The sequence below is a fragment of the Strix aluco genome, chromosome 2 (assembly GCF_031877795.1).
Source record: "Strix aluco isolate bStrAlu1 chromosome 2, bStrAlu1.hap1, whole genome shotgun sequence".
Lineage (NCBI taxonomy): Eukaryota > Metazoa > Chordata > Aves > Strigiformes > Strigidae > Strix > Strix aluco.
Window position 1 is genome coordinate 129,095,561 of NC_133932.1, and position 144,179 is coordinate 129,239,739.

Here is a 144,179-nt window from a genome sequence, read left to right on the forward strand (position 1 = left end):
TTCCACCAATTGCTGCTGTTACCTTCTCATCTGCATGTCATTGACTTTGGCCAGTTGCCCTGGTTGCATGCAAGCAACCAAAACATATCCATGATATGAAAAAAACTTTCATGACCTGACACTATCGATAAAAGCAAGCCTGCAAAGTATTTAAATATGCAGTGTTTGTCAACTGTTTTAATACTTCACAATATTTTAGTGAGTATCTTTCTGTGAATGTCAGCTGCAATTCTTGCTAAATCTAATTCAGATTTGCAGTGAGCCAAATGAAAGATATGTGATTTAGCTAAAATGATGAAAACCTTCCTGAGCAATAACCTTGAAACTAAGATACAATCCATTATAGACAGGATGTTTTTATTGTCAAAAATTTTTATAAGTGTATAATTGGTGTATTTTCCAAGTACATTTTCCCATTTTCTCTAAATAATATGTAACACTAGATTTGTACTGCCTAATTTAGGTGTCTAAATTGACAACAATATTTCATGTTTAAGTTCAGGAGGATTATTGTGACTTAGAACTAATTTCGAGACTGACTGACCCTCACTCCTATGATGGAGGGAATGGATGGAAATAATTGCAATGAGGGTATTAGGCAGACTGCCGATTTAAAGTCCCTAGATCATCTGTCAAAACTGTTGCTCCCAGGTCATCATGCATCAGTAAAATCAACTTTTTTTCTTCTTTTTTTAAGCTGGGACTTTATTAAATTAAGTTTTCCTTTTCATCTAACTTTGTCAAATATACCTCATCACTATGAGTTAATAGTCTTACCTGACATTTTGAAAATTAAGGTTATAGTTTATGTGTTCATCCTGAGAAGTTTATATATGTGTACTGGTTTTGGCTGAGATAGAGTTAATTTTCTTCAGAGCTTGTATAGTGACACATTTTGGATTTGTGATGAAAACAGTGTTAATAACACAGGGACATTGTAGTTATTACTGAACACTTTCTGCTCCTCACACCATCCTGCCAGGGGGTGCACAAGAAGTTGGGAGGGAACACAGCCAGGACAGCTGACATCCCAACTAACCACAGGGATATTCCATATCATGTGATATCATGTTCAGTAATAAAAAATGTGGGGAAGAAGGAGGAAGGGGGGATGTTTAGGGTTATGACATTTGTCTTCCCAAGTAACCATTACATATGAGGAAGGTCTGTTTTCCTGGAAATCTCTAAACATCTGCCTGAAGATGGTAAGTAGTGGATGAATTCTTTATCTTGCTTTGCTTGCATGTGAAGCTTCAATCCATGAGTTTTCATACTTTTACCTTCCAATTCTCTCCCCCATCCCACTGGGTGGTGAGGTGAGTCAGCAGCTGTGTCATACTTCACCACGTACTGGGGTTAAACCATGACAATATGGTATTTGTAGAAGTCACATGAGGGTCAAGGTTTATTTATATGAGTTTCTTCACAGGCTTTTGGTGTGAAACAGTACTATCCTGTTTTAATACAAGCTGCAGCTTCTGCTAACTGTGGTGAAAATGACACAATGGCCACTAGCCACAAAAGCCAATAAACTGAACATCTTCTGAAGCTTCAGGTTTCTTATGGATAAGTAAATTTTTCTTCCTTTGAATTAGTTCTCCTATGTTCTCTGCCCTAGTCAAGCTCAAGTGCTTCTCTATAAGAACTTTCAAATGCTCTTAGAGAACAGCAAGGCACTACATCTTGGACACCTCTTTTAAGAACACAACTCTCACTTCCCAACCATGAAAACTGAGGGCAATTACACTCCTAAATCAGGAGACAACATTCAGTGGGGGAAGCTGAGGAAGTTATTTTAGACTAAGTTTCTTCCTCTTCTGTCTGTACTGTACTTCATACCTTTGGATGTTCAAGTATAAATGGTCGTAACAGCTGTTTTTGTAGGGCTGAAAATTAAACAAGCTCACACGCAAGAACTGTGAGTTAGTATAAGTAAAACAGAATGGGGATATAATTTACAGAGCTATATTGCATTTTCTAATGGAATTGAAATTATCCTAGAAACAGTAGGGCTGTGCCAACAGTCACTTTATTACTTGTGTAAGTTTAAAATTCTCTTATATGATGTAAGCCAATAAATTCAGTGTGTCAGTCCTCATATTTCAGAGGTGAAGTCATTGTGTCAGTCTGCACTAGGTGTTATAGAGGAAAATCACTCTTTAACTGAGGGAAAAATTCCAAACATTTCTGTCAGTCTCAAGATAAATGTACAGTAAGGCCACATCGATCCCTTGGGTACCACATAACATTTCCTTTCAGCTTGTTTCCCTTGTATTTAATCTATTTGGCTAAAGTGTGTTTTCCAAACAGCATCGATCTCCACCTGAAGACTTCAAGTGATAAAGAGTACAAGACTCCCTGGACAGTTTGCTTTGGTGCTTAATTGCTGTTGTCGTTAAAAATTTGAACATAAATATGTCTGCCTTCATCTGGCATTGCAACTGGTTTCATTTAACATTTCTTTCCTAGACAGAAAAGTCCTTTTACACAAGGCATTTTCCCCCATTCATTTACTTATAGCAGTCTCTCTTCCATCTTTTTTTTGATACATGAAACAGTCTGGGCTCTTTTAGTGTCTCACCACAAGACATCTTCTATGCCTTTGCATCATTTTAAGGCCTCTGTAAATATCTTTTCCCCTGACCAGCCAGAAGGGTCATGAATCCTCACTCTTGGTTGCCTACCTTCCCCATTTGCTTTAGCTGGATGGCATGGGCAAACAGTGGCTCTGCGAATACTCCTAGCCCCTTGCAGTCTCACATTTGGAATGAAACCTGGCCTAAAACATGCATTTCTCTTATTTCTCCCTTGTTTTTTCTTCAAGCCAGGCTTGAGATTTGAACTCCAAAGGATGTTATTTTTCTTAACACACAGAGGCAAAGGCAGTGGTTACCAAGCAACAAGAGCCATAGGAACTTTTTTTTTTCTGAAAATTTCTTCCTCCCACTCAGATTTTTTCCAATTTGGAAGCTTATAGGTACAGAATATTTGCCTGGAGAAGCAGACACCTAATGCCCTTTGAATCAAAGAAACGATCAAAGGCTTAAAGGCTGTATCATTAGAGAGTTCAGAACCATCTGGAATTTAATGCTGTCACATTTGGTTTGGTGACAGAATATTCTGAATTTTTAATGCTGTTTTTCCCATCTCAACATTAGCCAGAAAATGAGACTGAGTTATTGAGAACTTACTGGTAACATCCAGTACAGAATTTTGAAGATTCTGACTCATTTATTCCTAGAAAGAAATCACAGTGTTAAAGTAGTTGTGTCAATACAGGACCTTCATGTATACCTAAAAATAGAGAAGTGTGTTAATGCCATTTTATAGATGGACAACTAAAGGATGATAACATGCTTGAACTCTGTCATTTTCAGTGTCCCTAATTTTTGCCAGATCACGGGGATTTTACTGCTCGAGCTTTACGTCACTGGTTATACATAAACTGTGTGAACAAAAACATTTCTCTACTTCTGGACCCAGACTCATGACCAACTACATCTTGACTCCAAGTCAGACAGAGACCCAGGAATCTGCTGTCACCTCCTCCACACCGTGACTTCTGCAGAAAGGGAACCCAATAGAGAGATCACAGAGGATCCACAGAGTGATCTGGTCAAGTCTGGAGGCTGGATCCAGGGGGATCAATGTGCCCAATCAGACTGTGGTTAGGGACAGGTGCAGGCTCAATTCAGGCAGAAAAACAAGTTCCTTTTTGAATCTCTCTCCTGGACTTACCCATTTCAGTGACATTTCTGTGAGATTCTGTAGGTGATTTTAGATACCTAGACTAACGCTCGCGCTGGTAAATTAAACAGTGCAAAGGAATTTTTCCAGGGCCTAGAATTCATTTATTTATATTATTAAACACTTATGTTTGTTCCCATGCCACCTAGCATTTTCCCAGAGAGACTCAGACCCAGTCTTGCCATGAACATAGACCAGGAACTATCTCCAGTAGTTGGTTTGGATGCCTGTTTTAGCATGGTGTATGGAGAGCATAAGAGTTTAACAAGATAGATACAGAGCATTTCAATGAACTGCCAGTTGGGCTCAGATCCAGGAAATATTCCCAAGAAAATTTAATTCATTAGTTTACTGAACTTTATGATTTAGCTGTATCATTCTGCACAGCTCGTACAAATTAAATCTCCTTTAGTATATGTCTGTTCTCTTTAGATAGTCAATGGGGAGAGATAGGTCACTTTGATTAATTTTAAGCACCTAAACTTGGTGGAAGGAGATGACTCTTCACCTTTTGCTTTCCGTTTAGATATCTGGAGCTCTCCATTGATCCTCCTCACAGCATGCATGTTTGTTCATTCCTAAGTTCCCTTCTGGAGTGAATGTTCTCAGCTTATCCTAATGTGCAGTCCAGAAAAGTTTGCTCAAGTGATTTCTCATTGAAGAAATTTATTCCAGGCAAAATGAATGAGGTTACAGCAGATTTGATTCCTACAATTCCCTGAAGTCCTCATTTCCAAGAGTCCCAGCAGTCTTTTCTCCCTCCATCTCCACATTCTGTGACAGTGTGTGACCTCAGCCCATGAAACACTATAATTCAAACAAACAAACAAACAAGCAAACAAACAAGAAAACAAAAGGCTTTTAACACTTAAAGACTCCAAAGAGATGCTAGACAGTCCCTACATAGTGTAGTCAAGGCCAATCTGCTCTACAGAGCGAAGTCTTGAAAAATGTAGACATAAGCCATTCAGTGCCATTATATTGTCAGCAAGGAATCATTTTCCTTTGAGAAACTGCTTCATTAGATAACTGAAGTGTCAGTGAAAGTGGGAAGATCAGTTTTTCTTCTTGGGATCCTCAGTGCTAAATGGTTTGTTGAATACCATCCTAAACATGTCACAGAGACATGGCAGAATAGAGACTTGAACTCAGGTGTTCTGAGTGCCAATGTAATGAATTAGCGACTGGTTGCCATCCCTTGCTAACCAGCTAACCATGCAGGCCTGGATGGGCAGACAATTCTGAATGCACTGCTCCTTGATAATCCCATTCAAACTCTAACTGTGACTCTGTAAAGATCAGCCTAGGAGACATCCAGACTAAAGCAGTCAAACATACCTTCAGAATAACGCAAACAATTGCACTTCACTCTATAACCTGTTCTCACTCCAGGGACAATCAGTTTGCATGAGACATGATTTCATTAGTTCCTGGGAAACAAGCTCTCTCCTGAAGGTCATATTCCCTCAAGTTGCTTTGTAGACACAGCTGGAAGTACAGTTAGATTTTTGCCTTCAGGGTTGGCTACCCTGAATATTGGTTTGAGAGAAAGTAACAGTCCTTATTTAAACAGCAAGAAGGAAGAGTACATTGTCACAATGTGAAAATGATTTTGCAGAGACAAAGTTTTTAGGAGAAGGTTCATCTTTTTTTGAACCCTGGGTGAGTTAGCTGGAAAAAGTGGATGGTCTCCATCCAGTGTGATAAGAAGCAACAAAATCCAAGATAGACAGAATATAATTGCTGTTAGTCCAGCCTCATTGTGTTAATTAGCTACACATAAGAGGATGGTTAGTAGCTCTGGGGTATTGTCAAGGGAAGAGAATAGAAACAGGAGAAAAAAAACATAATTAGTGACTGTAAAACAGAAAGGGGGCAGAAAAAAGACTGCAATGAACTCCATAACTGGTGTTTCTTCTGAGACCATAATGCTTATAATCCTTTTCTAGGCTTGTCTTTAGAAGTTATTTTTTAGGTTTCTGTTGCATTAGGAAGTGAAGTGGTTATTTTGTGGAAAATGCTCTTCCGTTGATAACTGCATGTTTCTATCCTTTACCAGTTCTCTGCGTGAGTTCTTTCAGATGTGTAGTGGTTGTTAAGTGTCACCCACACAATTTCCAGTGGGACATTTTGTGCGCTGCATGACGTATATCAAATTCTGGGGTAAAAGTGTATGAACCATGTGTTTTGCTGGTTGTATTGTAGGAGTACTAATTGCGATGGCTGTGAAGATGCCTTGGCAAGTATAACATTTGTTTTGGTGTGTGCTGGATTATGGTAGGATTGCTGCTGCTTGCGAGTCTGGCAGATTGGAATATTACATGAAAGTTGGTGCTAAGACATGTAGGAAAAAAATGTTTCAATCTTCTTTCTAAACAGACTGCAGTTTCTTTATTTTTGGGGGGTGTAGTTTCTGGTAGGAACAAACAGAGATGAAGAAGAATATTTAGTGATGAGAGCACAATTTTTACCCCCTCTTTCACAAATCAAAGGGTCATTTAAGTTTTCACTGAACGGATGTTCTTCTCATTCCTACACCCATAAAAGCAAGATGCAGTCACACAGTCATGGATCATATACAAATGTGTGTGGGCAAGCCTGTGCGTATGCTTCCCAGTGGATGCGTCTGAACCGGGAGTCTGGAATTCCCAAATGCTAAGTCTACTCCTCTGAGAAAAAGACTGAGATAGTAGTGTCTTTCATTTCTAATTTTCTTTAAAGAGTAAAAGTACCATATTGTCACTGAAGTTCAAATCCAGTCCTCCACAGACAGACAGAAAAAAGGGGCAAGAGATACCAAAGCTAATTCAATAGAACAGTAGGAATAAAAAATAGTGTTTAACTTTCATTGTCAGTGATGGAAAGCATAATAAAATAACACAAGCCTGATAACAATAAAGAGCTATTGTGAAGCCATGTACTTGCAAAAGCAACCTCACACTTTAAAAGCCTGTTTTTCAGAGAATAAAAGTGTATTTTCAGAAAGGGGGTTCATGGTTTGTTGTGTTTTACATTGACAATCTGGGTACAGTTTGCTGTTTTCATTTAAATATTCCTGAAAACAACTCAGTTTATTCATTTATAGTTAAAAAGACAGTGTAGAGTATTTATTATTGTTACGCTTCTTAAAGCATCTAATAAAACTGCAGTTATCCTGGGGAACTAAATCAAACAAGTGTAATAATTATCTGGTTGTATGGATCAAGGATCTGTTTGCTGTTTTGTGCATTGATGATGGAGGACTTCTAGAAAGGAATACAATGAAAGGAGACAGCATCATTAGCTAAAGCAAACAAACATCCACTATGCCTTCTCTGAGTATCTTAATACAACATTGCCTATCATAAAGCTGTTCCAGTCTCAATGAAAGTCTTGTATTAAACCTGATTTTCTCTATCAACAGGGAACACAGTCACAAATTGTTGCTCTCTGGAAGTAGTAAGAGTAACTTCTGGGTTGCACAGATAAAATACACATATTTAAATCTTTTAGGAAAATATACAAGGAAAGAAAATTAAAAACCAGTTTACAGCTGCATCTTATTTATATCAACACATATCCCTATATATGTATGCTCCCCACTCAGTTTGTTCTTAACAACACTGCACAGCTGGGGATCTGATAACTGGACACGACCTCTGTCCTCATCTTAGTCTTCCTAGATGATGATGTGTTTTGAGGACTCATACAACTTTGTGTATTCTAACAGGTCTTGCAGTTCCATTCAGATTTAGATCCTTCAGATCCTCCTTCTCAGAAAGGATTCCTTCATGAATAAATAAGTATTTGTCAAAGTAGTTTTAATCCTTCTGCCCTCAAGTTAACGGCTGTTCATATTTTGATAATTCATTATCCTTTCAACATGATCTTTTGCTATCATCTATGCTGGTATTCTGGTCAAATATGGCTGCTTATAAATGGAGATATCTTTGTTTTGTCAAATTAGACTCACTTTATAGACAGTGGCGAGAAATTGGTATTTCAGAGTATGAGTCATTTCACAAAAATTTATGTGGAAAAAACTTGTTATACAAATAACACCCAAAAGTACCTTTATTTTCCTTTGACTATACATTGACCTATGGTTGCAAATTGAAATGAAGACATCTAGCTCAGATGTAGAAATTTTGGAGCTGAACTAAGGCCATAGGGTAAGATTCTGTTGAAAAACTACATTTAGATGTATATATGTAGGAGTACATATGCTGAGATAGGTGTCTAGGCTCCTACCACAGGAACTGAAAACCTACAGCTCAACTCAGTTCTTTGCCTGCACACAAACATTACTGTTCAAAATGCTGCAACCTATCTGGCATATCCTGCTCCAGAAGGTCACAGGTGTGCAGCCAGTCCTATGTGTTCATATGTGTGCAGATATTTCACATACTTTAGAGTATCTCAAATAACAGTAGTTGCTTTTATTTAGGCAACTGAATTTATCTCTGGATTAGATTTTTTCTTTGACTCTAAGGGAACCCTAACCACATAGCATGCATACACACACCTACATTTAGGTTCCCTAATCTGGAGCCCAGTCCCAATCCTACTGATGGACACTAGGAAGGGCTAAAACCTCCCTCTCTCAGGTCCTGATGATGAATAGATTCTGTGAAGAATTGTGTCAATTTTTAAATATATTGTAATCAGGTCATTAAGTTCTTTTTTCATTTGGCACACTAACTCTCAGATCTCAGCATGAAGCCCTTTGTCATATTCAGAAATATATATATATCATAAAAATGCATCATTAACTGAACACGTTTTATATAATCATGTACAACGCACAAGGGAATAATGTACAAGGTTTAGTAGTAGTTCTTGATTGCAATTTAACACAATGACAATCAACTTCTCCAGGATGATAATGACTTTAGGGTTCCTGAGCACATTTTCAATTCCAAGTAACACTGTGCCTGCAAGTCATCTACCATATTTGAGGATTTAGCTCCAGATTTATCTGTCCTAACTTTAGGTTCACAACTGGGAGGCATAAGCAAGGAACTCAGCCAGTCTAAGCTTCTTCAGATCATAGTTACACACAGGGGCTATTGCTGTCTCTTGACTACAGGACCTTTTTGTGCTATAGACTGTGTTTAGTTGCTCAGCTAAGTCTTGTCTTTAAACTTTGAGTTCTCTGGAGTATCTGTATTTCTGGACTGCCTAATAACACAGGAGTGAGGGTATACAGCTGGGGCTGTTCAGCATTACTGCAGTAAAATAGTTAAGAAAAATAAACTGGCAATTCTTACACAGACAAAACTCCTGTTAAAATTAACTAGGAGCTTGGCTTGGGGGGCCAAGAGAGCAGATTAATTCTGACTCTTTTCGTGTCCCACCATTAAAAATACCTACAGCACTGGAAATGTATATTCTGATTTTCAGAACATGGAAAAAAAAATCTTGTTATAAAATCATGAAATGGATGATCCTCCCATCCAATATTTACTAAGGTATTGAAACACGAATGTTTCCTAGGAGATAAAATATTGACTATTTACATCTGAGATGTGTGCCCTCATGTAATTTCCCTGGATATTGCTAAGATCAGTTAGTTCCCTAGGGTAGGACATGAAGGTACAGCTGCACTTGTCTTACTAGTTTTTTGCTCTCTGCCTTTCAGTACTCTATAAACTAGACAATTGACTTAAATGTCCTGTGAAAAAACTGCAGATAGTCTTATACTGTATTTAATCTGATAGTCATATCTATTAAAATTATTGTAATCAGTGTTCATTTCTGATTGCTGACTAAAAAAATAAAGTTTTATGTTTAAAATCTAATAGGCAGTTAGAAAACCTCAGCTGTATTCTTAGCTCTGATACCTACTTGGTGACTTAATTAAGTCCATTGTTGCTTGATTTTCAGAAGTGCTGAGAGCTGTTGTTTCTATTGACTTCATCTTTAAAAAGCAGCTGCTTAATACCATGGAAACTTAAGTTACCAATCTCTCCCCATCTCTGTTTCCCTTTTGAAACTAGAGATTTTTAGTATTTACCTAACCTTCAAGGATATTTGAAAGCTAAATCCATTAGTGATTGAGAGGCAATCAGATAATTTAATTTATTCAATGGACAAATCTATAAATAAAATAAAGACAGAATGTCAGATTTCTGACATACAACAATTCCTTCCAATATCAGCTTTTTGGAAAACTACTTCTCTCCTACTATTTCAAGAAAAACTGGTGAGCACACAAATCCCAATGAAGCTCTGAGTGATCATAAAAAATACTAAATCTTCATCTGTGAATGTTGGATGTCTAAGAAATGGACTTAGAGCTGCCAAAGTGGAGAACACTAATGTTGACACTGTTTCTGACAACCATCTTTCTTGGAAAAATTGATTCAGTTTCCAGTTATTATTGCATATTTACTAAACCTTAGAAAATATATTTTCCCCCTTTTTTAAAACATAGAATACACCTTCATCTACCTTCAAAATTTTAACTAAATTGTCTTTTTCCCATCTTCTTTCTTTATTTTATGTGAAAAAATATAGTTCTACTACTGTTCTTTTTGTACAAATGCACATAGATTTCTCTTTACAACGAACAGTATCTTTGGTATTTTCTATTGTACAAAGTACCATGATGAAGCAACCGGACACAATGGCAACTCAGGGGAGGTGGTGGTTGTTATTTAGCGTGACAGCCTGGTTTGGTTGACTTCTAGGAATTTCCATTAAGAACTCATGGGAATCTCTATCAGGGAGATGATGCAGACAATGAGTGAAATGAACCTGAGAGACCATGTAGCATTTATTCCCGAAATTCCTTGAGCAAAAAGGCATACCTAATGCCTTTTGAGTGGTATGAATGGGTAGGTGCAGCTGACTGAGAACAGATAGTTTTCTTAATTTGAAAATGACTTTATCTGACTGCAAATCTGGGGCTGGTAAAGCAGTAACATCAAGAGAAAGAAAAACAGAACACTTGAGAATTACAGCTTTAGGCATCTTCCTTTAACCTTTTCTGCATGAGTGGATGACTCCAATGTTATCACACTAACAAGCAGGAAAAGAAAGCTTTCTAACATGTTGCATAACTTCTTTTGGAAAGGGTGTTGGTGTACTAGACAGCTGAAGGAGAGGGGAAGTGGTCTGAAAGATATCTAGTTTTGGTAGGAAAAGGATAAAAGAATGCAAGTAAGTACTTGATTTTTTTCCATTAACTTCTTAATAGTTACAGTATTTCTCTAAGTGTATGTGCAGCAGGGAGATAGTCAAGTTTTACTCCATTAAAATTTATGGTCTACAGATGAACAATGCAAATACGCTAATACATTTTTACGGATACGTCAAAACAAGAGAGAATGTGATGGTAACTGTATCACAGCCCTAAGCCATCTCCTTCAGACAAAACCATTATACAGTCTGTCCTAGACTCTCAACAGAGGAATCGATATGCATCAGTAACCAGGAGCAATACAGCTCTGCATTAAGAATGCTAGAACTGAAAAATGTGTTTTACTTGGGGAGAACAGCCCAATAGCACTGAGATCCCAAGCTTCTAGCTAACAAAACTGCTATTAACTTGGGTGGTTCAGGATGTGGTCACAAAGTAGTCAAAGAGCCAGAAGGTGAGTTCCTGCAAGGTGTTGACTCTCTCCTGTGACAAGCTGTAGAAATCAGTGGAAAGATGTAAGTGCTGAGCAAGTCACCAGATCAGGCTTTTTTTTTAATGACGTGAACAGGTAGATTATTTGAAAAAATTCTCACTTAGTCTCTCTCACACTTATGTAGTGCTCAGCTACAGTGTGAGAGTCTGTAGTTCAAAGGAAGGAAGCAGCCTGCCTTCACTGGTTATTGAGAGCATTGGGAATTGTGAAGAAAATACTATTCAGCTCCCTTCAATGAATAAACATTAGACACCCATCCATCCGTCCACCCATCCATCCAACCACCATCTGCAGCTAACCTCACAAATGGTCATGCTGAAGGCTGAACAGCCGCCCAGCCTATGCTGTTCCATCCACTTGCTTACAAAACAGTATCCTGGACAAAATGCTTTCTTCCAGCAAAATTAGTCCAGCCCTTACTCAGCCCATATGGCTACCTCAAGTCAGGCAATCAGTTACCCATTATAATTGGCTAATATTTTAAACTATAAATATTTTATAGAATGTATTCCCCATTTTTCTGAAGGTCAGCTAATAGCAAGTTAGGGCAGATGTAAGCCATTAGAAAAACAGTACAAACTCTGTGACATTTGCTAGGGCTTCATATATTTATTATTATTAAATATCTGACAGACAAAGCATCCATTAAATAACAAATGATGTATTTCACATCCTGCCTGTCTTTGCGACAATGGGAGATGTTATTAAGAAAAACTATGCCTGGAAATAGAAGCAGCTTGGAGAGGGGAAAATTGCATTCTCAATATAACATGATTACAATGAAATAATATAAAGGAAGTTAAAGAAATAAGGACAAAATAAATGGTACCTTCCCAAAGTTCAGTTACGCACATTTAGTGTGATATACATAAAGATAACCTAGGTTTAACTGATTGCCATGCCTGCCACTTGTCTCCAAATTACCTAGTGCATCACTGAGTGAGAAAGTGATCCACTCAAATGAATGGATCCACAGATCTAAAAGATGAAAACTGGATAGACTGGGGCCAAAATTTAAAAAAAAAAAAAAAAAAAAAAAAAAAGCATTTTAGGTATTATTTATTTGATGAAGATCTGTCTTCAAGGAGCTCTGTTCCTGGTAAGACCAAGTATGGGGGGAAAAAAGAATATCAGGCCCAGGGCAAGATTAATAGTGTTCCCCATCAACAAGAAGTCTATACAGCTAAATACAGCAGAGTAAAATCAGCAGAACTGCCATATGCTTCAACGAGCACAGGAAGGGTGTGCTCTGTATACCTCAAACATGAGGTATATGGTAGACTACCACAAAATCTTTCTCCATAGTTATTGTACCTCTAATACAAAGTTACATGTGGGTACTTTCATCACAAAAATTATCCTTGTGACTCTATAAGGTTCACAAAAACAGCCACACCTCAGCAGTATGAGGAACAGTATGACTAAATTAGTCTGCTTCATAGCCAAACAGTTCTTCAATGCAAACATCTGTCTCCTTTCTTTTTAAGAACAGACACTTTTTTATGATTAATTTCCCACCAAGACATCATTCTTGCAAAAACTCAGCAATAAAGGTTTAGGAGAGCTTTTCATCTTTCCAGTAAAGAAACTCAGTGCACTATCTGAAGCATTTGTCATATGAAGAGGTCTGCATCATAAAACATATCCCTGTTATAAAATTGGTTGTCATTTTCACCTGTTTTATACAGACAAGGTATCCATCCATAAGCAAGCTTGAATTTTGACCAAAGGAAATTGAAATTATGCTTTAATTTGAAAATTCAGAGTTGTCTAGTTATATTTTCATATAACATCCACTTGGAATATAGTGTGACTGTGTAGCCCTGTAATGTTTTATAGTTATTGCAAATAACAGCACAACTGCCTTGTACTGGATCTGCAGGGCCTCAAGACTGAGGCTTGCCAGGTTTGTTCTCTCCAAACCTCTTGACCTGTCTTCAATATGTATGACTTGATTCAGCTGTAACAGCAATTTCTCTAATTGATTAGGTGTCTAATTTGTTTCACGTTTGCTGTCTTCATGTGGTACAACTGCAGTTTTATATAGATAGCAGTAACAAGCAGTGATTCTGTGTGGAATGAGATATTTATGAATTTAACACAATGATGTAGTATACAGAAATACAGACCTGGCACAATAGCAGAGGCCTTGAGATGTGAAAAGCACAGGATGGAGCATAGCAGAGTGCAGGCATGGGATGATAAGAGATGGAGCACAGCCTGACGCTGCAGACCCCACACTGCAAACAACTCAGAAATGGTCAGTTAAAAAACTGCCCTGGACCTGGAAAAACTAGGCTTTACTGGTAATGAAGAGAATAAAGAAATAGTATCTAACATAGCTAAAAAGTATATATCTTAGATACGGAAAGTAGTATCTTAGATAAGTTGCAGTGTGCTTTCTGTCTTATGCATAGAAAGTAAGTTGAACTGGATCCTGTGAAAGTGGTACTCTTAAAAATACTAACATAGCTCATATTTGAAATTATTCAGCCAATGTTAATAATTCTTAAGAATTCAAATACTCCTGAGGACAGGAAAGATCTGCAAGCTACAAAGACAGTGAGGCACTGGGTACTCAGGATCAGCAGAGCTTCACTTGCTCAATACCACTGTGTCAACACTATAGATTTTTCTATAAAGATTTTTTAAAGCCATTTCCTGAAATGTCTTTCTAATTTCCTCACTAAATTTCTTCTTCGTCACTATACATCTTTGCTCCATGATACATCATAGTTGTGTCCTTCACAAAACATCTACCTTTTTGTTCTAACTTGTGCCCATTTCTTACTCCTGCTGTCCATTTGACCCGTGCTTCAAACCCTCACCTTTCTCCAGCTCCAGCTATTTATTGTCCCTTTGATTCTTTAGCTGTGTTTCTAGCTGGAAGAGCTTCTTCAGTCATAGAATAACTCAGCATTTATAGATCTATATGACAAAATGATCAACAGTAGCCCATATCAGCTGTACCCTCTGGTCTCACGAGTAGGTGATCTTTCTGTTTAGTGTCTCTGTGGTTGGAGAAGACACTTTTACCTGATTTTACTACAGACATCTTTACCTGGTCCCTTACTCACAGATGTTCAGTCACACACAGCAGGCAGATAAGGGGTCACACCATGACTCCATTGCAACTCTTCATAGCCCTTTTCCACAACCATCAGCATCTGAGAGTTTCCTAGTTAGTAGACGAAGAGCAGATGAATAATGGGAAAGTTTAAGAAAATTAGAACTATGAAAGTACTTTTTCCAGAGATTGAAAGTGCAGATTTAATTTTCTGGGAGACTCTATTAGGATTTATCATAAACCTGGAACTGAGAGAATTCAAACAAGAAACTTCCATAATGAAGCTATTTGGAAAAAAAACTTTAAAGACACATTCGATTGAATTTAAATGGTTAGCATTCTCTTCAAATGTCTCTGGCAAATACTATTAGAAATGTTACCGGCATTTCAAACTGCAAGTAAAAATTCACAAAAAATGTCAAATGCAAAAACCCCTCAGTATAGAATAAGCTCTCATCTGTATATAATTTTACAAAAATTGTGGTCAGCCTTAAGAGTCAGAGGGGAAAAGGTGGTAATACCAATGACATCTATAGTGCTTGCAAAGCTTGGGATCACTAGAACAAAATATCATAGAATATTTTTACCAGGGGAGGCTTACAACAATGATATAAGCTAGCCAGCTAACTCTATTCTCAGTTTACACCCACTCAGCACCATAACACTCCTCAGAAGAAGACAGATGTAGGGGTGTGAAATATCATATGGCATGCACAGCAATGATCAGCAGCATATCTGTCAAACACTCAGTATCAGGGCACAGGGCTGCAGGGACCCTCTGCAAACTGATGGTAAGGCAGAAGTGAGAACTGGCATCTGGATAAAAGGCCCAAGTGAAACCCACTAAGTCGCTGGTGAAAACCGATAAAAATTTCTCCTTTTAAAGAATAACAACATCGCCTTTAATTTACCTAAAACTGCAAAATCCATTGCTATCTCCCTCCCTGCTTCTTTCTTCTTCTAGAGTGCATTTGTATCTTGAACTATTAGCTTGTCATACGTGTGATTAGGTTTTGAAATTTGGAATTTAGCTCAGTTATGCTGCCATCTGTCAGGATCTGGTGCCATCTGTCAAAATAATTCACTTGGATTCAAATTACTTCCAAACTAGTGGCAACGTGAAGGTCTCGCAGAAGTCATGGCATTCAATCATGTTGCATATGTATAAATTCAGATGTGTCATAGTTGTTTACTTCATGGTATAATTGTATTATCTGTACCTGTTTCCTAATCTACCACTCTAAACCATAAAACTATCACAGACTTAACAATCTAAATTCAAAAACTTAACAGATTTTTTAAAATTTTACCTCAGGAGCTCTTTTTGATCTTTAATTAATATTGTTTTCAGACATTTCAATTCTGTGCATTATTCATTCCCATTATGTCTTTGAAAAAGTGAACTCCCACCTCCTACAAAGTCAGGATTAATCAGACCTTTTGCTCACCAGTTTAAAATTTGATCATCCACTCCAATTCAGTATTTTAAGTCCCTTCGAGAGTCAATCAATTCCAAAGAGTTGATCTTAAATCAGTAGGATAAATTGTCATGTAGAGATGCCTGTCTCTCTCACTAACTACTAAATCATGCTCCTTCTCCAAACACATGAAATAAAAATGGCTTTAGAGTATTTTTTCTTCCATTTTCATGATTATCCAAATTAACCTACTTAGGGAAACACTGTGCAATACCATAAGGCTTTTTAATATAACAGAGCACAAAAAGACCCAATAGCTAGAATACCAGCAAAATTCAAACTAAAAGATACAGACTTTTAAATCATGTTGAAAAAAGCAAGGGATGTGAGACTTCAAAACAAGATGGTGATTTTTGTAACCAGTAGACCAAAAAAACCAAAAAGTATTGAGCTAAAATCTGTACAAAGCCCTAAAGAAGTATTGTCTTTTGCAAGCTGAAGAAATAGAATAGTTGTAAAATGAAAGTAGAAATTGAGGTGAAATAAGTTACAAGAGAGAAGTAGAAAAAGAATTATATCCAGAACATCCTCATTCTCAGTTTTACACCTTATTCTACAGCTCAGTCATCTTCAGTGCTGATAGTGCTGGGCTGCCTTATTATTTTTTGGTATCCTGTGCCCTAATCTTCTTGTTGTTTGCCGTTATATTTGCTAATATTTGTTCTCGCCATCATTTCTTCTTGAACGGCTCTTTCCTGTAATAACTATTTTTTTGTGTAAATGATCTTGCCAACCTTGTCTCCTGTTTCACTGGAGGAATCATTTAAAGTCATTATTCTTCTAACCTAATATTCAAAGACGATTATGACTTCATTATCTCTGTCTTCTTAGGTTATACATCCATATCATGTTTAACATGTAAGATTATCATGTAATGAATCACCTCCCATTTAGTATTTATTTGAAAATTAAGTCATAAATCAAATACCCAGAACTCTATCATTATAAAATCACTGCAAGTATGACAAGTTAGGTGAAATGAAGTAAATCTATTTGTGAAATGGAAAGATGCAGGTCATGGGGATAATTGCCTTGTACCAGTTAGCAAAGATATAAAAAGCAACTGTAGGGTTGTTGAAATGGAAATACTTGCATGAAGAAATAAGGAGATTTTATATTTCTTATTGTGAAGGAACTCAGAAGGGACAGGATTACTGAAGACAATCTTAAAGGAAAGCAGAGGGAAATCTAGCAGCTAGAAATGTTCCAGTTATGTTTATAAAGGGTTGAAGAGAAAAAACAGAAAGAAACAAATCTCCTGCAAAGCTAAACTCTAAGTATGAGAAGCCAAGGGGCCATCCTGAGGAGTTAAACCACCTGCAGCCACAGGAAAGCACCAGGCTTCCATAGCAGTGATAGTCCTATCTGACAATGTCAGACCAATCTGACAATGCTGGTCTTGGCACACAGTGGAGCATGTCCTACAATGCATCTGCTCCTCACTGTACAGAAAGTCACACAGCCTGAGAAAGAGGTACCTAGCATCCCCACCCAGGCCATGGGCAAGGGTGTTGTTCCCCTTTAGCTCTGTGGGTCATTCTTTAGAGGAAACAGCTTTCTTGGTCTGCTTGGAGTGCTGATATCCTACTTCCTCTGAATCACCTCTGTATCACTGGATACCAACTATTAAAGAGATGCTCATGCCTCCCTCAAGGTTGGCCCATATAGCAGGCAGTCTACATATGGCACTCGCTGGTCAACTTTGTCCTGCACTGGACCACATCAGGTTGGTGTAGTTCTGCAAGCACAGTCCTTACTGAGGCACACAAATAGAAATTCTGCTCCTGCAGAGCTAAAGGAGGAAAACAAGCCAACATTTCACAATACTGCAGCAGTTTCTACAAAACTGCATTGGAACAAAGCTTCATGTCTCCAGCATTTTTAGTGACCTTGGGATAAAAGCAAGTGTTCTTTTTCTCTTGTTAAGGCCAAAATAAATTAGCCGTAGTAGCAAGCCAAGCTGTGCTGAATTTGGCTTTGTTCATGGTTATTGCTCTAGCACAGACCATTGAGCAAGAAGGTAGAAAACTGACCCTCATGTTAAAAAGATGTGTTATCAATAGCCTAGAGTCTAACAGATAGCAGCTTTTTTTAATCACACTCAGAGGTTTCATTCCTACACAACTGACCACTAAACTATTTAGCTGAATTTTCCCAGGTCTCTCAACCAGTGCTGTTAACAGTTTCTCAGAGCTGAACAAAGTCCTTGTTGATACCAATGCCTTGAGAAGGGATGACATTGTACGGGCATTTGAGCCATGGCTCTTCACAGAGGTATAGAACTGATCAGAGGAATTTTACTCAAAATGTTTAATTTCTTTTCGTTGGTTATAAAGAGAATTCAGGGCAAGCTCATATGTACCTGATTAAAGTTAGGTGAAATGGATACTACTGTAGGTTTGTAAACTAAACCTGTCATCAAATTATAAGCAAAAGTGGAGCAGCGTGGGAAGGGAAAGCTATCTACTAAAGACACATTTGTTTTTTGTTCGGTTACACACACTGAGTAGTGAGTGGACTCATTTAGTGCTGAAGTTCCAGTGGAGCTCAGAGAGATCACTATTTTTATTTTTTAAGTTGTCATACTTCGTTTTCTCAAGTCAAAGATGTGTCATCTTTGAGAATGATGGAATGCTCTCAGTTAAGAACAGCTAGGAAAAGTATTTGTTTTTAAGAGGAAATTTGAAATATTTGAACTCATGTGCTATAAATAACAGTAACTAGCAAAATAGTTAACATGATAATTCAAAGTAATGATGCAATTATTAATGACCTAGTAACAACTTACTGTTACAGGAGTTGGAGACTAGTTAAGAGTGGGTTTGGTCCATGTAATTTGCTGCCTCTTGCTTCATGAGTGCTTCAGAGTGTGAAAGGAAGGCTTTCAAGTGTCTGTGGGAAATGACAAGTTGCTTTTGCATGCAGGGGAATTCTTAAGGCAAAGGAAGGGAACCTTTAATTACTTCACTTAAAAATGGGCAATTTATACTTCTGGGAGGCCACATAACAATACTCAGCTCAGCACTGGTCATTATTACTGTGGAAGATGACTAGGTTGTGTTACTCCATGCCTCCTGGATGGTGGTGCAGCCTGGTGAGCTGACCTGTCTGCTAAAAAAACATAATTTTTTCCTTGACTTTGCTGTTAATTTACTGTGTGATCTCTAGGTCAGTCACCTCTGTACCTCGCTTTTTCCTTTAACCTGCCACTTCCTGAGCTGCCCTGATTCTCTTAACATATATTCTTACTGTGACAGCACAGTGGGATGCTGATCTTCTGGGCACTACGGTGTCACAAACAGTAATAACAGTCCCAGTGCCTCCTGTGGCATACAAAAGCACACTGCCTATACATCACTTCTGAGTATGGACTATGATGTCGATGGAAGCATTGAGACTATTGAACGAGTTAAACACTGTGAGCATTCAAAGGTTTATCTTAGACCAGAGAAATTATTGTGGATTACACTTTTCTGTTTATATTCGTCAAAACAAGTACTTTAAGGCTGTCTTTAATTATATTGAAGATAATTGTCATGCTGATTACAAGCTCTTTACAGTGACTCTTTTGCAGTCACTGATATAATTTTTTAAAATCTATTAGCATTTTCTTGTGAACGTCTGAAGTGCTGACTACGACATACCCACTCAACTCTGTAGGGGGGAGCAGCAGGATTGCAGCCTAATGGACTGCAGAGCCAGGAAAGAGAAAAAAAAAAAAAAAAAAGGGGGGAGGGGAAATGGCACAAATAAACAGAGGAAATCAAAAAGATGAAAATTTACATCCACAATGTAAGTAGAATGATTTCACCATCACCATCTCAGGATGGTTTCATGATCCTTTATCACACCCTGGCAGTTGTCCACACTGCCTTTCCCTCTTGTAACCTATGCTGTAAAATTCATGCTTTCTTTCTCACTTAGTTGTTTTCATGAATGAAGGTTCCCACAATTATGTGGGTGCAAGAGGCATGCCCCACTTGGAAACCAAATTATCTTGTGCCACAGGCTGACTTCACATGGAGTATTCATACTTTCAGTGTGCAATTCACTGCTTTGCAAATGGAGCACTTACAAGAATGCTCTTGATGTGCACTTAATAGTAGGAGCACTTTAATCAGATGCCTTGCACCATCTAAAGCAGATACCTCAAGCCTGGATTAACTGGAAAGGATAGGATGAAATACTCTGGGCCCCTTAGCACTTCATGTGGAAGGGACACACATATGGCTGTTAAACTCTTTGCTGCAAGTTACGGCCATATGTTTAACCATCTAATGATTCTCTTTAACAAACCAGTGTCTGCTTTGCAGCAGGGTTTTAAAGCAAGCTAGGAAAACATGGCCAAATTTCTCAAAACTGACTGATTCATTCCTCTCTTGAACCCACACATGACACTTGAGGTCCACGTTTACCATGTTCAGATCTGATGAAGATCCAGTGGTGAGGCACTTTCATTCCTGAACCTTCGGATGATCTATTGCTCCCACCTTCCTGGCAGATGGTGTTAAAGATGATCTAATGCTATAAATACTTCACAATATTAATGCTAACTCTGTTGTATGTCTTTTCATCTCCCTTTTTGCACTACACCATGTCCTCATGCTAAAGCTTCTCGTGACAGCTCAGTTTTTGAGGAGAGAAACACAGCAGTGACATACCTTTGTCTGGTTATCACTGTGAACATATTTGTTAAAGGAAACTTGTTAGGAATTTTATCCTAATTTAGTTTAGTTTACATTATAATGAGTTTCAGCATTTGAACTTCAATGTTTCATTTCAAATCAAACCCTTCCTAATTCTCTGTCTGCAGCAAAAGACATATCCTTTGGAGACAGCCACCCTGTCCAGAAAAACAAACGTAAGGTACGCAGTGCTGCCACAGTAAGAGACAGCATCAGGAGCATCAGGACAGAGACAACACAGTAATTACAATGTGCTGATTAATATGAACAGAAAACAGTGGATGGGATTAATATTAAGCAGACCAAGACATGAACTAAATCTTTTCTCCCTGCCTTTCTAATTGCTTCCTACTGTATTATCTGGTTCCAAATACCGAATTAAGACCTATATTTAAACTTTTCCCTAATGTACCCTACTTTATCTACTTCTTCTTTCCTACTCTTTTGCTAGTATTTCATTTTGCTGTCAGAATTGCATATAGAAAGATGCTGCAATAATCAGAGAAATTCAGTGTGCAAGTGAACTAATGAAATTTTGCTGCTGCATGTGCTATGTTGGGCTTTTTTACCATCTAAAGCGCTCGGCAAGAACAGGACCCATTCAAATGTTTTTCTGACCCTCAGTCATACACAGAGAAATACCCAAACAGAATAGATCTAGCTGTAAAACAAAATGGACACAGGGTTGATACCAGGTGTGTGAATCTCTCAGCAATTTGTCCACTAGTGGAATCTCTGTTATGAATTAATTCCTATGCTGCAGCGTTGTTTGCTTCAGTTCAGTAGAGTAACCCTGGTTTCTGCAGCATTTGAATGGATTTTAAAAGCTTTGAAAATGGCATTTTTATGATGTCAAATGGTAATGACCTTTCTTTGGCTAGTTCCCTTAATTAAAGGGAAGATGCAGAGATGTCAGCTGAAAATGAGGGGACTATGGCTGCGGTAGGGATTGCAGTGACTTCCCCAGGCATGAGGGATGTGTGCTCAGTACAGGGAGGTGGGGGACTGCTGAGTCCAAATGAAAATTCTTGTTCCACAGTTACTGTGTTGGAATGCAGATATTTCTATATGTAAGTTTTAAGTCCTGTTGTGCTTTTCCCTAGATGTTAACAGTGTCTCTGACTTTCCTTTGTCATACACTTAAGGTAACAGTCTGAGGACAGCTGTGAAAGATGCCATCTGAGAAAATATGGGGGCACTACAAGGTGTGATGTGTCCAGAGTTGGTTCAGGAATGAATGGATGGATAGACACATGGCAAAGAGGTCACAAACAGGCCAAAAGTGGACCATGAGTGGTGTTGGAGAGAAATGTAGGAGAGGGAAAGAGGTGGTGTCCAAGCTCCAGAGCAAGTGTTTGAACTTGGGTTACTCACTCATCACAGTTTGGAAACCTTGGGTGCTGCTACTGCAGAGCTCTCTTTTGACTGGCACTCCCCATGTTCCTCATGAGCTTGTTATCAGGGTAGAGCACAGCCCTAATTACACTCTCCTGAATACGTATTTTTACACTGTGCTGTACTGTGCCAGGGAGACGTACCCTTAAATAGCCCCTTTCACTTCTATAGATGTTTGACAGCTACTAATGCACTAAACCCAGCACAGCAAAGAGGAGGTTATTATTAGCCCTGTTGTGTAGCGAGGGGGAGATGAAATGCAAGAATCAAATTACTTTTCTCAAGCTGCAGAGAGCAAATGTGTCAGGGTTATTCCTGCATCCAGAAGCTCTGGCTATGGATTAGGAGGAATTTGGACACGGAGACACAGGTGGAAGCTCTCCTGCATCTCTGTCCTTGTACTGAAGGCATTTGCTACTTTGTACCAGAGGGTTGGTAAGAAAGAACAACCTTTCAGCTTTCAGTTACCTCTGGCTGCTGCTTGGGAGATATCAAGATGATGGACACTCTTTTCTATGTTGTTCCCTGGTCCTTTCCCACCCATGCAATGACCATTGTCTTTTCAGAATTCCTCTAGATAGATATAATCAGGCAACAAGATGTTATTCAAGAGAATTATTTTGAAAAATAGACTAAAAAGGTAGAGGAAGAGCTGATAAACTTTCAACAGATGAATTTTCTTACCCTTCTGGCAGGAGGCTTTTGAGTGAATGTTATGGTGATGACTGGACCTTTGTGGAGAATGGGCATTTATGTGCTTCACACATTTCTAAATAAGACCTTTAAAATCCCAGTGATGACCTAGTGCTTACCTTCAAAAGAAAGCAATTAACAAAGAAGACTTTTCAGCTGTAGAGCAACTATTGTAACACTAATGGACTGAACCTCGAATTTTACTTTTATTTTTTTTTCAGAGTATATCTGCAATTGTGGCTGGAGTTATGGGCACTTCTTGTGAGGAACAGCTGCCCCTGTAGCTACCCTAAGGGTTAAGGTTAAAGAAAAGCAGGATAGGGTATCATTCTGACACCTTTTATCATTTGTGTGCTCTTTAGAAATCATACTATGTGTAGATATCAAAGTTACTTAAGAAAAGAGTTGAATCTGGGATTTCCATTTCACAGGTGGTAAGCACAGGTATCTGTTCTCTGAAATGAAGGTGAATCACTCTTGTACCTGAAGGGTGAAACTTCCTCAGCAGGACTGGTAGGATCCAAGTGTAATGCTTCTCCTCAAACAGCTATCATTTAAAAGGAAATACAACATTTATGTTATAATGTGTATAAAGACATGAGCTAAAAGAGTCAATCTTGTCTATGTAAAGTTGTGAGGTTTTGCTTAAAGTTGTAGGATTTATATCCATCTTAATGCAGTTACTGGGAAGGTGAATTGAACCGTAGGCTGGTTTTTAGCCCCATATAGAAGGCAGTGCCTCCAGCATCTACACTAATATCAGAGGGAAAATACATTTTAGTTAGAATGCAAAGGAAGAAATTAGTTTCTTTAGTACACTGAGAAGGCAACAGGAAAAGTGCAACAGAATAGAAATATTTAGTAAATGAAATACAAAAGACATTTTGTGCTTTAATATCAGCTATTTACCGCTTTGGCTCAGTGATCATTTTATGCAAAAGGCAGTAATTTAATGTACTAATGCACCACAATGTCACAATGGGATTCCTATTTCTAGAGTCTATTGTTATGATGAATGACATCTATTTTAGCAAAGAAATGGTATCCTTGAATGAAGCTTGTTGTAGGTATTTTTATCTTGACTTTACTGACAGATTGAGACATAATGAGATTTAAAAAGAAATCTATATACAATGCTTAGAGCCTTACTCCCAAAACAAGGAAAAATGCTGCCTGTGAAGATGATTGAATGTGGTGTCTGAGGCAAGTTGATATAGATGCTTCAGCACTTGCACACCATAAGGACCACCATCTGCATTCAACTGTAAATATAAATAAGTAGGAGTTTCTTCTAATCAGATAATTTTTTTACCTTTACAGCCATCAGAATAAGGAACTGTCTAAGCCTGCTGGATAGTCGCAAGCTCTTTCTTCTGTAGTCTGGTCTTTGTTTGAAGGTTTGCAGTTCTGTAGGAACCAAGAGTTGCTCCTACCCTAGGCAGCCCATGGATGTCTTCAAGTGTCTTCCTGTAAAGGTAGCAGGAGGTGGGGTGACAGAGTGAAAGGGCAGTCAAGATGAAGGCTGCCAAGGCTTATTTTATGTGCAAAGATCTCCTTCTACTGTTAAAAGGAGAGGAAAGCTGCCAGAAGTTTGATTTCAGCTTCTTTCAGCTTGATGCAACAGCTACTGAAGCAAGGAGCCAAAGGCACAGTTTGATTGGAAAGGTAGCCATTCAGGGCATCAGAGATGTAACACTGACAAACAATGAGATGTCGGAGACAGGGCCAACTGCAAATAATATTGACTGGTGGGAAACAGGGGAACTTTTTCATCTGTGTTGGAAGGCAGATTAACTTCTGCATTGATCAGGGGTCAGATCTGAGTAATGCCTTGTGTAGGTAGTTGGGAAGCAAGAACTTCTGCACCTGTACATACTGTCTGCCTAAAATATGACAGGTGCAAACATTGACAAAAGACACTTCTACTGAGTTAAAAAGCAAAGTTCACTGGAGGGAGAAAAGAAAAATACAACAGAAAGAGGAACAAGATGTGTAAGCATAACTCCTAGCTAGCTGCCCCCTCTGCCTTCAGCAGTAACGCTGTAGACAGGGTTTGTGGATACTCAGGGAGAATCTTCACTCCATCCTGACAAGACAGCAAGTGCCCAGATAAAGCTGCCCCAGGGCTGCCCCATGTCCAAGCCAGATGCAGTCCAGTGCTCATTACTCCCATCAGACTTGTCATAGCAAGTTCTGCCACCATCCCTTTGTGGTCTCTGATTTTATTTAGGATTTGTTAGCTTAGACATTTAAACATTGTTAAGTTAATACAATTTCCTCTGTCTTTCAGCATGCAAGTTTTTTCCTTTTTTCTTTTTCCTTTTTCTTCTCCTTCACCCTTTCCTTTTCCTCTTCCTTTTTCTCCAGAAAAACTTCCAAAGATGCTAAAACTTATAATACAAATTAAGCTTCCTTCAGGCCTGCCCATTGGTCCCTTTCATTCCACTCCTTTTCCACTACAAGACGTTAAAAATTATTTACATCCCTCTGGAGTTGTCTGGGGGCAGGAACACACTTCTCTTTTAGGCCTCAGATACAGTAGACATCTCCATTTTGTCCATCTCTAGCCCATAGAGAATTCAGGCTCATCCATTATCAAGATCTGACCTTTTAAGGTGATGTCTACATTAGCAATTCCCTCAGAGTAATGAGAGCATACCTGTAAAGCAAAATAGCTGATGATGAGAATCTGATACCTGCAGTCTACAAGCTTAGGGGAGTTTTATTTCTGTAGTAAATTCCTAGAAATATTCCCAGAAGACACCCATTCGTGACTGGAATGCATTAAGAGTGCATCCATTGTGTGTAACTTATTGGCTTTCTTTCATCTGAAAAAACTATCACTCACTGAGAGACCACTGAGAGAGAAAACCAATATGAGTGTCCACTTCTCTGCTGCTTTCATCAGAGAGCTGCCCTGCATCAGTATGGTGAAATCACCTCCCTACCATTTCTTGTTTGCAAAGCCTTTGCTGATGGCATGACTAAGGAACAAAAGCTCCTCTTTAGCAGATGGTTTTTTTTTTTTTAAAAATATCAACTTCCATCTCTTTTTTCTTTCAGTTGGTGACTCATATAGAAACCCCACGCGACTTGTATGTAGGAAGGTAAATGAAATCTTCCCATAGGGATATTTTTCTCATTGCACAGACAGTTGGTGACAGAGCGACCCAGCCTTTATGAAACTTTTTCCAGCTCCTTCTTCACCAGATCATGGTGGTAATGAACACCCTTCCCATGAGCAGCGATCCCATATTTTCATTGACTCAGGCAACAACTCTGAGTAAGGATGTGCTGGGAGCCATTCCATGCTTTCCTCTTCTTTTTAATATATTTTTGTTTTTCACGTGTCACTGTCCTTCCTATTGTCAAACTTAATATTTTGCTGCGCACAAAAAGGTAAGACAATTAGGGGTGAAGAATTAGTCTAAGATAAAGTAAGTTATCAGTCCAGTTAAAAAAGATACCTTCACATAAATCAATTAAAATAAAAGGAGGATTAATAATGCAGCTAAAATTATTAATGGGTGGGCCATTCCATCCTAGGGCTGCCCCTCTCACCCAGGGTTTTGGTACATCTCTGGTAAACCCTGGACTTCTGGGAGTTCAGACCTGTTTTCTTTAGACAAGAGGAGATTTGTCCCGGTGTCCCAAGTTCCCATCACAAGCAGGCTGATGTTGAGGGTGCTGGTTTCTTCTTCTGATCCTTCTCTGTTTTGGGGTTCACATGAGGTTTCTTTTACACTGTTATTATTCCACAATATAATATTATTCTTACTCATGGTCATTTTTCTTACTCATTGTCATTGGCTGGAGTTTTCTGTATATGATAAGGCCAAGTTTTACCATATATACCATGGTAAACCATGATGGTAAAATTCAGTTAAACAAGATGGAACAAATTTCCAATGAGACTGAGGGTTAAGGGTAGTGCATAAGGCATCTGGTTAAGCTGTAGCCAACTGAACGTTTTTAATGTTAAACTTTAGATGCCTAACTGCTTGCTAAAGCAACATGAAAAACAGGTTAAGGCAAGTGTTTAGACAAGGATAAACCCTTGCAGTCTGTGGTCAGTTACTAGTAATGACAAACCCACATGTCATGGGCTACTGTACTTCATTACAGTGTCAGTGTCTTCAATGTGTTGAGGCAGAAATTAAACTTTATGCAAGTCAGTCCAAATACTAATACCCACTAGTAGAAGAACTTCCAGACTAGCAAGACCAGGAAGTAAAAACTAACAACTGGAAGCTGTTTTATCTGTCTTTGATTTACAGCTTTCAGAAGGTTTATAATAGCTCTATAATAACCTCTGGTGCTTTGCTTTTGCTTTCATACACATATGCACACACAGAATCCTTCATCTTCTGATGTCTGAGACTACTGGGATTTGTTAGCAAGAGTATTCATCTTGTTAAGGATGCATTAATAGCATCCACTGTAAGTATTAATCTGTTGCTGTCAAGTGACAATTGCAGAAGATGGTGATTGCATCAACCTTCACCAAGTTCAGCAGATGGAAAAGTCCTTGCACTCTTGCTTTAGGTACTTGCAGCTGCAAAGAGTATTTCTGTGTTTTCAGTCAGGCTGAAAACCTGTAACACATTTCAGATTACAAAGAGCCATAAAACTTTTCTTTTTCTTGCTTCTTAACTGTTGATAGAAGTCATTTTTAGAAATTGATTACATCCAACACAGGTCAGGTGGATTAGAGCATTTCTAGATCCCAAATGATAGAGGAAAAACTCTGGGAGAGGGTAAAAGAAGGCCTCTTGCAAAAGTAATATTTTTTTCTGGTACCACAAGCAGCATCAGGCCCAATGGGGGAACATATTTGACCTTTCAACAGGCATTTTATGTTCAATTCATCATGGAAAGTAATGTCTGCATCCAAACTAGCCATCTACTCTTCAGTCCACAGTGAGAAAGGCACTCTCAGACCAAGATTCATCTCATCCTGAAGAAAACACCTGGAGTAGTGTATTGGAACTGGCTGGGTGGAGCCAACTTTCTCCAGAGCAGCCCTCATAGAGCTATGCTTTGTATTTGTAGCTAGAACAGTGTTGATAACACACCAATGTTTTGGCTACTGCTGAGCAGTTCTCCCACAGAATCAAGGTTGCCTGTCTGACAGCCCCCCCAACTCCCAAAGGCCAGTAGGCTGGGGGTGGGCAAGGGGTTGGAAGGAGACAGCCAGGACAGCTGTCCCAAACTGGCCAAAGGGATATTTCATACCATATGATGTCTGCTCAACAATAAAAATGAGGACAAAGAAGGAGGTAGGGGTGTCATTCATTATTAAAACATTTGTTTTCCGAAGAAACCTCTACACATACCAAGGCCCTACTTCCCAGGAAGTGGCTGGATATCACCTGCTGACAGGAAGTAGAGAATAAATTGGTTTTACTTTTCTTTGCTTCCACACATGGTTTTGCTTTTCTTTATTGAACTGCCTTTATCTCAATCCATGAATTTTTCATCTCATTTTCTCCTCCGTCCTACTGAGGAGAGGGAGTGAGAGAGTGGCTTGGTGGGGTACCTGCTGGCCCACCAAGGTCAACTCACCAAAAACAGTTAGATGAATCATGCCCTAGAAGTGTCTGTTTCTTCTAGGAAAGGAGGAGACCAGGATGAGCAGTTCAGATATGGGCATCTACACTAAGGTAAGATGAATCCTACCGTCTACATCCATTCCAACTTCCTGATTAAGAACTGTCTTCATCTCTATTACCGACTCCTCTTAAACCATGATGTGAACAACACTTCTGCAGGCATTATAGCAGCCCCACTTATGTCAGCAGGATGGTTGACCTGCTCATAACCAGATGAGCTTAACAGCAATGTTGGATCTGGTTAGTGGAACCACTGTTGTGGACAACTAGCACTATATGCCTTAGTTCCCCTGTGTGGAATAAGTGTTGATTCATACTTACCAGCCAGTGAAGTCAGCTGATGAAAAATGTTACTCTGATTCTTCCCAGAAATAATTACTGACATTTGTTCAAGGTAGATGATCTCTTTTCTTCCAGAAATGTTATGGTAAAGCTTTATTCTCAGACATTTTTTTTCTAAAAGCCAAGTAGCCTTTTCAGTTAGCACTTAGGAGGGAAAACAATTTATTTTTTTAATAATTTCAATCTGACTGTTATTCCAATTTCTACTTGACATTATATCTCAACAGAAGAAGCCAGTCTGTCACAATGGTCTTACAAAGAAATAGGCAATAACCAATTTCTGACCCTCAAATACAAGCTTTCTTTTAGCTGAACTCCAGAAAAATGAAATACCAAGAAGTAGAGGCTTATATGTCAGCAAACAGGAGTCCTATTTATTAACAATTTCCAGGGGCTCTTTGAGCAAAAGAACAGTGCATGGACTGGTCTCTGGGAAATGTTTCTGGTAATGCTCAAGCCTGAAGGAGAGCATTTTGCAATTTCTCTTATGCAGCCAACTGTGAACTTTGTATTTCTAGGTTAGTTTTTTCATCAATTCCTTAATTAAAAATAATCAAAAGACTGCTAAGCATTTTGTTGTCTCATATTAGAAATCCACATGCATAGAATAGCAATTTCATTCCTTCAGTAAACAATAGTTGCCTTGCAATTTCAGACTTGGAATCTTGAGTAATTGTAGGATTCTACATCCGTAAAAAGCAACATCCTTATAGGAGCTAAGTGCTTTAGACACAACAAGACAAATTCTGGTATGAAGATGCTCATCTTGCTGAATTTTTAGAAAATGAAAATGATCTGAAACTACATACAAAGTATGTCACCCTGCAGAATTAGCTAAGGCTTTAAGTTGGATCTCACTTCTGATCCTCCTTTCATCCACATGCTAAGCTATCTCACTGGAGTCTGGTGACGCCCTAAATCAGGTTTAATGTTAGCAGGCATATAGGAAGGATATAGGATAAAGGTCCCACTGTTTATTTCAGCTGGCATGTGCCTGATTTGCAGTGGAGATAAAGACAAAGTTTTCCCAGTGGCATCTGATACTCGCTCCACCTTCCCAGAAGAACAGACAAGAAAATATTCATACATGTGTCCAGGTTTCAGCACCTAAGAGATCCTTTGGGTATGCCCTGAACTTAGCAACATGAAGATATGCTAAATCATACATAGGTAGTGGCTAGGTTTAACAGAGTGTCCCACTCTAGAGATGTTAACTCTGTTGCCAAGACACAATTTAGAAAAACACCATATAGGTATTTCCTATATTTGGGGATGTATCACTGGATTGTACCCAGGTATAAACTCAGGAATTTGAAGAGGCAATAATAGCAAAGCCCTCCCACATGAATGCAGCATGACCACACACAGCCCTTTACTATGTTACATACATAAGGTTTGGTGCTGGAAAAACAGGGGTGTAGGCAAACCTCCCTGCCTACTGCACCTCTCTAAGGACCATGTCTTGATAAATCAGTGGAGAATTGTCCTATTCATCCTTGTTTGATGACAAAGCCCATGAACATATTTAACCAAGAACCTTCTGAACCTGCAAGCTCTTCTTGTTTGCACATTCCAGCTTCTGCTGGATCCTGAGCAGAGCACATTTTGATGAACTGGCTTTTCTTGCAGCAGGTCTACTATTAGAGCTGGCTCAGGTGGCCAGTGATATCCTCGTTAGCATTTTAAGACCCATTTTGTATTTTGAAGTCTAATTTCATATCAGAGCAAATACTCACCACAACAAAAATTTCTAAATTAATTAATTTAAAACTTTTATTGTTAATGGGGAAATGGAACAAATATAGGTTTCATGAGATTTCAGGCTGTGGAAAACAGTCATCTCTCTTGTGGAAAAGAGAGAGCAAATTTTCCAAACTGATTCCTACCTCTCTTACAAACTGTATCTCCTGCTGCCTGCCCAGGGGAGGAGAGGTTGGTAAGTTTATCCTGCACTTCACAGCTCAGCTGGCTGAAGAACTCAATTCCATCCTAGATAACTCTTAAGTGCATGATGTCCCACCCAACCTGGCCTTTTATCTTATCAACTTTCCTCAAGAACTGTTTCCAGAATGAACATTCCGACTCACAGACATCTGACTTGCCTCAAACTGTCCTCAAATTGCTAATGGTTGAAATATGCCCAGCTTGTGAGACAATATATGTCTCTAGCATCCCACCACTGTGGCAAAATGACAAAGGCAGCAGTAGATAGGTGGATTTATGCTTGCTATGTCTGTAACCTCTGTCAGTCCCAATACTAACAGGCTTATGCTTGTACCATCTTGCAGTAGATAATTAGCATGATCTCATCCAAGCATGCAGAATGTGTTTATCCACTTAAACAGTTTGCTTCCTTCAAGAAATATTTAACCCACAAAAACTGCAGACACTGAGTATTTCCAAAACTAGACTTTTTCTTGCATTCATGAATCATCAGTGGTCTACTTTTATGGTATTACATATTTTATTCAAGAGCAACACATTATGTGAGTTTACACTCCATTTTTGTGTCATATTTGATATTCACAATTAAGTGTGATACAAATTAAATAATTTAAATCTAATTATGTTAATATTTGCAATTCAGAGAAGCATATGCTAAGGAATTTATCAGATAAAGACAGATGAATTTGTCTTCTCAAACATATAACAGAATTATTTTTTTATGTAAAATCACAGAATCACAGAATTATTCAGGTTGGAAAAGACCCTTGGGATCATCGAGTCCAACCATCAGCCCTACTCTACAGAGTTCTCCCCTACACCATATCCCCCAGCATCTCATCCAAACGAGCCTTAAACACATCCAGGGATGGTGACTCCACCCCCTCCCTGGGCAGCCTATTCCACTGTCTGACCACTCTTTCTATGAAAAATTTTTTCCTAATGTCCAGTCTGAACCTCCCCTGTTGGAGTTTAAAGCCATTCCCCCTTGTTCTGTCACTAATCACCTGTGAGAAGAGACCCGCACCAACCTCTCTACAATGTCCTTTCAGGTAGTTGTGGAGAATGATGAGGTTTCCCCTCAGCCTTCTCTTCCTCAAACTGAACAGTCCCAGCTCCTTCAATCTCTCCTCATAGGATTTGTTCTCCAGGCCCTTCCCCAGCTCCTCTGCACTCGCTCCAGCACCTCCATATCCCTCTCGTATTGAGGTGCCCAAAACTGGACACGATACTCCAGGTGTGGCCTCACCAGTGCAGAGTACAGGGGGACTATCACCTCCTTAATTCTTCTGCTGGTCACACTATTTCTAATACAGGCCAGGATGTCATTGGCTTTCTTGGCCACCTGGCCACACTGACAGCTCATGTTCAGCTGATTGTGATCTTCCAGAGCCTACGATTGAAGACATCTGTTACTCAGGCAAATGAGCACATATTTAAGTCAAGCCACTAACATCAACTGATTTAGGTATATCCCCTAATAGTTATGGGATGTAAAACAGTGCTTACCTGCTCCATGACTGAGGTCCTGTATTTCCATAAGTGCTTAGAATGAGCTGTACCCAGGGAAATGAGTGCTAATCACAGATACTACCAAGAATATTCAGTCTGTGAACAAAGCTGCCTGAACAACCTACAGTTGTAGACTCAAAGTAGAAAAAGTTTCATTTTAAGTTGTGTAAATGATGACAGTTTTTTAATGTGAGCTGTAGAACTAAAACATGTGGCCAAAAATCCAAATCTAAATGTTAAGAACTCTCTAATACTTTCTGGCATGGAAATGACCTATCTGCTATTTCTTGGACTATTTCTTAGAACAGTATCATGGGTTTGACCACAGGAATACATTCTCTGACTTTAAAAAAATGCTGCACAAACAATTTTGGTTACTTCTGAAGGAAGGAGGAGGCAAAGCAAATTTTCTAAGAAATCTTAAACAATTGAGAAAGAGTCAGTGAAAGCTGCTCAGAGGGACTGTGGAGTTTCCATACCTGGAGTTACTCAAAATCCAGCAAGATATGGCCCTGAGCAACCTGCTCTAGAGGACTCTGCTTTACGCAGAGGTGGTGGACTGACAGTCTCCAGAGGTCTTTTCCAACTTCAACTATTCTATGATTCTATTTTCCTATTATATTCAAGCCTATTGTTTATCCTGAACTGAACTGATTTTTCAAATGATGGAACAAAGAGCTGAAGAACTGTTTCTTGATACTCAGACTTAAGCACATCTGAAGGAAGCTCACAAACTCATCTATGAGTAATTATGAAGTGTCAGTTACAGATGATTTCAAAATATAGACTACAAAACATTTAAAGCTTTCTAGTAGATTTTTTTCAGCATATCTGGGGCTTTTTTTTTATTCTTTACTTAAATTTCAAGAGGAGAAACTTTAATTTTTAATATTTTCAAACATGTGAATGCTTTTCTTTGCCTCTGATTTTTATCTGCACTTTATTGTCCTTTGGTAGGATTTGTTTATTTTGAGGTTTCAGTTATTAAATCCAAAAGGATATAAAATTGCCTTAGGATGAAATCTTCATATCCATTTTTTACATGACAGAGATTAAAAAGCGTAGAGGAAGAAAACTCCAACATCACAAGAAATAGTTTGTGCACTTTCTTTTAAGTTTTGATACTATTTAAGATAGGTCTTTTTTATAACCAAGAGTTAGATAACTTGCTGTTATTGATCCTATTTATCCTGCTTACTTGTAGTGGATTGCATACAAATGCAGCATAGTTTGAGAACTGTAGAAACAGGGGTTTATTACCACTCTTACAGGGTTTATCATCAACAATGTGTCATATTGCTTCTTTTTCCTGCGGTGATAGTTGAAAATTATGTAAACAGGTTATGGGAAATTAAACTTCAAGATGGTTAGAGAGATGCTTTCTTATCCAAGTATTCTTGTGAATATCCTAACTGATCTTCTGGGAGATTTCTACAACATTCCTTCAAGGAAACACAATCACTGGCACAGATAGTCTTTGGAAAACAAACGAGCATAAATTCACTGATTCAAGATTGGAAATTTAATGTCGATTACAAGTATGCATGCTGGAGGGGGCTGAAGAAATGAGAATAGTACGGAAATGCAAGAAACAACATATTTTCAATAACAGCACATGAGAGAAACCGGTGACAGAACTGAGAAATATGTCATGATGAAAAATAAATTCTTTAAAAACCAGCAGATTTATGGCTTCTAAAATAATTTTGAAATATGGATAAGATTCAGGAAGATTCAGACAAAAAAGGGGGAGAAATAGTACTTTAATGAGTCAATCTCTTTCTTACCAATATTGTTTGAAATGTAACATTATCTTTACATTTTAAAAGCAATATTTACATTCTAATGTGGACATTTGTTTCCAAATTTTTTTTAAAAAAAAAAAAAAGGATTAAATGAACTGAAAATTAATTGAAACACATAATTTTTTATTTGAAATACTTATTTCATTCAATGTTTTGTTTTCTGTTAAAAAACAATTTACAAGACAAGTATTTTGCCTTATTTTTTTGATTCATCAGACAAACTAAACATGCCATTATTTACAAATATCTATTGAGCATACTTTGATCCCCTAATCATTTCCCACAGAACTGTTGAAGTTTCTTTCTTTTTTTGAATTGAGACTCAAAATAATATAATCAACTGGCATCAACAGTATAGCATAAAACAAAAATTTCATTCAATTCTCTTGGTTATATTTTGCAGCTTGTGCTACAACCACTGTCATACTAAATGAGAACAACAGCCCTTTCAGGTTCAAAAATAAATGTTTATTATTTTCTCAGTGCATTATAAAAGTAAAGCAAATTTTCAAGCATTCCCCAAGATAACACCAGCAAAAATACCAGCAAAAATCAAAAATCAGTGAAATGATTGAAGAGTGATCAGAGGACACCTTTAGCTTCATAATCACATAGACAAGAATCTTGTAAATAAATCAATTATTATTGATAAATTATTATTTATTAATTAATGATTTTTATTATTATTATTTAATCAATTAATGATGACTCAGACATGCTCTCAGCCACCTGCAAAACCAGTTTTCAAGACTGATTAGATGGAAAAAACTAAGTTCCTTGAAGAGCAAGTTGTTGAGTCAAGTGCTTTCCAAAAGTGAATGGACTCTCTGAATGTTTTTATATCACAGGAGACAAAATTTATGTGTTTGATGGTACAGGCACACAGTATATCTACATATAATAAGATTTATCAAAGTCTTCCTATGCTGCAACAGTAAGGCATTGTATATGAAAATCCATCTTAAACTGTATATTAATTTGTTGTGAACTACATGGACATTCTACAGCATTTTAGTTCCTAACAGGGACCTCATATTGTTACTGAGGCTCTCAAATGAACAAGCAACCACTAAAAATTAAAAATGTATTGTCAATATAATTAACTAGCCCTCCAGAAATTACAGGTTCGAATATCTGTGAAAGAACAGAACAACTTCCTAGGGTTTAATGACAACCCAAAACGCAGAACAAAGAACAACTTCTTAGGGTTTAACGACAACCAAAAATGCATCAAAACCACCACTTCCTAGGGTTTAACGACAACCCAAAAAACTCTCTCACTCACCTGACAAGTGAGGGCTCTCAACCTCGAGGACCTCTCAGGGCAGCGTCCCGACCCAAGGCACCTCGAGGAGTTTCCTTGGGCAGCGTCCTGACCCCAGGGGAGAGTCCTCGACCACAGCTGCTGCTCCAGGGGACAAGCTCAAAATGTCTGCCCCAGGAGACACCATTTATACTCAGGCCAAATCACCTGTAGTCAATAGCGGCTCCCATTGGCCAAAGACCCCAACTACCGTGAAGCCCTGAGAACAAAGGCAGTCAGGAGCTGCTCCACTTCAGCAGACAAGAAGCTGTTTTCATTGGGTGGGTGCACCTGTCACACATATATTAGGTAAAGAATAAGTTTCTTTTCCTGAGGTCTAACTAGATGACATGGAAAAGCATGAAATCTCTAGGAAAACTGTAAAAAAGCCATAGTTTGGCCGCTTTATTTCTCCAAACAAAATACTGAAAAGAAAACTAATCTCCAGGTCAACAATATTTCTAGCTGTAGTAGTTCTAAACTCATTATTCGTTCCACTTACAGAATAGACTTTCCTAAAATGTCTTTTTTTCTTGGTTACAATGACACAGTCTGCTGCTTTATTAAAAGTAAGCAGACCTAGGAAAAAAAAAATATTTTTAAATATGTTGAAACCCACAGATTTTAAAACAGGGCTGAATTTGACTTACTGCTCTGCAAAGAAAAACACCTACCGACTAGATTCCACCTGGAGAGCTGTTCGTCTATGCCTCTTCAATACCAAGATAAAATGTGTTTTTAGTTGAGATAGGCTAGCATAACAAATATTATTACATAAAGTAATACAGAAGGAAAATTAGTTTGTAATGTTCATAGGTATTAAGATAATGAAGGAATGTCCATGCTATGCTCTGAGGATTTAACACAGGAAAACATATTACAGTGACAATGAAAATAGCCTTACAATGGAATTACCTTCTAATGGAAGAAGAAACACCCTTCTTTGTCCTGGAGTGAAACAATATCACCCCTGGAGATCAGGAAATAGGCTTTAAGTATATGAAAAATACATATGACTCATCAAGAAGTAATACATCAAGTGAATCTAGCCTGGAATGGAATACCTTATAGACAACAGAACAGCAGTAATAAGGCTTTTCATGCTATCTTCTACAACATTGTCAAAAGCAAGCTAAGGCAAGACGACGTAAGTGAAATTCTTGTCAGACAGAAAGCTCATTGTGAACCAAAGTCAGAGAGTAATTACTAGGAAGTTACACCAGTAGTTAAACTTGACAGATTTATCAAGTGCAGTTCCTCCAGGAGTCTGTCCACCACCCAGTATTAACCATATTTCTGTCCTATCATCCTTTCCATTAATATGTATAGAGACTGGATTTTCGGCTGATAAAAATGGAAGGAATCGAGATTGAAATTCTTTGTGACCCTGATAAACTGGAAAAGTGGCCTGACAAGTTAGAAAACATTCAGGAAAATATTGCACTTTAATAGGAATGATTAGCTTTACAAGCACCAAATGGGAAAAAACTGCTTAGGAAACAGTTCTTCAAGACTGCAGGAATCTGAAAGAACAACAAGTCACACAAAAGTCAACAATAATAGTCTGCAGGGCACATGAAGTAATCTTTCTGCTCCCTGTAGCTTATTTAACTTCTCAGCAGGAGTTGTGTGTGCAGTTTTAGAGATCACAATGAACCCCTCAAAGTCCAGAAGAAAGCGACAGACATAATGACTAGATGACTGTAAAACATGGCTCAAGAAGAAGAGGTGAAGAGACTGAGATTTTTGATCCAAAGAAGAAAAATCAGAAGAATCCCACAGCATTAGCTTTAAAATATATAAATTGTATCTGCAAAGAGGAAGGAAACAAATTTTTCAAGTCCACTGAGACTGGGAAAATTGTCAAGATCTAGAACATGTAGAAAGGAAAATTTTGTTCAGACAATAAAAAAAGTTTTCTAAGAGGTAAGACAGTAAAACAGTGGGAAAAGATGGCTTAAGAAACCTGTGCAATTGAAGGTTTCTGAAAGATGAGTTAGACAAACTTCAGTCAAAATGGTCTACATAATAATTATTTGGGCTGAAGGTAAATAAAAGAGACTTTCGTGGTGCTTTCCTGCTATATTTTCTATGATTCTATGAAACCAAACTCCTTTTCCCCTTATCTGTCATTTGCCTCCACCAAGGGCAAACACTTTACTCATGGAAAACAGTGCACTGTAGGTTCTACCACAGTATTTATAGTGTGGGCTAAAGCTGTGCTATAGTCTGAGAAAATCGAGACAGCAAAGCTGGTTTTCATATAGTTCCCTTAATTTGTACAAAGGAAATATCATTATTTTCATAAGCAAGATATAAAAAAGATGAAACTTGCCCAAAGTCAATCACAGAGACAGTGACAGAAAGAGGAAGGGACATCATGTCTCTCAGGTTCTTATCTCATCCTCTATGTAATGTAATAAATAGACTGGTTCCTTCACCTACTCATTCATTTGATTCATGCTGTATATCTTTGAATTCTATAATTGGACATTTTTTAAATATCATCTCACCTTTGTATGCTATCATAAGTATACAAAGAAGACCTTGAGCAACCTAATGTTACATGGAATTTGGCCTTGCTTCTAGTGGGGGAAGGTGTACCAGAACACCAAGAGTGCTTATCTGGCAACTTAAATTATTCAGTACCTCTGTGGTTCTCTAATGAGACAAGACAATTCCTACAGACTCATATATAATAATATCTTGAATGTACCTATGGACCTGGCTGAAGCTAGTTTAGAGTGAAGTGGAGGTACTGTGACTTATGACAGCGGTCACATACATATCACTATAAGTAGAGTGGGAGAAGATGTGTCAGAAAAAGAAGGATGAACTCCAGCACAAACACACCCTTCTGGAGCCAGGACTGGCCAGATCATCCTGACTGCAGAGAGAAAAGACCACACAATGCCTATATGTAAAGGGGAACCATCTAGACCAAAGGTGTTTGTTTGTAGAAAAACTAGTGTTAGTTATCAAACCCTCGTTCTGTCTCACTTTCTCTCACCCTTTGGTACTGTAACTCTACCAGTAACATCTCATCACCACACCAAACACAGCGTCCTGGCTGTAATCCAGAGAGTTGCTGGACCTGCCCAGATAAGGTTGCATACAGACTGCTGCTGAGCCAGGACCTGAACCCCTGTCTCCAGTGACAAACTGTTATCGCTGAGCCAAATTTGCCTAAACATATTCTTTCCCCTTGACTCCTTCTCTCCCTGCCCTCTTTCATTACCTCATTTTTTTTTTTCTGCATGTGCATGTAGTAGACATTTTCTCTTGGCATAATGACAATTGAGCTAGAACAAAAAAAAAAAAAAATGATTGAAGCAAAAATAACAACAGCAAAAACTACAAGAATAAATTTGTCATCTCTTACTTCCTCTTAAAAACTGCCCCTAAATACTCTTTGTGTTTTTGAAGTGTTCCTTATAGTCTGTTTGACTTGAAAATGTGTCGTGCAGAACGTCTGAATAATCTCATTAAGAAAGATGCTTACTTGGCACTGGGTATGTTTCAAACAAATAAAACTTCTATGAATTACAAAGGAAATAAAAATATAATTTTTCTTGGTTTAACTTTTCAGTATTAACAAACAACCATTATTTACAACAAGTAAAAGCTACATAGTACATCGGTACACACCTTCTATTGCCTATGCAAGCATACAAAATCTCTTCTCTCAGACCATGACTGCTTAAAATCCACCCTGCCAATTTTTGTGCTGTGGTCAATTAAACATTTCTCTGCCATGGGAGGCATACCATTACTCACAGATGCTCAGCCGACTGCAAAACAAAGCAGACTGTCATAGACTTGTGGGTGTTTGACAACCTGCTCTGCACAGCTGCGCGCCCAGAATGCAGGACTGAGAACAGTCCAGTTCAGCTCCTGTGATGTATAATTAGTTTTATACTGTTATCATAAAGATGTCATCCTCTCTGTAATTAAATCTGTGCATCATTAAATAGTCACTGCTTTACTATTTACAAAAGCAGTGAATTTAATTTCTCATGATACTACTTCCTGAAATATTTTGATGATTTGACATATTTTAATTAGCTCTGAAATAGCATTCTTGTATCAACTCTGCCAGAAAGTTCTTACATTTAAAACAGCAACTGCCTGGGATTGCAAAGCATCAGTATTTATCTGACCTGTATATTCTCAGCATGTCAAAGATATCCATTTTAATTTTTTGCAGGCTGTCAGAAATCAACTGTACTAAATCACTCAGGAAAAGAATACTTAGCTTTTTCTTCATCTGCAGATATTTGGTCCCACCAGGTTTCCCTAAAGTTTCAAAGGCCTGTTTCTTCCATTTGTAAATTATATATGGAAGGTCACTGATGCCTTTAGACTGAGTCCATTCACCTATGATAAAGGCAGCTTCAAAAGCACCTGACTGCAACATCGGGTTTCTGTTGTCACCACAAATCAATGCCTGAAAATGGTCAAGAAAAGTCAGGGCTGTAACCAGCAAGGAAATTAAAGATGTGAGTATGTACAGGGCATTGAGCTGGGCTTGTAAACACAGATGAGCACGTCATCCACACGTAAGTACAGCTTAGGTAACATGTAAGCATAACTGAAATGTTTGGGTCAGACATGGTTACAGCAACCATCCCCTGATGTTTCCATCTCTTCCTCTTAAAAAAGGTTTTTGTGGCTTATTACTGCCTGCAGATTATCTTGGTCAGAGACACTGATTTTGATTTGGAGTGACAGCATACCCAAGGAGCTGAAAGCAGTATCCCACTAGCACTCCCTCTCCATTTATCCCTATCCATGCCCCTGCATGCAAATATTTTGCTCTCCTTGACTTTACAGTCTACCGGTTTGTAGGAATGCTTTGAGCTTTCCTACAGTGGGAAATCGCTGTGGGCTTCCCAGCCTGGGTGCTGCTACATGCTATGTGGGATGTTCTGGAGTGATATTAGAAACTGCTCTCGGGCAGCTGAGTGCCTCCTCCTACACATGGGGACAAACAGAGCTGTAAGTACTGCTTTTACCACTGTCCCTGAGCATTGCAGTCACTAAAAAACTAAATCAGGATGCTGAAATGTGAATTACTGTAATTGGAAAAGAGTGACTTTCATTCAGGCATGGGACTTTTTCTCAAATACTGAGCCTCTTCTATTCATAAAGGGCCCCATTTCTGTTACTAATAATAGGAAGAGACATTAAAACAGGATGTCTAAAATAAAATTCATAAGGTAGTAATTACACATCCGTGAAATGGTGTTTCTCTATCGTGTAGCAGTACACAAGGTTAAGGGAACTCAGTGTTAACCAGTCTGATGCAGCAACAGGATTCAGGACACAACAAGCAGATTCCGCCCAAAAGTGCACTTGTAGTGCTGCATCCTACAGCCAAGAGATGCCCATAGCACCCATTCACAAGGGCTCCAAGCACTAAGGGCCACTGAGAAACTGCCTGCTACTGACAGGGTAACCCAGTTCATGTCTGTCTTGGACTTGTCACTTCAAGAGCTAAAGCCCTGTGACAAGGATGCCATGTCTCCATCAAGATCACGAGTACTACGTTCACAAGTAACTAGCACAGAACCAAAGGAACAGGAAGAAATTTCCAAAAAGTACTTCAACCTTCCCTCTCCCTCTGCCCTCACCAGTAAAACAAACAGCAAAAAAATCCAAAACACTCAAATCTTTTTTTTGTGTTACCTTCAGTTGGCCCAGTTTGTGACAGAAGAAAAATTGTGAACCCTGAGGAACAAATTTCAGAGCATTCAGACATGGAGTTTTTGTATTGTTTTCAATGCAAGGAGGAGCAGCAGCTGTGGTGCAGTCCTAACCACTCATCAAGATATATTAGACAGCATCATCCCCTACTCCTCCTCCATCAACTGTTCTAAATGTTTCTAAATAATACACATGGACTGCTCTGACTCTAAAGTAGACAAATAGGGCATGATCTCGGGCTTGGCAGACTGGCTTGCTGACATTGCAATGAGTTTGCCTGACTCTTGGGCCCTAGTTGCAAACAGTGAAAAACAGTAGTTTAATTTAGTAGAACATGTGTTTGCAGTTTCTTTTTTTTTATTACCATGGAATCCTGACTAAATAAAATTAAGCCAAGGTTTTCCATCCTTTCAGGCCCTGGAAATTACACTTAGTCACTTATTTAAGTGCTCTGGTGCACTCACAAATTTCACTCTAGTCAAGCTGCAGATGCTCAAAACATATGGACCACTGGATACTTTCATTTGGATCCTTCCACCCTTCACTGCAGCCATTTCTGCACATGCCTAACAGGATTTGAGTTAAGTCAGAAGAGCTGAATTAAGCACCTAGGTAAATACAAGCCAGCCTGTGTTAGCACTTAGGAGACCAGTTTTGGTCAGAGTAGTTGGAGTTTAGATTTCACAGTCTTAACAAAGGATGTTAAAATGTACCAATCCGATCTAAACTGATAGTGTCCCTTCCCACTTTTCTTCTTCCCACTGCAGTGTGATCCAGCCCTCACGCACCTTCTTCCACAAAAAGTTTCAAGTTTCTTTTGCCCAAGATCCCTTCTACTGTTGTAAAAAATATTGTTCATAGCATACCAACTTTTGTAAATAAGGCCATAAGGAAAAAAACCCACATTTCCTAAATGTCAGTCATAGAGATCTAGATTACAGTTAGTGTAATTTGAACCTGTTCATCCCTATCAAACAGGAATAAATGCCAGACAGCATTGCTAGCTGCTCCTGCCAGCCAGACATTGCCAGAACATCAAGGATGTAAAAGCCAACAGCAACAAAATGTACATCAGTGCATTTCATAAATTTAAGGAACAAGCAAAGTGCTGCTAGAAAAATGAATATAATCAATGTTGCCAGCTTCTCAAAATTTCATTGTGCATCTCAGGAATAACATGATTTACAAAATTTCCCCAATTCTTGATTTCCCAAGAATCTTAACTTTCATTGTCTCCTAATCATCTTTTTTTTTTTTTTTTTTAGAAAATATTTCTCTTTAGAATTAAAAACTGTATATAATTCACTCATACATTGTTAATTTTTCAAAACATTTCACTTAGTCCTGATATTTTGGAGGTCTTATGCACATTTCTCTGAACACAAAGAACTGGCAATACTATAGACAGCCTTCAAATCTGAAAAGCAAATAAAAAATAAATCAAAACTGCAACTATGGAAACTGCTGGTTGATTTTGGAGCTGTTGTGGGAAGCTATCCATTGAGGGCAATTCACACTGATTTCTTTCACACTGAGGTAGATTTAGGTGTAACTCCAGAGAAGTCAGCAGAGTTCTTGGAGATTTATTTCATTACAGGTGGAGACAGGAGCTGATTCACTCTCCAGTCGACTGAGGAAGAAAGACCACCAAATTTAAGAACACTGAGAAACAGGAAAACAAAGTCAATGCCTCAGTAGTCTGACCTACCAAAGCAAGAACCACACAGTCAGACCAAGGTTTACTTGCTGTTATGAGAAATCCTTGGGGCTGAAGACTGCAGTGACACATTTCATCCAGTCCTGCTAATTAAACTTGGAGCTCATATCCCGGTTTCTGACAGAAGTCATATCTGGCATCCACACATGTTTTTTGAGTTTACCATCAAGAAGAAAGATGGTCCAAAGCCTGAAGCATTACCCTGCATTTCAGGAGACACAGATTCAGGCCCTCAAAGCACACAAGGTTCAGACAGGTCAGCACCAGGCGATTCCAAGAGGGGGCTTACTGTCAAAATTAAGAAAAAAATGTGTTTAGAGTTCAGCTGGCAACACTGACCTTCCTAATTCACTCTGACAGGCCCTTCTGCAGTTTTTCAAACAGGTTTAAAAGAATACTTCTGCAAATGAGCATATGCAAGGATTAAGAGCGTTAACCATTCTTCCAGGGAACAGTTTTCAAATAATTTCATAGGATGGGATCTCATATATCTCACATACATGTTTTGAAGAGATCTTGTCATGCTATGTGCTAGTTTTAATTAAAAAAAAAAAAAACCCAACATGTTTATTTTTGGACATGGTTCACCTGAACATGGTTTAATATTTATTTTTGGATGAGGTCAGTTCTTTTTTCATGAGTGCTCTTTTCTCTCCAATCTCTCATCAGAGGGAGTTTGTGTGTTTCTTGCAGTTCCAGTTGGGGAAATCTTCATTTATTTGAATGATAATTAAAATAAAAATGATGGGTTTTGTCAGTCTTCAAGATCCAGATCCCCAACTACAATAAGTGACATTACCATCCATGCATTTGCACTGTTAAAAAGGCACTGAATGAACCAGTCCACACTGACTAAACAAGGTGAACACAGGGAGATGTACTCGCTGGTAAGATAGAGTTAAGAGTAAAGGGTGGGGAAAAAAACCTAAGAGTACAACTTGTGGGGTAAGGAAAGAGGATATATACTCTGTAAGACAAACTGTCTCAATAGTGGTCTCTAAAAGACCATCGAGTCAGTTTAAGAGTCATATCTCTCTTTTCCTTAACTAAGTAATAGTTCCTCTAAGTGTCTTTTCTCTTTTCAAGGTGTTCAAGAGCCCTTTTGAAACCTACCTTGGAAGGCAGCCAGCAAGTCTCTGCCACTGTGCAGAGGATCTGCAGTGGAATACCAATCAATTTCACTGTGTAATACTCTGAGGTTTGATCTATACACCCAGTGCAGAAGAGAAGAGAGACTGAATTTGGAGTAACTTGCTTTGAAAAAGTAAACATCATGGCACAGAAGACTGTGACTAGTTAATATGAATTACCTTTACCATCCAAATGGCACAACACAGACATCCTACCAGAACTCTGGGAGTCTGGATATCTTCTGTTCTCCTGATAGTTATAGTGTAGATCAAATCAGCAGAAATTTTTTCCCTTCCACAACCAGAGGGCTGCAATATATATCAGACTGTAGAGAAGACCCTTTAAAACATATAAAACACTGAACTGTAGCTCAGGGACAGAGTAGAAAGTCATTCAGCTACTTTTCCTGCTTCAGTGTATCATGGAAACTTGCTTGCATTAACAGTCAACTTAGTATCATACCCTTCTAATGCCACTAATATTTATCTAAGAGATAAAAAAAAGCCATACTGACAGCTCTGGGCAGCTCCTCCTTTTGCAAGATCAAGACTTTCTGAAAGACTTCTGACAATTCAGACAGAGCCAGCTATCATCTAGCCTTTGACAATCACAAAGCAAGAGAAAACACAACCAAGAAGTCTTTTTTCCACTATATGTTCAATCTGCATAAGAACTACAAAATGTCTTGCAGCCAGGGTTTGGCTGTGAATAAAAATCCAGATGAAGAAGGGAACATAGGGAAGAAGCAGGCCACTCTTGGGTCAACAGGCCCAGTTTAAGCTCATAGATAGTTTTGTACCTCATTTTGGATATCTAAGTATAAAATTTCCCCAGTTCAGAAAGGCATTGCCATAGTTGGGAAGCAGCTTGGGCAGCTGGAATGAGGTGCACATAGAAGAGTCCTGTTGTCTTGAGGAAGTCTTAAACAGGAGTTCGACAGCTCATTTATCACCATTAGTCATTGCCAGGGACTTTACGGTCTCTTGGATTAACTTTGTTGAATGTTCTGCTAGTATTTGCTCCAAAATCACTAACATAAAATTTTGAGTCAGAATATTGATCGAGCCACACTCTTACTTGCAATTATTGATGAGTCAACAATATGTGTTCAGCCCAGAGTGTGTTCAGATATTGACTGTGTTTCATGATTTTTCATGTATTCATTAAAGAATTGATAGTTAACTGTCTAAATGAAAAATACCATCATCCATTTTGCCCATAATAAATGTAAGATGTTCTCATTTGTCAAGATATGGAGAGGAAAAAGGCAGATGTCTCCCCCCATTCTATCCGACACAGGCCAAGAAATGGAGAACTAAGTTTTAATAATTGAGTCTCTTTGGACAGACACTCAGTGAAGAAAGCCAGATGTTAGTCACAGGGCTAATCAAATGACTATCAATAAACAGTATGATTAACCTAGGACTACTTGAAGTAAAGATCTATAAAAAGGTATTAACCTGAAGAGCTCATAAGCTATAAAAATAAATTTTGGAGAGATAATATTGAAGTAGACAGATGTTCCCAAAATGCACCCCATCTGAGAATTTTGTCTGTACATATCTACCATTTATTTTTATTTACCCTGAAAATTAATATACATATCTAAACTTTTAAAGGCACAACAGAAGCAATTCTTAAGCAGTGATCAAAAAAAAAAAGCAGACCTGCTTAAGAAAAATGTGAAGACTGACAAGGGAAGAGGAAGGAGGGTCAGCTTCATAGACAAAAACAAACACATTGGGACTAGCATAGGAAAACAGAGATGTGAACAGGTAATGCTGTCAGGGTAAGTGGAAATCAAAAATGAGAGACCCGGGGATGACAGACTGAAATGTAGATTTGGACAGACAGAAGCATATACCTCTGTGTTGTGTAGTGCTCAATCTGTGGCCACCCCTTGTTAACATCAGACCACGACCAACAAGAAACAGCATCTAGCAGGAAAAGAAGTTTGCAGAAATGCACACAGGCAATTCAGAACTTCAACCCAAAATATCTTGCATTCTGGCAGAAAAAAAGGATAAGAAGCTTTATTAAAATGGAAATTTTCAAAAACAAAACAGCAGTTTCAGCCAGTAACTGGCACATTTTCCTAAAGTACAAAGAGTATTCTATCCTATTCCACATCACTTAAAGACATTTATAAAGTGAGGCTCATATTCATTTAGCTTCAGCAGTTTCCCTCCTGTTCATCATTCCAGGTTTATCAGAGGGTTGGGACATTTTATGGTAAGTGACCGGCTAACCTGGGTTTCCCTTTGGATTTATCAGTAACATAGGATTTCTTGTTCTTTTTGAAGTTGCTTGCAGTACTTCCTAAGTTACACATAGCTTTCCTAGTGGCTCATCTCTGTACACTGCAGACCTGCTTAGAAGAATCCCAGACAATACAGTCCTGGAGAAAAGAGAGGTGAAGAGCTGGTTGATATTGAAGGATCAACTCCTCCAAGCTCAAGGGTGGCCCAACCCAACATGCAAGAAACTAGGCATAAGCAGTAGGAGGTCCTCATGGATGAACAAGGAGCTTCTGACTAAAATTAAACATAGAAAGGAAGCATACAAGCAGGGTCAGATGAACCAGGAGGAATATAGAGACACTGCCCAAACACACTGGTAAAGAGTAGGAAAAGCCAAAGCCTACCTGGAGTTGAATCTATTGAGGGACGTGAAGAACAATAAGAAAAATTTCTACAGCTCTGTCAATAGCAGAAGAAAGACTAGAGAAAATGTGTGCCCACTGATCTAGGGTACTTAGTGACAAAGGGCAAAGTACCTCTGAATGTTTTCTTTGCTTCAGTATTTATTGGTAGGAGTGGCCTTCAGGAATCACAGTCCTTGAGACCAGACAGAAAGTCTAGAACAAGGAAGATTTACCTTCAGTGAAGGGGGATTGGGTTAGGTAACACTTAAACTGGACATACCTAAGTCCATGGGAACTAATGAGAGCTGAGGGAGCTGACTGATGACATTGCAAGGCTGCTCTCACGAAGGTAATCAGGTCAATTGGGAGAACTTCATAAGGACTGAGAGAAAGCAAATGTCACTCCTATCTTCTAGAATAGCAAGAAGGAGGACCCAGAGAAGCAAAAGTGTTCAGCCTCACCTTGATCCTTAAGGTGATGATGGAGAAGCTAATCCTGGAAACAATTTCCAACACAGGAAGGTGACTGGGAGCTGTCATCATGGATTTATGAATGGAAAATCATGCCTGACCAAAGACAGCCTTCCACAAGAAGATGAGTATCTTAGGGAATCATGGGAGAGCAGTGTATGTTCTTCATCTTGATTTTTGCAAGGCTAAGTCTCCCATAACTTACTCAGTCTCAAACAGATGTAGCATAGACTAGATAAATGGAGAGTGAGGAGGACAGAAAACTGTTGCTAACTGCTAGGCTGAAAGGGTTATGCTCAGCAGCATGAAGTCCAGCTGGAGGCCAGACATTAATGGTGTACCCCAGAGACCAATACTGAAGCCAAAACCACTCACCATCTTCATTAATGACCCAGACAATGGGACAGACTACACCCTCAGCAGGTTTGTAGATGATTCAAAAATGGGAGGAGTGATTGATGCACTGGAGGGTTGTGCTGCCATTCAGAGATACCTTGACAGGCTGGAGAAATGGGCCAACAGGTAACAGGCTGTAAAGCGGCTTTGGGGAGAAGGATCTGAGTGTCCCGATGGACAAGATGCTGAACATGAGCCTGTGGCAAAGGCGGCCAATAGCATAGTGAGCTGCTCGAGGTAGAGCACTTCCAGAAGGTCAAGGCAGGTAATCCTTCCCCTCTGTTCAGCACTGGTGAGACGTCTGGAGTGCTGGGTCCAATGCTGTGGTCCCCCATACAAGAGAGGCTTCTGGAGCAGGTCTAGCAAAGGGCTGCAAAAATTGTTCAGGAATTGGAGTACCTGCCACACAAGGAGAGGTCAAGAGAGCTGGGACTGTTCAGCCTGAAAAACAGAAGGCTCTGGGGCATCTTGTCAGTGTCTACAAGTATCTAATAGGATAGAATAATGAAGATGCAATCAGACTCTTCTCAGTGGTGTCCAGTGGCAGAACAAGAGGCAATGGGTACAAATCAAAATAAAGAATATTCAATTTAAACATAAGATTTTTTTTTTTTTTTTAAACTGTAAGGGTGGGTCAAACACTAGAACAGGTTGCCCAGACAGGTTGTGTTTGAATACTTTGGAGATACTCAGTTTCTGACTGTACATGGCCCTGGACAAGCTGCTCTGGTTGACCTTCCTTTAAGCAGAGGAGTTGGACTAGACTATCTGCAGAAGTCCCTTCCTACATCAAGTATTCTGTGACTGCATGATTCCATGTGAAGGTATATTCATGTCACTAGTCTTTCAAGAAACTACAGCAGGACTGCAGGTATCTCTAACAAACTCAAGGCCAGGCAGTTTTCACAAGTATCTGCACAATACAAAACCTTCTGTGCCTTGGGAGAGAAGCAGACTTATATTGCCCCAGGCAGAGGAGAGAACTGAACCCAACTTTTCCACATCCTATGAGGTTTCCTAAGAAATGGGCCAGAAGGTTAATGCCAATGTAGGAAATGGAACATGAAGGACTTTATTCCCAAGCCTACTTTTGGGTGCTTACATTAGGAGCTTGTTTCCTTCTCAGTGGAAAGATCTGGACTCAGGAGGGTGATGGAGAGCAATGAAAAACAGGCTGCTGCTCTGAATTGCCCTCTGAACAAGAGCATATTATTAGGAATAGTTCTGCTCTGGCCCCAGCAGTACATGAGCTACCCTAATGAGGTTTTCCAAGAGCTATTGTTTCTGCCAAGCTTCATGTCCTACATTTGCATATCCTGGCATTTACAATGCCTTGAAAATTAAGAAATAAAAAGCACTGCCCTTTGCAAATCTTAAACAGGACTATAAGCAAATAGCTTTCAGCTTGCAGTCTCACAGCACCTTCATGGGCACAAATAGCCAAAGACAACCAGCACCCTGATCATTTACAACAGAGGTGCAAATCTTACAGACTGCATGGGAGAATCAGCTTGGTGTGTGTGTTGTGCAAAAGGTCTGGAGGGGTTTTGGGTGCTGTTGAGCTGATGGTTGACAGACTGACTCTATAGCAAAGGAGCTGGAGTAAGGAAAAGAGGGAGGAAAGTCTGCAGCATAGGACTATAACAATATTTGTGACTATGTAAAAAAGTTGGTAGACTTTTCTACAACCAGTAGAGAATTCAAGACTTTTTCTCTACTTCAGGTCTTAGGAGGTAGAGGAAGGGCAAAAGGAAATTAATTCTTTGGTTATAAATAAAAACAGAAAGGTAGTATGAAGATTACATTATTCCAAAGTAAAATTAAATTATCTACCCTGCTATTACTGAATAAGGTGTTCTAATACAGAGCCCTGACTCACATTTTAAGAGCAGCATGTACCAAAAATAAGAAATGAGCAGTCAATGATTTTACAAGGTCATTATAAAAAGACCTGGAAATACGATTAAGCTCCAAATGGAAACAAACAACTAATTTAGAAGATTGGTTTTGTTTCTTCTTTTCCTTTTAAATGTGTGCTGTTGAGAAACCTCATCATGCACTGGCAGTATTATAAAGGTAGTAAGTCGGCCAGATGGAGTCAGGTTACAGCCGAGGCTTCTGCTGAATTTCATAGCTGCCTATGTGTTAAGTAATTCCTTCACTTTCCTCAGTCTTAGTAACACTTTACCTAAGCTTGACATGAAGTTTTGAGAACTGCTTTTCCAAAAGAGTGTGGATAAACTGAAGAGAGTGTAGAGGAGCTCAATGAGAATGATCAGTTGGATGGGTCAGTTGAACTCAAATGTATGAGAAGGACCTACAAATCAGATTAATTATAGAATTATAGAATGAATCATAGAATGATTGAGGTTGGAAGAGACCTTAAGGATCATCTAGTTCCAACCCCCTGCCATGGGCAGGGACACCTTCCACTAGACCAGGTTGCTCAAAGCCCCGTCCAACCTGGCCTTGAACACTTCCAGGGAGGGGGCAGACACAGCCTCTCTGGGCAACCTGTGCCAGTGCCTCATCACACTCACTGTAAAGAATTTCTTCCTAATAGCTAATCTAAATCTACCCTCTTTTAGTTTAAGTCTTCTTAAGATGATTTAAGAATTCTTCATGTCCCCTATGGATATAACAAAGCAACTCATTTTTCCCCTCCATGAGTTTTCACCAGTTACAGAAGTTGAACGTAGCATTTAGTTCACAGTCTGGGGAGAAAGCTTCAGAATGTTTTTCTGTAAAACAGGCCTTAATTTCCTTGTAAGATCTTATTCTACATGTTATCTGTATATAAACCCTGAAAGCCAGTCTGATGTTCACACTCCTAAACCTAGCAGTTGATACCAACAGAATCAGGTTGATGCTACCCAATCCAGTGAACTCAGCTAATACATACAGGAAATATTTTTATATTTTAAATTATGTTACAAAAGTTATTCTCATTGTTTTCTCCAGTTCCCTAACACCATATTTTGAACTTTTCCACTTCATCGAGATGCTTCAAGATTTATATCACTACAAAGAGATTTTAACTGTTACTAGACCCACAAGACAAATTGCTCATTAAGCTGGGGAAGCTTTAAGGCAGGGTTATGTTCCATGGGCAAAAATGTAACAGGATGATGAATTATACAGCTCAGGTTTTTGTGTTTGTTTTCCTGATGAATGCACTTTAAATTGCTCAGTAGGAGAAGGTTTTGCTGAAACATATGGGTGACATTAACACAATGGAGTACAAGTGTCACTGGTGGAAATTTTTGGCTTTAACTTTGTACTCTCTGTCTCTCTCTGTATATGTATAATTTTTTAAACAGACCCATGTTTAGGGTTTTCTTTCCTCTTTATGTAGTTGGCAGTTTTCATTCCAGAAGTGTTGTATTAAATAAATAATTTGAAGTTGAACTCAGTATTCACCTGCTCCCTGTCATGGCACAGACTACACGTTAAAATGCTACAGGACTGAAACATGCTCTTTGGTCACTGCACCATGGGCACTCATAAAAGCAAACGGTTCAGAGACTGAACTGACCCTCACAGGGTTTGTGCATCATGGCTTTGTGCATCATTTTGGCTAAATGGTTGACTGGAAAATATGTCTCAGCCTTTAACATTTCCTTGACAAGTTTTTTGAAAAATAAAAAAACTAGAATTCATGTTCTTTCCTCTCAGTGCAAAGTCCTTCACTTTAAAATACAGCCTTCAAAAACAAAATTAGAAGTTAGTTGTTTCAGGTGAGATTTGTGATCAGTTGGGGGATGCTGATTTATTTGATTGGAAGAGTTTGTGCTCACTGTGCACTACACTCAGGTGTTAGCCTGAAAACATAGGTTATCTTTAGGATAAGATTTGGATCTGACACAACATTTTGGACAACTGCAGGTTTGGTAGAATCCTTACCCAGGAAAATTCCCTGTAGTTTATCTAACAAGAGCTAGAATCCATAGAAGCAGTGGCTTCTGCATGTACAAAGCCATATTCCCCACCCCACCTCAGCACCCTGTTTACTTTACCTGGACAAAGGCATGAAAGAATGAAGTGGGATAGTGCATTCTTGGTCCAGGATGGTTAGCAGTGCCTGGGGAGGACACACACAATATCATCTCCAGTTCTGATGCAACTTTCTTAAATATGCATACGCTCACAAGGTGAACCTCAGGACCAGTGTAGCCCCAAACTATTTATTGTGTAACAGGGAGTTTTTTGACATGAGTTGACACTATCATCCAGTAGTAAAGGATGCTTTCACGGATCACCCAGCATCCCCCTAGAGACCTAGGAGCCCTTCTATTGCCTGCTACACTTCACCTGGGGAATATGCTTTTTCTATTCCTTCAAATTGAAAGGGACATTCATTCTCAATTGTCCAGTGGAGGAAGACTTGATAAGATGAAGATCCTTTCAAGAAGTAATAGCCCTCAAGAAAGTCTCTCCCTTCTTGAATGAAGGAAGAAGAGGACCCTATAGTTCAAAGAAATTCCTTAGAGGATTTTACTGCTGCAGGTCAGTAAGTGAGCTGAGACAATATTTCAAAAGACAGTTGAGCTAACAGCATTTGAAGACATCTTTCATATAACTAAGTAGGACTTATCTCAAGATTTGAAGGTTAAATAAACCTTCTTCCCCTCATCATATCTATATAAGAGTGACAATGCTCTCCATACCTGTTTGTGGGAAGAGTTTGCCTTTACACTCGGTCATAACTCCAACTATTTACAGTTATTTCTAACATGCAAGGGAAAAGAAAAAGACAAATAGTGCTACATATTTAGAAAGAAAGTGGATTTTTATAGCTCGCAGATGGCTTGAGGATTATCCAGATCTGTACACAATTGCTTATAGCTTTACAGTCTGAATAGATCTTTCAGTAAGACCAAACCAAGAAGACATTTTCATTTTTCTTTCTCTGTTGTCTCCTGATAGTAGCATTTTCAAAAAGACCTGTTTCTCTTCAGTGGCTCATAGAGCACTGGAGACTCATTCGCATTTCTTCTGATCTTCAGTCGTGGTACAGCATCTTCAGTATTATAAGGGCACCTTCTATTGAGTCTTTCTTGCTTTTTAGATCACAGTTGGAAAAAAGTAATGACAGAGTGAATTTTCCCAAATCAAAAGCTGTTGCCATGTCCTTTGTGCCAGAAAGAGAGTCTGGTTATCACATGCTGTGGTTGCAGTGTCAGCCCCAAACTGTAAGGACTCTTGTAGCAGAATGAAAGGGATGTTCTCAGCCCCTCAAATGTCATGCTGTGGATGAGATGCACTCCCCAAATGATCTGGAGGGCTCTCAGCTCTGCATTGTTCCTGGGAGGATGGAAGACATGTGTGTCTGCTTCACATGGACACAGCTTCTTATACACAAAATTAAAAGCTAGTCTATTCCAGCAAGGACAAGAAAAATATAAAATTGCCAAATACAGACAGACAAGGAAACAAAGGTAAAACAAGAAACACTATGAACTACCTGCCCCTTGTCAAGGTCTTCTTCAGCCAGCTGAATGGAATAAGGTCTCCTGTTCATCAGCAGCCCTTCTCTTTGCAGATCCCTGGAAGGGGCTAGGGAGTCAGTGAACACAGACATGGTTACTCACCTAATTCACAGAGTATTTCTCTGTCCTCTATGTATGCCTTTTTTAACAGGTCCTGGTCTCTTTTAATCAGCTGTATCCCTGGGATATTGGGAGCTATAGTAGGTGCATTGGTAAAACTTTATCAAACCTTGTTTTCTTCTCCCTTCCCAATTAAATCCAATAGTAAACATCTCTCGTATATCCAGGCTGCTAATCTAATCCATTGTCTGGACTGGCCAGCTGATATAATATTTTATAATGCTTGAAAAACAGATCCTATAGATGTCTTAACAATTTTGCAACCAGACCAGTGATGATGCATGAATACTGTAGAAGTCACATTTAAAAGTGTCAAGACCATACCCTACCACTGCTTTGCAGCACTCCAGTATCATCACAGTTGCAGGCAGTAATTTTAAACAAGGTTTTTCCACATAGCAGAGTAATGGTAGCCACAAGTGAGTCCCACAGTAGGAGTTTGAGGGTGCAGAAGCATAGAACCACCCAGTCCGGGAACATGCCAGGGCTGGTACATATTAAGTCTGGACTGACAGCCAGATCAGCAACCTTGACACTGCTCTTAGACAAGAGTTAGCTGCCTGGTTTTGTTTTGCAACCAGCACTTACATGAAGGGCTTGACTGTGAAGTCAAAGGACTGGTTGGTTTTGCTACTTTTTTTTTTTTTTAACACAACACATGTTTTTTCTGAGGACTTAAGCTCATGCAGCACAATCCAGATCTGAATTAAGACTTGTTGATGCTGGTGCCCAGCAAACTAACAAAAACAAGGTCTCCAAACTTTAGCTGAAATTTATTGTAAGCTTCATTATGGAAAACCTGCAACTCTGCTTCTTTTTTTTGTCTTTTGAAGAGAAGTTTTACCTAACTTATTTTCTACCTTAAAAAATACAGCATAGTGGTTTCGATCAATGTTTTGGTAAATGCCTTAAAGTCAGCCCCAAAACTATTTCCAGTCCTCTTTTTCACTCCAGTACTTTACTACAGACCTTTAAACACACTATTGAGGCTTCCTAAAAAGCCAAATGTCATTATTTAACCCCAGTCAAAAACTAAGCCCCATACAGCCACTTGCTCGCTCCCCCACAGTGGGATGGGGAAGAAAATCAGAGGAGTAAAAGTGAGAAAACTCATGGGTTGAGATAGCAACAGCTTAATAGGTAAAACAAAAGCCATGCATGCAAACAAAGCAAAACAAGGAATTCATTCACCATAGCCCATCAGCAGGCAGGTGTTCAACCATCTCCAGGAAAGCAGGGCTCTATCATGTGTAACCATTACTTGTAAAGACAAATTCCATCACTCCAAGCATCCCCCACCTCCTCTTTCTTCTTCCCCCAGCTTTATATGCTGAGCATGACATCATATGGTCTGGGATATCCCCGTGGTCAGTTGGGGTCAGCTGTCCCATCTGTGTCTCCTCCCAACTTCTTGTGCACCCCCAGCTCACTCGCTGGTGGGGTGGGGTGAGGAGCAGAAAAGGCCTTGACTCTGTGTGAGCACTGCTCAGCAGTGACAAAAAGATCCCTGTGTTATTAACACTGTTTTAAGCACAAATCCAAAGTACAGCACCATACTAGCTACTGTGAAGAAAATTAACTCTATCCCAACCAACACCAGTACACTAAATGACACTTTTACCTTAAATTTTGCCACATGTATACTATCTTGATCTTCTCCAGTGCCCAGATAGGAATAGGAACAGGATAAAATGTACACACACTTCCTAGCAGTTAGGTAAACTTAGAGAAGCCAGAAGAACATAAGACATTAACAGAAGCCAAACAATGTTTCTACATCTCTAACACAAATACATCTTTGGACATCACCTCTTAGAATCAACCTTATCCTTTAAATCTGCTTACAAATGCAAAAAGAACAAGATTTCTCATGCCAAGACACACTGAAATTGCACAGTTTCCAACAACTTATAAAGGCAAAACAGTTGATAGTGTGTCTACATTCTAGCCTCTTTACAAGACTAAGTCCTGGTCTGTTAAATGTCATGAGAAAACACTACTGAATATCTGGGGACTTTTTTAGCCTTATCGTCATCACTTCAGGCTGTTTTAAAGTAGCACATGTAAAAGACTGAAAGTAGAGTAGGGAATGGAGGATTAAATCTTACTTCAGCTCATACCTGCTGAGACGTCCCAGGCAGACATATACGGTTTAAGTAAAAAGAAATGAGCGGTTTCAGAAAGTACAACTTCAAGTCAATTGAAGATGGTACACCAGTTATCAGTACAAGGCACTAGTTCATACAGTCTTCCAAGTTTTGTCACTGTCTCCCCTCAGAATGAGAGCAAACAACTTCCCATGGCTCACTGGGCTGCTAGTTTTGGGATGTGCAAGTTCCTTTGTATGTGCCAAGCCTGTACCTGAGGCGTTGTGCAATTAGAAAGTTTATTTTGCTTTGTGTGGGATTTTGGGTTGGCTCTTGTAGCTCACTTTTTTCAGTCACAGAAGTTGGTCTCAGGCTGGTGACAGAACAGGTTTCCTGGACACCTTCTGGTATATATGTCTTGGATACCTATATGAAATATTATCGATTCCTTACAGAGGCCTTAGATACCTGCTTTTATTCAGAGGGGTTCAGGTAGATCTTAATACATTAAAATGAACCTAGGACTTCAAATCACTTTAGAATATCCTATCAGTGTCCCATGGGTGAGTCCATAGTACATTGCATCTTATTGCATGTTACTGACTGAGCCATAGTTTTGACATTGGCTGCTGGAGCAGTCACATCTCTGGCAGTCTCATCTAGCTGGTCCTTCTGTTGCCTGCTGTTACCATTGCCTCTTCCAGGCATAGAACACTAAGACAACCATTTTTTCACTCAAGGAAAAATTCATTTCTTGAAGTAGAAAATACAAAGATGCTCTCCTTGACCGATGGTCTGAAAATCTGTAGAACTTCAGTTTTCACTAAGCAGCTTCCTAGAAACTTTGAATAAGAGTGTTATCAGTCACTTTTTAGACATAGGCACAAATCTTTTTGCCCTGAAATCCCACTAAAATCAGATGAACAGCATTTAGGTTTTTTTCCTCTATACTCAGAGGAAACACTAACATGCAGTAAAGTAAGGCTCCTTGCAGCAGGACTGTGGCATCCATGGGATCAATTGGCCAGAGCTCCAACAATGTGCTGAGAAAACTCATCTACTTCACTGTAAAATTACCCTGTGAAACGCAGGACTGAAAGCTAATGTCAAGCCTCCCTACACATTCCCAGGCATTTGGGAAATCATAGTTGCTAACTAACTCTGTGTCATTGGCGCAACTGGGTTGTTAACACACCATTTGATAGCACTGTATACCAGGGAAACAGGCTACGTTTACTGAGCTACATGACAATTTGCAATATAACTGCATCAGCAAGGCTCCTGCTGCGCCTCTTCAGAGCAATACCTGTGTGTCAGAGATTACCAAAGTTCACACTTCACCATGGGTCACTCATTTATTATTGGTATCATGATGACAGAGAGTAAAATTGTGCCTGTGTGAGTGAACTGAATCAGGTCAGAGCATGTTCTGTGACTATCCACACTTCTCAACTGTTAGCCTGTCCTTGGTGAGTTTTGGCCCATGCCAGCCAACGCTGTCCCAGAGTTGTGCAGGACAGAGTTTAGGGAATAGCACAGGGCAGGGACTGTTCCCAGTGGGGAGCAAAGAGGTGTTTGTCCTGTTCTGGGGAGCAGAACGAGGAGTTAGACATGTAGATCCAAGGTATGTCGCATCATTTGTCTTCAGGGCCTGAGACTGGATCCTGGTCCATTTTATTTAAGAGTGAGACCATGTATACATGGATCAAGCACAAAGCAGGTGTATCATGTTGATTCTGTAACAAAACAGCTACGCAGTCCAACCTCAGTGCTTCTCCTACAGGCTCAACAAGAGGTCATGTCATAAGGTACCTAGAAAAGGAGATTATTTTTTCAAGAATAGAAATACGCCTGACCACCATTTTTCCAAGTTACACACCTCTGTTCATGTCAGCTGAGGCTCTGATCTATGTTATGGATGACATTTAAAAAATAAGAATATTTTGACGCTTATGACTGGCCATGTGTTACTGTCCCTTCAACTTCTTCATTCCATAAGAGTTGTCTACAATGTTTGGTATGCTCCACTCTCTCCCTCTCATTATGCAAAAACTATCCAAGACTGGACTTACTCTGATTATTGACATATCTAAATGGATGAAGAGATAAGTAGGTCATGCTAAATGACCAGAATCTTTCCTCTCATCCTTAAAAATAGTCTAAATGCCAAAAAGCAACTTAGAGGAGGTTTGCCCACAGGAAAGCACTAAAAGTCTGTTGTGAGCAGCCTACATTGCAGGATCTCCCAGAGAACTGCACTACGGTTCAAGGTGGTAGCAAGCCAGATGCTCATAGTCTAGCTCTGTAGCTGGTTTTGCCACCACAGCATCCCAGAACCATGGAAACACAAAATTACCACCTTCGCTTTGCTGTCTCTCAGGAGCAGCATAGATTCTGCCTGAATGTCTGTTTACACACAGATCTCCAGAAACAGAACAGCAACAAAATATTTATAACTCTCTAATATAAAATTAATTAGTTATTTGTCTGTCAATCTATAGTTCCCTATTTTAACAGTCAACACAATTCTCTAGGTGATGACTGTGGACAATGTTAGCTGAAGAGCCCATAAGACTTTTGTGAATTGTCTGGGCTGCAAGCACTTAACTAATATGCTTTACCTTTAACTCAATTATGTCTCCAATGGTAATTGCTGTTTACACGGTATGTTTGCTAACCCAGGATAATATTATTCCTATGTGATTCTTCAAAATTAAGCTAATATGACATGAAGTTTATTAATTTTCATTGAAATGCTAAGGAAAAGCTTAAGGTGTTGGTTATCAGCCTAATAGCAATAATATATATTCCTTTTGTCTCTTAGGATCTGAAGTGGACAAAATGCCAAATGGTAACAGAAGTGCTATCCAGATGAATATCTGAATGGAGTACACCTATAAACACAACTGAAATCTAAAATGATAAAATGTTTTATTCATTGCCATAGGGTTGGATTTCCATCCAAGTGACACTACTGAAAGGAAGACAGAAATCATACTAGATTGACTCTAGCAATGTGATATCCATCTGGATCTGACCTCTGTGGATGAGAAGGAGCTACATCATCTGACTGCTGCTGAGGCCAGAGGTTCTGAGCACTCACTTGAAAACAAATACTATCTACTATACAGAAGTCCAGCTGCAGCCTGACCCTACCGTCAAGACCCTCTACCAGCACAGAACTGAAATAACTTTCGTCCAGAGACAATGTACTCTCTGCAAAGGTATAAATAGCTTGGACCTCCATCTGTCATTAATTGGTGCGAGTCCAATGAAGTTAATGCTAACTTGACTGATACCAGTTGATGACCTGGTCCTGAGTCTCTTAGAAAGTCACTGACATTCAATCAAAAACCAATGAATTATCTGTTTTTCTCAGACATATGTTTTGATATGGACTGCTGCTGTTGTGTTCATTCTGCCTTTAGACTAAAAGTTGTTGGGGCAAAAACACAAGGAGTCTACATCAGTCCAGGCCCATTGAGAGGAAAAAAAACAGCTTATATTGCTAAAGAACAAAATAAAACAAAGAAGAAAACCCAAATCACCACATTTCCCCCATTGGTTTCTCCCCACCCCAACTAAAACTGATAGCACAAGGAGACAGACCCTTGAAAGTACAAGACTCAGGGGTTTCAACTCTGCTTAGCAGGGACAATGTGCTTGCTTGTCTCTGTTTTGCCATAGTAAAGTCTGTGGGAGCTTTGATTTCTTCTGGAGCTAAAGTTTTTATTTTCAAGAAGTCATATATTTGAAAGGAACCTATTAAAATCATTTTATAGTTCAAAAAGATTGCATATTTTGATCTTTGAAACAAGAGATTAGACAACAGGATTTACGTTTGGTCAGATTAATTTCATCAGATATTGCTAGCTTTATTTCCACACAGTAAGCAAGCAATAGTTTAATTTATGAACATTAATATATATACATATGTTTGTCTTTTTACGGTGACCCTAGAGTTTCTGAAAAGATTGCCTACAGTCATTCAAAGCTTGAAGAACAGCCCTGTTTTTGTATAGGTATTGAGTATAAGAATGACAACCAAGTGCCTCAGTAAAAAACATCATTTATAAAGATTTCCCAAATGCAAGTAAATAAAACCTCCAAAGCTGTCTGCACAGGGCTTGTTATATGTAAAGATAAATAATCAAACGTGTTTATTATATATTACACACTTATTATTACTTATTATTACGTACTTATTACTTATATTACTAGCAAACATTTTTCCTAGTTATACGCTTTCTATAATGTGCTTTTTAAAACAGCTTTCTGTATACCTAGCCAACTATTCCTTTTTCTTTTTCAATCATTTATTTTTAAATGTATTTATTTACTTGCAAATAAAGGATCGCAGCTAATGGGGAAATAGTAGACTCTGAAAGATGGGGTTTTGCTAGGACTGTGGGACAAGTAAAACACTACATTCAATAATATGAGTGTAGAGTGATGAGATACCTGCAAAAGTTTCCTCAGGGATCTCTAGGTGCAGACCTGGTGCATGCTGAAGAAAAAGAATGGTTCATTTAATTTTATGATCTCTTTCTAACTTCACTCTGTTTCCATAAGTATGTAGTTAAGTAGAAATGGGAATGATGCCTGACTTAATTTAATGAAGTTAATCACGTATTTGTCTCTAACAGCAGGAATGGAATAAATGTACAGACCAACAGTAAGATCCATGGTGAGCACCTTTCCTGTAAACCCCCAAATTTCTCTACAGATTTGCCTTCTCAAGGTCTTTTCACATAAGTAGATTTTCAGATTGTTTCTTTCATCTTGTGACTTGCCTTAGTCAAAGAGCATTTTTTAGGTACTCAGAGACTTCAGCAACAGCACAAATATTTTCTATTTATTTATTACCATTATAAGCACAGACACCTAACCCAAACTCCCGTATCTTAACTTCTTCCTTAACCACTTTTTCTTATTTTAGTTACTAAAAATGAACTCTAATCCACAATCTGAGAAATAATTAAACCATCCAGGAATCACTTTCTAAGAAGCCCCAGTGTGGAGTTATATCTCCTGTTGTAGTCTCCTTAGAGCTGTACCATGCAGAGTCCTATCAGTGGCTCCATGTGCTTTGTACAGACACACATTACTACACAAATTGGATTTTCTTTCATAAGAAAAAATACAAAAAGTGACAACTAAAGAAAGCCTGTTTTCAGACATTGCTTGGTTTTCTCAAAATCTAATGAGAACTATGAAAATGTCACATTGACTTCTCAATCTTAATTTCTGTGAATGCAAAGCAGAGATCAGATTAAAACCTAGTTCTTCCAATTTGAATTTAAAAACGAGCAAAAAATTCACAATAACTCCTTTGTTAAATTAAATGCTAGTTAAAATGAAGAATGTGCCATTTCAAAAGTGCTGTCATAATTTGTATTTGTCTCCTGTATAAATTCTTTTTAGGTAGTTCATGGCAAGATTTGGTATCCACTTTTTGAAATGTTGTGCAAATTACTCATCTCCCAGGGCTGCTATGCATCTTATATAATAAAAAGTACACATTGAAAACATGAGAAGTTGTATCCTACCAGATGATGCAAGTGAACACAGAAAGCTGCATCATCTCCCTAAATATCATTTATGCACTAGGCTGCCTTTGAAGACTGCAACTGAGGTGAGCTGTATAATCTCCAAGCCTTTCACTTCACAGGCAACTAATAGGCCATCATTTGTAAAAGCTTTGGGGAGGGGAGGCTATCTTTTCCTCCTGTTGCAGCTGTATTTTTTTAAACTGACTTAAATTCTGCAGGGCCTTGTTCTTGTTGATAGGTGCTTGGCACTTTCTGAGTAAGCTGAATGGATCCAGCTGTAAGGGAATGACTTGCCTCTTCACTTTCCTAGTGGGTTTAGGTACGCCTCTAACCACTCTGGAGCCAGAAACTCTGCTTGTGCTTAGGTGAGGACACAAGCTTGCAGAAAACTTTCATACAAGACTAGGAGGTGTACAGTCATTTTAGAGTACTCAGAAGTTTAAACAGCAGTTAAGAAGTGTTTCTGTTTATTTATTATTATCAGATGCCTACCTTGTCTTCAGAAACCAGTCCGGCCCACTGCAGCTCATCCTCAAAGCATCCCTTCACTTTGAAGTCAGATTCTGGGAAAAAGGAAAAAAACAATAAAATCAAACTGCAGAAAGAGGAGGTCATATTTCCCCTTCTTTAGTAGCTCAGCAGCAAGGGAACCTGCCTAGATAAAGAAGGATTGTGTTTAATATCCCATTCTGTCTTCAGGGATTTGAAACTTTCCACCCTCTAGGCAACTGTTTGTACCACTGGGATAAACCTTACCTTGCTGAAACCCTCTAGTAGACAGTTTCACTTTGATGGTACCATAAATACACATTAAAGAGAGAAACTATCTGTGTGATATAAATTACACATTTGCTGCATCAGTAAATAAAATACATTTTTTTCGAGGTGACACCTCTCCACAAGGCTGTAGCCTTGCTCATGCTTCTCTAGTTCATTAAATATCAAACTACCCTATTAAAGTGAAACTGTTTTAGTAGACAGGATAGAAAAATTCCCCGTTTGGTGCATCAGGCTGTAGTCCAGGTTGCTGGAGATACTGGTTCCAATCTACTGAGGCAGAAAAAGATCAAAATCACATATTCTCATGACAAGGCACTGTGAGGAAATGCCACAACCACCTCCTCTTGCAGCTGCAAGCAGGAGCAGTGCCTGACCCAGTCTCCACAGTAAGCCTCTAAATCCTTATGAGAGAAATGGATTCAATACATATTTTCCTCCAGTGCTTGATAGGCTCAGACATCTCCCTCTTCACTAGGCTGACTTTGGTGGATCCCGTTTTGAGGTACCACGCCTCCTCATGCAGCTTCCTCTAGATTGAAAGGCCGATGGAAACAGCACTGTTGTGCTTAACATGTTGCAACTTAATTCCCCTTGAAGACCTAACTGTGAGGATCCCTTCTTCCTGCTGGTGTTACTAATGAAATCTGCAATCTATTCTAAAAACACTGCAGATTTTACTAGACCTAATCACTTGTTTGTTCCTGATATCTAGTGCACCTGGCTCATTCCTTTTCCTATAATCAGGATGCTGCTCTAAATGCTTACAGGTCCATAAAGTTCTTGGAGGATATAGATGATTGCTTAAAACCATCTGGACTTGCCAGGTGGTATAAGATATACTAATCAGCTATGGAGCGCAGCTCCCTTATGAGCATTACTAGTTATCAGCAAACTTTGCATTCATCACATTTTATCAACTAGAGTTTCCATAATTCTACTCCTTCATCCTAATGCTTAGTCTGTCTGCTAATGCTGGAAGGTCTGTAACCATATTCACAAAAATGGCATGAAACCTTGATTTTGAAATCAGTGTTTCAAAATCAAATGCTCACATGTGCGGAAAACACCAGGATTACAATTGCCAGTGAAACTGTAATTTATGTCTTTCATGCACATACTTTTTTTAGTGTCTAACACAAAATTTACAGTTTGGGTTTTTTTTCCAGACCTACATCTTGTTTACTGACCAAGAAGTACAACACTCCTTGAACAGCCATTTAATTGTTTATCTGTTCCTCCCTCTGAAGAGTAAGCACTCCCCTGAGTGCTTTGCTTTCAGATCTGCTTAGATGGCAGAACAGTTCAAACTAAAGCAAACCTTTCTTCTGAGCTGACTTTGAGCAACTTGCAGATAGAAGAGATGGAGACAGTGGAAGATCTCCTTGGAGACAGTGCCAATAAAAACCAGAATGCAATCAGAGCAGGATATTGTATCCCAGTAAGCATGTCCACATGACCACAAAGAAAGATGAGGTAGGTTCCCTCTTCAGCCTCCCTCATAACTGTTTCTGCTTCAACCACTGCTTCAACCAGCAAAAGTCAAGAGCATGTACGCTACTGGCAGACAAATCTGTGACTCCAGAACATGACATTCATTACAGAAACCATGGAGCTACAAAGCTACTTGGACACGAGTGCTGCTACTTTAAGTGCGAAGCAGCAAACTTTGTTGCTAAACTGAGGAATAGCTGAGGTCTCCTTATACCAGCATTTATGAACAAAGTCTGTTACTTAGTTCTCTCCCAGCTACCTAGAATACCTCACCAAATGCAAGGCAATGAACTCATTACCTTCAGAGGGAACATGCTACCAAGCCTAAAATTCCTGCTTTGAGTATTCTATGTGCCTATTCTCTCACATGTGTGATAGATTTATTATATGCTTTGATAGCCTTAAAGAAGACTGAGCTCCCTTAGCCTCTTTTCAAACCTACCTGAAACACCATCAGTCCAAAGGCACAGTGAGAACTGGAAAGTTTCTGAACTTTTCTCCTGCTGAGAAGAGGAAAAGCTCGATGAAGGTCTTCACGAATTTCAAAAGGCAAGACAGGTTGTTTGAAAAGTGTTTGTTTGAGATATTGGTTTTGTTTTAGGTTTGTTGTTTTGTTGGGGGTTTTTTTCTGTAGCAAACTAGAGAGAAACTTTTCCAGAAGGGAAGTTTTGTCAAGAGAAATAATATTAAACCAAATGCTGTGGCTGGAAAAAAACAACATTTTAGGAGTGCAAAGAACTGAAGAAAGTTTTATGTGCCTTAAAACTTGCCATCTGCTCTAATACAAGGTATTTCTTCTCCCTACAATCCTTCTCATGTTTATAAACTTGGAGCACCGTAAGTATAACAGAAATTTAAATTTATTTGATATTACAAATCTGTGTGTAATAGAATAGCCAGTAGGTCTCTGGGCCATAAGCTGGTTTGATTTATATATGCCTTTTCTTGATTCAGAGAACTGGAACTCAGGTCACACACATTCTAGCTCTTTGCTTGGCTGTTTTATAATCTGCAGTGGAGTGATCGCTCTCTCTATGATCTGAAAGTCAAATCTATTCAAGGCTGGAGTGATCTCTCAGTAAAAGCTTTGCCACAAAAGCTGCTTTCTCACAAACACCTGATTTTATGAAATCCATGTTTTTCTGACCAGAAATATTATCTCAAAAAAATTGTCATCCATATCTTTAATAGGGGTTGTGAAGACAGGCAGATAAATCAGAAATTAAAAAAAAAAAAAAAAAAAAAAAACACAAAAAATAAACCCAAAATATTATGATATATCCTTCATCTCAGTTTCTGTCAGCCTAGGCTTAGGATTGGGAAGAAAGACAGGTTTAATAAAAAGTACAAAACCAAATCTCATTAGTGAGTAGCCAATTTCCAGAATGTACTCTTGAAAATATCTCTAGTAGGTTTGGCTCTGGCTGGACGCCAGGTGCCCACCAAAGCTGCTCTATCGCTCCCCTCTTCAGCTGGACAAGGAAGAGAAAAATATAACAAAAGGCTTATGGCTTGAGATAAATACAGGGAGAGATCACTCACTAATTACTGTCAGGGGCAAAACAGACTCAGCTCTGGGAAATAAACTCAATTTATTGCCAATCAAATCAGAGTAGGGAAATGAGAAATAAAAACTAAATCTTAAAACACCTTCCCTCCAAACCTCCCTTCTTCTCACGCTCAATTTTACTCCCAATTTCTCTACCTCCTCCACTCCGAGCAGTGCAGGGGGCCAGGGAATGGGGGTTGCAGTCAGTTCATCACATGTTGTCTCTATCACTCCTTCCTCCTCAGGGGGAAGACGCTTCTCACTCTTCCCTTGCTCCAGCATGGGGTCCCTCCTACGAGGGAGCAGTCCTTCATGAGATGCTCCAGTGTGGGTCCCTCCCACGGGGTGCAGCCCTTCAGGAACAGGCTGCTCCAGCGTGGGTCCCCCACAGGGTCACAAGTCCTGCCAGCAAACCCGCTCCAGTGTGGGCTCCTCTCTCCACGGGGCCACAGGTCCTGCCAGGAGCCTGCTCCAGTGTGGGCTTCCCACGGGGACACAGCCTCCTTCGGGCACCCACCTGCTCTGGCGTGAGGTCCTCCCCAGGCTGCAGGTGGGTCTCTGCTCCACCATGGACCTCCATGGGTGCAGGGCACAACTGCCTCACCATGGGCTGCACCACGGGCTGCAGGGGAATCTCTGCTCTGGGGCCTGAAGCACCTCCTGCCCCTCCTTCTTCACTGACCTGGGTGGCTGCAGAGTTGTTTCTCTCACATATTCTCACTTCTCTGTCTGATTGAAATTGCACAAGGTTTTTTTCCTTTCTTAAATATGTTATCCCAGAGGCGCTACCACCATCATTGATGGTCTCAGCCTTGGCCAGTGGTGGGTCCATCTTGGAGCCGGCTGCATTGGCTCTGTTGGACATGGGGGAAGCTTCTAGCAGCTTATCGCAGAAGTCACCGCTGTAGCCCCCTGCTGCCAAAACCTTGCCATGCATATCCAATAAAATACCTTGGCTTGAATTAAAGAGGGAAATAAAGTATTTAAAACAGATCAATACAGTAGAGTTCTATCTTAAAGGATCCAGGGTATAAGGCTGTTGTAAGGTGGTGAGAAGTGTGAAGGGGTATTGGTGTTTTAAAAAGAGAACAAAAACCACCAAATGGCCCAACAGTAAAAGTGGGTTTCAGACCTTCAATAGGATTATTAATGAGACTCCCAAGTTAATTCTAGGAATTTCCTTCTCCCCGTGGCTCTGAAGTATGATTACATTTCCTTTTCAAGAAGTAGAGTTTAAAAACAACGCTGAAATGCATCACACATTGTTCAGATACCTGTAAGGACCACTTCCATCTGCTGCCAAGCTTTCCCTGATGAGTGGCCTTCATAAATCTGCCTAATTTTTTATTTAACTTTTCACCTTTCCGATAGTGACAATCAGTTGTATCTCTTCTTATAGCCACTGCCAGGTGCCACAAAGTTAGAACTGCTGTGTGTACCTCTGACTGGGTGGGTAGTACTTTAGGAGTCAGTTAATTGATGTGACTAAACCTCCAACTCCAGGCAACCTATTTTGAAAATCCTGGCATTCAAACGAGATTAAAGAATGAAACAATACAGTAAGCATTGGCCAGCCAGTGTAGAAATGATGAAGAGAGAAGGATTGCTTTGCAGACCACAGTATTTTAAATAACAAACTATACTAAATAGGTCTCGCTCTCCAAATAAGATTTTTAGCAATGTTATTTCAGAAGGAATGTAGGAGGTGATGCGCAAACCAGACCTGCTAATATCAAACCATAGCACACCAGCCTCCTTTTCCAACCGCCTAGGAAAATATCACCCATACACATTTAGTTCCGTCAGTGACATTTAAAAGACTGGTTTGTCGTAATGTGGTCAAGCTTTCTATACCTTCTGTTGGCAGCAGGGATACATTCTTTCTCAGTAAGGGTTTTTCACATCTTGTCCCAATATTTCCTGCTAACCATCTTTGATAATCACAACCAACTGTTTCAGTGGAAGAAGAGAGAAGAGAAAGTCAGGGAAGGCTGCAGAAGGGGAAGGGATGTGGCACTGACCCAAAATTTCTCTGAGGAGTAGAAAGGGAGGGATAAGAAGCATCACCCTCAGCTGTGAGGAAAGGAGGTGCTCAGGCACCCCAAAGACTGCACTCCTAGAGCACGGCCATGCTGGAAACATGACTTTTGCCAGCCCATCACTTGTTTTCCTTAGCTTTGAGTACTGAGACAGTTTATGCAGCATGGTTCTCTGTGGGGCAGAGGGATAAAAAAATATAAATGTCTTGCCTCTGACTTTGAACCAGGACAAATTGCCTGAATTATAGAAGTCACTACGAGGCTTCCTCTGCTCTTCTGCATCTCTCTGTTACTGACTCCAGACCCTAAGTCTCTTGGGTGAGGTTCACGCAACTATTCAGCAATACCGAGAACCCGCTTTTATCTTGAACTGTAATATATGACCTTAGCAGCAGGCATCAAGCCCAGGACACTTACCCTTGACTCCAGGATCGACTTCAGGCAAGCGAAGCTGCAGCTGGCTGGGGCAGCCAGCCAGGTGCTGTGTTTCCCTTTGCTTCCCCACACCCCACACTCCTGCTGTGTGGGGTGCGAGGTGGCAGCTACGGAGGTGCAAGGCTGCAGGTCAGCATAAGGTCACTGCTCCATGCCTTCTCTCTTCACCTGCTTCCTTTTTCTCTTGTAATGACAATTCCCACTCCCCATCACACACCACCACATGTACCCCATAGCTCTGTCCTTCCCCTCATGTACAGACACAGCTGCTGCGATGGAAAAGGAGGAGCAGATCCCATCCTATTCCATCCCATCCTCTTCCCTGTCTCAACCAGGCTGCAAAGTAATTCTGCTTTTATCACCAGCTTCCAGATGCAGAAATGCACTTTATTGACTGACACAACCAACAGAATGCAGCAGACAAGCACCAAAACCACAGCTGAAAAAGACATATTGGTGCCAGGCCCATACACAGTCCACCAGATCCAAGGCTGACTGGCTGAACTGCTCAGCTTTACCCAGCTCTGATTCCCACGTCTGCAGAACTGAGCCAGTGGCATTCACTCAGAGGTTAAACTTTGAAAAGACACAGGAATCTAAGGAGCCTGCCGTCTTCCATTGCTGAAGCAAGAGGGACTGCTAACAGATTCAAAATAATCAAGCTCAGAAATCTAATTTTAAAAATTATAAAATGGCCTCAGTCCTGCAGAAAGTGTTGTGAACTTCATATGGGCTGATTCTGTCAAGAAGAAACATGCTAACGGTAACCATTTGACTCAGCTACACCAGCAGTGCCATCATTTCTCAGCTAGAAGCAGATCAGTAGTAGGCAATTTTCAATGTCAGGAGGAGCTATATTTAATACTGCACATGTTTTGATAGGTCCACGCAGTGCACAAAGCCTCTTCCTGACTGAGGTCAAGCTGTTTCCCTGACTCATTTCACAACAAATTCTCCTAATTTCTCTTCTGAAATTATTTTTTTTTTCAAGGCAGACATCTGTATTTTGAGTGTTGATTGGAAAAGGGTGCCAGGAGTTTTCTGAGTGAGCATAATTTGGCCCCCCACCCCAAATTCCCTTTTTCATGGCTGTCTGAAGTGTGAATGGGAAGAAATCCCAGCCTGTCATATGGTGCTTTCAGAGGAACAAGACTTCCCATTTTAGCTCTGCTCTAGACTCCTGATCTTCTGGCATCTCACAGGCTGGAAACCTCTTCTGTTATTCCAGCCTATTACAGAGCATGCTTCTTGATTATTATTTTGACCATTCCTCTGCATTATCCCCCTACAAGCTCAAATTGCCAAGTTCTTTCTGATCCTGAGTATAAAACTATGCTGTATGCATATGCATATTTCAACATTTAGATTTCTTTAAATATTGATTTTTTTATGAATTTTTTTTTCTTCCATGGGATTCATCTTATCTAAGATTATCTGTCAAGCTACTTATATAGGTTGTCTCTATAGGTAAAGGAAGGAGATAACAATTTATTTCATCCAAATACAGACTCCTGTTTAGTTCTCACTCTTTCTTCATTGAGTATAGGGACAGCTGAGACAGCCAGCTCAGTCTGCGTGCCTAAATCTTAGGTAGCTAATGTTAAGTGTACCTCATTCTTTCTTCCTTGTAAAAGTAATCACAAAATCTAAAAATCAAAACTTATTCATTTTTTCTTTTTTTTTTTTTGGTTAAGGTAAATTATATATCCATTGGGCTCTTTTGTTTTCTTTACTACAAATCTAGGGGTGCATACAGGTAAGGATTCGCTTTGGATGAGCTCTTCACCATGAGAGCTCATCAGGTCTATATTATGATCCCAGCTGTGCCACCATCTTTCTGTGCAAGAAACCCCCCAACAGACTGTTTGAAGAAAAGTAGCTCTCCACTCCTATTCACATTTTTCTTCACCTTTCTGTTTTCCTTCCCTTATCCAACACCCACAGAGGAAGAGATTACTTTTACCTCAGGCTTCAGGGTCTTGTGCTTGCTGCTAATCCTTGCTGCATCAGTTATGATACAGCTGATTGCACAAGTAGCTGCTACACTTCAATTCTGCATCTGAAAACCAGAAATCTAATCACCTTCCCCTACCTAGAGACAGTTCAAGGAAAATGCCAGTGATGATTTGCAGGAGCTTAGGTATTATTCCAACAAGAGACACAAATATGTGCACAGCTGCAGTAGGATGAATATTGTCTATTTAACTACTGTTGATGAAGATCAAGAATACAACTGTCCTGTTGTTTTTAAACACAGGCTGCTACAGAAAAAGTAAGAAGAATGGGCTTGATTCATTGTGCCTATTAAGATCACCTAATTCCAACTATCTTCAAAATAATCATCAAGGTTGAAACAGCCATTTGGGTTTCTTCTGCATTTAGTAGAGAGATACAGATATCTCCAGAGGATAATTTTCCAACACTAATCTTAGGAAGAGATGAGATGGCCCTTGGACATGTTCACTTTTCTCCCTTAACTGCAGAGGAAGGCACAACTGCTTCTTCAGACAAACTACCCAGTTTTGAAGTAGCTAAAGTTAGGTAAGAGCAATTTTAGTTGATTTAACTAGTAGGCACATTCCACCATTTATGCTTTCATTATAAAAGTATTTACTTAATTCCCTTAGCACAGCATCTCATTAACTTGAATCCATTTAACCATTTTGGACAAACATCAGAGCAGCAACAAAAGACAACTCAGACCTCAAACATGTGACTGAATAGAAGGACAGAGGCAATAAAATTCAGAAAATGCCTCCATACAGTAATCAGACTGAGACAGTGCCACACAGTCCTTGGGTGCTTAGCATCACACAACATCTTCTCTGTTTCAGCTAGTAAAATGGGGATATTTTCATATTAATGTATTCCACCTAAAAGTGAGAGACATTAAAAGATCCGATGGTTGGAGCATGTTGCTCGGCAATAACTTACCTAACACAGAATTATTGCTGTGTGACATACTGCACACAAATACCTAAGGAGTTGCTGCAGTTTCAAAGGATTGGGGAGAAACCTTTTCTTTTTGGAGAAACTACGACACCTGCTGGTTTTTAATGAAAAACCTAGAAATGTTTCATTATTACAGATTTCAAGAGAGACATATTCTGTGAGGGCACAAATGTGACTTTGGAGATGCAAATGATAGTGACAGTGTTGCAATACACCAAGACAGAAGCTGAGATTTTGCAAACCCAGTGAAGACATCACGGGGTGAAAAGAATTTGAAGGTCAGTTTCACAGAAAGGCTCCACAAAACATCACAGATCACTGGAGTCTGGCAGAATTGCTCTCAAGATGTAGGAATTCAATATTTGGAAATACAATTTAAGCACAATTTTCTGTATTTCCTATTGCTCTCCTATTAGTGCATATATATAGATACTCCAACACTGTATTCAAAAGCATAAACTCTTCAGTTATGCATTGGGAAGCAAAAATATTGCAGGAAGAAGCAATAGAAATCAGCCAGTTGCTAGCAATTTTACTAATGGATATTTACTAATCATATTTACTAATTAGACAAACCAACATCACAATGCACTAGGAATTCTGGCCTGTTCTTAGGTACCTGTTTTTAAATAAATGATAAAACCAGAGCTATCATACGTATGAGCTTTAAAGACATGTTTTCACAGGCAAAGAAATATCAATTCAACATGTCCCAAATTGCTCTGCAGAATGCTATTCACAACTAAATGCTTGCACATCTCCCAGCAACTGCTGCTTTACTTTGACCGTGCATGAAGTGATCCATTCATAAACTGCGTGCACAGTCACATTCATAAACCACTTTTGAACATTTACAATGAATGATGACATGTAAATTGAGAAAGTTGTATTGTTAAGTATGAACATTAACACTGAAAAGAAAAGCTTTCCTTCACACTTGAAGGTCAAAGGCCTGGACCCATTCTTTCTAGTTTAGAATAAAACTAAAATAACATCCAATGCTTTTATCACCTCCAGACTGGTTTATTATTGCAGTATAATATATCTGGCAAGGATAGAAGGCGTCAGGTACAGTCATGGATGCAGGAAAATTGATTATTTTCTCATCTGTTCAAGGTATAGTGAATAAAAAAGCACGTTTGTAACCGACAGTAATGTGCTTACAGCTGGTGTCATTGAGGAAGAGAGGGCTTCATTTCAAACTCTGCTACTGTTTAACAGACCTCAGCAGCTCTGATTTCTAAACCAGGAAATTAACAGAAGGCTGCAAACAATTAAATGTCTCCAACTGTATCTTTCAAGCACTCCAATAAATTCGTCAGCGTATTCTGCTGTTATTGTCATAAATCAGCTAAAACATAAAGATGACAGTGACAGAACGCCGTCACCCAAGACACCAAATCAGGTTTTTTTCTGCATTCTTGTCAGCAGCTTGTTTTAAAAAATCCCAGCAACAGGAGAAAAAAATAAGTAAGATTAAAGAAAAACTTCTGAAAATGTCAGTACCTGGAACTATACCCAGATGTTCAGTGGGAAACCAGTCACCGGAAACCTGGAATTGGCATCATTATATTTTGATGTACAGTACAAAGAACACTTCCAAGGCAGAATTGGCAAAGAACCAGCATCTGCTACCTGCTAATTAACACTTTAAACATAGCATCGCAGGTGGCTGAAACAGAACAATGCAAACTTGGAGCATACTGGCACGCTGAACCTCGCTCTGTTGGGAGGGATCTCGGTCCCTCCCTCCTCACTGCGGAATCCATTCCAGAACCGCGTGCAGTGCTTTGCATTTGTCTGCTTCTTCATTGCCTTGACAGCCAGTATTATAGTTATTTAGATGTTGTGTAACTGTATTAGTTAATGTTTGCACAGTGCTTTGAGTATGTGAATTGCTATCCAGCTATTCAGTATTATTATTTCCATTAGGATGAACCTTAAAAGCATATTGAAAAAGACGGTGTTTGAGTTGAATAACCTCCTTTAAAGAGGAACAGTAAATCCATCAGATCTTGTCAAGATGTTGTACTACCTGAAATATTTGAAATTATGCCTGCTTTTGTAATACACACAAACACATGCACACGCACACTTTTTTATTTCAAAGATCAGTACACTGGCTTAACTGGACTTTGTTTTTATTACTATCAAATAGAAAAAAACTACACCATGAATATATTACAGATTTGATTAAGTTAAGTTAAAATCAAATAGCATGTCTTAATGACAATATCAAGAAAACTAGCCTCGGAAATCAGAATTACTGATGTTCTTTTATGCTGATCTAACTGTCTCCACATTATATCTTGTACAGGTCAGACTAGAGTTTTATCTATACAGAGAAATTAAGCAGAAAGGTGGTACGAGTGCAATTATACCACTAACAGTTCAAGGACATAAATTGTAATATGGATACTGGAACCAAAGTAAAAGTGACTTTTCTAATTTCAGGATAACATTTAAGAAGAGTCATGCATTTCACTATAAAACTAGGCATATGATGAATTGTATCAGTATGACTACAGTGATATAGACTAATAACTTACGGTGGCTTAACTTCCTATATCAAGAAGTATTATGTTGATTTGAATAACTGTGTAGTCAATCAATTGAAAAAAAACCAGTTTTCTGCCCATATGGGCATAGATAATTCAAATCCTACTGAAGATTTTATCTCAGAGAGAAAGACTAACTAGAATAGAGTTTGCTAACTTAAAAGTAATCAGGACCTACTTACTTTGAAAAGGAACCTACAAAACAGGTGATAGCTATGGTGGATATAAAAGTGGCTATGTTTGCAGAGAGACAGGGGGTTTCTATATCAATGCATGCAAAAAAAGGGCAAACTTACTTATTAGAAACCAGTCCATTTCTTCCAGCTATAGCTTTTCATCTAATGAAAGTTATTACCTCTCTTGACAAAGCACACTCCATTTAAAAAGATTGATAGATTCATATTACTAAAGCAATAGCTTCACAGAACATGTCACATTTGATGACAAGGTATGTTTTCTTTAAAGCTGAAATCAGATGAAACACTTATTTTTTAACACACACTCTAAGGGTCTCCACCCACATTTGTTGGTTCAGATGAAGTATGGAAGTAGTGGAATTTATTCAGTACCCATGGGCTGAGCAGGTTAACAAAGTTCCAGGCAAGCTGGAGGTTTTGAAAGAAATTGGGTTTGCTTAGCATTTAGTTCAATTTTTTTGGACTATAGATTTAGAGGATTAACCAATGTTTGAGAGGAAGGATTAATCTGAGATTCATGTGGATGTCTTCATCTTTCTGAACCAGTCACTAGAGCCCCTGTTACAGCTGATGAAGAAAAATGGGCACTTTTAGAGATGATTTATGCCAATGTAGTTTGTAAAATAAAACAGACAGCCCTCAATATGGGGAGACTGCAATGAATAGTAAAATTATAAGACAAAGAGATCCCACATTGGATCTGATACTATAGTCAGTAATTAAGTGTTATAATTTGTGTTTAGATGTCAAAACAAAATGTCATGGACATTCTTGGCTTGTCTTCCTCTCACCACCTCAGTTAATATAAAGAACAGTCTTAGCAGAACAAAGGCAGAGACCTTAAATCCCTGTATGATGTTGTCTTGATGGTTAAAGATTTACTCAGGAAATAGAAGCTGCAGTTTAAAGTCCCATCTCTGTTCTTGCCCCAGCTGTCCTGTAAAGCCCAGTTTAGCTATTTGGCACTTCTCTAGACCAAGAAGCCCTTGGGAAACTGCCTTGTCTAAGGGCAACCATCCAGGAGAACAGAACAGCTTCTCCTCTTTCTGCATTTTGGAAGAAAATAGGAAAAAACCAAAGGGCCAAAGCCAAAAAAGAAACAAAAAAGGTCTGTAATGACTAGTATCCTCAGCTTTACTCCTCCACCCTTGCCTCTGAAGCTTCCCTTCATTAGACCAGTGAGATGGTTGATCGACACATACCATTGCTGCTTCTCTCCCAGCACCCTTTCACCCTCCATTTGGACCCTCTACCCAGACTCCATTTCTATTATCTCTCTCTTTGTTTGTGCTGTTCATTAAACACATCCAGAAGGAAAGACAGAATGAATCAAGCCTGGGACACTATGAGACTATTTCCAGCCACTTTTTTCACTCAGCTTGTTCCTTCTGCTCCCTGGACCCCACCACGTGTTTGTCTTACCTAATTCAGTCTGTTGGCCTTTGGACATGGACTGACTCTCACAAGTCATGTCCATATTGCTCAATAAATGAGTGTAATGAGGCAAACTCAAACCCTGGACCTGTAGCATCCACATCACTTACTACTTATCCTCTGATTCTTATCCTACTTTAAGTAGCAGTATAGATGTCAGAATAGTGTCCACACAATCCTTACTATGATAGTATAGCTTGCTTCATAAGCTCTCCCCAAACCAATATTTAATGATGCTTCTCTGTGCAGGTTGCTCTGCAGAGCTCCTCTTTCCTTGCAGAGAGCCGTGCTTGTCCATCTGTTTTTGTGTCAGGTACGATCCCTCTACCTCTCTGAAGAACTGAAGTTAATTATGGCACAATCCTCACACTTTTACCTGGTTCTAAACTGTGGGTTCAGGCAACACAGTAACCAAATCCATAAGATTAAGAGCAGTCAAATTCCCTGTAGTCCAATACACAGATTTAAGGTCCTGTCTTAAAATCATTTCATGGGAGAAAACCCTATGAACTGTACAGGAGGTTTCCTTATGTTGGACCCAGGCCATTTCCCTAGCTTGACTATGAATGCATATTTTTGACACACTAGAAAGCAGGTGCCAAAGAGGCTTCTAAGTGAAACACATAGCAGCATTGCATGTTAACCAACAGAGTGTTCAGGCCCATAAAGTAATATTTTGAGGCAGATGTGTATCATGAGAACCAGCAGGAATCATACTGCTCTGAAGGCTGGGCTAAGGTTGTTCTCTAACAGATTGACTTTAGGTAGTTGTATCAGGTTGTTGCAGAAATAATCCAGACCTTTAAACCTTGATGGACTTTAATAGTATTTTTTGTGCATCTTTTTTTCACCTAAGAGTACAGAAGAACTAAGTGGGTTATTTAAAAAAGCACTTTAGTGCTAATGAAAGCTCTGTACAATGCAGCGTAAAGTGTGGTTTCTCCGTGGCTGAAGGTCACGTCTCAATTAAGGAAGAGTCTGTATGTTCTTCCAGAAGCTTTTCATGCACGATTTCAAAATGGACTGACGTAACCTTTGTCTTTTTCTTAAACTAAATACTCTGGAGCAGCAATGGGTTGTTGAAATTCAAGTCATATCTTCCATCCAATCTTCACTGTTTCCTCAGAAATGCTATCTGGGTGCAGCCAAATAGGAAAAGCAGTTAGCTGATCTTCTGGCACCTTCAGTGAGATTAATGAATCCGTCATGGGAGAGGTCAGACAAGGTAGCTCCACAACACTCCTGAGTCACTGCCACAGGAACACTGGAATTATTTTAATCTCAAAACTTTTCCTCCAGCTTTTCAATTTAGCAAAGAACTACCTTTGGTAGAAACCATGCAAAGAAGCCTCAGGCTTAAATAATTTAGCTCTGTGGAAAGGTGGAGGAAAGTAAGTGGAGGGAGGGCTGTAGGGAGAAGCTGTAGTATATTTGGAGTTGCAAACTTTGTTGCCATACGTATGAAGGGAGGGAGTTAGAAGACATATGCTTACTGCAGAGAGAGGTCCTCAGAGAGCAGATAGGTAGGGAGAAAATGGTCATTTAACAAGTTACACTGGCTGTCATTGTGTTGCTATTAACTCTGGCTCAGCTCCAACATTTCTACATCGAATGATACTAACACCAGCCTTGTGAAAAATCATAATTTTTTTTATATCAAAAAGTTATCAAACATGTGTTATTTCCTTTTGACTTGCATAGTTTCTGCAGCCTGTTTTAGGGGCAAGCGGGAAACAGAGGAAGCAGAAGGAAGATAGTTCTGTGGGGACAGAACTGAAAACCCAAAGGTTTATTGCAGAGAGACGCTTATGTAGAGTGTCAGTTAAGGAAAAAAGAATGTATCATTTATCAAACAGCACTGGTGATCTAGTTGAGATGTCCCTGCTCATTGCAGGGATCTGAACTAGATGACCTTTAAAGGTCTATTCCAACCCAAACCATTTCATGATTCGATGATCAATCTAATGGTGTTGAGGTAACCTTGAGGTGGCACATTCTGCAATGCCCGTTTTACTGTTAACGTAAAATGAAGGAATGGTGTGCAATTACCCTTTTTTACAAGCTGTCACTAAGGAGGTTTGTGCATCTGCTTTCAGAGTAGAGAATTGTTCTCAACAGCATTAGCCAAATCTTTTGGGGCTCAGTAAAGCAAAATGCACCATTTTGCACTAGGTAACACTAAGATAGGAATAAATATACCCATTTCTCCTCAGCATGCCTGTGTGAGTTGAAGCATAAGATGGATTCATCCTAAATTAATCTGAAACATAAAATAAAACTGTTTAGATGACATCAGTGAAACTAATATAATTTATAAAGTCAACAGTTGACATAGATATCTTTAAAAAGCTTAACTCTTAAGACAGGTTACCTCAGATATTAGTCTACAAACTAATTTTGTAGTGAAGATTTAGCCAGACATCCTTCCACCTACTGACAAGTTTAAGGTCCAAAGCACAGGGTGAAGGATGGTGGGGCTTTGTAATGAAGCAACAAGATGCAGAGTCAAAGCTCAGCTTGTTGAATGACAGCTCTGCAAGCTGTTTCTTACCTTAGTTATGCAGTTGAAAGTACTAGACAAAGTCATATTGCCATTTCATGCCAAATTTTGGAAGACATGCATCAACCAGTCTCCTACCTGTGCTAGCTGCTGCTCAAAATGTCTCACTGGGGCTACTGGTATTCACTTCCTTTTTGTTCTCATTCCCCCACTCTAGCACTTCTTCTTCAACCCTTTCTATCTGCTCCAAAAACAGGCATTGTCAAATTCCAAAGTGCATCAAAGTGCTGCAATTGTGCAGTGATGCCTAGGACTTTTTCCAGTTAAAGAGAAATCAGATTCTCTCTGAATAGCTGCTGAAGGAGAAATACAGTGCCATATCATATATAAATGCATGAAACTCTCTTGTGGCAGCCCACTGATTTGCATTATACGTTGCATCATCGGCCTTGTCTTCTGAAAATACACAGAAAGCAGCAAGAGTGAAAGCCATAGTATCAAAAGGAAATTTATAGACAAGTACTTGACCTGTTATTAGTGTAGATGGCCTTGAGCTTCACATCCCACAAGTCATGTGGTTGTCAATATGTCTGACCAAGAAGGCGGTTTCAGTCTTTTTCTTTGGAGCTGGCACACTGTTCTCTCTGGGAGCCCTGGGCATCCCTTTGCCCCTGACAGCAAGCGTTTGGCTTCCATTAGATAAATATGATGAGCAAAAACTTTAGGAATGTCGTGGGTGTCTCACCAAGTATTTGTTTTGTGTGGGATACTTTCAGCTAGAGGGAAAAACATGGTTTAACATGGACTTTGTAAAGGAACATTATATAACCTTCCCACGTACATAACAGTGCAGTTTATCTATTTTCAGGCTTAAGAGAAACACTTTTGTTCCCTACCATTCATGTCTATAAATTTCTCGGTGGGCATGTGACAGTGTCACACACTCAAAGGCAGCACCATCTCAAAGAATAACTTCTGCAAACGTTACATCCCAGGAAAACCAACTACCCTGCCAGCCCCCCCACCCTCAGAGTGGCTGCTCTCTGTGTAGAAGCAGTGAGAGCTTCCAGTGCAATTAGTTATCCACTTTCTTTTCCAGAAATAATGCTCACAGACCACTGACAACATGTGAGGTGCTCTGTAGCTGAGGACTAAAATGTGGTCTCTGCCTAAAAACTGTTAAAGAAGCTTTGAGATGAAAGTTGCATTCAATGCTTAACACTTAATAGTCCAAACAATCTCAGTTTCTACAGTTTATTTTCCTATGCCATTTTAAAATACACATAGCTTCTGCAACAACATGTGGCAATGAGTTCCACAGGCTGTTTATGCCTTTTCTGGGAAAAGAAGCAACCAAAAAAGTACAATATTTAATTTGTTTTATGGCTGTTATATACATGTGTGTATGCATATATCTATATCTCTATATCTATCTATATATATAATTTTGGTACTGACTACTTACTTGATGAGTATCCTTCCTGAGCATGTTATGATTTTAGAAATGCCTGTGGAAGAAAGACAAAAGATGGAGTCACAGAAGACCACGTCAAAGAATTCCCTCATGTAGAATGAAAGGACGGAGAGTAGATTATTCTGAAGACTGGAAACAGGATTAAAAATAAAATAGGAAGGAAGGGATGGAAAGTTAGATTTTGGGGGGCTAAATATGATGTCTTCTTTTCTTTAAAGCCTGCCAGAGCAGCTCACAAGATGGACAGTTTATATTTCAGTCAGTAATATTTTCTGCAATCTACCTAGAACATAACTCCACTCAGAAATTCTACCTGTTCTCCCTCTATTATCCTCATATGAAACAAAATTGATTCTTACTGCATAAGAAGCTGACAACAGTGAAAATCTCCAGTATATCACTGGAGAAACAGCAAACTCTAAGTGCCACCAACACACTAGTGATCTCTTAAAGAACACTTTCAGTTTCTTATAGACACGAGTTGGCCTCTTAGCCTATTATTTGTGTTAAGAAAGCTTCATGGTCATTTTTCAATGCAAAAAGTGGGTCCGTGAGCACTGTTAGCCCATAACCCCAGCAGCACACACGACATTGAAAGAGATTTCTGAAACAGTCAAGTGCCTGCTCAAGGAACTAAGAGAATTAAAACCATAATCCAGGAAGCAGATGGTTCTTAATTCTGAAAGCTTTAATTTCCATGTTCCTCTGGTGAACTTAGAACATTTTACAGGGGTGAGTACAATTTCCCCCTCCTCCACCTTTTACACATCTAACTGCAGCTTAGGGCACTTGTGCAGAAAACCAGTCTGCCTGTTTCAAGTCAAAACTTATTTCCGTGTTCTTTCATGTTAATTTTAGAGTGGGGAAAGCACTTCCTGTATCTCATTCCTGCCTTTTCCCTTTGTATGCATGAGAGGTTCTTTTTCCATACTTGACATGGCATTTATACAAACCCACATCTCCAGTTACAACCCAAGTATCCAGAAAGAGAAAACTGCTGGTATAGTTACCCTGTGCACAGCAGTAGACAAGACTTTAGCTCTACCAGTAAAACACAGCACCAGAACTCCTTACTCCTGCCCCAAATTGCTACCTTATCCAGAACTGTTTTACATAAAAATATAAAATAATCTTGTGAGAGGTTTCATAAACATGATGGTTAAAAAGCTTTATCTTCACTGATGGTGAATTGAAAACTTTAAGTAATTTTTAGCTGATTTGACAAGAGCTTTTATGGAAGGATCTTTCACATAATGTGTTTGAATAACAAGGGGAGAATTGAGGCTTTTACAGGACAAACGATAATACATATTTCTCACCGCACTTACCACACTTCCAATATTTTCTCTCGTTGTTTGTAAAACCCATAGTAACAGTGTTGTTTCAACTGTTGAATCTTACTCAACGACTCTAGTAATTAGACTATTAAAACTGGGAGGGGGAAAAAATCCACTTCATGAGAAACTTCATTGTCTTTTGGCATTATGCAAATATTCTCAATTAATCTCAGAGTAATGAGAATTTTGGAAAGCAAAGGTTGTAGTGAATGTTTGATGAAGTAACAGTATGTCAACAGCCTAAACATGGCTTGATTATGGAAATGAAATTTGGGTAGGGAATTCAACTATTAAAGCAGAAAATGTCTAATTAAATGGAACCCATGCATTAAATTTTACTTATTCTCTACACAAGAATTCTTTCTCAAGTTCTATTTAAGTAGTATTAAACAGCAACATATAATTAAAAATCTAATACCACCTTCAAGTTATAAAAGGCATCCCACTTTTAACAGGAAATAGCAGCCTACATGGGAGATTTTCATTAACTGAAACAAATATTTTCACTATCAAAATGTATTTGAGGTTTTATGTTCAGTGTACAGAACACAGCGCTGATCTCAAGGAAAAAGTAAAAGCAATAAGAAAATGCATTCACAAGCATATGAAGTATTTACACATCTAGATAGCAGAGGAAATGCTCTCAGCTCCTGAGTGTTTCATAAACAGTAGCATGAATATTCATATTTCATAAAGTTTATACCCAAAAGCTCATCATCTGCTTATTATTTGCCGTGTGCCACTCTCCCAGTTCACACATTTCAGTAATTCAATCCCAAATCAGAAACAATTGCACATAATTTACATTTACAAAAGGTGATGAATGGAAGAAAGTCGATTTGCAGATAGCACAGGGACTGATGGCAATGCTTGCCAGCCCCTAGTGTCAGTGACAGGGATGACAGATTGGTGACATTGTTTTCCAGCAGAAGATGCATTCCTGCTGATAGGCATTGTGCCCTGGTATATTTAGGCTCCTTTATCCTGATGCCCAGCTCTGCCCTCAAATGAGACAAAGAATTCAAATGCTATGTTAGCAGTCATTGTGTCACCATAATGCCTCAGAGCCCAACTCATGGTGAAGAATGCCGGTGTGGCTGATACAACAAGGAGCAGAAACGGGTTTCCTGTCAGATGCTCACAATTGGAACTGGATCATATTATCATTGAAAGAAAAACACAGAGGAAATTGATTTGGTTAAAAATAAATTTTCCAAGTACCAGTAACCATTGTTCACATTTGATGATTGATTTCAGATGTAAAAAGATACCCAAAAAAATCAAAATGGTTTATTTCTTCATTTTTAGATGAAGAAATATTTTTTATTTTAAAACCCTTTTTAAAAATTCTGTTTTTATTACTATAGGTAATGCTATCCTTGAGTGGAAAGCTTGATGATACGAATATCAAAGTGAAAAAATTTGTTACATATTTATAGTCTACTTACAATCTAATTACCACACAAGAAAAAACTGGATAAAGATGGGAGACATAGGTAGTCATTGCAGCTTCCTAACAGTTTAGATTTTGCTAAGCTGTTTCCAAGCATTACTGCAAGAGATTGAAAAGATTTGAAAAGTGTGATCTCTGACCGGTTCGTGACAATGTTCTTCCCAAACCTCACATGTCTGAGAGAGAGCTCAGAAGAATTTGCATGAAAATTTAATGCTAGGTGATAAAAGCTATTATGTATTTAAGTTCGATCCATTTCTAACTGTTTGTTTTGTAACTTCATGCTTCATCCTAAATAACCTGACAATGCTATATTCCTATAAAAACAATCTGTAGCTCACTCTACAGCACACACAGAAACAAAGACTGATAGCAAATTCCTCTCAGACCACCTAGGATGGACCTATAAAGTTAAGAACATGCATAACTGAACATCAGAATAGCACAAATATTTACCAAATTGTTTTAGCTGGCTAGCGTAATACCCATGTCACCCAAAACCAATTTTTCCAGTGGAGTTTACATCTCCAGACCAACACTAAAGTACTGAGCATAACCAACACATTTAGGGCATCAGAGAATTTAAAGATTGAGAAAAAATGATAAGGATAAATAGTAATGGTGGTTAATACAAAATGAGATCAAAAGAAACCCACCAGTATGAAATGGGCTGTGTCGAATATGTCCCAGTATAGCAATTGCATTATTGAGCATGCAGTTTCATGAAGCCGAGTTGTTACAAACATTGGACTGTGATAATAATTACACCCTATAAAATATGAACAACTTATAAATATAGAAAAGTTGCTCTAAAGCCTACAGTTACCTAACACATAGGTGCAGGTCCACCAGGAAGATACTGGTGTGAATTCCCTTGCTCTCCAGGAAAACTTCTGACACATGGCAGTTAACATGCATGGATCAACAAAAAAAGGGTGCAATGAAGTAACATCATGATGGATTGAAATACCTTTGCTTAACATGAAGGAGAGTTCTTCAAATCTGAAGCAGAAAGTCAGGTCAATCGTTGGTGATTCAAGACATCTTGTGATGGTAGAAGGACCTGAACATGGGAAATTCAGACCTAGGATGCAGAGTCGGTAAGGTAGGTAAGCATACGCCTTCTAATCTGAAATCAGTTGAAAGGTTCCTGGAATCAACCTGTAGCAGGGTTGGAAAGCTACCTCTGTACCATTAAACAGAACAGGACCAGGACCCTGAGCCTTTGTGACATGGCCTGGATGTATCTGTGTTGCAGAGCACCGAGCTGGGTCCAGGCCATTCCTTGGCTATTCCTACACTGATAAATTAAACAACATCAAATAATGAACCTCAGCACCTCAGCCCCAGAATTAAATTGTCTGTACTGTTCAGTTGCTAGAACAGTCCCTGGCATGGGACTCCCATACCACTCCCTAAACAATTCTCAAGAGTTTGGGTTGCGGTATGGACCAAGGACTGCTCCCAACAGGCTGTCCTGGTGCAGACACTCTGGTTTTGACTGTAACAGATTTTAAATGTATAGACATAGACTCGTCTGTGCCTCTTGGTCACAGTGTCAGAAATGGGTCCCAAACTCTTGCAACCCAAATAAATAGTTCCTTTACTTTGAGCGGTTTTTCAGTTCACAGTACCTGACAAATGTGAGGGCTGTGCTGTAGCCCAACACAGTGATTTTTAGTAGTAAAGCGAGAGAATGTGCTGCCTCCCTTGAAGGGGATGTCATGAGGACATGCAGAGGTGCTTCAAGGTGCAAAGCTTTCTGAGATAAAGCTGAAGGCCAATGTTGAGGAGTGAAGGAACCAAACATGGTGCATTCTCATCCATATCACTTTTTTGTGGCCAGTCTGAACATTCCCCAAAGTCTTTGTATTCAAGTGTTGTAGACAAAATGGCCCAAAACGGGAGCAGAGAGTTAACAGTTAACAAACGGAATTAACAGTTAGACAATACTTGAATTTCAGATGAGACCCTCTTTCATTTTACAGTAGACACATCTATTGGATCCAGTCTCAGCTCCTTCCTTTATCTCTGATATGGTGATTTAGTATGTATTGAACTCTCCATATCTTACCCTGTGTATTTGTACAGGGATTATGGCTTGGGAATCCAGTATTTGCTAAACACTGTAGTAATATAACTAATAGCTATATATTTATGGCAAATTATAATGAGCTGGGACACACAATACTCTATTCTAGCATTCATTTTAAAAAGCATAAAGTATATTTTTTATAAATATCTAAATAATATCTTCTTATATACGTACATTTGTATTGGTTCTGATGGCAAAAATATTGAAAAGCCGTTAAACTCCGGAAATTGGACCATAAGTGATCAAACAAATAAATTGATCATATAGTGCAATGTGGGTTGAGCATCAAACAATAAATCAAGGTTTGTAAGACTGGGATAACCATCTGCATTTATAAGAACAGCCAAAAATAGGTTTAAAACTAGAAACAAGAAAATACATAGGCTTCATTTACCGTCTTTTATGAAGTTTAATCTTAAGTGACAAGCATAAATATTGACCTTGTAACAAGCATCCTATTAAGCATTTAATTTACCTCAGGATTCAGGCTCTTGGAATTAAATACAGGTAGGAGCTGCAATTCACTTACTGCAAGCTTTTAAGAGACTTTCTCACTCTCTCTAATACTTCTGTCCATGGCCCGGTCCCTAGATCTGTAAAATAAACAGTATATTCAAAAATTCTGTGAGTGTAAAGCACTTTCAGCAGCACATCGCTGGAAGCTCTGTTACAGCTGTACAGCTCCAGTGTAGCTGGCTAGACCCTTTGCTCTTTTGAGAGCACAGAGGAAAGCCTGTTATTCCCTTAGACTCTCTTTAAGGATTCTCTTATGCCACAATAGACCTTTGGTCTAGCCCCTTAGAGACATTCTCATGTCTTTTGAGTCCTATATTGCTGCAGGTCTGTTTTCAGCCATTTGAGCTGAACAAATACACAATAATATCACCAGCAGAACACAAAATATTGAGGAAAAGAAGTCAAGACAGAAGAGATCAGGCAGAGAGAAACACAGGAAGGGTTTCTCTAAAATTACACTGGCACAGTTCTTTCTGACCTAAGGCCACAATTTTCTCCCTTTCTTCTCATTTAAATTAATTTTGCTGGTTATTTTTGTGGTGCAGATTGCTTCCCTGTCCATTCAAATCATTGGCAACGCATAAGTAGACCCCATCTTCATTCCCTTCTCCCTTCTTTTTTTCCATGTGATTTTTGGAAAGGAACATATCATCTGCTTTCTCTTTGCATGCAGCAAAAATGCTGTAGGAAAACACAAAGGAAAAAGAAGAATCTTCCCTGGATAGATGTCCAGATTGCATCCTTAACATGACACATTATCTCTCATGCACATAATCGATTCAAAAAGCTATCCATAATTTTCAGTATTGTCTTGTTGTTGCCAAGGAGTCTTTTTGTAAATACGTGTTTTTGGAAAAAGGATGGTGACAAATCACTTTCCAGGTTTCCATGGCTGCTGCAGTGTTTAATTTATTTTGATTCTGTGTTTACATCTGCTTTCAGTCTTTGTGTCCTGTCCTTTGAGAATTCACCTAATCTACTTAGGTTTCCAAAAAATTGATTGGGAATTTCACATAATGGTCTTTGTCTTAAAAAAAAAAAAAAAAAAAAAAAAAAAAGGGGATTTCATTTTGTCATTCTTTACCCTGAAAGATTTGTGAAGTACAGGATATAACTATAGCAGATGTGATTAAGAAACAGGGCTCCCAAGTTATCTATGATACAAAGTTATTTCAGTGGGATAAAACCTTTTCCTTTCATGGCCTCATCATAGTTTGTTCTAGCTCTTAGCTAGAATTTTCAGTTCAAGTCATAGACGCATATGAACCACAGAAGAAAAGATCCATATTGTCAACCTCTATTCAGCAAAACACAGAGTGCCCTCCCTTAACTCTAACAGAATTTAAACATGTGATTAATTTCCTTTGAACAGCATCTTGCCACTTCAAAATCTTTTCCATTGCATATTTGGTTTTTGACATCCTTTCAGTTGTATATCTAATTCCAAGTACATAGCTAAAACGCTAAGTGTACGTTTTTAATCATCCTTAGTTATGAAGCAGCTGAAAAGATTCATACAGTGGGTGAACCACACAAAACATACACCTGCAAAACAACATGTTTATTGCAGATTTCCCCATGAACCGGTCAAATGCGTGAGTACAAATCCACATCAGCAGATGTTGCCCCTGCCAGCTGTGCAGTTTGAAAGCTGCTTGAGATTTCCTAGCAGCATTTTCGTCATGGAAATAAAAAGCCAAGCAGATGCAAAGAGAAGTCCAGCCTGTTTTCAAAGCCAGTGACACTCAGCTATTTCTACACGGAGGTGCAGTAACAAAGAGACTTCTCCCATTGGTCTTAACTTCATTTGTTATCTCTTTCACTCTTCTCTCCTGGTTTTCCACCTTAGTTAACAATATGAGGAGAAGAAGTTGTACATGTAACTAGCTTTTCACTGCGGTCTTCATGTGAATTTTGACAACAGATGAGGATCCATCTAGGCTTTAGATTCGGCTGGAAAAGTCCACTCCTCGGTGAAGAGGAACAAGTGTTTGCCCTCTCTATGCATTTCTATAATGACTTTTGGGGATATATAATTCAGAGGGAATCAATTCACTGATTTTGAAAAAATTTAACATGTATTCCAACATATTTCCTTTTTAAATAATAGCTGATTTGAAAGGCAAAAGATACATTATTGCAGTGATTTCTGATTTTCCTCTTTACTACTTTTGGGTTTCTTCCTTCACTGTGCTGTCTACTCCATTTCCTAAGTCCCTTAGTTTAAATCTGAAGTGAAATAGTTTCCAGATGCATTTTTACTGCTCCCTTACCCACATAATGAAAACTAAAAGACACTGTAGAATCCCTGTTGAGGCACCACTATCAATAAGTTTGGCAAATACCCATCATAAAGCTTTTTTACTGTTCTGCTGACTTAAAAAAGTCAGTCATCTAGAACAGAATGAAGTTCAATAACAGTTTAATAGTAACAGATTCACTTTGGGGGTGTTATGATGCCTCTTGAGAACTTTTGCTTAAAATATGCATAAACATACACACAGGATACAGTTTGGCAAGTGCAATTTTTTCCTACTCTATAGAAATAAAGTGCAATTAGTCCATTGTAATTCAGTTACATTTGTGTGCTAAATAAGGCTGCTGAGAAAAATCACACACTGTTTATTTCTAAAGCAAAGTAGAAATATAGCTTTAATTTTATTTTCCTTAGCCTTTCTATAAAGTCAGTTTGCCACTTTTTGGTTTATAATAACAAGTGAAGGAAAAACCCCCAACTTTTACATTTTACATTGAAGTAAAGTTGAGGTTTGTGTCAAAGATGATTTATTCCTAAATCTCAGAGTAAAATGACTAACTCTAGAAGGTTAATGAAGGAGTTTATTTTCCCACTACTAAATTTTAAATGTAGCAAAAGTTTAAGACTCAAAGTAATCTTCCTAGCAGAATGCAGTGTGCCAGCCTCCCTCTCTCAAAATGCTCCATAATCCATGAGGATTTTATTTCCCCTTTAAATAAAATAAAGATAATTTGGGTTTTTTTAGTCCAGACATACTATATTTTTACTGGATATCAAATACACTTGAAGCTTACCTTAGCCCAGGTAATGTTTTTGGAAACAGAGTTTGGACCATAATATCAAAATGGATGGAAAAAATGAATTACTGCATACAAAATTTTACCTGTAAGATCCATATTTCTAAATGTATTCTTGGAATTGTAACAAGTACACCTGATCAGCCTAAATGAAGTCAGAATTCAGGTCAGGAAGTAAATCAGTTCCCTTCAAAACAGTGCAATATCTCAGGATTTACATAAATGGAGAAGAATTCATCAGGTCAGTAACCCTCAAAGCAGGAGAGAGTAAGAGTGACCTAAACATGAGGTTTAAAAAACTTAGTAATATTAATAGAAATAAGTAAATTATTAAAAAAACCTTAGTAACAACTTCAGCTGATAGAAACCTTCCTCCTAAATGTCGCCATCTGTGTGCACAAGGAAGGGCAGAGGAGAAACCAGTTACCTGCCCACAGTTCCTTCTCAGGAAGGCTGCTCTCTAGATCTGCTCTCTAGACCTCTTGCCTTGCCAAATTTCACCCCATCCAGCACTCAGTTGTCCCCAGGCCTCCAATTTCACTCATATAAGAATATATAACCTGAAAAGTCCAGGTTTTCTCCTTTCTGTGCTCCTTCTTCAAATTATTTTCTTTCACACTCATTCTAATCTCAAGTCACCGTAGCTTTTGAGCTACTCATTAAAATATTCTCCAGATGAGCACCAGCTGTTGCCGTTGGACACTAACTGGCTTCTCCCTTGAACAAGAACACATTACAGCATCCACTTCTTTTGTGGTGTGAGTTCAACAAACACTGGCTTAACCCAAGGTGAGAACTTGTAGTAAAACCTCTAGCTGCTGGCAGCAGAGAAACATTTCTGTTAAATCAATGATGTTTTTCTACTTGTTTTCAGGAAGAATCCAGAAATTCTTCTCTTCAAGCCAAAGTCTTTACCTTCCCTCTTGTTATTACATTCAAGGATATTTTCAAGAAAAGACTCCTTGTCACGGGAAACAAATTCTTAACATCCCCAAACACCCATCATTTTCTCTTTTACATTCATTTGAATGAAATTAGTCACTCAAACAGGAATCGTTCAACATCCGGCATTCGAGGAAAATAGCATAACAAGAGACAGAAAACACTTCTTTTTTTCAGAGTAGAAAACCCTGATCTTTGGAAGGAATGCTTACAAGGCTGAAGATCATGTGAGCTCCTTGCTTCCAATGCCAGCCTGTATCTTTTTCAATAGGATTGTTGAGACCTGTCTTGAAATCCAAATGCTGCCATGAAAATTGTCTGCATTCTCTGATTCAGTGGAAAAAGTAATCAACAAAAACTTCGGTTCCAAACACATTTATATTTTGTCTTGACCCATTGAAACTGTAAAATGGAGTGGGTACAGCTGCTAGAGATGGCCAGGAGGGGTTGCAGTAGCAGGATGCAATCTGCTTGGATCATCTCTCATACTGAGATGTGGAGATGCATACACATTACAACATAATTTTGTATATAGATGTCTATGTGAATGAATCACAACAAAGGATACAATTAGAGAAGAACCATGAGGGGACTCATGTGTTTTGTAAAAAATTACAAAATACATACATAGAGCCATACTGTGCAGAGATTTTCTAATTAGATCATTAAAGATTTTTATGCTGATACTCCCCAAGACTGACCACACTAAAACATCTACAAATCGGTTGGAGAAGAAGACATACACCTTTTCATTTCCCATAGAATCACAGAATCATCTAGGTTGGAAAGGACCTTGAAGATCATCTAGTCCAACCATTAACCTAGCACTGACAGATCCCAACTACACCATATCCCTAAGCGCTCCTATCCACCAAGGCCTATGAAATCAGAAGAAATAATATAAAGTGCAATGGATAAAGCAGTTATTAATAGTCTGCAAGGGAAAAACTCACATAGAGGAGTGGACAGTTTGGCATACATATTCTTTCACAGCTTTAATTTCTATGAGTCTATGGAAAACGCTATTGACTAGATAGAGATGAAGCATGCATAATTGCATTATGTCACAATTTTACGCTTAGCATCTGGCAATGATCTGTCTCCAAAGTAAGAAATTCAGATATGACAACAATGAACAATGAATCTGATTCTCATCTTCATTAAATTGGGTTTTCATTGCTGTAATTTCAGTCTATTTTTTCTCCTAATATTCAGTGCTTCTGATATCAGCTGATTCAGGATGTGAATAGCTATTCAGATTTGGAAGATTTCATGCATCCCAAAGAGGAAGCTGAAATTTGGCTGAATCCTTCAAAAAAAAAAGTAATTCTAGAGAGTCAAGATGTACTGCTCTGTAAATAAAAGTGGTTTTCATATTCTATCCAAATGGAATAGTCAGTTTGTGCCCCCTGAATAACCTCATGTTTTACATTTTATTAAAGGTCGAGGCAACTTTCCTTTTTATGGCTCTGAAGTATTAGAGAAGTTAATTTGTGAATCAAACAGTCTTCTGTGACAGCCTCCATCACCAGACATGAGTAGCAGCTAGAGGTGTTAATCTCTACAGTTACTTGTCTAGCTATTGCACCGCCCCATTTTATAATATCTCTTAGTTACCTTGCTAAACAGGGCCCATAAAAACTACTATGTAACTGTAACTTGAGTTAGAATAAAGCATTTGGAGTGTGACAAAGGGTGGTTTCGCTTGGACCTTTAAGCATATTGTGAGGCATGCATCATTGTTCATTCTGTGGACTTAAGACCCTCTGTTATCATATCAGCGTCAAATATTTAGCTGCTTAGTTCTCACAAACATCTAATTTTAAGAACAGCTGTGCCAGTTACAGTATAATTTATGTGATGATGCTTGTTCAATATTATTTGGGATTACAGCAATTTAGATCATAATCCTACTCCCCTCAGTGGCCACGGTAGTTCAACTGTTGACATCAACAAAAGCTAGACGAGATCCAAAGGAAATGGCAGAGCCATTGTTCACCTGGCCATAACTTCTACCAAGGGATATTTTCATACTCGTGTCTATGGTTCATTTCCTGTAGACAGTTAAACACTAAGTACACAGACAAAACGAAAAAGATCCTGATTCCATTTATTGGCATGGTTTTTAGGTGAATAGATTGCATTTAAAGTTCTGTAACTAAGAACAAAATCCAGCCAACTGTATCGAACCCAGGGCCCATAACATTTTCTTCCTTTTAGATAGTACATTAAGGTATTTCTCATTACACTGCAAAATCCCCCTTGGTCTATATTCTTCTTGTACTCACATCTGTCTTTCAACTGACAATGTCAGTGTCACAGCAAGTCCATTACCAGAATATATGCTGCTAAGTACTCTTCAGTAGAGAAGTTTATTCTTGACAGATTCAGATACTTTCAGGCTTGCTATTATTTCCATTTTGCACACTGAATCAGTGCCAGGTAGACTTGTACAATAAAAATATCAGCACTGAAATGAAGGGGTTTGAACTTAATCAGCTAGAGAAAGAAAGGAAGGTAATAGTCATGAGTTCAGTTAGAGTTTGTAACACTTCATGGAAGGACTGAATGACTCTTTTACTCTGATGTTAGAGAAGTCCATGGCAATAAACTTGAACCTGATTTTTTTTTGCCTTTATTTTGCTTTGTAAAACAGGGGAGTCCACTAACCACAGCTGCACTGTTCTGTATTTGCACTGGCATCAACAAGATCAGCTTTCATTTATGCAGATTACCCACAATTTTGTTGACCATAAAAATCTTTGACCATCATTAGAAATCTGGTCTGCACGTTATTTTGTATTCCGCTGTTGTAAGACTGATGCTCTCAGTTCTTTCCATGGATATATAGGGTCTCAGTACTCACAAGTAATTTGGTCTTTTATTCAGACCACTGACAGGATCAGTCAAAACCACAGACTTTTCCCTCTCACAGATTACTGGGGAAGCTGATTTCTTCTGAAGATATTAAAGATGAAACAAGAAAATACACACACAACCAGCAAAAGGGCCTTGAATGCCTTTCTTCTTTCAGAGAAATTGCAGTCATTCACAACCCAGTTAAAAATCCTCAAGCAAATCACTTCAGTCACAGCTTGATATCAGCCCTACCTCTCTTTTGGGTAGTTTCACTCAAAGAGCAGTTGTCTTCATTTGTGACTCTTCCACAAGCTGATGACTAAATAACAGGCTACTCCTTTTCCTGGGCTGTTCCCCTCTCCACAGGCATAGCACCAACTACACTGCTCAGGTCCTTTTTTAGAGATGCAGTGACAAGGAGCGTGCCGTGAAGGAGCGATGTGCTGTTCATCGGGCACAGCAGGACTCAGCCATCCTGCTGCTCAAGACCATAGACTGAGCTGTGGCTGACTCTGTCTCAGGTTTCCCATTTGTGATTTACAGTGCATCCCTTAGGTCTGTAACCTGACAGTCATGTATATTTCAGCTTCTAATGATACATATCTTTCCCTCAGCTGACAGCTTCACCACATTTCCCTTACCATTGATTTTGCCTGAATTTAGATGACACATAGCTGTAATGCTAATGTCACTTCAGACTAACCTCAGCCCAGAGATCTTCCCTCTTCATTCCCTATCAAAGGTTAACATTACATAAAAAACAGTAGGACTGAGTCCATCTGTCTGACACGGTGATAGGTATGTAGCCTCCAACAGTTTTTGAGACAGACTGGGATGAGATTCAGGTACCTGAATGTAGATGACTGATGCTATTTCAAATCCTTGTGTGTTTCTTGCCTGCACCTAGATGCTGCTCCAGGAGGGCACAGGTCTCCTACAGGTCCTGTTGCATATCTGCCAACTCTGTGCAGATGTGTCATGTATTTTAGGATATCTATTTTTGATAATAAATCCCAAATGTCAAGTCTTTATGTTCAATAGCCTATGATAAATTTCTGATCTATGAACTTGCGTATTCTTTCTAATTACAGTTTTAGCACTAAGAAAATCTTATGACAAGGAGGTTCAGAAGTTCTTTGAAAAATTACCTGCCTTTGTTGACTATGAATCTGCTATCCACTAGTTAACCTGTAGCCCAAGTAGAGACCTCTTGCAGCCATAGGATAGATGCACACGATGTACACAGGGAAAGATATAATTAATACTTGTTCGCCTTAAGACCATACATTAGCACACTAAAATACCATGATAAGCATCATGAAAGCATATTGCAACATTGTAAGGCCACAAATAGTATTTTGTCTCTCAGGTAAGTTAAAATATAAATAATAGTAGCCATAACTGCAAAACACAAATGGTGACTTGAGATATGGCTTCAGAGATAGGATGCACAGAAAAAAATGTACAAGTAGTAAAATCTGCAAGATGAGAACTAAAGACATAGAGTGGGCAGGGAGGGTATCTAATGGAACTGGAGTTCCTGGAAAATAAGCAAAATCAGTACATGGCCAGATCTCCAAAACAAAATATCAAGAACAGATTATATCAACCCCTTTTGTTTGGGGGATGGGGCAGGAAAGCATAAAACTTCAAGGATGGATGAGAAAAAATGGAGAACACAGCCAGCTTCAGTTCTGTCTTCCCACATCAAAGAGCTTTGAGGATTGGCCAACTCAACCTCAGTGACTTAGGACCATCAGGGACTGTAGCCACCAATGCTAACTAAAGCCATCACTTCCACATGCATATTCACATCTAGTTCAGGATAAGCTCTTAAAGGATGAATTCTTTTTTATATGTGGTGACAATGAAAGTCGTTTCAATGTCATTCACTATTTTACAGACCTCAGTCAATTCCCACTCTTATCCAGGGGTGCTTGAAGAGCCATTGCCTATTTATTTCTTCAAAATATGGAATAAAATTTTTAACTTTAAACATCCTGCAACCTTTTTCTAAACATTTTTCAATTCTGCTATAGCTTCGTAAGATGGAGGAAACAGAATTGTTAAAATTTCAGCTTGCCATGGCCTAAGTGGAGGCATAACAACATACACTGCTATATTTTCTGTTCTTCCCTTACTGATTGCTAACAGTCCGTTTGCTGTTCTGCCTGCTTGTGATATTTCTTGTGGGTATGGCAGAACAGGCCTTCCTGCCTGGCATCTTGAAGTGTTAGTTAGTTGCTGCCGTTTAAAGGGGTTTATATATCATATTGCATGGACTTTTCCAATTTACAGATGAAGTTAAGATCATATTTAACCAATGTAGGATTAACACTTTCAGTTGCAAATAACTTAAAACAGGAACTTTGCCTAACTAAATCATTGGCTCGCTTATGCTCTCTGGACTTGAATATAACAGTGGGAGAAAGAAAAGAGATACCCAGAAAAGCACATAACTTTTTTAAAGTTCTCCTATAACACTACAGAGAAAAGAGGGGTTTGGGGTTTTTAATATAATTCTGGCTGTACATTGGGATACAAATAGTACCATATCCCCTTACAATGGAAAAGTAATTCACATAAGAGAGAACGAGAGGTGTATTTATGTTCCTTTTCACCGCTGTTTTTAATAGACAGCTTCTTTTGGATTTTGCTTGGTTTCTTTTAATCCCACTCCTCCACGGACTTCCCAGGACTCAGTACTCTGTTACTGCTTATTCTTCCTGGTGCTCTGCTGGCTGTAGCAGTCCAATAGTTACTTCAGCTGAAAATAGCTCTGTTAAATTTAAATTCTTTTCATTGTGGAAAATGTGTGAAAAGCAAAAAAACCCAAGGAGTACAGACTGCAACATAATCTGTAGAACAGGGTATGCATCTTCCATTAATTCCACGACTATTCAAGAAATCATAGGATATTCTTGCCCTTGGTAGGCATCACTATATTCAGGTACTCTGGGTTCCCTTCTGCTCCTGTATCTTTGCAGGATTTCAGCTTTAGAGTTTAAAATATCTAGAGTTAGGGTTTTTTCTACCTTTAAGCTTCTGTAGGTCCAAGAAGCATTGGCATCTTATGCTTATTTTCATTTTAGATATTATGAAGGCTTATTTAGCAACATTAATGAGAAGGTATATAGAGATATGTCATGGTTGTAATCAAACATTAGGAATACTCATGAGTGTAGGGATTTTATAGATTAACTGACAGAAATATATATAATGGAAGGAGACTGTGGAAATTGAGTTTCAACAGCCTGTTTCTCCTAGAGCACAAACTCTTATGCAACCTAAATAAGAAAGGAAGATATCTATTCCTAACACAAGAATTCATCAGTTACTCAGGAGCTTATTGGCGTAATTTAGGTTTCAATTCTATAAGACACTTCAGGATGATTTAGATAAAACATCACATAGGAAGTTACCTGTGATTTTAGTATTTCTGTAAGATTCTTCTTGCTTCTCTTTATGAGATGAAAATCAGATTATCTGCAATGCTCGAGTAGAATAGTCTATCACCTTGCTCTGAGCCAGACAGCCACTGACATTCCCATTTTCATTTTCCCATAGCTGACAATAATTCACCACATTTGTCACCCCAGTTGATTTTACTAGCCATGGATCCAATACTTCCACCTTTATACAAGCAGAACTCCTCCAGACCCCCAAGTAATGTCTGATAAACAGAGACCTACACAAAAAGACATTTATCTCTATAATAGCTATTTCTAATTGAAACTGCAAAAGACTTTTGACAGCCTGTGCATATATATTCTCCTGATAGTGTCTCTCCCTTCACATCAACACAAATTTGGTTTATCACGGACACAGTTTGGAGAGTGTTTTTTACTTAGGACAACAAACAGAGATTGGTATACTAAGTTTTGTCACTGTATATGCTGTGCTTAATATTAAATTATTCTTCCTACACTGTAACTTCTCCTTATTCAGGGAATATTTTGCACATAATTTCAGGCATAAATAGCTTTTTCTTCTATAAATATATATATGCAAGTCCCTTTATTTTATTGGAAATGGACTTATTTCTCTTATGCATCTATTTTACTACCGATCAGTCTCCTAGCTACAAGAGATCATTTGCCTTTGTCTGTTAGTGTTTGTTTTTAGGGACACAGAGCAGCTCAGTGCTGCTGAGACTAAATTAATGTGTTGGCAACGTGCATATTTACCTCTGTTCAGCACAGTCAGTGTAACACAGCTGGGTGGCTGTGTGCCTTGGGCAGCCCTGAATACACAGTAAGGACATCAGCCATTACATCAGAGTTTGATTATTTTACTGACTTTTTTTATGCTTTTAAGAAGACTTTTGCCCTTTATGTGGGAGAGCAGGGGGAACACACAGGGTGCTGCCAAGGGATGAAGCCATGAGCCAGCTGAGAGATTATGAGTCAAGATTAAGGGGCAGGCCAAAGTAGATAATGTTGTTGTAGGTGTCTGCTATAGACCTACTGATCAGGAGGAAAAGGTAGATGAGACCTTCTTCAGGCAACTGGAAAGTCTCATATTCACAGCTCCTGGTCGTTGTGGGGGGCTTCAACCACCCCGATATCATCTGGAAGGACAAACCAGCAGGGCACAAGCAATCCAGATGGTTTCTGGAGTGTTCTGATGGTAACTTTCTGACACAGGTGACTGAGAAGCCAATGAGGGAAGATGCTGACAAACAAGAAACAACCGATCACAATGTGAAAGCTGGGGGCAGCTTTGAGACCATGAGATGGTGAAGTTCAGGATCCTGAGATGAGGGAGCTGGGCTGAAAGCAGGGTCATAACCCTGGACTTCAGGATAGAAGATTTTGACTTGCTGAGATCTGCTTGGAAGAATCCCATGGGAGACCACCCTAGAAAGAGTAAGGGTCCAGGAGAGCTGGCTGACTTTCAGGGATAATTTCCTCCAAGTTTAGGCATGGCTCATCCCAATCTGCAGGAAACCAAGTAAAGTAAAGATGGCAGTAGGCCTGCATGGGTGAAGAAAGAGCTCCTAACAAAACTCGGGCTTAAAAAGGAAGCATATAAGAGGTGGAAGCTCTCTGTTCATATGTAATCCCAAAGATTTTCTGGTTATTAACACATGTCCTTCGGTTTCTTACTGAAACTAGAGTTCACATATGCAGCATCCACTGACTTAAAGCCTATTTCCATAGCTTTGGCTTTGTCTAAGGTACTCTCTGTATATATATATGAGAGTCGGTTTAGTAACGAGGATGAAATGTCATTACACTTCTGTAAACTGGGAGGATTTGGGGAACCCTATTCTCTCTCTTTCTTCTGCTTTTGTTGTTGGTTGCTGCAGGTAAAGCAAGAGGAACTCCTTCATCACACCTTTCACAGGTAAGCTATTTCCTGTTTATGCTACTAGAACTTTGAAGAGCGTAAAGTGGGAACTGAGCTACCAAGTGAAGGAAAGCTTGTCTTTATTGTTTACACATATTCTGTGTTTGAGTATTTTCAAGCTCTATAGAAATAAGTGATAAAACAAAAAGACCTGCTTGCTTGTCTTAACATTAAACACAGGCACAGCCAGAATTTCACAAAAATTATTCATATCATCAATTTTTAACTGAGATTAATTGATCTTTCAGTACTGTGAACTAATAAGGCTTTCAAGAAACTGTACAGTATTAATTAGAAAGGGGAGATCTCAGTGGTTGCTAAGAAACAAATATATATTTGTAATCACTTTTTACTCCCCCCGGCAGTGATGTCTTCTCATAGGCTCAACAATGTTTCCTTTGGAACAAATCCCTGTCGTTTTCAATTAGCAGGCTAAGAATTTAAAAGCTAATTGTTGATTAGTATAACAAGGTAGAAGTGGGTATGTCTATATTAAAACACTAAACAGGACTTGAAGGTCTGCCCATGTTGAATAAGCAGAGTCCATAGCATGGTTTTCATCTATGTCAACTAACAACCTCCCAGGGAAAGACCAGGCATGTTTCAGCTGGTACCATGACCAGGCAGCATTTCCAGTAGATAACTCAGATGCAGTCACCCTCTTTTAGGACACGCAAGACACAGACTTTGTCATGCCAGTTGGCTTCAGGGCTGGTAACAGTCCCCACCCTGCTTTATTTGCAGCTATAGGTGTAGCCATAGAAACCTGAAAAATCAAGGAATAAATAACAATTTTTAAAATATCATTATTGGAACAAGTGACACTTCGACATCTTTGGAATTTTTCCACAAAACCAACTCTTTTTTATAAATGTCATCTTACATCTGACTAGCTTTGTGACGTGTAATTGCATTTCTTTATTTTAAAGACTCCCTCGTCCATTGCTGTATGTGCCATGGAAAACAACCTGCTAAAATCCTGTGCAGAATTTTGTTTATGATGTGAATTTTTCCCTTTAATGTCATGTGGCCACTTCCCATGAGTGAAGTTAGGCATGTGCTGAAGCATTTATAGACGGACTTAATGGACTACATAGGAATATGGGGAAATCAGTTGTATCCAGAGCACTTCCAAAGCATGCAGAATAATAAAACTGGAAAACCCTAGAGATTTTTGTTTCTGTTTTCCCTGGAAAGGCTTCCTTGTAACAACAGAGAAAGAGTTTTAAACAAAAACATGACGTTTAAATTAACATTCCTTTTAAAGCAGTATCTGCATGTAAAAAGTGACCTTCAGCTTTTATGAAAGATATTTTTACAGGGGCCTGCACAGATTGTTTTTTGGTCCAATGACAAAAAAATCCAAAGTTTGAAACTGAGATGAAAAATAGGCAAGTGATAAATTGCAGAGGAAGACAGTGGAGAGAGAAGTACTTGAATCACTTGGAAAGCTGGGAAACAAAGAAGCAATGCATGCTTCAGAATTATATAAAAGGACATATAGGAACAAAGAGCATTTCCACAAATACTGGCTGTCAGACTCAATCTCAGGAAACATCTTGAAATGGAGCTGATATCATAGCAGGTATTGGACTAAGTGCAATCTCCCAGATGACGTCATCAAAGGGCTGATGATATGTTCAGCTATCTGAACATGTTGATTTGGGGTATATGCTATTGTATATGTGTTTGAAGAAGCTCTGACCACTATAGCAATACAATGCCCACTTCTGGATCCGCAACAGATTTTTTTGACACTAGAAAGGACTTAAAGAATCACAGGCATGATGACAGAACTTGAGGATAGACTTTACAGAGAACCATTGAGGAGCTCACTCTGGTTATCTTAACAGTAAAAAACAAGAGACATGAATTCCTTAATCACAGGCTGTGAAATTTGGGATTTTTAAATTACTGGAATTTCTGAAGTTGATTAAAAAAGATTTTTTATTGTCTGCGGATTGCATTTGTTTTGCCATATTTACATGATAGATTTATTTTTGTCTCAATGCACAGCTTATTTTCAGGAATAGAAGAGAGGTGTTGCTTTCCTCTGAGGCAACAGAAGAAGGAGCATAATTAATTACACTGAGATAGATCACAGCTAGGGACAAGAGATAGTGTCTCATTAGAACACCTTGATCAAAGTTAAACCTCTATCAGATCTGTCAGGATTGAATTTGTATCTGAATGAGTCTGGCAGGTTGTTTTTCTAGGATTTCTTTTAAAGCACAGGATCTAGCCTGTTTCCAAGGCTCTATTTATTAGTTTTACATAAATCCTTTGTCACTGAAGGAGGATCACTGATCTTGCTCTTTCTTGCTGGCCATAGGTCCTGATTTACAGTAAGTTGAGGTATACTTTATGTGCTCTGTGGATTCTCCATCTATTATAGAGCTTCTGAGGATCATGGAGATCCAAATTTGCTGATCCAGGAATCATTTCCCATCCTGTACTTTTTTTTTTTCTTGAGTACATATGAGAACAAGTAGTTGATTGTTCAATATTAGAGAAAAATTATGTGTTTCAGAGGCTAAAAGGGAAAGTAAACTATTTCAGGTTAGAATTAAGGTAAATTTCTTAATATGAGAATATTTAACTTATTAGAAGCGTTTACCCTGGACTGTTATAGAAACCCTGTTATTGTAAATTTTTTTGCATATAAGCTTTTAAAACTTCAATAGGAGAGAACTTAGGATGGCTGTATTGCCTGTGCATGACAAGCCAAACTAAGTGACACAGACAGCTATTCTGACTTCATAACATTGCATTTTTTACCTCACGAAATTACAGGCTATCAATCCCAGTCCAGACCTAGGAGAAGGTATAAAATACACACTCTTTTTTGCATTCTCTCACCTCTTTCAATATATTCTTATATAACCAGGTAATGTCAAGGCATAAGCAAAATATACTTTTCCTGGAGGAGCTAGACAGTCAAAGACAGCAAAACAGCCTCATTATCTACATTGAGACTACCATGGCTTGGAAGACCAGTCTGGCACCTGCTTTTGCAGAACAGCAGCAGCAGTCATTTCCCAACTCCAACACAATGCCAATATCTTACACTTGGTAACTCTATATGAAAGTTTACCTATTTTTTTGGTTATCTTATGCAATTTGTCTTATATGAAGACAAATATTAGTGATTATTTCTATAACAAAATTTCTGAAGACTTATTGTTTTGTGGTCAGGTATTGGCCAAGCTAAATATTAAGTACCATCTATTATTACCTCAAAGTATTACTCCTTTTTGATCATTAAGCACTTGGAAACAGGTCAATACTGTTTAATTAGCCCTCTCTTATTATCCTAATGCCATACAGACATAGTAGACAAGGTATTAAACGGAGCAGTGGCAATTATTATTATCTACTACCTTTTAATTGACTAATCTTTCCTTGTATAAGAAAAGCTTAAAGGAAACATATTGCTAATTTTGGAGAAAAAAGACTTGCCCTAGTATCCCTTGTTACATCTTTGTCCTTTCAAAGGGAAGCTTCAACTAAACACAGTCATTCCTTATCTATGTCATTATTTCACACACTTTGTGAAGAACATCTCGACCAGATAAAGAAAATGTGAGCCAATTAAAGTAACTATGTTTACTGATGAGACATCTAACCCACCTGTGTAATTAAGACCAGACATTTAATTTATTTTTTAACTTCTAATGTGACCCAGAAAAGCATCCTCAAAACTTTTTGCCACCAGGAGCAAGCAGACAGCAACTTTGTCCTTTACTTTCCATTTAAGCTCTGAAACTCCTGCAATAGTTTCCAGGTCTCCTCCTGACTTTTGACTCCTTCCCATCTGTATCTCAGTGACAATTCCCAAAGAATAATCTTTAATGACAGTCTGGGATATTAGACCCTCTTTTTTTCCTAATCCCCATACCTGCAGCATCCTCTGACCTAGTAGCCATTTCTCCTCACTCCTCTCCTCAGCCACCTTCTTGAGTCACAAGATAGCTGTCACTCGAGGATGCAACGAAGCCAGGGAAATACAGAGAGCACAGTGTCTGCTGAGATGCAGCAAAGCCACTCCTAAGCATCCAGCATGCAGGCCAAAGGGAGATCAGAAAGGTGCAGCGCAAAAGTCAGCTTCAAGGTTAATACTTCATTAAGTTCAAGAGAATGGTGGGAATTGTTTGTCTCTCAGCACCTGAAGTAGGAGCTAATCAAATACCTAAATTATCTGGCAATGAAACAACCCAATCAATTTTCAGTGTCCTAATCTGAAAAAAAAAAAAAAATGGTTAAAATTACAGACAACTCTATAATTCCCTGAGCAGGACTGCTTTCCTTGTTAATAATTAACCCTCCCTTGTCCAGCACTTGGATTCTAACACTAATTTTTAATCAGGGCCCCACTTAAAATTAATCATTATCTGGAACTATTATTATAACTTACAGAATACTTAAAATAGTGCCTGGAACCCCCACTCACACCTAAGCTCCATTTTGCCTGGAATAGTACAGATGTGTAAGAAAAACAACACTTACTGTTCAGAGTTCACTTTTTATGGAGCACTGAAAAAAGACAAAGTGGAGAAATGGTATGGGAAGGTAAAGTATAGGAAATTAAAGTATTTAGCAGAAATTAGAGGATTTACAGATGCAGAGTGGAGAAGCTTGCTTGGGATATTTAATGGCTCAGTTTTACCATGATACAGAACACCTGATTGTCCCTCCCTCCACCACGAACAGCCATTTAGTTGTTGTTTCTTTTATTCTCCTTTCTAAGGACCACTGTTGGCCACCTCTGGTCTCAGGTCTGGCCAGAGTGACATGTTCCTTCTACAGGCTGTGGGCTGCTGGTGACACACTGGGTAGTCACTGGAGCAGACTCCTACGTCTGCTTCTACCTGTCCAGAGCAGGATCTGTGAGTACAAACTTTGTCCCACTGCCAAGCGTTCATAAGTCTCACAACCTCATGCAGAAAAGCAAATATGTATGTGGGCAACTCTTTCTTACAGGAGCTTCTGCTGTTCTCCAGAACAGCTGTCTGGCACCTCGAGCTGCTAAAGAGATGCTGTTTCTGTTCATCTTTTTTTGCCAAGGAAACCCTAACAGTCCAAGACTGTCCCTGAATCCCACATGATGAGAGTCAGATGGGCCTGTGTTGTACAGAGGAGTATTCTGGCCCTGATCACAGTGAGTATACCCTTCTAGTATGTTTCTAGATGCATACAGGACATCATAACTGTTCACATGAGGTTTTTTCTCCTGGATGTCCCTATTCCAGCAACACTTCAACACTTACTGGCATGAAAAACCTGTAATGAGAGGTTATGCCATACCTGTCATGACAGTCACGTCACAGTTATACCACCGCTATATGGAACCAACCATCATTATGCTGTTAAGTATGCAAGGCCAAGGTATTGTTAGGTCACTGTTCTCACGACATCATGAGTAAGATGTTCCATGAAAGTCCCTTTTGGCTCTCCTACCCTCTGTCTTCTGAGGGTCTATTCAAAAGCAGTTCTTGAAATTTATTGGTTTTTTTGCAAGAACTTAAGGGCAGCCTTTCCCAAAGGCATAATGTATAGCTTTTATACGAATGTCAGACTGCCTCAGGTCACCATAAAAAAGGTTACAGCAAATCATGTTCTGATGTTGGTGTTCAACCTACTAAACATCACAGATTTCATCTTAAAAATTTCACCTGAAAAAGTCTGCTAGATGAATTAGTTATCATACTTATAGTTATCATAAAGCAGAAGCCTACTGAAAGAAATGTTAAAACACAGAGAAATAAGAAAAAGCACCCTATTTTGTGCTGTATTTTGCTACAACCACTTCGCCTTTGCTGAACTTATAGTCAATACTAATGCAGAGTTCTATCTTCTTTCTAGTGTTCACTAAACATGCTGACACAAATGCTGTTATTAACTAGCACAACAGGAGAAAAAACAGGTAGAGCAAGCAATACTTTAAAAGATGGTTATCACCCTCTATGCTCAAACCAACCTTCCCCATGTCATTATCAACCCAGTAGCAAATACAACAGAAAGGGTGGAGTAAAGAGATAAGGATAGATAGATATTAAGATGTATGTAAACCATTTACAAAACACTGCTGTAAAATACTGTGACTACAGCTACTATTTTGTCGTTTAAGCAGTAACTGAGTAAGGAAGCCATTTCCTGACAATCAATGAATATAACTCTGCCAGGACAATCAATCTCTGTCACAGAATCCATTATTTAGACGGGAAAGTGGTTACAAGAAAAATCTTGTAAGCAGTTTGTAAGTTAAACTGAGAAAAGAAGTTGCTAAGGGCCATCTTCTCAATGGATATGAATTAGCCACTTATGAAGCCCATGGCACAGCATCGCCTTATACCAGCTGAGATTCGAGATTCGTATGTTGAAAAATTGGTACAAAAACTTCTCGCTGCCATAGGGACAACAGTCCATTAAAGGCATTTATCCTAGCAACTAGTAACTTGTCCATCAAATGTGGAGTTCACTCTCAGCTGTTCACAAAGTTTCTAACTACATTTTTATGTAACCACACACATAAATCTGCATTCTTGACAGCGATCTCTGCTTCAAAGGCCAGAATTAGATTTCATGTTACTGAAACATGAAGCTACCTATTCAGGTAGGATTTCTATTCACACAGAGCAACATTTTAATCCCCAACCGGCACAGTGGATGGACTTTTGCAAAGAAGTAGATGTTATATAAGGTCCCACAGGTGATGTGATATTGCACAGTGCAATACTTAGAAGTCAAGTATTGAAGTCAAAAGTCAGGTGTCCAGTTCAAGGGTTAGAGGTTGTACAGCCAAGTTAGACATCCTGCACACTGTTCATAGGAAGGAGAGGCTCTGACATCCCACCTACCAGCACTGGGATGCCCCTACACTCGAGAGGAAACATCAGAGAAACACAAGCCCATCAGATAGACACACATCTTTAAAACTGGGTCTAGGCACTGCTGCAAAATAGGGATTTAGAGCCTCAAACCATGTTCACCTCTTCTTCAGTAGCTTAGTGGTAAGATACTTTTGCAGAGAGATCTTAAAGCAGGATTCAGAGTCCTAAATTGTTCCGTTAATTGTTCCATGTCTTCAGCAGAGAAGAGCAGCTGAGTGTAGTCTCTTGTAAGTACTGTGCACAAATATCTTTGTAAATGTTCAGCAGAATATTAAAGTGGATTTCCTGGATCATCTATCCCTGTTCTTTCATGTCACAGGCAGCCACATCATATAATCTTTCACATATAGTAATATATCTTTCATGAATTAACCAAAGCCTGTCCTTAACAGAGTATCTAATTCTCATTCACTTTACCACAAGAAAGCTGTAAAACCTTAAACCTTGTACTAACTAAACCAAAAACCAAATTCATAGAAAATTAGATTATACCCGTTTGTTCTTGTGCCAAGATTGGCCTTTAGCTAAAATATCTGAACTCATTAGGAGATACTTTTATTTCTGAAGCACTTATTGAGAGATGTATCTTCTCTTAATCTTGGCTGTGCTCAAGTGAACAAATCAAAATCTGTTGTGTGAGGAGACATAAACATTTCCTCCATTTCTGTGATACTTATAGTAACTCTTTCTGCAAGTTTTTTGGCTTTAAAGCTTTTTTTTCTTGACAGTAATTATTGTAAACACTATTACTCATGTGACTTCCTCAGCACTTTGCACACTTTCTACCTGAAGTCCCTCAGCTGATATGTCCCAAAATCACATTTGCCTTTTTCAGAGTTTATTCCCACACATGCCACAGTCATCCTGTTATCAATTTATATATATGGAATTTTTCCTTTCCAATATTTCTTTCAGCTGGTAAGTTCCCATTTTGGGTGTGTAATTATTTCATAAGCTCAGCCCAGGTCTCTTATTCTAACTCTGCTCATCATACATTTCTTGCTGTGTGACAGTCTAATTTCCATAAACTTCCAACAGCTCTATGCCAGTTTTGCCACTCAATTCTAGCAAGACTTGAGGCATTGCATTTTCACTGACTTCCTGCCCCAGGTGTGCCTCTGTAAATGGGTGCAAAATCATGACATATTTGATGATGATAAAAGGGGCACATATTGCTTAGTACTAGTTTTAAGCTTTTTTTTTTTTTCCCTTTTTTTCTGTTGTTCCTAATGCTGTATAGAAGGGTGCACAGCTAGCACTTTCCTAACATAGATATATAACACATTAATTCACATCACATTTGACAGTTTAGCTAATTATAATTCTCAGATAAGTCCCAGAAACTAAAGTACCTAATTATCAATGCAAAATAAGCCTTTACATGTTCAAACAAAAAAATTTAAATAGTCATAAATACAGTTATTCATCCATCTACAGTTTCTTCTAATAAGAACAGTCAACCAGACAAAGCATGGCATCACATAACACTTTTCCTATTTGGAAAATGGAGACTGGCAAAAACGTGTCCCAAATCCTTACATTGTAAAACAGATCATTGCTTTCACTATAGGAATTTGGTAGTTTTATGACCCATGATATTTTCGTTTCTGTCCATTTGCCTATATGTGGGATTATTGAGCCCATTCCATTTATTCAGAGTGTTGTGGGGCTGTCAAGACAAACTGTGATTGCTCACAGAATACATGAACAGTGGAGAAAAATCACACAAAAAAAATAGAGAAGCTAATAAAAGGGAAATATGACTAAAATGTTGATAACTGATGCACTCTGGCACTGAAAATGGAACTATATTAATGGTATATTTTCTTAACTTCCTCTTGCACATAGTGGTCTTGCTCAAGAATTTCAAATAAGGCATATTACCATCTGAACTGAATGGAAAGAAGAACAGTTTAGCATTCAAAGGCTCATCATAAGTTAGGGCTGAGGGCAAATGCCTCAACTTAGTCCACCGAGAAAAACTCTATTCCATTCTAAAACACTCTGGCTGTGTCCATCCTGCTTTCTGGAGGACAGTCCCCAGCCCAGACTACACCTCATTTTCTCGTGGGTCCGAACCATGCCAGGAACTGTGCTAACAACTAAACCACTGCCTGTCAGTACTTTAACCATGTTTTTACAGACACAGTCTAAGAAATCAGTTCTATTCCTGGCTCTGCTTCATGCAGACTCAGGGGTAAATTGCTTCAGGTCTGACTCTACTACATTGAAATCCAGAGAAGTCTATGACTTTAGTAGGATAAACACTCCATATCTCAGTTCCCTAGCTGTAAAATGGTAACTACAATTCTAGGGTTTGGGGGGGGGGTGGGGGGGGGGGGGGTGGAGAAAACCTTTAAAACATAAGATGTCCCTTTTTCTAGGGGAGAAAAAAAATAAGCGAATTTCTTTCTTCTGCCGTCCAAATGCTGTTTCTAGATAAGTCATGAACACTTCAGAGTGAGGGATTCTCTTCTGGTACACCTATGAGCATAGAATAATTTACAGATAAGCCAACAAATAAATCTGTAATACATTTGTTTCTTTTTGCTTCTTAACCTACTTCTTTCAGTTCCTGTCTATGAGGATCTTATTTTTCATCTAATTTATGACAGTTCAGAAGCCAAAGGGAAATTTGTAGGTGCTTTAGAGAGGTGGAGAAAAAGCCAGTTCCAGGATGAAATCTAGACAGGAGGTGACACTCATCCTTGTGTTAGTTCTAGTTTTCATTTGCAGGTACTGACCATCTGTCCAAATAGGCTGTAGTTAGACTACAGCATGAAAACTTGCAAATTATAGTCATCCTTATGTCAAAATGTAATCAAATTTTGAAGACTCAGAAATACTGTAAGGTATTAACATTTTTTTTAGAGATATTGTACTTGGTAGACTAGAATTTTATAAAGCAGCATGGTGTCTGGATGAACACACCTCTAATATTGCCTCCCTCCCCCAGCTGGTTTGCACATTCGGCAGCAATGTCAGATGGAGCTTCAAGTAACCAAGACTTTTTCTATACAGCATGCAACTCCAGAACACCCAAAGGTTTTATATTTTTAAAAGTAACAAAAAAGAGAATAATAGATTTTCAAATTGAAAAAAAAATCAAAGTATCTGTGGAAAAGAATAGAAGACAAACTGTATATACCACTTCCTCCCCACTGTCTGTGCCCTCATGGGTGGATGGCCTCCTCCTACACTTGGTTGCAGCCAATTAAGTGACTCTGGCAGCAAACTCTGCACAGTCCCCTTTGGTACCAAGAAATTTCCTGTGCTCACCTCTGTGTTCTGGTTTCTTACTCTCCATTTTTGACTGTGATCTTGCAGCATCTGCATGTGATCCACCCTGTTATCCTCTTTCCAGGCTCATTACATGACCTCTGAAACCTGTTCAAGCTCAGTATCTCCCTAAGAGGTGACACAGTCAGCCCTCCAGAGGGCTCCCCTTGTCCCAGACACACAAAGGTTGTGTTGGGGGGGGAAAGTAAGAGCAATCTGTTAGGGACACGTACCTATGTTTTACCTTTCCTGAACAGCCAACAGTTGTTCCTGCACTATTTCATCTGCATCCACAATGGCACTACAAGTAAGTTTCTGCAACTGACCCAGAAATTATCTAATGGGACGGTTTGTGCTGGAATTTCAGCAGAGAACATGTTTGCCCCACAGTCTAAAATATTTCTTCGGTGTGCTGAAATTCTGAGTTCCTCATCTGACTAATTTTCTAAGAAAAGAAGGGCTGCACTGCACTCCTGGCACATCCTCAAATCTGCCATTTGATGCTACCCCAGCCCTTGCAAAAGGCTTGTTTCCAGCCTGCCTTCAAGCTGCCCACAAAGCTCTATGTTACAGTGACAGATGGCCCTAGGACTCCACTAAATAGCAGAAGGGAAGAGATTCCTCCCCCGAGGACAATTTGCAGAAGGAACATGACTTACATGCTCAAATTGCCCTTTGGAGGATCTTTTCTCTCTCCATTGACTATATGAGGAGTGCAGGGAGATTAGCCTTCTGGTTCAAATGCTGCATTTAGATGTTTGAAGATCAGTAATGTAATTCATAAGATTGCTAAGCGTATACAACTTTTTAGGTTTTCAACAGATAAGAGATTATTTTATTGTCTGTGATAAAAGCTAGAACATGGAGGTAGAGGGAGGCCTTAGTCAGTCATCAAGTACGTCCATCACCAAAATTGGATTTTCATTTAATTGACACATTTTATTACACTGTCCAGTTGAGGTTTGAATAACCCATATCTGTCCTTCCACTGATAAAGAAAATAGTGCAGACAGTGGCTTTGTCTCTACTACAGATCAGCAGGACAACTTCTGGAACTGTGTATACAACCGCAACAAATTATTTGTATGTGTCTGTACAAGAAGCCACATTGTCCCAAGGTCCTTGGGGAAAAGCTTTACAGAGACTGAAGGGACAGAGAGCTACCAAATGTTCCCAACACAATGTTTCAATAGTGCAGTCTGAAAGTATTGAACTCAGATATGAACATTAAAACCTCTTCAGGAAAAGAAGGAAATTGAGTCCTCCTACACCCAAATGAAAATTCTCACTTCTCAGTCTGATCAAACACCCTTCTTATTCTCAGCTCTGGAAAAGGCTTCAGATGTCTCTGAAAACCGGTCGTTAGTTTGCTTAATCAATTCACTGCCCAGTGCAGCAGTGCCCAAAGCTTTCCGCATCCCAGGCTGGCAGCACTCGGACAAAGGAGTGGGTTCAGCTCTTAAAACTAATTCCCACTTGACAGGAGTGGAAATCAGAGAGAAAAGGCTCTGGCAGCTCCCAGTCAAGTACAAACCATGAAAGAATTTCCCTGCATAATGAATTCTTCATAGGTTAACTAATAACGGTGGTGAGCATTATGTTGTCAGAAAAAGCAATGATTTTCAGCTACCCAAAACAGGAAAAATACATGTATTTCTGCACAGTTACACAAGTCTTTAACAAAAAGATGGCTTGTTTTCAACTTCCTTTTTTTCCCACCTTAACGGTAAAATTCCACAAGGACCTTACAATGATTAAGGTGTGGTTTGCAGGGACTAGAGTTGTTGCATAATTATGAACAAAAAAGGCACATATTTCTTTTTCCTCATTTTCTTAAACTAAGCAGAGCATGTGAGTCACAGAGGCAAGAATACATGCTAAAATCCTAAAAAAAAAAAAGAAGATAATTTTAGATATGACAAAAAAAAATGGATGACTCTGAGTGTTATATAACATGGCCTTTAAATCCTCCCGTGTCCCAGATACAGATACAGACCCACACTACTACAAGTTTCCCAACAACAGAACAGGTTAAGAAGGCTACTGACCTCCATCCCAGACACATGACCCCCCAAAAAAGGTATACAGATACCAGGGAAGTCAAGTATACACACAGGTTCTCAGTGGAACAAATAACTAGCGGGGGTGGGGGCGGGGGGGCAAACAGCAAATTCAATGAATACTTCATTACCAATTTAAATTCTTTTACTCCCTGAGGAAGTTAATAGAGCGAAAGCACTCTCACAATCTCTAATTCAGTCCTCAAATTTTACAACCACTTTCAGATAGGAAAGGCAATTTGCAGGGAGCTCATGGTAACAGATTTGTTGCTCCCAGTGACTTAATGCACTTGGCCAACATACTTCTGGTGAAGCCAGGAAAACTATGTGGATTTATATGTCACAGGGATCTGCCTCCATTAGCTTCATGTCTCCAAGGATGGTCTGTCACCAGGAACCACATAGGACATTTGAAATGGACACATTAGGCATTTGAAGCCAAATAATTAGCGCTAAAACAGGAAGAAAAAAGGCCCAGCTTCCTTCTCTTTGCATAAGTGAAGGAGTGAAAGGTAACTTCACTAAGACCTGTATTTCTGCCCCATGCAAGGAGCTTTCCCTGCAGGCTCTCATCCATGCCAGCCCATGGCTGCTTTTGTCCTGGAAAGCTGCTCTAAGCATTTTGACTCCTCATGGGAGCCAACAGGCACAACCTGCCAGCAGAATAACCCTGATGCTCTGCTACAATATTCAGTGAAGTTACTTAAGAAGCAAAATAACCTGTTCCCCAAACATCAGCCACCCAGGGGATCAGAGTGTGCAGAGACTGATGCTGTCCCTCACCTTCCCATCCCTAAGGAAACCACTGGTGAGATGAAAACCACAGCTGTATCCTACCCCAGAGCAAAACAGATGCTCACCACTCTTCTCCTACCAGTCCTTCTTCATGCTGGGGGCTATTGAGCTGGCAGAAAAAGGTATTCATGATTTTCTACATCAAATAAGCAGGAAGCATCGGATGCGCCTGGTAACTACCAGTGGGTCAGCTCCTACAAGAATGAATTCAGTGCTCAGAAAGCTGAGCCAGAAGATGAAGTAGGGATGCTGGCTGGGTAGAAATGGGCCTCATGGGCAGAAGGTGAGGAAGAAATAGACATGTGGGAGTAGACTCATGGGTTATTCCTAAGAAGATTTTGTGAAAAAGAAAAAAATAGTAATGTTGCTGATGAAGAGAAAGAAATAAGGCTAACAGAAAAGAATGTGGTAAATGTGGGAAAGATGCTCTACAAGCATCTAGGATGTGGGTGGGCTATCGAGAGTCCAGAGAAAAACACACAAGATGTTTGGTGGGAGGGTGAGGACTCAAAGTCTCTGAGGACATCTGCAACACAAACTAAGTAGCTGGCACAGCCCTTTGGTATTGAGAGACCAACAGTGATGCCAGGCCTCTGGTCATAAAATAAGGGAGGAAGGAAACCAAACTACAGCATTTTGGGGTCAAAATGAAGATATACAGGCTAGCTGTATAGTAGAGAAATGTTTGTGATTGATACACCAAATGTTTGACCAGGATTATTCCACTTTAAAACAGACCTCCATTCCCTGACTTCAGGTTTCATCAAGAGATGCCCTGTGTTGGGGTATAGACGTTCCTCTTTCTTGGTTTTATTGCCTATTATTTTGCCTTACATTAAATAAGAAGGAAATATAGCCAGTGAAAGTTTATGGACCCTCTAGGGGATGCCTCTGTCAGAACAGAATTTACTGCAAGCATCCTTAGTTTCCACAAGTCAGAAATACTTATTAGATCAGTATGGATGAGAGGGTTTTCAAATCTAACACCAGGGTATAAACATTTTGTCCATAAAAAAGGCAAATTGGGTTTTTGCTCTGGAGAGAAACATCCATAAATCAATCAGTGGATGGTATAATGCAGAATGCAGCGTGAAGCAAGTGTCAAGAAACAAAAGAAATGAAGAGAATTATGTCAGAAAATTGAAATATGTATGGTAATTGTGATTATGAAGTTTAAAATCCCATAACTCATTTAGTATTGGAAGTGGTGGGGGGCAAGCTTTTAAGACTCACAGAGGCCACTGGTTTTCAGGAATATCAGCAGCTGTTTCAAATACCCAACTGTAACCAACTGAGAACAGAAAGTTCAGCATCACTCCTGGAAATCTGCTTGCTTGACATTAATATGAAGTATAAAAAAATGTCATAATAGGCTGGTTTTCTGAGAAATTCTATTATTCCTTATAATTTAAAAACAAGCTAAATGGTATTTATTTTAAAATGTTTGTTTAGGGTTGACATTTAAACATAGGATTTATAATTTATGTGTTTCTTCAGACAGCTTGTCCTTTAGCTATTCTTGAGGGATATGGCTTCGAAAACTGAGCCATGGTTAGATAAGTTTGCTGTGGAAATGAAAGAGATAGCATAGGAGATAATTCAGGTGTGTCTCTTCAAGGGCAATTCTTGGTCATGATACAAGCTTGAAAACAGTGTGACTTGAAAATACCAACAAGCAGGGACTCCATCCCTATCAGTACTGAACAGCTTTTACATCCACTATGACTGCTTTTAACTGATACTGAGGATATTTAGCAACTTGCAAGATAAGGCCTGTAAATTAGTATCCACCTATACTATCATATGAAAACATCAAGCTGTAATTTAATAATTATTTCGACTTTCTCTTTCAATTTTGTAAAAAATTATCATGCTTCCTCAGAAAAATAAGCATGATGAATTTTGCTCAGTTTCTTTTTAGATGGCAAAGCTGCTAGTTTTAATTTGCAGTCAGTCTTTCCCAAGACCTTACAGTCAAGGTAGGGTTATATTGAAATCTGTGGAAATTCTGTTTGAACAAGGACTAGAGAAGTAGGCAGTACACTGGGGTTTTTTAAGGGATTCTTGTTCCAAGAAGGCAAGCTGATAGACACTCTGAATATCAGCATTAGTTTTCCAGACCATTCTTAAAATTAGTGATTTGGCTCAGGCCAGTTGAACAATGTGCATAACTGGCATATGTGATTGTGAGCAATGTTACCTTCATCCTGCCAGACTAGTACCTTAAAGGAAAGGAGTTGGAAATCTAGATCTTTAAAAAAAAAGTCTCCTTATGTCCTCATAGTACAAATCACCAACCTAGCTAATTAGCCACACACTTGTTCCCAGTCTACAAAAATACCAACTAAAACCATTATTCCAGACCGTGCTTTCCATTCTTGAAGACAACCCACTGCTGATACAGGTAGATCTATGAGGTATGGCTGGATGAACACAGGAAGGAAAGGCTTTGCAGAAACTGGAGATGAGCACACATACGTGGTTATGATGAAGGCCAGGACAAGGGGTACCACACACTCTTTTTACACACAGGCTACACATTTGTCCCACAAATTGCTCATTTTCCATAATTACGTTCTTTTAAAGGCTGTTGATGAGACTTGCATTAAGATAAGGCTCACACATGGTCATTTACTGCATTTCACTTGTGGATCATTAATAACAAAGTATGGTATCTCTGCTGCTTGGAATTGAGCACAGCCTAAGAAAAAAAGGAATAATTCCTCAAGATTTGTCTTCTGGTAACATGTTCACACAGTCTTAATCTTCATTTGCAGCAGTGGGATCAATGTTCAAAGAATCACGTGCTCCAAGAATGAATCCATTCCAAGACTTCATAATCTGCTCTAGTGTATTCCCAAAGGAGAAAAACTGTCTGAAACAAGCAGATTATTCTTTCTTCTTTTCCTGAGGATTTAGGACCAATTTCTTACAAGTACCAAATCACTCAACGCTGTCATACCTCTCTTGGTCTACAAGGTATTTGTGGCTGGTCTCACTCCACCATGAAGGTCACAGGTTTCTTTGTTCTGAGATCCACAGGGATCACTTCAAATAGTGGAATAAAAGACGGTACATACATAATGAATGCTGTTACAAGGATATAATTTTGAAAAGCTGCAGGCTGCTTTCACTCTCCAAAGGGGTGGCTGAGTGCCTTGCTCTCAGAGGCACTTGAAAACATGAATAAGGGGATCTGGTTTTCAGACATCAGTGCTCACATGCATTTTTATCAATGAACTTTGTAACTCTGTGAAAGTTTTTCTTGTTGCTTTTTAGCAGTGTCATTGTCAGGCCCTGGGAAACTGAGCTTTGTAGCAGTGATCAGGGCCTCACTCAAACTCTTAGCCCAGCCAAGAGAGCTATGTGAGCCAGTTGCTTTCTACTACTCAACATGACACTTGGCATGTGTCTCACCATTGTAGTTGTCTTCTATCCACTTAGCTTCAACTGCTTACTCTGACTCCCGATGCTGGAGTCCTAGGTCTTCATTCCAGTTTGACTGTTCAATATCCAAGTTTTACTCTTTAACAGAGAACACCTGGCTTTGGCCTGGACCCATTGTTCCCTCCTATCTTCCATGGTGTCCTGACTGCCCAGACTTTGACCACTGGTCTTTCCCACACCACCAGCTTAAAAACAGCATTGATTTTTCTGGCTTCTAGTCCTGGCTTGTCCTTCTTACAGTACCTGGCTGCGATCCTCAACCCTGAGTCTAGCCTGGCACTAGCCACTGTGTGAGATTTCCCATGTCTCTTTTGCATCCCTAGTGGCTACAGCTACAGAAAGTCCTTCATTTGCCTTACTGTTAAGAATTTTGGTTTCTTAAAACGTGTCAAGGTACTGTGCAAACAAACTTTTACGTATATAAATATTAAGAATGAGAGTCCATGCACAACTATGCTGACAGCTTTTCTAATGATAACGTGGTTCTCTTGTTTAATATTCAGCTCCTTCTACCACTAGCACTTTTCCTTTTGGTTGGCTTTAAAGAAGAGACTGTCTGAGAAACAGCAGGTGCCGATGCTCCCTGAGTGCTCACCAGTATATCCCTCTAGGCCAATGTTATCAACACTTTAGACAACCCGTGAAAGTAGCACTACCATCAGTCCTCTTCCTGTGCATGATTTACCAATAGGCAACATTTCCTTTCAGATCAGTCTTCCTCTATCATAAAGTGTTTTCTCATATTCAGCATGCCTCTAAGCAAAGAAAGTAAGTCTCTTCTCACCCAGTTGTGTCTGCAAATTAGATGTGTGTACCTGAGATTGTTATATACACCTTCTCCGTATTCTAAAAAATAGGTTCTTCCAAACCATGGTATCTACCTGAGGATTAAAACTCTGGAACTTAAACAGTACTCACGCCTATACTATAACATCTAACGTTAAGAGAGATGAAGATTGCCTTAAGCCCACCCCAAAAAATTAGGGAAGTAATGGCAGATTCCTTACAAGCATTGTAGAAAACCTCACTTTTGAAAATACAGAATCACACCTCCACTGAGCTAAAAGTTATAAGTTAATGGTCACCGTCTAAAGACCTTCACGATATCTGTTGCTAGGAATATCTGAGGATGTTAACGTGGTCCACATTCTGCATAACCAATATCCTGACATTCTCCTGTTGGTTGGGTGTGGTTGGCTTCATACTCAAGGTCTTTTTGTGATCCACTGCATAACTCCTCAGAAGTGTTTTGAGAAGTCATATTTTCATTTACTGGTTACAGAGACTTACATGGTATTTAGGCCAATTAATGTGGCTTAGATTATGCATTAAACTAATGACAACACATTTTATGAGTAATTGAGACCACAGGTACAATGTCAGTGCAGAGGGATTTTCCTATAAACTCCATGGCATAGATGCAGATGGCAACATCAGGACATGATGTGAACTGGGGAGACAATACACAGTTTCATGGGTCTACTGAGTCTACTGTTAGCCTGTACAGACAGGCTTATGGAACATAACATTTCTTGTCCAAGATGAAAAGAGCAGCTACTGACAGCTGCAGTCATTAGTTTTAGAGAGCTGTGTGATGCCTAAAGATCTGCTAACAGAATTTGGTTTTCTGTGACAACTCTTCCATGCCCCCAAGGGAATCCACTTCCTTCTTATCCTAAAGTGAATGAATGCACTTCTTTTGCAGAATATTGAGGAAAGATGGCAAACAAGACAATATAAAATACCTCTGGGATAGGGTTTTGCCAGCCTAATATCTATGAAAGCTGTTATCTGTGCAAAATGAGTGTAAAAGAAAACAGGCACAAATTTTGTGAACAAAGTATGAGTGCATATCCATCAGAGACCAGGAGCAGAGATGAGATGGTGGAGACTGTCTTTCACAAAGTTTTCTGTTTACACTCTTAAATCCCCTGCTGCAAGCCACTCTGAAATCTCTTACATCACTCTCTTCCTCTGTATTAAACAGAATATGCATTCGTTACAGGTATCCTACTTTGGCATTTTAAATTATTTCTTATCTTTAGGTTTGGAAGGTTGATTCTATTAATCAGAACAAAGGCAAGTGTGACAGCTAGAAGGGGAACTAGGGAAAAGTTGGGAATATTTATGACAGCCATTTGAGGCTCAAGGTATCCCAGTCTTATTTAATATGTTGACATGTTGAACGCTAAGCGATTTTTTTATCATCATCACTCAGCTCTGATATATAAATATAGGCATCTATTAATTATACTAGCAGATGATATATATGAAAATGCCTACTTAGCCTCCAGTTATGAGAAAATACATTATATTCATCCAGGCTGCCTCAAGGGCATCAGTGACTTGTCCTTGTGAAGACATGTTTGGCCCTCCAATTAAAATACTGAGCAGAAAACATCCACCTCTCTCTTGACACAGCTACTTCTGAGACACAGCAAAAAATACCTTTCCTTTGTCTCAGGGTATAGGAGCCAGAACAATTTAAGAATTAGAACATTGTAATGGAAGTGGATTTTCACTGTTTATGAAGATATTTCCCACATAGTAAATATAGATGCTACTTGATATGCAGCAGTCAGAGCTGGGATTGTGTGTTAAGAGGGAATGCCAAAATGGTGTAGAGGCAGCACAGTAGGAGATACTCTCCTTTCCAAGCCCAGGGGTTCAGTATGTCAGGAACAGACAGGGACATACTAGAATTACGACATGTTTCTGTGATGCCTAGCTACAAAATAGTGCTTTGGAGCTGTGGGGGATCAGTTAAACTTCCCTAAGCTGTCCTGGGGACCAAAACCAACTTCAAGTACATAAAAGTGTCTTTGGTTATTTTTTTCTGACCATCTGCTAGCTACAGCTTTTATCAAATTGGAGAATCTGACCCAGAGTCAGACTCATCTCTTGGCCCCAAATTGTTTGAATTAAAGGCACTGCTTAATTACTGCTACAGTAGTTCAGAAATTAGAGTAATATAACAAGCTGAACCACGGTAGCTATCCATAAATCCTTTCTGTGTTGTTGCAATTATCCTTTAATCTAATCTGTATGAAATTGACTGCAGTGAGCTACCTGGCATTTTCCCATGTAAAGCATTCACATGTAAGCCAGTACCACAGTTTAGGTGATACATAGCAACTTCTTATTCAACAGCCGACAGTGGGGCACGAGCCCCTCAGCCGAATTTACCACCCCCCCACTTTCTTTCTCAGACTTAATGTTCTAATACATCGCATTATATATTTGTCACATGGTCATCAACAATTTGTGTGTGGATGTACATGTGTATATACACACAAATTTTTCCCCTTCTCTCCCCTTTCCACATGTACATCAATTGCCATTCAGACCAGGTGCCTGACAAGTACATTCTTACTGTTGGGGAGTAACTAGTGTGTTTGTAGTTATGACCCAGTCCATCTTGGTTCAGATGAATTACAGGCTTCTTTCAACTGTTATCAGCTTTTCAGCATTTGATGTATCCAGTATTAGTTATCAGTCCCCAGCCCAGCATAGGTCTACCACAATAGCTGACAGCTTCTTTCACTAGTTGTCACTCACAAATTTGCTGAACCAGTCCCAGGTCTACCTCATTACCTGTATTTTCAAGGCATAACATCTCATACAGAATGCAAACAACTCATCTCACTCTGCCAAAGGTGTCATCTCTCAGCCATCCTTTGCTACATTTGCAAGTAAATGCCTTTCCACTGTCTCCCACATCTCCTTTCATCTGTGAGAGAAGCTCTTCATAAACACCAAAACCCCACTCCTCAGGCTGAATGCCTCCAAACTCAGCTATGGATAGAGATTTTGGGACACTCTGCTTCTCTGAGTGACTGGTGCCATCTCACTACTGCTTTGTTCTCCTCCCAGCCTCTTGCCTCTAGGCTTATACTGAGCCTCATAAAGGGGTCACAGTACCAGCTGGAGTCTCACTTTTTGCAAAATGCAAAAAAAGGAGACCCTCAAGGCTCTATTTGCAACTTTCTTTCCATTGAACTTGGTGTCCTTGACCTAAAATAATAAATATCTCAAAGGGGATTCTCAGTAAAAAAATGATACATACCAACAATTTTGTTAAATTGTGTGGAACTTTGCCAGACTTAAGAAACTCTGCAGCATCTGGCATCAGACTGAAATATAAAACTGCAGCCAGGGAAACATTGTGAGTTTACTATCCTGGAAAAGTTTACTGTCTTGGAAAATTGTTACTGTACGAAACACATGCCAAGTTAATATTGTAATGAATTTTATGGCTTGGAACTGCAGTTAGCTAGTGCTTGTAGCCAGAGGGCTATATCCTCAGATGGTGTAAAATAACTGAATGTGGAGGAAATCACAGACTTATCAGGAACAGACTTTTAAACATGGAACAACTGGCCTGAGAATAAGCCTGCTGTCGCCAACCTTTTACAAAAATGGACTCAGTGATTTTGTGTGATTATGAACACAAGAAATGCATAACATCTAATAAATTTAGAGGAAGACAGAGGCATAAAATCTTGAAGACAGAGGTATGAAATCTAATAAAACGGTCTAAGAAAATTTCTTAATAATATAGAAGAAAATTACTCCTTGCTAATGCATATCCTCAGCACATGGAACTATTGTGCTTATGGTTAGGATTACCTGAGCCCACTCAGAGAAACTTCTGTAGCTCTTACCTGCTTCTTGCAGAGGTGTTGGAGGAGGTAAGAAGACAGCTGGAGTGGAGAGACAAGGGCAAACACAAAGCTGTTGTAGAGTGCCTTCCCCTGGGTAGTGCTAAGGTCCTTTCCTTTGCAGTTCTGTAGTCTGCCTTCCACTTACAGGTCTGTTACCTTTCATCAAAGTTGTAGCTTCAGTGTTTCTCCCTGTTCTCGTGCTGTTGTACTCATGCTGGTTTTCTCCTGGTGTTGCACCTGCAAACCCTGATATTATTCTTATGTCTGATTTCTCATGGGAAGCAATTGCCACCAGAATAAAAATGACTCTTTCCTTCCCCCTGCCCTTTCCCGTCCCTTCTTTTATAACTTTTACTTTACGCCAGAGGAAAAAAAAGTTAGTGACATAGTAGATAATAGTGATCTAAATCTCCAGTTAGAATTATCCAATAATATATATCCAATCTCAGTGTGAAACATTTGTGCTTCATTCAGAGCAAATAGTGTTTTAAGGAGGAGTATGCAGAAGGGATTTTGAGCAGATCAAGATAAAAGCTGTATGGTTACTATGGAAAAACATGGTGGAAAATTATCATCATCATTAACATTACCTGGAGAAGATCTCCAGAAGAAGATGCGTGCATTGGAGACTCTGTTGCACCTCTTCATGGCCAGCCATGGGTGACAGTTTTCGTTTTCTCTTTTCTCTCTCTTTCTCTCCTTTGTATATTTCCCAAAGGTAATTTTAGCATAGATGTGTGCCATCAGCTACAGACTCCATGGACAAAACTTTAGGCATTTAAATCTGTCTCAGCATCCTTTGTGCAATAACACTGTATGACCAATGTTATCTCTTCCTGGGGCAGAAAAAAGGGCTTTCAGTTCCAGGCTTGACACAGATTTAGCATGTAACTTTTTATAAGTTATTTCAGCCTAGGTGCAGTCTCCCAACAGCAGTGACGTAGATGTAGTGGCTAGGCTGGGAGCCTATGTCCTTTCCCATCAATGTAGAAATTTGTGAGGCAGCACAGCCGTGGCCTGGGTGGACTGCAGTCCCTCTCCATAAACACCTCTATCTCTGCATGTATAAACTCTCCCAATATGCATACTGGATTCTTCTATAGCCATATTTAATATAAAAGCAATCTATGAAAACCGCTTCTTCAGTTAATGCTTACAGTAGCATGGGAAAAGTCTGTGCTTTATTTCCCCTTTATCTCAGTTCCTCAGTTGCAAAGCACCCTGTGGTGTGGACTTGGTGTCTCACCACGTAGGTGAACAGCATCTTTCAGAGGCTTACATGCAATTATGGTACAAATTGCGTCAATAAAGTAAGTCACTGATGGCATGTCTGGACATTACAACTACATCTATATTTGTAAGTTAAACAGTTCCAAGGAAGACTCCCAAGCAGTGGAAATGAATTGTCTGCTCTGTAAATTTGCACTATTAAATTATCCCCGTGCAGTTTGGGCCATGCCAGATGGCTTTGGCACTCTCCAGAATACTCTCTGTGAGAGTCTGGGAGTTAGCAGGGGCTAGGGACAGTCCCAGCAGACAGTTCATAGGCAGCCTATGTTTTAAAAGATCAGAGAGTTCAATAACACATTTTTGGACAGTTCTGTAACAGCCAGTCTCACTGCTACTGGGTGAAAAAAGACCCAGAAAATTAAATGGTGATATGTAGTCTAATTAATTGTGCTTATACAACACAATTCCCAGAGATCTCATTCCCTGTTCTAAAGGGTAAGACTCTACTTCCAGAAAGATCAATAATGCATAAAAAATCTGCCCGGTATTATTAGTTTGAAATGTCAAAGCTTTTCTGCTTACAGTGAGGTTTCAAAATCCATATATAGTCTCTTTAGCAGATGGGGTTTAAGCTTTCATTGCTGTTAACCACCTGTAGCTCTCACACACTGGAGTTTGAGAGAGCTCACCAATTCTGAAAACCAGGCCATTTTAGTCAGCTCCTGTAAAATTGTTTTGGAAGCAGAGGAGGTTAAGTCGCTTTGATTTTCTGAGAGTCAGAATGAAGGAAACTCTTCTTCTAAGCAATGATGCTACTAGAAGGTAAACCTAACCACAGTGTATTAAAAATAGATGCTCATCCACTAAGGTTTATTATCTTTTTGCATGGAAATACAAAGATGAAACATTTCATTCTCATTACTGAAAGAATAATGAACAAATAGTGAAAAGAAGCAAAGCTTTTGTATAATTGATTCTTCCTGCTGGTTTTGAACTAATCTGAAATCACTTGAAGTTATATGCTTGTATGACTGTGATACCATCCAAGGCCGATCAAGTTCATCAGATCACCGCAGATACAACAGAAATTTTCCTAAATAAGATGAAAACTTCGAAATCAACATGTCTGTAAAGAAATAAAAAGGATCAGAAAGTTCAGTCTTCAAAGCAAACAGGGCTTTCATGATGCCAGAAGAGAGACACACAACACTGAATGGAAAACCAGAGCAGAAACTCTTCAAAGACTGTACAGTGGTGTACATTCTGGGGCAGCTGAAAACACCTCAGTATACAAGTAATCACACAGGTAAACTGTATGCTGTGGACTTGGACTTGAATTGATTTTTCTATTTTTCATTACATTTATTTATTCAGACTCTGTATAGTATCATAACCATCTCTAGTTTCCTCTCCAACAGCATTTAGCTTGTTATATTTAGAATAACAGAGAATATATTTGTCTTATTCAGATTTCAATTACTGTAGCTAAGCACCAGAATAATTTAATCCATGAAAGGATCCAGTAAAGGAAATATATATCTAGTATAAACAAAATTTTTCTACTGTCTCTTCACCACAACGGATGCAGGTGCAACTGGAGCTTCTCCACTTAGTGACAGAGATCTGGGAGGGGGTGAGTAGGCTGAGGAGTATCAGGGAGTGCGAGAGCGACAGAGAGAGACTGCTGGAACCGCACCCCACCTTCCCCGGTACAGGCCCGACAAGCTACAGGACACACGATGTGGAGGATTCCCCATCCTCTCTCTGCCTGGCTGAGCACAAGGACTTAAGGGACAGGGGGCAATGGCAATGAGTTCCTGCCCGGCACAGCAGGCACGTCTCCTCCATGACTGCCCCACCTCCCCTCGTGCCCTTGCTTCATAGGTATAAGGCTCTGCAGGTGGGACTGAACAGTAACGAGGACAAGGGTTCATCTCACTTGGAGGAGCTGCCAAGGTTAAGTCGGCCAACGCCCTGTGCCAAAACCACTTCCATAAAGAAAAGAAGACGGGTCACTGTCATAGGAGATCCCTTCTGAAGGGAACAGAAGGCCCAATATGCCCCCCAGAGCCACTTCTTAAGGAAGTCTGCTGCCTCCCTGGGGCCCATGTTAAAGATGTAAAAGCAGTAAAGTTATTAAAAAGGAAGAAAAATCTTCCCACCCTGGTACAGCTCTCAGATTATTATCCATTATTGATTTTTCAGTTAGGCAGCAATGAAGTTGCAACAAGAAGTATGAGGGCAATGAAGAGAGACTCCAGGGCCTTGGAATGACTGGTTAAGGGATTAGGAACACAAGTAGTGTTCTCCTCTGTCCTTCTAGTTGCAGGGAAAGATGAGGGAAGAAACAGGAAGAGCCAGCAAATCAATACCTGGCTCTAAGCCTGGTGTCACCAGCAGAATTTTGGGGGTTTTGATCATGGATCGGTTTACATAAACTGGCAACAGATGGGGTACACCTGTCTCAAAGTGGGAAAAGGATTTTTACACAGGAGTTAGCAGGGCTCATGGCAAGAGCATTAAACTAGATGTGAAGGGAGGGAAAGGACAAAACCAGGCTCACTAGAGATAAGCCTGGGGGCAGCACACCAATATTTGAGGGAGGGCGTGTAGGCAAGGTGCTTCAGCCTGCCATCTAAGTGGAGGTAGAGGATGGAGATTTATGTGGCAGCAGAGGCACAAGAGTTATTGATGTCTTAGAAACCACAGAAGCACCTGAAAAGAGTCACAAAGGAATTAGGGCTTCTCACTGTAAAAAGGTGGTGGGATCAATTGCCGAACTGAAGTGCATCTACACCAATGCACACAGCATGGGCAACAAACAGTAAGAGCTGGAAGCCATTGTGCAACAGGAAAGCTATGACATGGAAACATGGTGGGATGACTTGCACAACTGGACCGCTGCAATGGATGGTTATAAACTTTTCAGAAGGGATAGGCAAGGAAGGAGAGGTGGTGGGGTAGCCCTGTATGTATAGGGAGTGTTTTGATTGTCTAGAGCTTAAAGATGGTGACAATAGGGTTGAGTGTTTATGCGTAGGAATTGGGGAAGGCCAACAAAGCGGATATCATTGTGGGAGTCTGTTACAAACCACCCAACCAGGATGAAGAGGCAGATGAAATATTCTATAAGCAGCTGGGAGAAATCTCACAATCACTAGTCCTTGTCCTCATGGGGACTTCAACCTATCAGATGTCAGCTGGAAATACAGAATCACAGAATCACAGAATCATCTAGGTTGGAAGGGACCTTGAAGATCATCTAGTCCAACCAATACAGCAGAGAGGAAACAGGAGGTTCCTGGAGTGTGTGGAAGATAACTTCCTGACACAGCTGGTGAGAGAGCCAACTAGGGAAGGCACCCAGCTGGACCTGTTGTTTGTGAACAGAGAAGGACTTGGGGGTGATGTGATTGTTGGAGCCATCTTGGGCATAGAGATCATGAAATGATAAGAGTTTTCAATTCTTGGAGAAGTAAGGAGGGGGGTCAGCAGTACTACTACCTTGGACTTCCAGACGACAGATTTTGGCCTGTGTAGGAGTTGACAGAGTCCCTTGGAAAGCAATCCTGAAGGGCAAAGGAGTACAGGAAGGCTGGATATTCTTCAAGAAGAAAATCCTAACAGTGCAGGAGCAGGCCATCCCCATGTGCCGAAAGATGAGCTGACTGCCCAGGGAAGTGGTTGAGTCGCCATCCCTGGCAGTAATTAAAAGCCATGTAGATGTGGTGCTTAGGGACATGGTTTAGGGGTGAATTTGGCAGTGCTAGGTTAACAGTTGGACTTGATGATCTTAAAGGTCTTTTCAACATAAATGTTTCTATGATTCTATGATTTAATATTCTCCCAGACATTATTTTATTCTTATTCAAAGAGACTAGTACCTTTTTCTTCAAACAGCCTCACTGATTTTAAGGTACTGTGAGGGAAGGTCAAACTTTATTCAAGAGTAAGATACCCTTGTGGGCATAGTGGAAAAGCAGAGCTTTCACAAGACCTGTGAAGGAAGAAGATGCTTAATGCAAGAAGCATAGTGTCAATTCTCATCTGAAATACAAAGAGCATTTTTAAAAATTGTTTAGCAATAGCCTTTGTTCTTCTCTCATATCTATTAAAATGAGAGTCAAGGCTCAACAAATATATTCCAAGGAGAATTAGAAGACATAAAGAAAACTGGGAGAGTTTTCCCATGTAGGTATTTTCCAAAGTTAAACCCAGTAATGATTTTAAAAAGTGTATAAATCTTTTGTGAATGTTTATTTTTTGTGAGCAAAAGATTTCATTTTCTGCAATTTTCTGTTGCAGCTGCCATTATAAAATCTCAGTAATAGATATATTTTTAACTACATTTCTTGATTTAGTTTTCCCTCCTGTTTCAGTATAAAATTTTATAGTAAACTGAATTTTATCTGTGATAATATTAACATCATAACTTGGTGTCAGGGACATTAAACAATAGTCAAATATTGTGAAATGAGCTGCATTTTGTTAGTTAATGTTCAACCTAAATGCTAATGATGTTTTAAAACTTAGATGAATTCTCTGTTTCTTATTGGGCAAGCTTGGTTTATGGGCTTGATCTTCTTGCTTGTACAGTAACCTGCAAGAATGACTCCATTTAACTAAATACTATCATATTGTGTTATAATCTTTGCCTTCTTGAAACATCTTGCAGTAAGAATTGCTTTCCTTTGCTGTTCACTGACGTATTAAGGTTATGCTGCTCCACAGCAGCAAATTAACTATTGTGCTTTTTTCCATTTTACTTCACAAAGGTGAGCATTATTAAAGAATGGCTGAGGGCAAAGAAGGCAAGTGAGGAGAATTGAACACACTGTACCGACACACTGACATGAAAACTGACTCTCCCCATACAGAGTCTTTTTTCTCTTTATAATTTGATGAAATGGACATTGCTGTCAGTTCTGCAGTGCTTCTGTGAGTGGGACTCTCCTGATCAACAGATGTGGATATTGAATGACTGCAAGATGATACCAGCCAAATGAAAAATACATTTGGTCCCTGCAGTGTGTTTTTATTCTACAGTGGAAAAATTACTCTTTCCAGCAGCAAACAGCCACTCACCCAGGCTTTTTCCCTTTAATTCGACATTTCTGCAGTTTACAAGGGTCTTAGAGCTGTTCTTTATTTTCTATTTTAAAAAAGGTCTTTGTTATTCCTCCCAGTATTCACGACTTGATAACATTCATCTGAGCTAGAACAAAAGTTTACAAAGTGGCTGTTTAAAATAAGCCTGGGAAGTGCATATTCCTGGTCTTCCTGGGAGTGGCAGGTGCTAGATGCTCCACGTTTTGTAACAATCATCCCACCATTGGCTCCGTGTCCTGAATACGCACTCTGTGGTCTGCTTGTAAGGTTCCTATAGCATAGTTCAAGCCATCTCTTCTTACTCCCACAAAGATATGTAATAATTCTGCAGAAAGTGAAGCCCTAAGGATTCAAGTTTATTACTTTACCAAAAGTAAGTAAGCTAGATGGTTTAGGCCCAGAGGTGATTTCATTTTAACTAAAGGGAAGTTTCTTATAGTACGGCTGGAAAAGATATGTGCTATAAGTATATTTTTCAGTCCATAAAATTTAATTCTAAAAACTTCAGTTATACTGAAGAGGCACAGAATTTAGTGCCTTCTCTAATACAAAACCCAAACCTACAGATGAAAGTAGTCAAGAGATTTTTAAGTTCTGTTTGGTCCAGTTTTCATGTTCTAGATTGTACCTTTCCCAGCCCTGAAATAGACTTATACAGTGTGGCAGGTGCATCCGCCCAGTGAAAGCAGAGCTTCATGGCTGCTGAGGTGTGGCAGCTTCTGACTGTCTTTGTTTTCAAGGTCTCACGGTAGTTGAGACCTTTGGCCAACGGGAGCCGCTATTGACTACAGGTCAGATTTGGCCTGAGTATAAATGGAGTCCCCTGGGGGAGCCATTTGGAGCTTGTCCCCTGGAGCAGCAGCTGCGGTCGAGGACTCTCCCCTGGGGTCAGGACGCTGCCCAAGGAAACTCCTTGAGGTGCCTTGGGTCAGGATGCTGCCCTGAGCAGGTCCTCGAGGTTGGAGCCCTCACTTGGCAGGTGAGTGATAGAGTGTTTTGGGTTGTCGTTAAACCCTAGGTAGTGAAGTTTTGTTTTGCATTTGGGGTTGCCATTACATCCCGGGGGTGTGAGGTTTTGTTTTACGTTTCAGGTTCTGGTTAAACCCCAGGAAGTGAAGCTTGCGTTTGGGGTTGGTGTTAAATCCCTAGGGAGTGGGGCTTTGTAAAGTGTTTTGGGTTGCTGTTAAACCCCAGAAAGTTGTTCTGTTCTCCTCTTGCGGACATTCGAATCTGTAAGTTACGGACAGCTGGTTGGTTGTTTTATTAAAAAATAAATTTATTTATTTTTTTTAAATTGGTGGTTGGTTGTCATTTGGAAGCCTCCGTAACATACAGATATAGACGCAAAGACAGAGGAATCAGAGGCAGTTTCTCTGCACCAACTTTCCAAAAGACTGAACTGATAGAGATGGGAAAAGTATGAAGAGGAAGGGAATTACTCCTGCTGTTTTCGGACTAGTTGAGCAAACAGGGACTCTTGGCTACTACACTTGGCTATGAGTAGTGATTACTGAGCCAGGTGATTATTTCTAGGGAAGAGCACTGGCTTCATTCAGTCACCTTCTGAAATAGCTAACAACTGGCAGACACTTGTATCTTAACAGCAGGGAGTCTTCCCTCCATGATTTCATTGCTCTACACAGAAAAGGCAGTCAGGGTTGGCTGAATATGTTCTGGAGAATGTCCCCAACTCTGTGGTTCAGCACTGAATGTAGCAGGATGAGTTGAAGGAATTCAGCAGTTGGCTCATTTGTAGAGGTTCAATTACTGTGTGTATGGGAGGGAAAGCCTCACTGACACTCCTGGGTTCAGGAAACAACCACAACCTCTAGAGTGGCAATGATTGTTTCTCTCCTTGCTATGGGGTGCAAGGAAGATGATTCCTCACACTTGTCTTGTCATGAGCATCATCCTACCTCAGAGAGAAAACATTGTGGTAGGAACCTTCTTACTTCCCTCTTTTCTGTGTCAGTATTCAAATGAAAGGCCAAGGAGCAATACTTAAAAAACAAACCATGTCTGTTTTGTATCTTACTGTGCCAGGAAAGGATACACAGTCTGTCTCTAAGGTGGCCTGATTTATTCAGTCCCCAAACCACTGTTTACATAAGGAGTCAACAGTGTAGGCTTCAGCCTCATTGACATTCATTGGTTCCACTGGGGTCTCAGTCGATCGCAAGATTTCAGATAATAGCTTCAGTGTCTGGCCAATAAGTAGTGCTCATGTGAAGCCAAGCAACACCAAGTTAATATTTATGTTGACAGATAGATTTACTCCACAAAGCATTTTTTTTTTCTGACAGATTATATGACACCCACTTGGGAATGGTATACAGCATCCTCATGGGGAAATTCCCTCTCCCGTACTGGAGTAAAAGCTCCAGAGGTAATTCCAAGCTACAATTGCCTTTGTGTGACTACAATCTTTTAAAAACTTCTTTTTATCGTATTTCATCAGTGCATTTGACTTTATTTTATCAGGTATGAAACAGACTTTTTATTATAAAAAGAAAGACCCCATCAGTGAAACTTCTTGCAAAGCACAGATGCTATTCCCAGGTATTGTGTAATGATCCTTGCATCACAGAGTTACACTACAGTATCCACCCATGAGTGGATGTTGAAACACTCTTAATTTTCACTGTTTCCAATACCTTTCAGTTTGCTTGTAAGTCAGCCCTCCATGAAAAGTGATATAATGTCAACAGGCAGTTTTGGCAATCATTGAGAATACCCAGGAGGAACAAAGCTTGTTGTTGAAGCTTTAATTAAACTGCAACAGCCTATATTTCCTGTATTTCATTTTATTCTCTTCAGCTATCAAAGATAGGTCCTTCAATTTTTAGGTGTAAATGAAGTGTTAGGTCATCCAAGCAAACCTTCTGTAAATCCCTTATTTATTTACTTTACCTGGTTCTACCTGTTCTTGGGATGAATAACTTGTATTTAACAAAAAGATTATTAATGTTTGGCTAAGCCAGGCTTCCTGGGAAGGCAGTGGAAGATATATCAAGTGCTGGTTAATCTACCACCACTGGGAGAAGTTTTGTCTCTCTGTTTCTTTGTTTTGTCGCTTTAATTATCTTACTTCCACTTCTGGTCCTTATATTCTTCTTTTCCCCCTGAAGAGCCCTTTTATTGCCTGTTGTCTCCTTCCCATGAAGGCACTTGCACACTCTAATGAAGCCACTCTTCAGCCTTTCTTTTCAAGCAGGTTGAGCTGTGTAATCCACTCACCCTGTGGTACTGCCCTCAGCTTACTTCACAGAATCACAGACTAGATGAGGTAGGAAGGCATCTCTGGTGACCATCTAGTACAGCCCCTAGCTTAAAGCAGGGTCACCTAGAGAAGGCTGTGCTCTATAGAGTAACCCCTCATGTTCCTCTTGAGAGGACAATCAGTTACAAGAGGGTTGTTTTTGTTAGTGTTATTCTGACAAAAAGAAAATAGAGCATAAAAAATTCAGTATCATCAACACATCATGTGGTCATTACAGCATTTAAACACATAACCAGACAATGAAAAGCCAGGGATTTTCCTTGTGTAAGAGAGGACAGACACATATTGTCTGTCTTGATTAAAAACAGTGAAATATTCTATCAATCAGCCAAGTCTGAGGGCACTGTGAAGGGTACATATAGAAGCATAGGGTATGTATATTTCTATTTTCAGAGACAAAATGACACAACGATATCATCTCTGCACTGGTTATGACTTTGAAGGATAAAACACAAACAGCAGATTTCTGATGTTCAGAAGATGGAAGAAAAAAAAACCCTCTATGAGACAAAAGGGAGTTTTGGGTCAGTAAAGGTATGATTCACCTTACCTAACCTTAAGTGTCTTAGAGTTAGATTTCTAGTCATAGGTGGCCATTTAGTCCATCTCTACTGTCACTAGAGAAAGATGGACTAGTTCAGTGGTAGTTTCTTTCCATCTGTATTACATATCAACTGAGTCAGGCTCTGCAGGCTCCTGCTTTTCTTTTCATTGACTAAAAACAATCTAAAAGGACTAGTTTTACATTGAATGCTAATTTATACACAGATTAAGTGAGATTAATTGCACACACAGGTTCCAAACCTGTAAAATGACTCTGTAATGTTATGCCATGAAATGCCCATGCTGCTATGCTTGGCACAGATCAAAAATGAGGGTAGAAGAATCATGACTCTTTCATAATGCAAGTCAGGGAAAGATGCATCCCAAGATCAGGTGACATCAATCTTCATGTTTATTTTTGAAGAGGTTTCTAGAGCTCAGCCATTTGTGTCATAGGAAAAAGAAATCTGTTGAGCATCAGTCTGTTTTTCCATTGTCTTAATTTCAATTCAATTTGGCAAAAATTGGTTTATAAGAAGATGAATTACTAAATTGGGAGCCTGGCTTTAAATCAGTAATTTTAGTTGTCTTCTGAATGTTTTGTTTCTTTGTATTTTCTTTAACAACTATAATGTTTATCAAGAGCTGGGCATTAAAGTCTGCTCATTAATAAACTTTCATCCTAAATTTGGCACTTTTTTGCTAACGAGGAAGAGTGTAGACGTGTTCATATAAATAATTATGTAAACCTAGTTCAGAATCTTAATAATTTCCATTTTTAACCACATTTTCTATAGAAATTAAGCCTAAATGGTCAGACTTCATATGTATATCCATCTTCCTCTCTGTGACACTCACTAACAACTTTTGAACACTCTATTTTCAACCAAATCTTACAAAGATTCAAGTCCATTATAGTCCTGCAAATTTCACCACACCTATATGAGATAAAAGTCCTATCACTGTCCTCATTAAATCGAAGGTGGCAGCAAGAATTCAAACCTCTATAAAGACACTGGAAGTCTGCATAGGATAAAAATAACACAAATGTTCTGAGCACAGAGAAATGGTTCATTTACATTCATATCTTTTTCAAAAACCACAGAATTTAATCAGTTCTGCTGTTCCTGGAACAACCTGCTATTGCATTAGAAAATAATTTTCTTCGCATTAATATGGGACTATTCAATTTTTTTTTTTTTTTTGGTGGTGATATATACTAACTTGAAAAAGACAAAATTGGAATTTAATTTTAAATTCATAAAAGCAGTGTTTTCCATCTTGCTGTCTCGATGTCTTTGTACTCCATTATATTTGAGCACAGGTCTGTGATTCTCCAGGGAAAAGAGCATCTACTGTTGCAGAGGTATAATAAATCCTGCATTGTACATCCATGTCATTGTACCTCCATGTATAAAGTAAACACTGTGCCTAACTATGTGGAATTCATGTTCCATGAACAGAATAATTTACTTCAATAAAGGCAAATTAAGGAGTGGGGAAGTTGCTGACTGACAGTATTTGATTTTGCATAAGCACAATAATGATCCCAAATTTATTTATTTTTTTATTCCTTCTACAAATGTTTAAAATATAGTATTGGATAATTAACAAAATTTCTGAAGTTGCATGGGTCTATGTTCAGCATTCCATTCAGAGGTTGGAATGGTAAAATAGTGTCAGTTGGAAGGGATCTGCAGAGATCTGCTCTGTCTTCTCCCACTCAAGTGCAGCATCAAAGTGGGGTCATAATGTTCCAGTCAAGATTTGAAAATGGCTAAGAACATCCCCACAAGCTTGCTGGGGTCTTGTTGCAAAGCTTCACCACCCTTAGGATGAACATTTTTTTTTCTCTTGTGTCCAGGTGGAATTTCCCCTGCTCTAACGTCTCTCTGTTGCTTGCTGTCCTTGTGCTGTACACCACTGTGTTCAACTAGGTCTTCTTCATCACCTCCCACTAGGCAGCTGTGGACAGTAGTAAGGTCTCTGTCCCCTTCTCTTCTCTGATGTGAACAAGTCCCAATCCTGAAGCCTTTCCTCAGATGGCAAGTATACCAGTCCTGATCCTCTTGGGGGCCCTCTACTTAACTTGCTCCAGTTTATTGTATGCCTTGCTTATACTAGGGACCCAGAAGTGGATGAAGTCCTCCAGATGTATCTCACAATTGCTGGGTAGGTAGGAAGACCAATTCCTCAGATCTCCTGGCTCCACTCTTGCTCCTGTAGTCCCATGCATGGTTAACCTTCATTGTTGCTACCTCTGCTTCCAGAAAACTGGTGCAGTGAAGAATGATTAAAGTTTATCTATCCACACTATCACACCCTAAGGCATTCTAATACAATAGCATTGAGATCCAAAGGTGTAGTATTAGAACAACTTTTTTTAGTCCAATATAGTCATATGAGTATTTGCTTTTTAAAGAAAGTAAAGAAATATGACAAACCACTGTTTGATTTATGCATTCATTAAAGCTCGCCATAATCACCTAGGAGACAAATAAATAAAGAGAGGTCTCACATTTGGATGGTCTAGACTAGAAACCACAGACCCCACACCAAAGTGTGAGAAAAGAGTCTCATAAAAACCAGTAAAATGTGACTCTTTTTTTAAAAAAAAAAAAAAAAAAAAAAGTATTTTAATCAGGTTTCAAGCAACAGCAAAACTTTCCAACACAAAATACAGCATCTGTGGAGTAAAACTTTGGGTCAACAGAAATTGGTGAATTCATTTTGGTACAGAACTAGAATTCTGTAAGAATACTATAAGAACTGGAATATAGAATTTGAGATTAAAATTGATGAAATGCTTCTATTTCACTGAATTTTGCTATTCTGGGCTCCAGCATGGTTTGGAGGCAATAGTCAGAGCCTGTGTTGAGAGGGTGGTTTCCTGCAGATGCAGAGCTGTGTTGAAGCACCTGAGAGTCCACGCTACATCTTTTCTTCTGTGGGCTTCTTCCCTCCACATGACCATCTCTATCCAGGTCCCATCCATCTCCTCAGGTGATGTCCAGTGGCCCCAATCCTACAGACTCTCCTTCACACAAGCAATTCAGGTGCAGCAGCTGAGCCAGAACATGACCAAAGGCAAGGAGTTGCCAAGTCCTCTAAATTTCCAGGTATGAAATGCCATGAGGCAGAAGGAGCTCCTGGACCTGATGCTACTCAGGGCAAGCCCAGCCCAACCCCAACAACCATGGGCTCCTCTGAGAAGGCACAACATGTAACCTTCTTTGGGACCTGCCTCTCTCCTTTGTGCCCAGCCCTTGGATGTGTCCACTATGTGTCTTATGGGCTTGAACATATAAAGGGTTTTGTTCTGTGGCTTACATTTCAGGTTAATCAATTTTTTCATGTATCCTCATAACCCCACAGACTATTGCCATGAAGTAAAAAAAAGCTGACAGGTTCTCCCTCTGCTGCTGAGAAGAATGGATGACAATCTTTATAAGCACATGCAGCGAGGAAAGAATTAGCATTTCACAGAGGTAGTAACCCCAAGAAAGGGCTCCTTAATACAAATGTAATTGATTTGAAGCCATTTGTATTCAATGTCACTAGATCAGAATTACTGTAATAAAACAGAGGAATAATATTAATACTCCATTAAATAATTACCCCATTATAAATGCACTTTTAAATTCCAGATTTAGTTTTGCCAGTCCCCAAATCAGAATGAATGGCTCCCTGTAGCAAACAGGGCCTCAGAAAATGCAAATTTTATTCAGAAACATACAAGACTCTCCTCAAAATGAGCATTTCTAGTCATAGTCTTTAATGTCAGGACATAAAGATTAACAATCTGGTAACACGGTTTCTAAGAATTTCACATGAATTTGCACCTAAAACAGTTTCCTATGAAAGACAAGAAACCCTGTACACAAACTCACTTGCCAACTCAGTTCAGAAACTGAGCGATAGAATGAGGTTTTTTCTTAGTAACATGGTCTAATATAATCCCTTATGCATAAACTGAAGGAGTCGGAAAGGAAAAAAGTGTGTTGTTAACCACTCTCCAGAGTGGCCAACTTTGGCACCAGTCAGACTAGACCTCTAAGTGAAGGCATGGGTGAAACATTTCAAATAGATCTCATGTCTATGTTGCAAAATTTTATTTTCACAACTCGTCAGAGACATACAATTGGCACAGGATCTAATTCTGCTGGGAATGCATGTTTTTCTCTCCCTTTGTCTCCACAAGGAGAATTCTCCACTGGTCTTCTGGAGCCAAATTTGGCCTTGACTATCTGAACTGCACGGAGGGACTAGACCATAACAATGAAACCTACACAACAGGTCCTAATCCCATAGTCTGTCTGCACTTAACATGTTTAAATTTACAGCGTGCCAATGATGCAGAGGTGGGAGGTGGACAAACTGAAGTGCAGGATGGGCTGGAGGGAATTTGATGATGATCAAGGGAGAGAGATGAGGAAGTCAATAGCATGGATCACTGTAAACAGGGATTACCAAACCAAGAAATCAAATTCCAGCTACTTCAGTCATGCTTTGCTAGAGGAGGCTGCATGAAGGAGGAGATGGCTGGAACAAGTGTCTTTCGCTTCATAGTACTTGGACTGGAAATAGTCAGCTGTGGTGGCTCAGAGGTGGTAAGTGAGCACTGAGAAGCAAGAGTCTTTCTTTTCACCATCTGAGTATGGCAGGCAATTTCTGACCACCCTTTAAAATACCACAGCAAATGTTGAACATTACCAATCCATCTAAGAAAAGACAAAAATATTTCATTTCATCCTCTTGTTTAGGTCTTGTTGCATGAAATACCACTGCCATGTTATACTGGCCCTGTTGAATGCAGGAGTCAAGATTTCAGACTGAATATCCAGGTAACTTTCCAAGTTACTGTCACTCCTAAGGACATACCCATAATTCAAAACTAGATGTCTAAATATATATTTCACATAACCTAGTATGTAATATTTTGCTAATATTACCTATTGAAGTAGGTAGATTGAGTAAGGACAGCCAAGAAGATGAGCTCATACATCAGATAAACCTTTTCAGTCACCCCAATCTAGTCAGAGAAACCTTTTTGGCCTAGAGCACTACACCATGCTTCTGAGTACGACCAGAACTAACAGTGAAGGGGATAAGACAGCTTGGTCTAAGGTGAATTGGGGTCAAATTCTTTGGGCTGAGCTTGGACAGAGCCTCTGGGGTTTGACTAGCCTGGATGCTGCAGGCATGCTTGCAAGTTTTGCCAGGTCAAGCGAAAGTGCTCAAATCCTGGAAGAGAAACACTTAAACTTCCCACTCAAATTATACCTATATATGGCTTAGTCACACTGTCCATTATCTGATATCTGTCAAAGTCAAATCCTCTGCTACTGTATTTTGGTACCACACCAAAAGTTATCTCAACTTCTTTTGGTTTCAAGACAATTCCATTTTGTCTTTCACACCATTTGCCACTGAAGCTTCAAAGTCATGTCTTTAAGAGATATCCCCAGAGATTTCATGAGTAACCTAAGACACCCTTATACAGTGCTGGAGTAAAATTTATCTTCTTCAATATATCTGAGATTTTCTTTCAAATTTCATTACAGTGGAAATCATGCAGGAAAAGAAGGTGAAACTGAATTAGAGACTTTTGCAGATGGCAAGAGCTGAACAGTGTTACATGTTGTTTCCTGTCAATATCTGCCTTGCTTTTTATTAGCTAACCTTAAAGTTTGGTGGCCTCTAAAATTTAAAAAGGGATTTATTTGTTTTAACCTGGGCATAGGAAATATAAGTCTGCATCTGAGGAGTAGGAACAGCTTTTGTTTTCTCTGACTAATTGACAGCCACAGAAACCTCAGCTGCAAATGCTGCAGAGATGTTTCAGATCATTCTCTCTCTAACCCCATCACAGCAGCCTGCAGGTGAGTGCCCATCAGTGCTGGGGTGCTGGGCAGGGGGATGATGCTCCATCCTGGGCAGAGCTGCCCCTGAACAGCCCCCACTCCAGGCCAGCCACCAGCTCCATTCCTCCTGCTGGGAGCACAGCTGTGTCTCAGCAGCAGCATTATTTATCCAACTTGCTGTCAGCCTGGTATCATTTTGCTTTTGAAACACTGCAAGATCTTCATGAAATGTCTGGTTATGCATGAGTGTATGTGTTGCTATTCTGTCTATTCAAAGGAATAACAGAAATAAAAAATTCAGTAGCCCTGCACTTTTGCTTTCCAAAGCCAAAAAAATGTTGTTCTCTTACTCATAATACTATTTGTGGTGCTCCTCTTCATACTGTCATTTATTCCATCAACAGGAATGACTGTTGATACAGGGTGACTGTACCTGTTCTTCAGGCTGTGAACCTGAGGCAAAGCTTTGCCCAATATGAGAGAGCAGAGAAATGGCTGGCACCAGAGGCAGCCCTGCTCTGCTTATTCCCACCATCCCTGCTTGGCTCCGTTATGTGCTGCAGCTAAATTCTTACCCCTTTGGCTAAAACAACAACACAAGCCATGCCCCAGAGTCCAGTACTGACTCGGTTTATGCTTTAATAAAAGAGCTTGTGTGGATTACTTTTTTTTTTAATTTTATTTTTTGTTCTAAATTTTTGAAACTTTAAAATACACTAACAATAATCAAAAGCAGAGATGTTCATGTGGATATGTGATTCCAGGAGTGAGAAGCACCATAACTCTGGTGCTTCAAGTTTCTGAGAAGCTGAGGTAAACCTCAGACAACGACAACACTAACCTCTGACATTATTGGGCAAACAATGAATTTGAGTGTGTGCAAGCTGTCCAAAAGATTTACATGTGTACCTACATATTATTTGTTACATTTAAGGCCTCTAAACTGGATTTAGAAAGGATATTTTTAAAAACATTTTCCCCACCATCACCATTTAGAGCAAAGCATTGCAACATTTTCCTACAGCTTACAAATCACTGTGCATGGGGAATTTCAGTATCTGGCATCTGTTAAAAACATGTAACATACATCAAGTAACAAAGCTGATCCCTGGATAGCTCATTTATTTAATAAGTAAAGACAAAGACTTTACTCAGTTCCTTCTGCTGTAGCACTGAGATCGCAACCTCACTACTCAGATATCCCAGCAATGCTTTTAACCCTTAGCCCCTAGGCCAGAATGTAGACATTGAATTTTCTGCTCAGCTGGCTCTGTAACAGTTCAGCCAAGCTGTGAAGTGTAATTGTCTGTGTTGTGCCAGGTTATCTCTGAACATCAAGCTTGTGCTCAGAGAACAATCTCATTAATAATAAGTTATATTATTCAGAAGCTACCCTTATACATCATGCCCTTCACTTTGAGTTTCAGCAATTAAAAAAATAGCCCATTTGAAGATGCATTTGTTCTTGAAATGGAGGAGAATGTGTAATTCTGGCATACCTCACCCAGACGTGCAGAAATAGCTATTAAAGCTGGACTATTAAAAGAAAAGTATACTGTCCTGCTTTGGAAGTAATCCCACTTGTCTGAATTGCTGCACTTATCCATTAGCCACTCCAGCCCACTTCTGAGCAGGATGCCCTGGAAAATCAATTATCCAGTCCTTATGTGTTCTGTGAACCCCTGGTAGAAGGAACAGGTTTTAAAACTAGGGCAAAATCTTCCCCAGAATTGACTTGGATCCAGCAACAAAATTATATGCATATTCAACTTTAAAATTACAAACTGTGGTACAGCTACTTATTAGCTTACTTCTGCAGCACTACCAGCAAGCCATGAATGCTTTGCTCCCTGGGTAATTTAACTATGTAAGACCCATCCGTACTCTATTAAACAAATCAAGAAAGTATATTGAGAAAGCTGGTTTAGGGTATGAATAAACAGATGCCAGAGTCTGAATTGTTGCAACTTTACTGCTGAACAACTTGGACGTGATCACTGTTAGGCAGTCACTTATATCTTCCTAGCATGTTGCAAATATAAAATAAAATGAGTTATTTTATTTCAGGGAAGTTAAGTAATTCAGTTCCTCAGCAGTAAGCCATGGGGCCACATTAACTTGTTTTCTTGCAGTCATAAGTACATGCTTTTAAACTGCAAACCTTTGAGAGTTATAAGAATATAAAACTATCTCCAGGAAAAAAAAATATTGAAAAAGAAAACTCCAAGCTATGCCACCAGTAATAGATAATAAATAAAAGGACATTTGGGAATTTAAAAAAAAAAAAAAAAAAATCCCAACCAACACCAGGATGTATAAAACAAGGGCAAAATTTTGACTAAGAAACAAATCACCAGGTAAGAAGGGAATGTTTTTGTTTCAGTAGAAATTAGTGCATGATGGAAGAGCTTCATGTTACTGAAGATCTGACCTTTAAAAAAACCACTGTTTTCTGGCGTTTCTCATCCCAGGAAGAGAAGACTGACACTCCTCTTGCAAACGCTCTGGTGAGATTTCCTGTGGAGGTGGGTGGAGAGGGGGTAAGGTAAACACTAAAAAGATTGTCCCATAGCGCACAGCTGGACATTACAAACTAAAGAAGGCTGACAAGCATTGGATGAGATAAATTATATCCCAGAGATCTGCAGGAAGCCACAAGGGACAACAGAAAGCCTTAGGAGGAGTCTTTTTGACCTAATGTTTTGCATGGAGGGGGAGGAACTAAGTAATGGAGCCAAGGATATAATTCATTTGGATTATGATGAATGCTCTCAGCAGAAGGTTGGAAAAGCAGCTACACACTGAGAGGGAGGAACAAGTGCCATGGTAAAGAGGTTTACCTTGATCTTACTTTTGTTTCTCAGCCCTTAAGCTGAGCGAGGCATTCATACCTTAAATTTCCTGAGCAAAAACTGGCCCTGAAGTACAGAATGCCTAGTTATAAATAAAACAGTTGCAATTACCAAAATTACTGTCCTTGCTAAAGATGTGCACTTCAGTTCTCTGCCGAGCAGGCATGGAAGCAGAAGCAGCACATCCATTATAGTGACAGTGACAAGCAGTCACAACTGTCAAAATTCAGATGATGCTCTGCCTGGAAAGTTCATAACCTAGGAGGTTTGCAGAAGATCCTGAAGCAGACCACCATAGCATGGTGGACTAGGCTAGAGGAAGAGACAGTCACCTGCATTTTTGGCAGCCCTATGCATCTTTTACAGATACTTTGGATTCTAAGACACACTGGATGAAGAAGAACAGAGTTTTGACCAAGGAGGACAGTTTTTGGCAAGCTGGAAAAGATGTCAGGATTAAGAATGTCTGTAAGGACATCATCAGAGTCTGCAATGATGTTGAGAGGCAGCCAAGCACTCCACGAGATGAGACTTAGATGCCTGGGGAATAATGCATCATTGATAACAGTAATATTCATAGAGTCTGATATGGGAACTGTCTTTTGCGATCTACATGGGAACTGAGCATGCTCAACATCCTCAGACCCCTTAGAGAATCTACCACTCTGGTCTCTGTGTGTCCTCTGGCTGCCCCTGGCATGACGCACGACAAATCCAACAGAGAAACAAAGAGAAATGTTGATGACTTTGAGGATAAATACTCTATGCCTTGTGTAGACACTGCAAGAGTTCCCAAACAATGCAACCCAGCCCAGACCGAGCTAATTTAAGAGTTTATTGGTCATTCATTGCTCTGTCTGGAATAATTTGGTGAGCAAAAAAGGACATCAGCTTAAAACACAGCAATTACATTTGTTTGGGAGGGGTTTTTTAATTTTCCATTTCTTCCCTATTTTTAGCTAGATGTGCATCTAGTTTTATCTGAGTTATATCCAAATCTCTTCTAATGAAAATTGCTAAGTGCAGGTCACAAGCCGGGTTTTAACACTGTCTGTAATCAGAATTCAAGCTGATTAAATGCATACTAAGGGGCAGCTAGCATGAAAATGGTCTTAATATTCTCAGTTTAAATTGAATTAAGAGTGCATAGACCTTGCTTTATCAGAACAACTACTAATTTCTCCTGAGAAAACCTATATACATTATTTTTGTAAGGCTAAAGGTCTTTCTGGCTCAGCTATAAGAAGTTAAGTGAAAACAGTTGGACTGAATGAAACAAAAGAAAATATCTACAGGGTCTCAGAGGATGCTGGTGTTTATGCCTCTGAGCTCCCATCCTCTAACAAACACATAAATGTGCCTTGTCAATCAAACTTACCGCATTAGATACAAAATTTTACCAGATAAGGCCTGTTTTGCACAACTAAATTTTAGGCTTAAATACCTCAAATTTTCACAAAGGGCAGAAAGAAAGAAAAAAGCACTCTTAAGCGATCTGTTTAAATGACATTCTGCCTGCTATTCTTAAAATCCAGCTGGTTTATTCTAATTGTCCTTAGAAGACAGAAAAAGGGTTCAGCAGCCATCCATTCTGCTCAGGCCAGCAGCAGTGAAATCCCAGCTCCCTTCAAATAGCATTTTTCATCTTGTTTCTAAAGTCTGCCAAGTTCTCAAAGAAATAAGGTCTTACTCAGCTTTGCCCTGATTGCAAACAGATAGGGAAGAACATTAGCAGCCAGGAGCCCGTATCTGTTTTCATCAAATGTTTTTGTGTGGGCACAGAATATCAAAAGGCTCCTTCACTCGCCCGTGCAATCATTTGGGTCTGAAAGACAAACTCTGCCCATGCTGCAAGGGCAGAGAAGGGGAATTTTTTAGCAGTGACAGTCCCTGTTGACACTTCCACTAGCATGATGCTGAAACAACTTCCTTTGTTGGGTGCATTAAATATATCTAAGTAACTAACAAGGAGGCTAAAAAGATTTTCTACTTTGGGATATATATATCTATATATTTTTATGTATATAAATCTTTATATATATATATAAAACAACATGTCATTTAGATTTTGACTTTTTGAAGAAACATTGTCAAGTAACCATCAATTGCCTGGAGCCACAGGAGAGTTACAGTAATAGATTGGTCTCCATTATGATAAAGCTCCTTTTAAACTTTATCTTACCAGACACCATGGCAGATCACTAGGGGACTTCTTATCTGTGAAATCTCCGTTCACTCACAGCAGCCTGACAGAAACAGAAAAATAGAGTTTGGTTGGTTCATCCAACTTCTGTCATTTTAGACTATTTATCAAAAGGGAACAGTGTTTCTGCCAAAGGTAATATTAACATAAGTTAACATGCATTCCTGCAATTAAATCTCCCTGAGAAACATTGTGAAGAAACATGCTTCTTCAGTGGATGACCCAAAAGTGATTAACCCAAAAGCACAGCCGTCTGAAAGCAAATTTGATTGGAAAAAAAAGTGACAAACCGCTTGGTTTCCATTTTCCAAAGTGGGAGGACAGCATTAAAATAATTATGAAATTGGTCCATCCCAAGGGAATGGAAACGAAAAATTTTAAATACTTATTCAGTGATGATACACTGAGGAGAGGGAGGGTTTTGTATCTGCTGAAGGCAAGGGCAGGTCGCACATGGATCTGCAGGTGGAGGCTAAGGCTCACCACAGACAGCCAACCTACGCCAGCTTCGTAGAGCAAATATTTTTTATTTAGGGAGAAGGCAATTCAGACCCCATTTCCCAGCCAAGAAGGTTGTTTTTACTTGTATTAAAATCAAATTATAAAAGAAATCCCCAGCCAAAACCACAAAACTCTCCTGGTTTTGTGTTACAAATAGATGAAGCCACCACTCAGCTTTACGTGGTTTCCACATAAAACTATAAATTATCCTCAGGTTTGGCAATAAAAAGAAGAACATATCCCCCATCCAGGGTTAAAAGTGAATGAAAGCTGCATGTTTATGGGCTTCCTCACAAAGCTTTTCCACAGCTGTATCTGTTTTATAAATAGAACTAGTCAAATTAATTGTAGAGAAATATCCATTACAAAAGTGGTCCATTTGTAATTTTCCACCAATTACTACTTTTTTTCATAAAAATTGACTCTTACTTTGAAAGTTTTTTGCCAATATCTCATTTGAACATTCGTACAGTAAAAGCCAGTACTCTTTCCAAATGGCCAATGTAATTATTCTTTTTTTTAATGTGTCAATAAGTACAAAATCTTAAAGTATTATCTCCACTCCATGGGTGATAACTGAAACACCAGAAGCTAAAGAATACTAAACTATGAATAGTTTTCTGGGATGTTTTTTTGGATGAACTATTCATGCAAAAATCCACAAAACTTTCAGGACTTGTAAAGGCTTTCAAATATACAAAGCAGCTTTCCTAGTATTCACAAATAACATGTTTTTAAGCCAATCTTGAATCATTATTTGGAAAATATTAAGACATTTTTTCTACTATCAAATTAATCCTATACGCGAGTGTGTTTATGCTTTAAGTCTTAAAAAATATTGTACTATATCCTCTGACTGTTATGGTATTATAAATAATGATAAAGTTCTTTCAATGTATTTATTATGCTCCTTCAAACTGTAGTTGTAAATAGAGAAAATGAGGGAACAGAGGGATAGGGCTTTTTAGCCAAAAATAGCAAAAGACCAAGAGTATCAAAACAGCGAGATATTCAACAAGCTGACCTAGAAACCAAGAAACTACACTGCATTCAAGTTGAATAACACAACCATCTACTACACAGACCTGAGTTTTGGAGTGGGGACTTCAGCATTGCATTAGCTTTGCGCTCACCCATTACTCTCTTTGGGTGACAAAGTGGGGGAAATAGCTCCTACTCAAAGGGTCCCAGCCAAAATGCCAGATGGACGCCTCCAGATCTCACAGTGATTGCCAGAGCAAGGATCTTCCTTCTCTCTTCACATGAGATAGCAGGCCTTGATATCCCTTGATCACAGGCCATCTGAGAAAGGTATCAGCATAAAGGTGAGAAACCGGCATTTACTGAGAATATACACAGACCTAAATCAGAGAACACCTTCTTAGAGCTGGTACAACGCAGCCCTACAGCCAGAATTTTTCTTTCTTTACAAGAAATAGCTGTAAATTAGCCTTCAGGTGTGAAGTAGCTGACCAAATGAAGTAACTTGGGAAGGATGTTCCAAGGGAGCCCAAAAAGTCTCAGTCACTCATAAGCAGTGAGACAAGAAAAAGATTACTGTTGGGAAAAAAAAAAAAAAAAAAAAAAAGGCAGAAGAGAGCAGTCCCTCCTGCTTACTGTAATAAAAAGGTTTGCAGAGCCATGATTTGATTTGCTCTCCATATAGCCACAGCTATTTAATAACCCAGGTTGCCACACCACAAATTCAACAGATGTAGAGTGGTGGAGCATTCACAGGCCTCTTTGCAGAGAGTTTATTAAATGCTCAAGGAATTAATGACTGAAAGAACTGGCTGAGAGAACTACTGTAATCTTCCAAGGCAGCAATAGCTGTGGAAATGGCATTTGTGTATACATGCTCCTCATAAAACTATTTGTTTGGAAAGTTAAGATATTTTTCCCATATATTTTTCCCAAAAAGATTCTCTGAGCTCTAAGCTCCTACAGAAGAGTCATACAACCTCAAAGGTCAGTGCAATATGTCTGTGGTATTAACAGAAAGAGGAACTTTTGTTAATTCCCTGGGTCATGTTCTATCCATAGTGTTGTCTGCAAAGTCTCCTACAGGAAAAAACCCTACCAGAGATCAGTGTTCACGAACATGAAGGAAAGTTGGTTCCTGGCAGGAACAGCTTCCCATCACTAAAACATTGTGAGGGCCCCCATGGTGAGACAAAGGATCACCAAACCAACAGAGCAGAGATGGCTGTACATGAGGTGAGCCATCCCGGAGGGTAAGTACATGGGTTAGAGCAGCAGGCAAGGGCCACGTCTGAGTCTTCCATGTAGTGACTGGGGGAGAGCAAGGACCAAAGAGAAACTGGAGAAATCATAGTGTGAGGCAAGAGTTTAGCTGCACAGGAAAACTAGAGACTTTGTGGGTGGGAGAAGTTGGAGTCGACACAAGTCCATGTGTCCAAGCCTAAAGGAAGAAAAGGATGTTTCTGACATCAGAAAGGAAAGTAGGCTCTGAAAATAATTTGATTGAATTACTTCTGATATTAATTAATCTGCTTTCTATGCAAAGAGCAAACACCTTACCAAGGCAACCAGGAGGCACCCTTGTGCCATGGCAGTGCTCAGATTTCACAGGCAATATCGGAAGACTGAAGGGAAACATCTCCCAGCATACACAGTGGTTCCCTCTCAGTTTTTATACCATACCATGGTGTGCTATCGCATGAGTTAAAGGATCAGTCTGTTTCCCCAACATGGGAGATGTTTGTACACCAACTACATCAAGAGCACCAAATATGAGGAAAGGGACCACCTCAAGTCAGACCCCGCCCGGGTGAAAAAGGAAACCCTCCCACCAGTGGGTAGTACTTCTCACACACATGTTGTTAAATGCACATAGAGGGCACAGCAGAGAAGTTGTTCATAATGGGCTATGACTAATTATTTTCATTTGCTAGCACATTTGGGACCATATTTCTTAAACAGTAAGTTCTTGAATGGTAATGAGACCCAAGGGTACTTACCACACCACTTATCTGTTATTAGAGCACACTACTAATGTGTCTGTGGGAAGATGAATATTAACTGAGGGGCTGGAGTAAAAGGTCATTCAAATGCCAAGAAAAATGAAATTAATTGCATAAAGGCATAAAACAGTGTTGAATCAATCAAACACCAACACACTAATAGAGACAAGATAGGTAGGTCAGCTGCAATGGGCGTCCGCCCTTCAAGCAAAGTCTGTATCTAGGGAGAAGAATTAAGCTGAGGTCTCCCTTGCTCCCTGAGGTCTCCGATGTCTGGGTCCTCTCACTGTCATGATGCAATGGCATGGCCAGACACGCTGTGCTGCCTGCAGCTGACTTGGTTTAAGAGATTACAGCCCCCAGTGTGTCCCCAGAACCTTGCCCCGACCTTTCCCTCCCGCTACATCTGATGCCAGTTACTGCTCTTCCATAGCCACTAGCAAAAATGTACTTGTATCCAGGTTTAGCTATAACTTTTTAGTGCATTTTGCTTGTTCAGATCTTTAAAAAGAAGATTTTGGAAGACTGAAGCTAGGAAAAACTACACCAGCAGAACTTAGGAGGAGTTGAGGAAGACTGGTGTCCAGGATCATCATGGGCTAAGCTCTTTGACTCCAACTCAGCTACGGCCAGATCATCTCAATGAACTGCACACGAAAACGGGAGCAACTCTTCAGAGAGTGACCTTGTAACATCAACAAAGGGAGGTGGCACAAGCATCTTTTTTTCAAGATTTGGGCCGAATTCTGTCCAACCAGGAACCCAGATGTTTTCACCACTACTGTATTTGACAGCCCAGAATGCCAATGCTCTTCTGCTTCCATTTGTCCCACCAAAGGGAAGGCCCGGAGTTTTGGGGTTTTTGAGCGGCCCTACAAGCAATGAGATATCTGCCTTAGAAACCCACGTGAAGAGGCAAATTTAATATAAAATGTGCAATACTGTAGATTCATAGGTTGTACTTGTGACATGGAGATTGTGAAGTTCAGAAGGGAATCTCCTCTACAGCAAGAAAGGTCCTTCACTGATCAAAATGACCATAAGAGATCCCAGCTGGGAAGCACCATGTCAAAGTCAGGACAACACAACAGTACTGTCAAAGCTGCTGCTGCTATACAAGACAGAGCAGGCCTTGAGCTACAGTTGAATGGCATTCAGGCACTCTCTTGCCTTCCACTTCACTCCAACACATGAAAAATAAATCCAGAGAAAAATAGATCCAGAGAAAAATAAATCTAGCTAAGAGCAGAGTGCATACAACATCAGAAAAGACTGTCTGAGATCTACCATGCTGATCCTATGGGAGAGGAAACTGTTTCTGTGCCAGCCTGCTGGGAAGACTAATACCACACAGAAATCAGGACAAACAGGCTGACAGAACCCAAGCAGAACCTGAACCTGCTGCAGTGTACCACCTAGCTGGCACTGCTGCTCTTCAGCAGTGGAGAGTGCAGCACCACACAGATTTGTATGAGCATTTGCGTATCATACAGTCCACAGAGGATCCTGCAGTCTCTATTTTGCATGGTAGAAGTGTCAAATATGTTCTCCATTATATCTTGTACGTCATGTGAAAGAAGGCTTTCTTTTTGATTTGAAGAATGGTATCTTTAGTGACTAAAATATTACTGCTCTTTATTTAATCACACACACAAATGCTGGCCCTGCTGACAACTGGTGATTTGGTCCAAAATGGCAAAATGAAAATATAGCCCAGATCATTGGCAGGTTTGGCTTTATCTGATGAACTAGAAATTCAGTGCAGGAAAGATTAAAGATTTATCTATGGTTTTGCAGTGCTTCATGATACCCAGTAGAGCTGGCCAGACATAACACTAGTGCTCTGCCACGGGCAACTCCCATTCCTCATCTTGCATAATTCTCTGAAAATTTACACACTCTTGTTTTCTTAACTGATATTCACAGAAAGCAGATTTCAGTGCCATATGCATGAAGGTAAGCTGCAAAAGCATTCAGTAATCAGCCAAGCTGGATGTGGTTACACTGTCGTGCATTGCAGGGACAGTGCAGATACTGTGCGATTCCCTAGCCAGTCATTGCGAAGCCTCAGTAAGATTCATAGAATTTCTGTAACAGTCTCTTCAGAAAGTGGTTTGTGATTCGTTCTCGGGAACTGTCATTTCCTGCATTTTAAAGCCAGGAGGAAACATGGCACTGAGAGATCTGGGATCATGAGGGCTATGTAAAAGGCCCAGATTCCCTCTTTAGAAATGGTGTGAAAAATTCCAACATCAATCCTGAAAACAAGGCTTCTAAATTTGTCTTCTACATGCCAAAGGCAATTCCTTTGAAATAAATGGTTTAAAAATGTAGTAGTGGCACTCTCTACTTCCCTTGCTTGAGTTTCTACCCCTTGGAGCTGTCATGGCTTCGGTATTTGGCTCAGCTCAAGGGGTAAAATATTTCCTGGGGAGCAGAGATGGAATAAATGACTGGTGATAGGAAGAAAGGGGAGAAGGCTGGGAGGTCTGCAGGTTTGTGCGAGGGCCCTGTTCCTCAAGTAGCAGCTGTGGTTTATGAGGTTTTTGCCCTGCACCTTCCCTTCTCCTCTGATCTTCAATTGTAACGAGGGCCAGATAAGCTGTTTCTGTGGCCATGCAGCAGTGTGACAGGGAATTGCAGGAGAAAGAGCAACCTCTAATAGATAACTTAGCTATTATTTCTAAAAATTAAAAAAACACCAAGCTACGTACCATTTAACAGTCCTATCTCAAGTAAACTGGGGAAAAGGAATATCTATTCAAGGACATCCATGAATTATTATTTTGCCTGATGTGCAGGTGATCCGTAGATGTGGACCACAAAGGCATGGCCAGAGTAGAGCCCAGGACCCCTCATTTCTGCTCAAAGCACTCCCGGGGTTTCTTTATCCTTTTGTAAAGAAGGAATCAGTTATTGCAATTAAGGGCAGCAGCATAGTACCCTCAA